This window comes from Cherax quadricarinatus, chromosome 63 (assembly GCF_038502225.1).
Source record: "Cherax quadricarinatus isolate ZL_2023a chromosome 63, ASM3850222v1, whole genome shotgun sequence".
Lineage (NCBI taxonomy): Eukaryota > Metazoa > Arthropoda > Malacostraca > Decapoda > Parastacidae > Cherax > Cherax quadricarinatus.
This window is the reverse complement of record NC_091354.1, coordinates 11,599,546-11,743,724: the sequence shown is the minus strand read 5'-3', so window position 1 is coordinate 11,743,724 and position 144,179 is coordinate 11,599,546. Positions and strand designations below refer to the sequence as shown.

Below are 144,179 nucleotides of genomic sequence, written 5' to 3'. Positions count from 1 at the left end.
ATCAAATGAGACCAAGAAAACGAGAATACAACCATAAATACTATACGAAAATAGACCACAAAGTCGGCATTTTAATTAAAAAAAAAAAACGGCCAGAGTTTTTTTTTCTCATTATGCACTGACCCCACAGACCCATTCTCTCACATGTGGGCCTACCAGCTTTCTCCTGCTTGATTTGAAGCCGCTAGAATTTATGAGTATATATATACGTCAAACACGGTACCTTGTAAGACGTATATATACGGCCGCGACAGTCAAAGGGTTAATCAAGGATTCACCTACATTACTAACCTCAATGATGCAAATATTCCCCTACCTAATTAGTCATTTCACTATCATATTTCTACCTTCCTCTAGAATTATTTTATTCTTTTTTAATTTTCTTCACTACATTTGCTCTTTAATCAAATTGGAAGCTTCAATATGTGTGCATGTTTAATTGAAAAATAGCTCATGTTTAAGGCCATTAAGGCTTATGTGCACAATCTGTTCTTTCTAGAGTGAACTAGCAACAAATATAAACCGAGAGTAGAAAGAAGATGTAGACAGGCACTGTCGAGAAAACAAAATATGGGAACATTTACTGCAAACTGAATTTATTCATATACAAATCTCTCTATGAATCCCTTCATGGTATCTATACAACACTCCAATATTAATGGTAAAGTTAAGGGTTAGAATAGAACACACACCCTATGGTTGAACACAAGGAACTAGAAGATCAAGGAGATCAGGGAAGACAAGCAATATAAAAGAGAATTTTTTTATAATAAAAAATGAAGTGCTAAACCTACAAGGGTCATACAGCACAGTGGGGCAGGGAAGAATATGGGGGTATTGGGTAGCAAGTGGGAGAGGTATTATTAGTAGGGTTATACAGTGCAGCAGGGCATGGGAATGTGCAGGGGTATAGGGCAGCAAAAGGGAGAGGTAGAAAGAGCTGTGAGGAGTGCTAGAGGCATCATCAAAGTTTGTGAAGTAAACAGTTGCAGTCAAAAAGTCAACGAGAAAGTCTGAGTCAAAGGTGGGTCTGTCAGCAAGGAGGGAAGATGAAATAAGGGCATTAGAATGGTGATGACATCGTGGGTAAATTACGCGTGCTCATTGATAGAATATGGCTAACAGAAACTAAAACCTGACAATTCTCAAAGAGTGGAACAGGGCGCCTCTCCATGAGATACCTGTAAGACAAGTGTGTCCGATGTGAAGACGGGAAAGTGTTGTCTCCCAACCTCAACATCAATGACAAGATGATGGCCAGAAACCTATATTTGCTTTAATAGAATATAAGTTGTTATGAAGCAGATCAGACCAACGTTGTTGCGAACGGTTGCGAAGGTGGGTAGAAATTACAGCAAAATAGTCTGTGAATGGAGCAACTTTATATGAAACTGGTAGGTCATGTACAGGTAGCAGTGTCTGCCTGTTCATTGCCCTGTATATCAACATGACTGGGAACCCAACAAAAAGCAATATCTTTGTGCTTGCTAGCATTACGGCATAACCAAAGTTGGATACAAAGAACCAGGGAATGAGGTGAATCAAATTTTCTTATAGCCTGCAAAGCACTAAGGGAGTCCGAAACTACCACAAATGGCGACACAGGCATAGATGCAATACAGTTAAGTGCAACAAGAATTGCATACAATTCAACTGTAAAAATGCTAGCCAAGGCTAATAAATGCCCTTGAAAGACGCTGTCCGGAAACACTGCTGCAAATCCAACACCGTCAGAACACTTGGAACCATCAGTGAGAATGAGACCAGAAGTGATTAAGAAAAAGAGAGTGAGAAGCAACCATAGGCATTTGGGCTTTTGCACACGGCAGTGGGGAAGAACAGACATGAACCATCGGAACTTCCCAAGGGGAAAGGGAAAAGTTAGATGCTACATGAACACAGAAAGGTGGTAACTGAATAATGTAGGTGAATGTAGGCAAAGAGAAAAGGGACGGAGTAAACAGGGGCGACAAACAAATAAAAAATGCCTACTGACATCAGTGACTATTCTATACTTGGAAGGATTGCAGAGATCATGAGAGTGAACATAATAGCGAAGGCAATGAGCATCATGGCGATGGGACAAGGATGGAATACACCTACCATCCGACTTACGACCTGCTCGACTTATGACCACTCGACTTACGACCGTGTTTTTTATGCCAAATTTCTGGGAAATAAACAACTATTTGTGTTGTACACAGTGTTTATCCTAAACCTTACAGTATAAAATACAGTACTAACAACATAAAAAGTAAAGTAAAACATGAAATACCAAAATAAAACAATAAAATAAAGTCATTACGAAAATGTTTCGTTGATATTCAGCAGTAAAGTTCAACTTACGACCATTTCGACTTACGACCGGTTTCTCGGAACCGAATTCGGTCGTAAGTCGGATGGTAGGTGTATTCGGTTCTGCATAGAGAGACTCCAACAGGTGAAGAGCGAAAAGCACTAAGGCATAAACATAATCCCTGGTGATGGATGGGATTAAGGCTAGAGAGAGTAGCAGGAGAGGCCGCCAAATAGATCTGGTCACCATAATCGAGTTTTGATAAAATTAGGGTTGAATGTAGGCGAAGAAGAGTTCTATGATCAGCTCCCCATGAAAGATGAGCAAGGGTTTTAAGAAGGTTCAGCTGGCTGTGACAAGTTGCCTTCAGAGAGGTAATGCGAGGTTTCCAGGATAACCTACAGTTGAACAGAAGGCCTAGAAACCTGACTGCATCACGTTCTGGAATACATGAGCCATAGAGGTACAATGGATGATCAGAGACGACAGAACGTCTAGTGAAAGTATTATTATTATTATTATCAAAAAGAAGCGCTAAGCCACAAGGGCTCTAGTGAAAGTAATTTGGGGAGTTTTAGTACCGGAAAATTTAAACCCATGTGTAGTGGCCCAATTGGAAACACGGTTGACAACATGCTGGAGAGAAACTACAATGAGGAGACAGTCAGCACCTGTACAAGCTATAGCGAAAAAGCCATCAACATAGTGATGACCAAATATTGGATGGAAGAAGAGGGGCCAAATCATTTATAGCAAGGAGAAAAAATGTTGTGCTCAGAACACCTCCCTGGGGGGACACTTTCAGCTTGGACAAAGTCCAGGGAGAGCATATTATTAACCTGAACATAGAAATGTCTGTCAGTTAAGAAGTTCTTAAGGAAGGATGGTAGAATGCCTCGGAGGCCTAAGGAGAAGGCTTGGGCCAAAATATTATACCTCCAAGTTGTCATATGCCTTCTCAAGGTCAAAAAATATGGTAATAACCGAGTGGTTATTTGCAAAGGCATTATGAACATACATATCCAAGCGTGGTAAGGGGTCAATGGTAGAATGGCCCTTATGAAAGCCATACTGACTAGTGGAGAGACTGTTGTGCGTCTCTAAATACCACATTAACCCTTAAACGGTCCAAACGTATATATACGTTCATGGGCGTAGCGCCCCAAACGTATATATACGTTTTCTTTCTCATTCATTCAACATTGCCACAATAAGCCTGAGTCACCTAGACATGAGAGAATGGGTGTGTGCACTCACTGTGTTCCATATTAAAATAATTGGGGATGCCTGGGTACCATATGCTCTTTTTTCCTTTTAAAAGAAAAGATTTCTTTTTTCCTCAAAAAATTTGGGGCACTATGCGAGTGAACGTATATATACGTTTGGACCGTTTAAGGGTTAAACACCGATTTACCAGACGTTCCATCACCTTGCAAACTGCACTGGTAAGAGCAATGGGACGATAGTGGGAGGCATCATGTCCCGGAGTATCCAGTTTGCGAAAAGGGATAACAATGTCAGATTTCCACAGCTGGGGAAGAACTCCTTGTGACCAAATAAGATTAAAGAGTCGTAAGAGGACTGCAAGGGCTGACTGATGTAAATGTTGTAACATCCAAATATGAATGCCGTCAGGCCCAGCTGCTGATGATCGGCAAGCTGAGAGTGTTGCCTCCAGTTCCAGAAGTGTAAAAGGCACATTATAATTATTATTACAGTGGACCCCCGGTTAACGATTTTAATCCGTGCAAGAGGGGTAATCGTTATGCGAAATAATCGTTATGTGAATGAATTTTCCCCATAAGAAATAATGGAAATAAAATTAATCCGTGCAAGACACCCAAAAGTATGAAAAAAAAATTTTTTTACCACATGAAATGTTAATTTTAATACACACAAACTGAAAAAGGCATGCACACTTACATGACACTTACTTTTATTGAAGATCTGGTGATGATTGATGGGATGGGAGGAGGGGAGAGCATTATCTTCTTACTGTTTAGAAGGGGAATCCCCTTCCATTAGGACTTGAGGTAGCAAGTCCTTTTCCGGGGTTACTTCCCTTCTTCTTTTAATGCCACTAGGACCAGCTTGAGAGTCACTGGACCTCTGTCGCACAACAAATCTGTCCATAGAGCTCTGTACCTCCCGTTCCTTTACGATTTGTCTAAAATGGGCCACAACATTGTCATTGAAATAGTCACCAGCACGGCTTGCAACAGCTGTGTCAGGGTGATTTTCATCCATAAAGGTTTGCAGTTCAACCCACTGTGCACACATTTCCTTAATTTTTGAAGTAGGCACAATGGATTCCACAACTGGCATAGGCTTCTCAGGGTTAGCCCCAAACCCTTCAAAATCTTTCTTAATTTCCATACTAATTCTCACCCTTTTTACCACAGGGTTGGCACTAGAAGCTTTCTTGGGGCCCATGGTCACTTATTTTCCAGAAACAGCACCGAAAACACTGTAATAATACGAAATATTCCGATTGTATGCTTGGATGTTATTGCGGAGGCTGGCTGGTAAACAATGCCACCGGCGGAACATGTGAGCGTGGCTCAGGCCGCACATTGGAAGCGTCTCGGACGAAAATCGGTAAGCGGGTTTTTAAGCGGTATGCGAGGCAAAATTTTTGCAATTAAAGTAAGCGGTATGCGAAATAATCGCTATGTGATGCCATCGTTATGCGGGGGTCCACTGTATTATTACTATTATTATTATTATTATTATAATCAAAAAGAAGTGCTAAGCCAGGCACATTATAAGATTCTTCTTTGAGAGAAGAAAAGTCTAAGGGCACTAACTCTCTGGCAGACTTTGAAGAAAGAAACGAGGGGCATAGATGGAGCCCATGAGAAATACGGACCAGACAATTACAAATTTCAATGGCAACGTCAAGAGGATTTGCTATATCAACAGTGGCAACCCGCAGAACAGGAGCTGGGTCAGGAGAGTATTTGCCACTCAGTTTCCGTACTTTTTCCAGACTGCACACACAGAGGAAGCCGAAGTGATGGCAGAAACAATCCCGCCAGCAAATGCGTTTAGCTTCACAGATGACACGGCAGGCAACCACTCTAGCCTGCTTAAAATCGAGAGTCGTTCTGTGGTTCTATAGTACCGATATCTGCCCCATGCAGAGCACTTCAAATGTACTGCATGAGCATAAACAGGAGGCCACCAAGGAAAGGCACACACTTCTGAGAATGCCTGCCAGAGGTTTGGAGTATAGAATGTGAAGCTGCAGTTAAAACTGAGGCTGAGAAGAGGTGTAACAGCTCATCAATGTAGGACGAAGGAGGATCTTCACTAAAGGCAGTTTGAGATGAGTAAAGGTCCCAGTTCGCTCAGTCAAATTGCCAGTGTGGGCTGCGAGGTGGTGAATACAAATGAGAAGTGAGGAGGATTCGAAAATGATCACTGTCATGCAAGTCCATAAGGGCAGACCAGGTAAAGTCTAGTACAGTTGATGAAGAGCAAACCAAGAGATCAATGTGAGAGAGAGAGTACGAAGGTCAAAATGGGTGAGAGTACAGGTATTTAAAATATGGAGGGAGAGAGAAGTGAGAAAAGCCTCTAACTGAATGCCGCATGAGTTACAGTGTGACCCCTCCCCCCTCAGAGAAAATGGTGAGCATTAAAAGCAGAAGGAGTGGCGGTAAGGAAGAAACCAGAAATGCAACACCTGGGATAGATAATGCCCGAGGAGAGAAATACAAAGAACAGATTGCATACCACTTATTCAAGTAGATGCATGCTGCAGTGAAGTATGAACAAAGAGCTGATGGTATGGTATACCAGTGCTCATAAGAAGTGCACTTTCATTAAAAGTTCTATCGGGAAAAGGATCTGATGAATATAACATAACATAGTCCAAGATGGGATGGATAACAGAGGAGAGTAATTTGGGTTCTTGTAAACAAACACAAACGGGAAAACTGGGAGAGCAACACCTGAAGCTCGCCCCGGTTACCTCTGAGGCCTCGGATATTCCACTCTAAACAAGCCATGATTTGCAAAGAGAAGGATGTAAAAAATCTGAAGGAAGAGGTACCTACGGACTAGAAGGGTTAGAAAAGTCCACATGTGGAGGCAGAAGAAAATGAACAAGCAGTGAAGGGTTGGGATGCTGTGAAGAAAAGAGTTGTGCAGATGGAGAAAAGTAAAGAGGAACAGGAGGTGGATCGGTGTCCATCAATGGTGTAGTCTCCTCAGTATATTCTGAGATAGCTTCAAGTGTTTCAGAGGACAAGGACGTTGCATGTGGGACAATACTGGAGATAGAAGGAGGAGAGTAAGTAAAGATTGGCGCGACAATGGAATTTACCATAGTAGGGGTGGACAAAAGGTTAGAGGAAACTTGAGAAGAAGCCTGGGAGGGGACAGGAGAGGAAGCGACCTGGGAGGGGACAGGAGAGGAAGCGACCTGGGAGGGGACAGAAGAGGAAGAAACTTGGGAGGGGACAGGAGAGGAAGGCACTGTACGAGTAGGATGAACCTCCACACTTGCAACAGAACCAGTAAGAGGTGAAGAACCAGATACAGACTAGAAAGGAAAAATGTGCAGGTAGAATAAGGGAAGGTGAGATTAAAGGAGATTTTAACAATGGGGATTTTTTGGACTTTGGAGAAGTAGAGGGGTGATGGGGAGCTGTTGTATGAGGTCTTGTAGACACAGAAACTTGTGAGTGAGAAGAGGTGAGAACAGAATGAAGTGGTGAGGTAGGGACCTCTGAGTCCAGGACTGCAAAAGAATTAGACAGGAGTGACTGTGGAAGGGTTGAACACAGAGAAGGCTGCAGAAATTGGGACCCGAGGTGGGGGGAGTGGTCGTTTAGTAACTCGAGAATAAGAAATATAGGGAAATCTCCCTGGATGTGAGAGTAAGATGGGGTGAGCTTCATTACAATTAAGGCAGGAGGGAGGTAAACTAAAAGATGCATTGCTATGGTCGTTGGCACCACAGACTGGGCATCTGACCATGGACCTACAATATTTCACTGGGTGACCAAAATGCCAGCAATTTCTACACTGTTGCAATGTAGGGATCACCTTTCAAATTTGGAAACGGTTTACCGCAATACAAACTGAGGATGGAAGCTCGCGGCAGTCAAAAATTAAGTGAGCTACATTGCAAGGGTAGTGTCTATACCTGCAGGCAGGTAGGACGTAAATGTCTACTTTGAGGGTTGGGAGGTCCTGGAGCTCAAGCTGTTCCAGAATGTCATCACCACATGTCTGGAAATTACGTTGAACAATGGTATGAGGCAGAATGACAGTACCACTATAGGAATTGAGAGAATGATGTTTTTCAAGAGTTACAGGAACAGCATCTATGGTTGTAAGGAGAGAGAGAGAGATTGCGAGCTTGGCTAGCATTCTGTACCACGACAATGCGTACACCGCTCTTGAAAGCATGAAAAGATATATCTCAACTAACATGGCATAGGAGCGCCTTGCTAATACTATGATCGGAAAGACAGTCAGCAGAAGTCGGTCACAGAGTAAAAGAAACTTAGTCCATTGTGTATTCTGAAACACAGCGTGTAGGGGTAGGGAGTTTCCTGCTGGTCTTTTCTGGGCAGAGTGAGAAGGAAGTGAAGGAGTATCATCAGTTAATTGTCTTGGGTGTTTAAGTGTAGGACCGGAGTTGGTCTGACGTGGGACAGGCAGACGATCTGAAAATCGCCACACCATAGGGGAAGAAGTCGGAAGTACAAAGAAATGTGGAGATCAGATGTATCAAAGGAGTTGGGCAGAACCTTGGTACCTAGAGCAGGTGACAAAAGGTAGAGGCACAGAGGTACAGAAGGTACAGAGGCATTAGAAAGGTCCGAAGAATGATGAAGTAACGAGGTAGGGTCAGAACAAGGTGCAGTAGCAGAAAGGGGCCTGGGAGGAGCTGTTTCATGGATTTGGCACTCCATGGTTATGCACTTTTTTGTTTAGAAAAAACAAAAAGGAAAAAGAGGAGGGAATGTAGAGGGATAGCTCCTAGGAGGAATGAAAGGGCTGTAAATCCCCCTCCACACCCAAGAGGACCACAGCACCGAAGCAGTGCAGATGCAGCATGAAACCCATGCCATACCCTACCCTTCGTACCAGTAAACCAGCAATATGGGATAGCAACCTCACATCTACCGAGCCTCCTCGATGGACAAGAGGGTGGCCGGATACCTACCACAAAGCATACCTCCTTTGGCCACCATCCTCCAGAATTCGAAAGGCAGCCTCCAGATACACTCGTCACCTGAAAGACACCCAAAGCCACCCCCCAGGAGACCGGAGTGATCCAGACCAGGTAATCCAGATTCCGAAGCAAACTACACCACCACCAAGGACCTCAACAGAATGGGATGGACCACGGTACCCTTCCTCCTATCTAGGAACTAGAGTGCCTGTGGGGAGAACCCCAAAGGCTGAAAACAGGAAGGGGATAGGGGAGGGATGGGGAAAGGAAGAAAGGGAAAGGGAATATGCAGAGGATGGGATAGGGAAGGGGGGGGATTGGGGGGTAATTAGGTTCAGTCTGAGGAAGAAGACCGAAAGGTCCAATTCCTCAGACCAATAGCCTCTTTATCGCAACAAGGAGCCCCCCTTGAAGAGGTATAAGAGAGAAGCAGAGAAAGTAGAGCTTGTTCAATATTGTAGAATTATTTAAAAAACAAGGGCATAGACTTTGTTGAATATTGTAGAGGTATTTATAAATAACCTAGATAGTAGACTGGTAAACAGCAACCACCCAGGGAGGTACTACCGTCCTGCTAAGTGAGTGTAAAATGGAAACCTGTAATTGTTTTACATGATGGTAGGATTGATGGTATCTTTTTTTCTGTCTCATAAACATACAAGGCTTCAGGTACATCTTGCTATTCTACTTACACTTAGGTCACACTACACAAGTATATATAGGCATATACTATATACACACCCCTCTAGCTTTTCTTCTAGTTCTTGTTTATTTCCACTTATTTCCATGGGGGAGTGGAGCAGAATTCTTCCCGTGTAAGCTGTGTGTCATAGGTGACTAAAATGCCAGGAGCAAATGGCTAGTAACCCCTTCTCTTGTATACATTAATAAATTTAAACAGAGAAACTTTCATTTTTCTTTTTGGGCCACTCTAACTCAGAATTTTATAAATAAAAAGATTTGCTGATGTGTGTAATGGGCCATCTAGTACTTATTTTATGCTAAATGTGGTTAGATAATATTTTCCAGACAGAACAATGACAGTCACACTGATGGTCACAATGCTAAATTATAAAGCATATTAGTCAACATATCTGTATGAAAATACTGAATGTATTATTTATCGAATAATCCCAAAAATATCTTGGAATATATTTCAAGTGACAGCTTAAGTTAGTTAAATTGCATGCTAAAATCCACCTGTGTTGTCTAGGTTACATGATCAGGGGTTTAGGTATTTCTGCATGCTAGAGTAGAATTAGTCACAATACTGTACTGTGGCAGGAACATTCCACAACTGACTCACAAATTAGAGACAAACCTAGACTTAAGTTTGGAACTACAGTGGACCCCCGCTTAACGATCACCTCCAAATGCGACCAATTATGTAAGTGTATTTATGTAAGTGCGTTTGTACGTGTATGTTTGGGGGTCTGAAATGGACTAATCTACTTCACAATATTCCTTATGGGAAAAAATTCGGTCAGTGCTGGCACCTGAACATACTACTGGAATGAAAAAAGTTCGTTAACCGGGGTCTACTGTATTTTGAACCATTATTAGGTCTCTGGCAATTTTATATAATAGTCCAGGATGGCTCAAAGCATCAAGTTTCACCTCCAATTTGTGAGTCAGTTATGAATACATTAGGATATTTAAGTTTTAATCTAAAATATACATTTTACGCATGGCAACATAAAACTGCCAAGAGCTGTCAAATGATTTGTTTCTATATTAAAAATTAAAAAGTGTTGGTTTTTACAAATGATTATGACAAGTACAAAATTAGAGTTAAAACTTTAGAACAAAGCTCAGGTTATTAATCAGAATTTTATTCGATACAATTTAACACTTAAGGAAAAAAAACTATACTCGTTTTCTACTCTCAAGCTTCCAACAGCAATTTTTTTTGTATAACAATATTGGTAGAAAATTTGTAGAGAGACTTATACTGAACTTTGAAACTGGTAAATACTGGAAAGGAGTTTACTTCTATTTTATCATCACTTATCACAAAAATGTTATTATATTATGTATTGAGTTATTAAGCATTTTTTCCAATACTCTAACAGTCTTTACTGCAGAATGAAGACATAAAAAACAATGTTTAAATGCTAAGTATGTTGCTGAAAGTAAATAAGGCACCAAATGTTAGCTAAAGCTTTCAGAATGTCCATGTTTTCACATTACCAGTGCTGGAACTCAGCTGTGAAAAACTAAATAAAAATAAAAAAAACTTTTAATAGTACAACTAGAACAATTCATAACCATAATACTGTGAGGACACTTTTTTTTAAAAAGCTTGAATCCATTCTTTACCATTATCAAGTCACAACTATTTTGACTTGGTGATGGCCCAGGTCAGATCAGCACTTCGCCTAAAACTTCCTCTCTGAACTGCAGGTCGGTTGTGAATAAAAATGCACTTGTATAATACTCTGAGGCTATGATAAAAATGCTTATGGTCCCTGCAGTCTAAGGTCAATATTCAGGAGAGACACATTAATCAGTGTGTTAGCAGAGATTTTTATTATGATTTACAATCTGCCAAATATGACTTACAATCTGCCAAACACATTAGAACAACTTTAAACTCCGGCACATAGTGAGGAGCATTAGACAACTGCCATACTTCCTACACTGCCCCCTCATGAGAGGTGCCTTGATGCCAGCAATGGGTTCTTGATCTGTGACCTATCCTCCCTTTCCTTGGATCATACCAGATTGCCTCACATTCTCCCAAGCACTATACAGCTTTGAGAGCTCCCCCTCTCCCATTAATGTGACAATAAAAAACTACCTATACTGTACTGGTGAATGAATCAGCAATTGTTAGTGATTTAGTGCAAATGACCAAGAACTTTTTGCACTCAATGAGTTTAGAAACCTAGGATCATAAAACACTTGGGGAATGTGAGGAAATTAGATTTAATCAAAGTAATAGGAGGATGGCTCCAAGTCCTTGAGCCAATAGACCAGCAGCATCAAGGAATCTCTCTGAAAAGGGAATCATTCCAAAACACTGTAAAAATTACTGGAGTGAAAGAGATACAGCTGAAAGAGTGATAATGGAAGTATACACAGGTGAAGGGTGGAAACACTATACAGATAACAAAATGCTATACTGTACTACACAGACAAGCCCAAAAATTTGAGAGTTACAGTCCTAGACCTCTCATGAAATCTAAATTTACTAATACAAATTTCTGATTGTGCAATATGCTGGTTTTATATTTGACTAATTTTGTGTTTCAGAGGCCATCTCTCTTAAAAAACAGTTTTAGTCAGGGAAATATTGACATTCTTAAGAATATTGAAAAAGAAATTTCACAATGGGAAAGCCAATGAGGACACTGCAAATAAAATCCTATGTTAAGTTTTAGTTTAAGGATCCTGTGTAAAGCCCACATAAAAATGGGCACCACAAAAAAACCTGCAGTTGAGCAAAGCTATTCACATAAAGTCGTTCAGTAAAAAATATTGAATGAATAAATCACAAGAACTACAAGTCTCACAAATTCCTGGGCCCAACTATACAGTTAGAGAAATGACTGAAGAGTCTGCACATAGCACCCTGTGGTACAGTGATACACAGTAAATGAAATGCAGAAACCTTTAGAGCTTACCTGGGCACTAAACATTACAATTATTCCAGAGCACCACTTAGGAGCCACGCATGACTGATAGCACAACCTGAAAGCTCTCTTGAATCATACTTCACCCAAGTACCACAAAATTTAAATTACAAGTAAAAATCATCATTAACAATATTTTAAAAATTGCATTAACATTAAATTTTTTTCACAGCTGGCAAAACAAAATGAAAAGGCATAACTGTATTCTACCATTAAAAGTGAGGGCCAATTTCCAAACTTTAAAGTATGGTAGTGTACAAAGTCACTACAACCCAGTTGCTTAACCCTTTGACTGTCACAACCCCAAATCCTGAGGTGTCTCCTGGTGTCGAAAAATGTTTGAAAAAAAAAAAAAAAACTTACGAAATGATAGAGAATCTTTTCCCAATTGTAATGATACCAAAAGAACAAAATTTGATGGAAAATTCACGAAATTACGCTCTCACGAAGTTAGTGGCCTCGGCAATATTTACGAATCGACGATTTCGCCCACTTTAGAGCCCTATTTTTGGCTAATTCTATTGTTCCAGTCAACCAAACTCATAGCTATTTCTTTAGAACTCCATTTGTTCTATTGATTGAGTACAAGAAACTGCCCATTTACCGACTTCAACTACCCAATAACGTGGTCAGAAATTTGCAATTTGGCCAATTTCACGCAAATTAAAAAATATGACGAATTTCAAAATAGGGTCCAGAATGAACAATGCAGACGTTCCTGGTTCTAAAATAACATTTTCTTTGTTAATCAGTCACATCTCCAGGACCCTCTAATATTACTTTTGCTTTCTATTTTGAATTTTTATTCAAACAAAAAGTTGAAGATTTACTCTTATGCAGACTACTGCAATATTGTAATAATTGTATAAATAATGTCAACCTATTCATGACTGCACATTAGAATGACTAGTTGGACATTTATTGAACAATGACATCATTTGTTTACTTTTGAACATAAGCAAAAATCAAACATTTCCCCTACTTTGAGGTCCATTTCAAGGCTCTTTTCATAGTAAAACCAATCAAAATCACCTCTATTTCTATAATATGTTTTCCATTCTATGAAATGAGACCAAGAAAACAAAAATATAACCATAAATACTATACAAAAATACACTGCAAAGTCGGCATTTTACTCCAAAAACACGGTCAGAGTTTTTTTTCTCATTATGCACTGCGTGTTGCAGGATTTTTTTGTTATGGTGCACACTGACCACACAGACCCATTCTCTCACATGTGGACCTACCAGCTTTCTCTTGCTTGATTTGAAGCCGCTAGAATTTTTGAGTATATATATACGTGTGTAAATATGTCAAACACAGTGGCTCGTAAGACGTATATATACGACCGAAACAGTCGAAGGGTTAAGGAAATACAATCACAAGAAGAAAGATGTTCTATTACTTGGCAAACCAGTTCTCTTCCTTGGTCACAATCACACTGCAACATCATTTACAAATAATCCAAATTATCTATTACCCATTTTTTCATCTCCCAGAACTACCAACACTTTTTTTTTTCTTTTCTTTTTCATAAAAAAAATCTGTAATTTGTCCTTTAACAATGTACAATGAAGATGTTGCAACTGCAGGATTATTGCTGTGTTAATGCCTGTCATTACATAAATTCCAAATTTGCTGTTTCTTCAAGATTACAATTTCATCATAGCACAATAATCAACAATTACTGTTACACCGTCACACAACCTTATGTACAAGAGCAGTGACAAAATGAGACAATATTTACAAGACTAAAACAGAACACAACATATAAACAGTACAACTAATATATAATGTATATACATATAGCTTATATGTAACAATATTAGGACATCACTTCAGGTTTTGAGAATACCTGAAGATGGTTTTGGGGCTTAACTCCCCCATGGTCTGGTCCCAGACCAGGCCTGATCAAGCAAGTTGTTACTGTTGGCAGCACGCAATCCAACATATAAACCACAGCCCAGTTGGTCAGGAACAGATTTGAGGTACTTGTTAAGTTTCCTTTTGAAGACAACACAAAGGAAGGGCACCGAAAAGTCACTAACAAAATATTACTGTTCCTTTCAGAAATTACAATACATTTTTATTACCCTCAGGAGAGGTTTCATGATGCCAGTGAGGGGCTCCGATCCAAGGATTTGGGCCTTTTCTCCCCTTCTTTGGATTGAACCTGATCTCTTCCAATTCCCCAGGTGCTACATGACCTCTCTGAGTTTGGCACTTACCCCTAAATATAATACTGAACTCACTTTTATTAACAAGGTTACACCCAGGGAAATTTTGAAGCGAATACATATATACATGTATACAGATGCAAGAATACAAAAGTAATGTATACAAACATAATATTAACAAACAAAATCTTGAATTAAATGTAAGAGAAGAAACACCAAGGCTCAGCAAAATTACAGAAACATAATTGGCATAACTATGGATAAATTTTTCAAAATGACTGTTGCACAAAAATAAATAAGATAAAAAGGAAGAGTGACACTAATGGTCAAAACCTTAATGGCATTCAAAGGTCTGTCAATTCCAGATTATGCAGACTTCTCAGACTAAACAGCTGGATTAATTGCTATGGAAGGCCACAGGGTCTTCGTGGCTGTCTACAACCAGCTACCAAATAACAGAAGAACCAGACATGAAAATGACAGAAACAATGAAAACTTATTACTAGATTCAGGGGCTCTTCCACCCCCTCAGTCCAGCTTGAGCCAGGAATTCCTAGTTTACCACCTCATCAACCAGACTGGTGTTGCTAGCAGATCACAGACTGATCAGGCAATAAGTATCAAATTTCAAAGGCAGTAAATAAAAGCCAGTGATAGTAGAGGATTTAAACATAGATATATATACTGGGAGAGCTGGGCCCAAAGGTGTGAAGGAATAAGCTGCATGACTTGATAAACCAGAACTTCTTAAGGCAACATGTTAAAGAACTGACAAGATTAAGAGGAAATAATAATAATAATAATAATAAAAAAAAAAAAAAAAAAAAAGACAAAGCTGGATGTTATTTTCTTCTCCAAAGAAAAATGAGAAAATTGAATACAGTGCAAGTGATCATTTTGTGCTGATGCTCCTCTACCCAGGGAAAGTGAAACTATTAAAAAAAAAATGACAGAGCAATGCTAAACCTGTAGGGACAACACAGCACCTGGAGAATGGTATATAACCTAGGATTAATCCAAGGTGAGGGTAATTCCAATTCCTTGAGTCAACAGCCCTTCCAAGATCAAGGTATCTACCTTCCCTAGAAGTGAGGCCAATACACAGTATCAAAGGTGATGAAGGAATGAAACGTTTTATAATAACAGTGAAATCTTGAATTAAGTTGACCAACCCAGGAAATTACGAAAATTTTCAACCAGATATGAAAGTAGGTACAAAAATTTTTTTTACCTACCCACATGAGAATACATAAAAGATGCTGTGGGAAGTCATGGTTCAACCAATACTGGAAGGAGGCACAAATCACGAACAGAAGAAGAAAAAAAAAAAGTTTAAGAATACTACTGCTAATCAACTCATATTATCAAGAGGTGGGTCGGGATCGAAAATTAATCATTAAATGGTAAGTATCCAATGAATCCATTCCAGACACCCAAAAATATTAACAAAAAATACATTTTATAAAGAATAACTATAGTTTTACATACAGAAAACAATGGGAAATAAATATCAAGCACTAATTTTAATGGATAAATGAACATTTAAATAACTTTTACCTTTATTGAAGACCCTTGTTGGCATATTCTTTACGAGATCCGCATGCAACTGCCTTGCCTTTTCGCAAATTATCACCTCCACAACACTATCTCCAGCTAACTGTTTTTCATTGATCCACAACAACAACAACTTCTCCACAACTTCAATTGTTTGTGATCTACCCCTTTCGCAACATCAGTTTCCTTGATTTTTACTTTCTTTACCAGGTTGGAACTGATTGTTGATTTGGACTTACCATACTTCCTGGAGAGCTCAGCCACATGTATGCCACTTTTGTATTTTTATACAAGCTCTTTCTTGAATTTTATCATGTTTCTTACCTTCTTTACCAAAGGGCTGGCACTCTGAATTTTTTTTGGCTTATTTCACAGTCACGCTCAACAAACAAGCACCAAAAACAATGGATGAACGCGCGGAATATTGTTTACGTGACAAGTGACAGAGGCAGACTGAGTCAGGCAGTGGCGTCTTAGGTGGGCAGACACATCTGATACAGATGATTTCAGAGTCAATGTACGAAACCCGGAGCAAAAATTTGCCCAAAAAAGTGGTCGAAATCCGAATCTCAAGCTACTTCTAGTCCTGAATTCAATCAAAATCATCTTTATTTAAGTAACATGTTTTCCATTCTATCAAATACCAAGAAACTGTGAATAAAACCATAAAAACCATCCAAAAATACACTGCAAAGTTGCTGTTTTAAACGATACACACACAACTAGTTTTTTTTCCATCATGCACTGCATCGGGCAGGATTTTTTTTTATGGTGCACGATCACTACACAGACCTATTCTGTCATATCTAGGCCAAAATTTACTGCTCATAGCTTATCTGAGTGAGCTCAACTCATCACACAGAACTACGTGACAGACCCTGAACTCAAAGGTGTGATACTACGGGCCAGCCATCTCTAAGGTAAAACTAACTTCCCAGAATGCAATCCCTAACAAATGGCTAGCACCCAGGTATGCATTTACTGCTAGGTGAACTGGATCAACAGGTGTAAAAAGACTTGCCAAACATTTCCACATACCTGGTTTAGAACCCAGGTCATTCACCTGTGAACCAAAAGTGCTGAGGTTCAAAACAGCTAGAGGAATAATACACAAATAACCCAAACAGTGTTAGTGTGACTAGTTAATGGTCTGTTGGACTGAAATGTCATCGTAAGTTTCTTTCTCCTATGTGTCTGGGTATTATGCCTTTTTGTTCTTCACCTTCCACAAATCTTAATGATGGTATCTAGCCTGTAAAAATCCTTCACAAGAGAAGGAATACACCTGGTCCTGACAAGCTAGTCTAAACAAGACTGAAGATAAATGACTCTGATAAGTTTAAAACATACTATACCAATAAAGGGGTAACCCAAAACAGTTGCCAACTAGTAAGTGTATCTCATGACTTCGTGCAAAAAGAACTAAGCGAGTTAAACCCAACCAAGAGCACCGGCCCAGATAACATCCCGACTAAGTTCCTAAAAGACAGTGCCTCTGAACTGCCAATCCCCATTGTTCACATAATAAATTTGTCTATCACCACTAATACCATACTGGAGGGGTTGAAGGAGGTCAGAGTTACTCCTATCTTCAAGAAAAATAGCAGGTCTGATGTCAGCAACTATAGGCTTGTTAGTATATTCAGTGTAACATCCAAAATTCTAGAGAGGGCAGTGTACAGTCAAGTAGTTAAGTACCTTTATGACAACATTCTCCATAGTTACCAATCAGACTTTAGGAGATCCTTCTCAACCGACACCTCGCTAATTAATCTGATGGATTACACGAGAACTGCTGGAACAAGTGTAGAAGCCTTCAAGAGGAAACTGGACAAGTATCTTCACAAGGTGCCAGATCAACCAGGCTGTGATGGATATGTGGGGCAGCAGGCCTACAGCAGCAACAGCCTGGTTGACCAGGCAAGCACCAGACAAGCCTGGCCCATGGCCGGGCTCAGAGAGTAGATAAGCTCTCGAAACTCTTCAAAGGTATATCAAGGGAAACCTCATAGGAATGGTAACATTAGACTTGCAAAAGGCCTTTGACACTATCAACCACAATATATTATGTAAGAAACTTCAAGCTATCGGCATAGGTTCCATAGACTGGTTTAAAACTTACCTTAGCAACAGGACACAAATTGTCAAAATCAACAAAACAGAATCAGAACCCCTGCCGATAGGATGTGGGGTTCCCGAAAGTAATATTCTGGGTCCCTTATTATTCCTATGTTATGTAAACAACATGCCCATCAGTGCCAAGTGCAAACTCCTACTGTATGCAGGTGACAGTGCTTTGTTAGTGTCAGGAAAAGACCCACAAGATATAGCTAATGTAATAACATTGGAACTGGAGTCCTGCAGCAAATGGTTTGTAGACAACAAGCTATCGTTACGCCTCAGGAAAACGGAAGCCATACTCTTTGGCACGAAACATAAACTGAGAAGGGTAAATAATTTTCATGTCCAGTGTAATGGGGAACCCATCACTTTGGTTTCCTCAGTAAAATATATGGGAATCCCCTTTGACCCATGCATGCCAGGAGAATTGTTAGGGAACAGCGTAGTAAAGAAAGCAAATGCCAGACTGAAGTTCCTCTACAGACAAGCACAGTGTCTACCTACCGAGGCTCGCAGGACCCAATGTCGAGCCCTTATACAATGTCATATAGACTACGCTTGCTCTTCATTGTACTCTGCCTTGACAAAAAACTGAAAAACAGACTACAAATCACTCAGAACAAAATGGTAAGATTCATACTGAACCTGGGTCCAAGAGAGCTTGTAGGCCAGGATGAATTACAACAATATGCTAAATGTTGAAGACAGAGAAAAACAACTGAAGTTAAATCAAGTTTATAAAATTGCTCATCAACAGTGTCCAGAATATCTTACTGCCAATTTTGTCAAGGGTGGAAACCAAAGCAATCATAGTATTATGGGAGAGAGCACAACTCTGTAGTACCCACAGTCAGTGGCCAGGCTTCAAATACCATTTATTGTACAGCAATAAAGGAATGGAACAGACTGCCTGCACATGTCAAAGCCAGTCACAGCACGAGCCAGTTCAAGAAGAGAGCCAAAAGGTGCCTAATGAATGAAGTGACAGAAAGGGAAGGGAATTATTTTTTTTTTTTTTAGCTGACACACATGTAAATATGAATAACTCATTTTACCTTATTCCAAGTATGTATATCCCCTTTATACTATCATAACAAGATATTATCTTCTTTATAGAATAATAATAAGGTATTAAAAGGATCCCAATGGAAATAAGTCACTCTGACTTTTTTGGGTTATCCTAGGTTCTCTACACATATGCAGCTATGTATGATAATCTATGCAACTGTATTTGTGTATACCTGAATAAACTTACTTATAAGAAAATCTCATGAAATGGTAGAGAATCTTTGTCTGAAGATAATAAAACAAAAAGTACAACATTTGACGGAAAACTGACGAAATTAAGCTTTCGCAAATTTTGCTTCGTCAGTGATATTTACGCATTGGCAATTTTGTCCACTTTTGAGTCCAATTTTAGGCCAATTCCATTGTTCCAGTTGGCCAAATTCTTAGCTATTTTACTAGTATGTCTTCCACTCAACTGACTGAGTACAAGAAACTACCCATTCAACTATCTGAACTACCCAGTAAAGTGATCAGATATTAGTAATTTGGCCAATTTCACACAAAATTGAAGAAATGCCAATTTCAAAACAGGGTCGAGAATAAACAATGCAGACATTCCTGGCACTAAAATAACATTTTCTCTGTTCCTTAGTCTCGTCTCCAGGCCCCTCTTACATTACACTTGCTTTCCATTTTGAATATAGAAGATTTACTATTATGCATTATTGAAATAATTGTATAAATAATGTCAGTACATTCCTAAATGTGTATTAGACTGGCCAGTTGGATGTGTATTGGACAAGTGACATCATTTGTGTACTCTGGAATATCAATTTCAAGCTATTTTCAGTCCTGAAACTAGTCAAAAATCATCTGTATTTCTGTAACATATCTTCCATTCTATCAAATGAGATCAAGAAACTCAGAATACAACCATAAAAACCATATGAAAATATACTACAACGTCACTGCTTTAAACCAAAAACACAGTTGCAGTTTTTTTATCATGCACTGAGTGCTGCTGGATTGTTTCGCATGGTGCACACTTACTGCATATACCTCTTCTTTCATATCTAGACCCAACTTTACTGCTTAACCCTTAAACGGTCCAAACGTTTATACAGTGGAACCTCAAAAATCGAACGTATCACATATCGAACGTTTCGAAAATAGGACCATTTTTTCAGACAAACTGTCCCTATTATCGAACGCACCCCTATCTTCGGACCGCCGAGTACGGGACCTGTCTGCCGCCCGCTCTGTCCGCGTCCCCGTGCAGGCACCATGAGCAGTCTAGCTTTGTTTATGCTGGAGTGAACACTAACCTGCGCTCTCATTCATGCATTTTACGATTATTTCATTGTGTTTAGTGCTTGTGGGACTGTGAAATAAGCTGCCATGGGCCCAAAGAAACTTGCTAGTGGTACCCCTGTGGTAAAGAAAGTGAGAAACACCATAGATGTGAAGAAGGAAATGATACAGAAGTATGAGAGTGGTGTGAGACTTGTTGAGCTTGCCAGGATGTATGGGAAAAACAAGTCGACCATTGGTTCTATCCTGTCAAAGAAAGAACAAATAAAGGAAGCTGATGTTGCGAAAGGCGTTAATATAGGGAGTGGATGAGGTGCCTTCTTCAAAGATTAAGGAGATTTGTGCCAAGTGGAATGATGTCCAAATGTTTGTGCAGAAGTACCACCCTGAGCAAGCTGAAACAAGCCATCTTTGCAACAAGTTCAGTGACAGAACCATGTCCCATTTTAGGAAAATGTTAAAGAGGTGCCAGAAACAGAGGACTGTGGACAGTTATTTTGTGAGACAGGGGTCCAGTGACTCTCAAGCTGGTCCTAGTGGCATTAAAAGACAGAGAAGGGAAGTAACCCCAGAGAGGGCTTTACCTGAAGTCCTCAAGGAGGGGGATTCTCCTTCCAAACACTAACCCCAACTCCCTCTCTCCTCCTCCCTATCTTCCAGATGCCATCACCAATCTTCAATAAAGGTAAGTAAAAATGTTATTTTATATGTATTACTATACATAATTAAAAACTATAGTATTTGTTGTATGTAAAACTGTAATTAATCTCTATAAAATGTATTTTTTGTGTGAATATTTTTGGGTTTCTGGAACGGATTAGTTATATTTCCATTATTTCTTATGGGAAATATTGCTTCGAATTTCATACTTTTCGAATTTAGAACTAGCTCCTGGAACGGATTAAGTTCGATTTTTGAGGTTCCACTGTATACGTTCTCTCGCGTAGTACCCCAAACGTATATATGTTATATTTTTCATTCATTAAAATTGGCGCGATAGGCATGAGAGAATGGGTGTGCGCACTCAGTGTGCGCGGTATACAAAAAATCTGGGATGCCTGGGTACCACATAGTAGGACCAGTAACATTCACCTCCATCTTGGGTCAACATCATGGTACATCCTCGTGATTCACTCACGCCTCGTCGTATTAACACTCTACTATTCGAGGAAAGTGATATAGATCGTGAGTTTAGTGGATTTGACACCAATGGGGCCAGTAATATTCAAGAAATTAGTGAAAATGTCGACGATAACCCAGATGACCCTCAGCCCATCACCTCTGAGGTAGTCAGTGTGGCCACAGCAGACCCTAGGCCAAGCACTTCCGGGGTGGCCAGTGTGGCCACACAAGACCCTGGGCGAAGCACCTCTGGAGTGGCGAGTGTTACCCATAGGCAACTTCGCAAGAGGAAACTATCATTTTCCTGGTGTTTTAGTGATAGTGAAAGTGATGTAAGTGATGATGAGATTGATTTTATGTCATTCGAGAATTCATCTAGCGATAGTGAAGTTCATTATTCACCAGTGAAGTGTACTTTTAGGCGTCGTTATCTATGTTCAGGCAGTGTGCCATATGCAATCCCCAAGGGTTGTGGCAGGTCACGATCCAAAACCCCGGCCACTGATAGTGAAAGTGATCATGAAGGCGAGTATGTGGGGATGGAGGAAGTAGTGGTGGGTGGCACAGTACCTGGACCACATGGCAGAGTGGGTGGACAAAGGACCGCCCTGCATCCCCTCAACCATGTGCTGCCTCCACTCCTGTCCCTCCTCCTGCTCCCCCATGCCACAGGTCCACCCTGCACCATGTGATCATGAGTGGAACTGGACACAAAGTATATTCGTGCTACAGCCTTGTGATTTTGATGTGAGTGGAAGTGGTATCCAGCCAGAATGTCCCATAACGAATGAGTCTACAGAGATAGACTATTTCCAGTTGTGCTTTAACGAGCCAATAATGAACTTCATAGTGACCCAGACAAACAATTATTACCAATATGTCATGAACAACATAACAGAGGTTGGAGAATCGTCACGGCTGCACAGGTTGAAGGACACAACAGTGGCTGAAATGTATTTATTCTTTGTCATTTTCATGCTTATGCCACATATCTATAAGAACAATATACGTAATTACTGGTCCACAGACCACTTCATTAGTACTCCAGTTTTCCGTGACCTCCCTCCCTGCAACAGATTTACTCTGTTGCTACAAATGCTGCACTTCTCAGAAATACGCCAAATAGAAATGACCTTCTATACAAAATCTGGGAAGTAGTTTATGTATTTGAGGCAGAAATTCAGTGCATACTTTTATCCCTTCAAGAACATTGTTGTTGACGAGTCCTTGATTCTGTTCAAGGGCCGCCTGTCATTCAAGCAATATATACCGAGCAAACGTAATCGCTTTGGTATAAAACTTTTTGTTGTGTGTGACTGTGAGAGTGGTCTTGTGTTGGATGTTATTGTATACACCGGGAGAAACACGCTCGATGATGACAGAGGGATGTTGGGCATTTCCGGTGATGTTGTTCGCAGGATGATGGAACCATACCTTGGCAAGGCCCATACATTGTACACAGAGAACTGGTATAAAAGCCCTATGCTCGCTGATTTCCTACATGTGAACAATACTGAGATATGTGGAACAGTGAGAAGAAATAGAAAACATATGCCAAGGTTCAGTGGAGGCAGTGTTGAAGGTGCAGTGCAAGTGTTTCATGCTAATGACATCATGGCACTGACGTGGCATGACAAACGAGACGTGACATTGTTGTCAACCATCCACAGAAACGAGCTGCTGTCGTGGACTATACGGACAATATGCAACTAGTTGGCAAGTGTGACATGATGATAGGGTTTGTTGACTGTGTGCATAGGGGTCGCAAGTGGTATATAAAACCGTTTTTTTCGCCTTGTAGACATTGCAGTGCTCAATGCATTCAATATGTATGAAATAAAGACTGGAAAACGACAACATTTTGCAGAATTCCCTCTGAATGTTGTCAAACAGATAGCAAGAAAGTATGGTACCACACCTGTACCTGCCCCTCAACAGTGACCTGTCACACCACAACCTGTCCCCAACCACAGCCAGTGGGGGAAGTGCCAGACCGAATTACTCCTAACTGTCACTATCTGGTACCAATAGTACCACCTACCCAAAAGAAGAAGAATGCCCAGAAAAAGTGTGTTGTATGTGCTACCACCAAAAACCGACCCAAACAGCGGAAGGACACACGATTCATTTGTCACCAGTGTGGGGTGGCACTCTGTATGAATCCATGCTTCATGGAGTATCATACAATTGTGGAGTTCTAGAAACATAAGTAGGACATGTAAATACTTATATATAGTTGTAGATAATAGAATGTGATTCAGCCAGGTGTGCAAAATCACCTGTCAGTGTGTACATGTGTGTTTATGACAATATGATAATAATTTCGTATATAATATTGGTGTATAAACAATTGGCATTGAAATCAAAAGATTTGCCATAAAACATAATTATCATATTATGAAAACCAAGAAAATTTAAAAAAAAAAAATGGAAGAAAACAGCAAATATGTAGAATTTCTGCAAGCGGCAGTGCCCCACGTTGCCATTAGGTGATCGCCAAGTGCCAACTTCGCGGCCTCATATCTCAGTAAGTACTGACCCTAAAAAAAATTTTTATTCTAAAACACTTAAAAAAATGTATCAAATATATAGTTAAATGATAAAAAAAAGACACAACAAACTAGATTAAAATTGGAATACACAACAGTGTGGCATCTGCATCTATGTTTTTTAGACCAATATGGTTTTGTATTTAATAAAGTGCTAAATCCATATAGATCATCAGAAGATAAATGGTGGAAGCTTGATATTCTATCCACTAACCATGGCTGTTTCTGACTGCTGCCTGAGAAAAGAAATAAGTTAAGATGATTGTAAACAGTAAAAATGTGTTCATAAACGATCGCACTATCGAGAAGAAATTTATATGAAAATTTGGTCCATCTTCAACCACTATTAAGTCAGCTGTTACTTGATAACAATCCAAGTTGTTACTTGGAAATAGTTCAAAGTGTTACTTCATAATGGCCCAAGTTGTTACTTGATAACAGTCCAATTTGTTACTTGATAATGGTCCAAGGTGTCACTTGATAATGGTCCAAATTGTTATTGGATAATGGTCCAAGTTGTTACTTGATAATCGTCCAAGATGGACCAGAACATTACTTTAAAAGTTTCCACTCCAAAGTGTACATTATTTGTAAATAGTTCCAACCAAAGTGTACTAGCAGCACAGCCAGGACTTCCATCATGGGCAGCCTAATAATCATGTGCTGAAAAAAAAATCCTCTCTAACGTGTGATTTTCATTATGAGAATTTTTTAACCCCTAAATGGTCCAAACGTATATATATATGTTCTCTCACCCAGCGCCCCGAATATTTTGAAAAATAATTTTTTTTTTCCACTGAATTAAAGAGAAAATTTTTCTAAGTGTTATAGGATTAAAATAAAAAAATTAGGGTTAGTACTTACTGAGATATGAGGCTGCAAAGTTGGCACTTAATGCTCACCTGACAGCAACATCATGTCCTGCCACCTGCAGAAGTGTTGCCGATATACCTTTATTCTCGTTTTTATATTTTATGTAATTTTTATTTTCTAGGTAGTAGGTTGGTAGACAGCAACCGCCCAGGGAGGTACTACCATCCTGCTAAGTGAGTGTAAAACGAAAGCCTGTAATTGTTTTACATGATAGTGTTACGAGTATGGCCATACCCGTTATATTTTATACTAAGATGTGCTCCTTTTTATTATATACATATATATAATGTCAATGCTAATATTGTTATATTATATTGTTAGGTGTTATAATAAGAACGTGAGTTTCATGTAGTGGGAAACTACTAGTTGGAGCGCCAGTTACTAGTTCAGGTACTGACGTCCCCCTCAGTCACATGACCAACCTGACGTTGGCTTACCACTCAGTGGTACCGTCAGTAGGTTCACCGCTCTCGCTCAGAGCAGGTTCACAGCCCTTGCTCTGAGTAGGTTTCCACACACTCTCAGAGTTTGTTCATACACTCTTCTGAGCACATTCAGGCACTCAGCCTTTAATATATTCCACCGCTCTAGAAGATTACTTAGTCCAAGACAACATGTACTTTTATGTATGAGAGAGAGAGAGAGAGAGAGAGAGAGAGAGAGAGAGAGAGCTAGCTAGCTTTGTATCATATACTAAGTTTTATATGGATTCTTTTATAATAAAAGATCGCATTTTATTTAGTCAGATCAGTCTCCTAATGATAATCCCCATATTGAATTGACATGTGTCTAAGGACAACTAGACGAGAGCTGGATTCAACGTCTTGTTACGGAAAGGGGCCAAAACAGGCCCATAGACATGGCCCCAGGTGTAACAATGGTAGGATTGCTGGTGTCTTTTTTTCTGTCTCATGAACATGCAAGATTTCAGGTACGTCTTGCTACTTCTACTTACACTTAGGTCACACTACACATACAAGTACAAGCATATACATACACACCCCTCTGAGTTTTCTTCTATTATCTTTCTAGTTCTTGTTTATTTCCTCCTATCTCCATGGGGAAGTGGAACAGAATTCTTCCTCTTTAAGCCATGCGTGTTGTAAGAGGTTACTAAAATGCTGGGAGCAAGGAGCTAGTAACCCCTTCTCCTGTATAAATTACTAAATTTAAAAAGAGAAATGTTCATTTTTCTTTTTGGGCCACCCTGCCTTGGTGGGATACGGCCGGCTTGTTGAAAAAAAAAAAAAAAAATTCTGATAATTACAATTTATTGTAGTTCTTGCCATTTCATAACCAATCTTTGTTATGACACTAATATTAGGTACTGAAATTGTACTTAAACTGCCACAAACACATTGACAGGTGGACATTTACACCTGTCTTGGTCATTTATTATTGTCGTCGTCGTCGGCGTCGGCGGGGGCGGGGCCGGCGGCAGCGGCGGGGGCGGGGCCGGCGGCAGCGGCAGCGGCAGTGGCAGCGGCAGCAGCAGCAGCAGCAGCAGCAGTAGTAGTAGTTCCCTTGAAGCAATGTGTAAGACAAGTGTCAGTGGCAAGCATCCAGGAAGGCAGTGATAAGATGAGATAAGGGATGACAGTTGATGGGTGCTAGTGAGGGTGCAGAGATAAGATAAGGGGTGACATTTGATGAGCTCGTATCTGTCTCTGATTATCTGTCTCCTCTCTGTCTTGTCTCTCTGTCTGCTTGTCTCTTTCCATCTCTCTGCTTGTCTCTCTCTCTATCTCAGAGAGAGCCACTGTGATCCAACAGGTATTCTTATGCATTATATCTACAAGCACAGTATAGCACTTTGGCCTTTTTAGGTTATCTTAGGTAATTTACACTATGTATAATTGTATTTGTGTGTACCTGTGAGACAGATAAAAAGAGACAGAGACAAATAGACAGACCCTAAACTTGGGGTTAACATCACTTTCCTCTTAAAAGGGGAGTGTTAATATGACATTACATCAGAGAATCCTTGGTGTTTGCCGCACTGTTTGCTCTAGCTGGTGCTCAATTTAACTGGCGCTCCCACAAGGTATTAAGTGGCCCCAGATTTTTTTAATATGGTACACATCTAGTGTTAAGACCCATTCTATGCTGACCAGGCATCTCGGGCCAATCCTGTGCCAAATTTGGAGGCAGGAAAAATAAAATGTATATATACATTTGGGGTGCTAGCGGTAAGAAAGTATATATACGTTTGGACTGTTTAGGGATTAAACAACCGTGCTTTTGTTGTCACTGCACAATATAATACAGTGAACATTAGTCACTAATTGAAAAAATAAAAAATATTTGTTTTTGAAGGGGCTTTAGCCCCCATCCCTCATGGCTGCTCTACTAAAAGGTATTCTGACTCTTTTTTTTTAATGTTTAGCAAAAATCACCATCACTGACATGCAGGAGAAAATGAGGAGATATGACAATTGCATAAGGGATCACAAGAGAATAAGATAAGGTAGATGAGGAAGATTTCTTAATGTTCCCAACAATAATGAAAGGCCAAATATAAAATGAGAAAAGCATGCAAGGAAATATTTCTTCATAAATATAGTAGTAGATTATTGCAGTGTGAGCCAGTAAATAGTAAACAGTTAGGATTCCAACTTACAATGTTCCACTTTTATGACACTGGCACTTCGGAACAAATTGACTTATGAACATGGACTCATTCTTTTGATATACAGGACTTCTTACAATTTAAAATATTTAAGGTTTATTTATAAATATATTTTTTTCAGTTACTTTCTTCTACCATAAGCATTCATATTTCGGGTATGTTTTTTTTAATGGATGTATGTATAGAGAGAAAGCATCTGTTTGGTAAGCACTGCTTAAGAACAGTGGAACTAATATTTATAATTTCCATAAAGCTAAATTAAAAAAAATCTTGGTTAGTTTTTACCAAATGCATTCATACTTTGTATATATACATTTTATGCATGTATAGAGCCCCCACATTTGTTTGATAGAGATTGGTCAAGAACTCTAGGTTTAATATAGTACATGATTTTCAAAAGACTGGAGTTTACCTGGAGAGAGTTCCGGGGGTCAACGCCCCCGCGGCCCGGTCTGTGACCAGGCCTCCTGGTGACTGTGGTAGCTATCAATATCTGACAAGTCCAATAGCTGCTACCCACATACTGGCCGTGCAGGAAGGAGGGAGCGCATCACACCATCTCTCACTCAATTACACTAACCACTACCTCTCTCCCCCTCTTCACTAATGCTCCAGGATTTGAACTGACCTGAGTTCACCCTCAAGTGTTGATCATACAAATGGCTATATGACTTGCACATGGCATCTGTAAATGTGAATACTAAGTACATCCAAGATGGTTACAGACAATACATGTACCAACACATGACACTTACTCTACTGACACCTGCCCCTACATACACATTGTACAGTATATTGTGGCTCTGTTCTGTTTATAAAATAATATTTAATACTGTTTATAAGTGAATAAGGAGAGTAATGACTATACAGTGGTCCCTTGAGTTATAATATTAGTATGTTCCAGAAGATGTATTGTACCTCAAAAACCAAAATGTACATGGTTTTATGGTAATTCATTCCAAGACTTGGGAAGTGCAACTTTTATTGTACCTTGAACTTTCACACTTATAAATATAACTTGCAGGCACTGTCTCCCTTCACCTGCTTCTCTTATCCACAACCGCAACAGTCTTTCTATCTCTATTATAATTTCTCTGCTCTTCTTCACTAGCTTAGATTCATCAACTACTTTATTATTCATTATTATTTCTATTTGCTTGATAACAGCAGAGATGGTAGTGTGTGGAAAGCCACATACATGCACTAATTATTTGCTTGATCTTCAGAGAAATGGCATGTTGACTGTACACTGTAGGGGCCATGATAGCTTGGTAATGCAAAAGATGGTGCAATTATATAACAAATGAATTATGAAGGGTAAATAATCCAGAGATATTGCATGAAACACCTGTGATAGCTTAACCCTTTCAGGGTCGACAGGCCCTCTCAGAAACTTGTTCTCAGGGTTGCCCAAATTTAAAAAAAAAAATTATTTTTTCTCATGAAAAGATAGAGAATCTTTTCCCGATCATAATGACACCAACAGTATGAAATCTGATGGAAAACTTACGGAATTATGCTCTCGCGAAGTTAGCGGTCTTGACGATGTTTACGCATCAGCGATTTTGCCCACTTTGAGCCCTATTTTCGGCCAATTCCACTATACTAGTCAACAAAAATCATGAATATTTTGCTAGAACTCCATTTGTTTTATCGAATGAGTGCAAGAAACCACCCATTTACCGATTACAACTATCCAATACAATGGTCAGAATTTAGCAATTTTGCCAATTTCACACAAATTTCAAAAGATGCCAATTTCCAAATATGTAGGGTCCAGAATTAACAAGAAAGACATTCCTGGCACTAAAATGACATTTCCTCTGTTCATTAGTCACGTCCCAACGCCCCTCTTACATTCTTTTGCTTTCCAATTTGAATTTTTATTCTCACAAAAAAATAGAAGATTTACTGTTATGCAGACTACTGCATTAGTGTAAAAAATGGTATAAATAATATCGGGGCACTTGTGAAAGAATATTAGACTCACCAGTTGACGTGTATTGGACGCTTAGCATGATTTGTTTACTTTTGAACTTTGGTAAAAATCAAACATTTCTGCTACTTTGAGCTCAATTTCAAGGTACTTTTCATTGTAAAATCAGTTAAAATCATCTCAATTTCTATAATATGTCTTCCATTCTATAGAATGAGACCAGGAAAACTAGAACACAACAATAAATACCATACGAAAATACAGTGCAAAGTCGCTGTTTTAAACCAAAAACATGGTCAAAGTTTTTTTTCTCTCATTACACACTGTGTGCTGCAGGATTTTTTTTATACTGCACACACTGACCACATAGATCCATTCTTTCATATGTAGGCCTACCAGCTTTCTCTCCCTAGATTTGAGGGCGCTAGAATTTGGGTGTACTAGTACAGTGGACCCCCGCATAACGGACGCCTTGCATAACGGACAATCCGCATAGCGGACGCTTTGATCACTAAAATTTTGCCCCGCATAGTGGACAAAAACCCGCTCAGCGGCCTTCGTCCGAGACGCGTCCAATGTGCGGCCTGAGCCACGCTCACATGTTCCGCGGGTGGCATTGTTTACCAGCCAGCCTCCGCGGTAACATCCAAGCATACAATCGGAACATTTTGTATTATTACAGTGTTTTTGGTGATTTTTTTCTGGAAAATAAGTGACCATGGGCCCCAAGAAAGCTTCTAGTGCCAACCCTACAGGAATAAGGGTGAGAATTACTATGGAGATGAAGAAAAAGATCATTGATAAGTATGAAAGTGGAGTGCGTGTCTCCGAGCTGGCCAGGTTGTATAATAAACCCCAATCAACCATCGCTACTATTGGTGGTACAGCTGCTGCTGCTGCTGTATCACCGTCAAATGCTGCTGCACTGTCAGCTGCTGCTGCTGCTGTACCACCGTCAGCTGCTCCTGCTGCTGTAGTACCGTCTGCTGCTGCTGTAGCATCATCTGCTGCTGCTGTAGCATCGTCTGCTGCTGCTGTAGCATCGTCTGTTGCTGCTGTAGCATCGTCTGTTGCTGCTGTTCCACCGTCAGCTGCTGCTGCTGCTGTAGCATCGTCTGCTGCTGCTGCTGCTGTAGCATCGTCTGCTGCTGCTGTAACATCGTCAGTTGCTGCTGTAGCATCGTCTGCTGCTGCTGTAGCATCGTCTGTTGCTGCTGTAGCATCGTCTGCTGCTGCTGCTGCTGTAGCATCGTCTGCTGCTGCTGTAACATCGTCAGCTGCTGCTGCTGCTGCTGTAGCACCGTTGTTGGTGTGGCTTATTGAGAATACCAAGAAACAATTAACCCCAGAGGATTTGCCACCCAGGATAGCCCAAAAAAGTCAGTGTCATCGAAGACTGTCTAACTTATTTCCATTGGGGTCCTTAATCTTGTCTCCCAGGATGCAACCCACACCAGTCGACTAACACCCAGGTGAACAGGGAAAATGCCTGGAACTAGTGCTCATATTGGTGAATTTAGAGCCAGCAAAGGTTGGTTTGAGAGATTTAAGAATCGTAGTGACATACACAGTGTGATAAGGCCTGTTCTGGAAGAAAATACCAAACAGGACCTACAGTACTCAGGAGAAAAAGGCACTCCCAGGACACAGTGTCTCATCAGTCATTGCTGCATCTTCAATAAAGGTAAGTGTCATTTATTCTTCATTTAGTAGAGTAGTACACGCACAATATATATTGTGCATGTACTACTCTACTATTGTGCATGTATCCTTCTCTTTGTGTGTAGGAAAATGTATATTTCATGTGGTAAAATTTTTTTTTTCAAACTTTTGGGTGTCTTGCACGGATTAATTTGATTTCCATTATTTCTTATGGGGAAAATTCATTCACATAGCGAACATTTCGCATAACAGCCAGCCCTCTTGCACGGATTAAGGTCGCTATGCAGGGGTCCACTGTACGTCAAAAACCCTGGTGCGTAAGCCGTACTAGTACGGCCGAAACCCTGAAAGGGTTAAAAGTGAAGAATAAACAATGAACTGTAATACAAACTCTGCTATTGGCAGGGACATTCAGCACTGTTGCTGACTGGCTGCTAAGCCACCCTCCTAGACCCCCATTCCCATTGGTGCACATGCTGTCTAAGAGGCAAGCTACCACATTACTGGTTGGCTAACGTATACTCACACATGCTGATCATAATAATAATAATAATAATAATAATAATAATAATAATAATAAAACAATAATAATAATACAGTAATAACAATAATAATAATAATAATAATTAGGTAGTAGGTTGGTAGACAGCAACCACCCAGGGAGGTACTACCATCCTGCCAAATGAGTGTAAAACAGAATCCTGTAATTGCTTTACATAATGGTAAGATTGCTGGTGTCTTTTTTCTGTCTCTTAAACATGCAAGATTTCAGGTACGTCTTGCTACTTCTACTTACACTTAGGTCACACTACACATACATGTACAAGCATATATATATACACACCCCTCTGGGTTTTCTTCTATTTTCTTTCTAGTTCTTGTTCTTGTTGATTTCCTCTTATCTCCATGGGGAAGTGGAACAGAATTCTTCCTCCGTAAGCCATACGTGTTGTAAGAGGCGACTAAAATGCCGAGAACAAGGGCCTAGTAACTCTTTCTCCTGTATAAATTACAAAATTTAAAAAGAGAAACTTTCGTTTTTCTTTTTGGGCCACCCTGCCTTGGTGGGATATGGCCGGTGTGTTGAAAGAAAGAATAATTTCTGTAGGAAGTAGGTTGATAGACAGCAACCGCCCAGGGAGGTACTACTGTCCTGCCAAGTGAATGTAAATGGAAACCTTTAATTATTTGTACATGATGGTAGGATTGCTGGTGTCTTTTTTTCTGTCTCATAAACATGCAAGATTTCAGGTATGTCTTGTTACTTCTACTTACACTTAGGTTACACTGCACTTGCATATTTTTTTTTTTTTTTTTTTTTTTTTTCAACAAGTCGGCCGTCTCCCACCGAGGCATATAAATACACACCCCTCTGGGTTTTCTTCTATTTTCCTACAAGTTTTTGTCCTTATTTCCTCTTATCTCCATACGAAAGTGGAACAGAATTCTTCCTCTGTAAGCCATGTGTGTTGTAAGAGGTGATTAACATGCCAGGAGCAAGGGGCTAGTAACCCCTTTTCCTGCATACATCATTAAAGTTAAGAAGAGAAACTTCAGTTTTTCTTTTTGGGTCACCCTGCCTTGGTGGGATACGGCTGGTTTGTTGAAAGAAGAATATTTCTACAAGTACATGATACAACTATTACAGACTTTACTGATATCATTGGCATACTACTGTATACAGAAACTGAAGTTAATCTTGTTCCCAAGGATGCAGCCCACAACAGTCATACCATTATATGCATACCATACCTCAAATTTTTCGTCGCAACTCAAAACTAAATTCCTTTGAGGGCAAATTGTAACTCAAAATTATTGTAACTCAAGGGACCACTGTACTGTAAATCTTGGGTAAATATTCTTGGTTAAAGAAAGAGGAAGTTAGATATGGAATATGGCTCAGGAATGCATCTCTGATATTGTGTTTATAGGAAAACAGGTTTCAGGTTCAAAATAACTGATTTATGAACAATTTCAAGAACATATTAACATTATACAGGAGCAAGGGGCTAGTAACCCCTTCTCCTGTATACATTACTGAAATTAAAGAGAGAAACTTTTGTTTCTCTTTTTGGGCCACCCTGACTCATAATAATAACATAATAAGTCAAGGACTTAAGGCATAATATAACCACTAGAAACTTTAAAGAATTACGTGAGCTCTACTCCTGTAGCTATTATAACCAAATGGAAATTCCAAAAGGGTAATAACTTGCGGGGCAGCAAAGCTGTCGTCACTGTTGGTATCAAACTAAGGTGAGCTTGCACAAAATAGCAATATAAATGCAGTACTTCCCAGAAACCCCAGGTTGCTTTAGTTATTCAGTCTAGTACATGAGAGATATTAGCAATCCATCTTGACTTTGAACAGAGAATCTGTGTCATACATACAGCAAGTACAGTGTCCCTCATGTTATACTGCAGAAGAGTATCAGACATGACAGTTACATTAATCAGTAAGGTCAAACACTTAATTTTACAAAATAAAACTCATCAATACACTTTGCAAACCACACTGATCACACATGGCAAGTGCATATTGCATATACAGAATTACCTATAGCAATAGGATATCCCATTAAAGTGAATTTGCATCCAGCAAATCTACATAAAGTGAAGGGAAACCTGTAATAAGTATATCATATTAAGAAATGATAAACAGTGATAAGCTGACTGCCTTTTCCTAGCAAAATTGTTTTAACATCCTCAGTATAATGCATATATAATTAATCATTTATACAGATTTCATATTTATAAATAAAGTGAATCCAAGAGACATGATTAGTATCTTTTGTAGAAACAATATGGGCCATACAGTATTTTGCAATGTTTTGAAAGCAACAGTTATTAAATTTACTTAAAGACTGCAGTGCCTTGTATCATATGAGACTATGAAATATGATTATGTATTTAATGAGTAAAAAGACAGAATACCATAACTGGAACAGTACGCAAATTAACCCACATGTAGGAGACAAACTTAAGTCAACGCTTTGATCTGACTCGGACCACTGATAGTAACACTGATAAACATGAAGGGAAGGAAGTCAGAATATATATGAACTGGGGGCAAGGGATAGGAGTTCTACTATTATCATTCTAATCCCTTGCCCCCCTCTCTTATATATATAGTCTAGCTCATTTCCTCTTGCATTTCTGTGTGTGACCAGTTAAGAGGTCCAAGTCAAACTGAAATGTCATCATTAGTTTCAGTCTCATACATTCAGGCTATCCGTTTATATCTTAATGTGAAGCACTGGAGATTATACTATTTTATAAAATTGATAATATGTAATTAGACTGCAGTCCTCTACTTAAAAAATATTAATACAAAATTTTATTAAATTAAACAAAATTGTATTTCTTCACAATAACCTACAGTATATGTGTATAATAACATATAAAGACAAATGAAACAAGCAGTTGGCAGCTGATAACCAAATCAACACAAACATTTGTTTCTCTGAGTCAGCAACATCAAAGGTATTTATAAGTATGATGTCAAATTATTCATAATTATGCATTTACCCTCTTGCTCTCTGCATGAGAAATTGAAATGATTTAACCTAAAAATACATAAAAGAAGAATCAGGAATAGTACAAAAAATTACTTAGGACATAGAAACATCCTTCCAATGACATGAACATAATTGTAAAAAAGGCAATAATGTAAGGAATAATTACTTGAAAACATTGACTGAATGTGAATATCCTGTGTGACATTGCTCCTGGGGGCATGAAAATATACAGTACCAAACATTTTCCTTCACAGGACATTATATATAAACATTCATATCAAAAATTCTCTCTCTAAGGAGCATCCAGTTAGTCTGGCACCATGGTGCACTAAATACAAAGAGTAACATTATGTACTGAAAATCCTTGAATTGTGGAGCAAAACTTATGAGCCTGCAAGTTACCTAGGTGCAACTAAGCATGTTGTTTGAATTATTTTTATATTATGGGAAAGCACTCAACCCATAGGGGTCATACAGCACCTGCAGAACGGAAGGCAATCAGGTTTGACAAAAAGGAGAGGGCAGCTCCAGTTTCTTAAATCAAGAACCCATTGCTAGCATCAAAGCACTGACTTTGAAGTACTCAAACTGTTACATTTAGTCTCCTGGCAGGATCTCAACCCATGATAATGGGTGATGGCATACATGTGGAGAACCATTTTATTACAATTGAGATTTACTTAAAATTCTTTTCCTTAGGTTGCTGATGTAACAGTACTGCAACAAAGAATAATCTAAAATTTATAGTGATAATACGAGCTATCATCACACGCTGTAAGGCAGTGGGCTGGCTGGCAATATACATAGTTACTAACATACACAATATTGCAAGCAGTGGACTGGCAGGTGATTACTTTGAAGTTAACCAACTTACAGATAAAGCATGACTACTGTATGCTCCATTAATTCTGACTGGCTCTGTCAAGACCAAGTTGCATCACACTTAGAAAACCTGTGTTTCACATGTCTTTGTATACATTTTTTTTTCATTTAAAATATAGAAAATAAACCCAAAACACTTAATTTTCACCATTTTTTCACTTATAAGCATTTCATTATGGCTAACTTTTGAGATAAAAGGATATTTATCTCATAAAAGAATATTATGAACGACATCGATGAGACAAAACTTTTGTAACACGAACCAATTTAAAAATAATTGTGATGTGTAAATAAAGTTTTAACAAAACACTAAGTCATTTACCTTGTTCACAAAAAAAAGAGAAAGAAATCTTTTTTGACTGCTTTACTCTTCTCCTTCACTAGCTGGCGAACCTTCTTCACTTTCAGATATACTCGAGACATCATCATTTTCAGCTGAAATAGGCACTTCTGGCACTTCTGGGATGCCATTTGCCTTCAGCTTCATTTTTAACTTCTTCAGGTGCTTTAGCAACGTACCATACTGAAAACGACCTCGTCTTTCTCCAAAAGGGTCCTGAAAATTAGTACAGTGTTGTCAAGCATACTGAACATTACTATAGAACAATAATGACTATGAAGAAAAGCTGTACTGAAATGTTAAAATTTGTATAGAGCTGTATCATAATTTGACAAAGCTCTACTCAGAGAAAAACACTGCTTCAGCAAAAGATGTTCTAAAATGTGTATCTTTTCATTATTGTCGGCAGTTCACCATTCATATCAAAAAATAAGGAGTGTTTAAAACTAAAAACAAAAGCTATCATTAAAATGTATTTTTTCTGGTCATTACGTTTAATTTTTAACGTATTTCCTTCAAACTATATTCTTGCAAAGTTTCCTACTTCTACTGGCAAACCTGAATTAAAGAAGCCCTATTGAACATTGCTCTGTTGAACAAAACTATGTATTGTATTTCACTCTTCTATATGCATAAAAATCTTTAAAAAGGTTTTCTTATCAATAGATCTTAATAATAGGGCAGTGCAATAAGTCCAGCGGCCCATGCTGCATATATCCTACTCACTAACAACCATTTCCATTCATCTCATAATAGCTTAGCAAGAGAAGAGCACTGTAGTCATTTATTATTGATATAATCATGGTAAATGCAGCAGCGAGGAGACGGTTGGAGGCAGCGGAGATGTCCTGTTTAAGGGCAATGTGTGGTGTAAATATTATGCAGAAAATTCGGAGTGTGGAAATTAGGAGAAGGTGTGGAGTTAATAAAAGTATTAGTCAGAGGGCAGAAGAGGGGTTGTTGAGGTGGTTTGGTCATTTAGAGAGAATGGATCACAGTAGAATGACATGGAAAGCATATAAATCTATAGGGGAAGGAAGGCGGGGTAGGGGTCGTCCTCGAAAGGGTTGGAGAGAGGGGGTAAAGGAGGTTTTGTGGGTAAGGGGCTTGGACTTCCAGCAAGCGTGCGTGAGCGTGTTAGATAGGAGTGAATGGAGACGAATGGTACTTGGGACCTGACGATCTGTTGGAGTGTGAGCAGGGTAATATTTAGTGAAGGGATTCAGGGAAACCGGTTATTTTCATATAGTCGGACTTGAGTCCTGGAAATGGGAAGTACAATGCCTGCACTTTAAAGGAGGGGTTTGGGATATTGGCAGTTTGGAGGGATATGTTGTGTATCTTTATATGTTTATGCTTCTAGACTGTTGTATTCTGAGCACCTCTGCAAAAACAGTGATAATGTGCGAGTGTGGTGAAAGTGTTGAATGATGATGAAAGTATTTTCTTTTTGGGGATTTTCTTTCTTTTTTGGGTCACCCTGCCTCGGTGGGAGACGGCCGACTTGTTGAAAAAAAAAAAAAAAAAAAAAAAAAAAATAATCATGTGCAAGCCCTAAATCCATAGGGCACACACAGCACCTGAGAAATGTGATGCAATTAAGTTTGTGCCAAGGAATGCAAGAGCAGCTCCAATACCTTGGATTAATGACCCTTGATCAGCATCAAGGCACCCCCTTGAAGAGTCATTATGTCATGTTTCATTTGTTTCGATGGTGTGTAAAGGTAGAAACTTAAAAGTGAAAACAGACAAGTGTAAAGTGATGAGGGTATCAAATGATTTTGATTAAGAAAAACTGGATATCACATTGGAGGGAAAGGAAGTTAAGAGTAATTAGGATAGTGAGGGCAACAGATAAATTTAGTAATTAATGCATTATCATCTTACATGTTCCAACATACTCACATCCATTGTCTGACCATCTCTGTGCTTATTCTTTTCACATATTTCAACATAATGGTCATAATACTCCATGAATGAAGCCTGCATAACATTGAGCAGGTCTGGAGGAGCAGTAGTGTTGCCCTCCAGCTGTTGTATGACAGCAACCCTGATGGACTCATGCATGATAATGGCATTATAACGTTCACTGTCTCCAATGTTATGCTCCTGAAAAAGAAAATACATATTAACCATTGTTAAACAAGGACCATGGCTAACATAAATATGGTAATATGTATCTCTAAATGATGGTAGGAGTGCTGGTGTCTTTTTTCTGTTTCATAAACATGCAAGATTTCAGGTACATTTTGCTATTTCTACTTACACTTAGGTCACACTACACATGCATATACAAGCATATACATATATACACACTCCTCTGGGTTTTCTTCTATTTTCTTACTAGTTCTTGTTTATTTCCTCTTATCTCCATGGGGAAGTGAAACAGAATTCTTCCTCCGTAAGCCACGCGTGTTGTAAGAGGTGACTAAAATGCCAGGAGCATGGGGCTAGTAACCCCTTCTCCTGTACATAACACTAAATGTAAAAGGAGAAGCTTTTGTATTTCCTTTTGGGCCACCCTGCCTCAGTGGGATACAGTCAGTGTGTTGAAAGAAGAAGAATCTCTATATCATCTGACAATTTTTTTTTTATTTTTATAGTTAATAAAATCATTTTTATAAAAAATCATTTTATTAACGCATCGTTCATTTCCTACCGAGGCAGGGTGACCTAAAAAAGAAGAAACACTTTCATCATCAGTCACTCTATCACTGTCTTGCCAGAGGTGTGCCTATCCTACAGTTCAAAAACTGCAATATATCTCCACCCCTCTTTCAGAGCACAGGCACTGTACTTCCCACCTCCAGGACTCAAGTCTTGCTAACCAGTTTCCCTGAATCCCTTCATAAATGTTACTTTGCTCACACTCCAACAGCACATCTAGTCATAAAAACCATTTGTCTCAACTCAGTCCTAACACGCTCCCTCCAAACTGATATCCATTCTTTCATTACCTCAGTTTTTTGTTATACCCATCACCTTGCTCTTTCCTATGTTCACTTTTAATTCCCTTCTTTTACATACCCTTCCAAACCCATTAACCAACCCTTGCAACTTCTCTCCAGAATCTCCCAACAGCACAGTGTCATCAGCAAAAAGCAACTATGACAAGTCCCACTTTGTTAGATTCTTTATCACTTAATCCCACACCTCTTGCCAATACCTGAGAATTCATTTCTCTTACAACCTCACCTATAAATATATTAAACACCCATAGTGACATCATGCATCCCTGTCTAAGGCCTACTTTTACTGGGAAATAATCTCCCTCTCTTCTACATACTCTAACCTAAGCCTCACTATCCTCATAAAAACTCTTGACTGTTTTCAGTAACCTACCACCTATTCCATACATTTGCAACATCTGCTACATTGCTTCCCTATCCACCCTATCACATGTTTTTTTCAAATCCATAAATGTAACAAAAACCTCTTTACCCTTATACATGAAATCCCTGTCCTTAGTCAACATTTAACAGCTCCGTAAAATATTCCCTCCTTTCTAATACAGCCTCTCATCACTTAGCGATGTACTCATTTACCGACGACTCAGACTTACAACGGGCTCTCTGACTAGTATGCATATCTAAATAATGTATATTAATGCTGATTTCTTCTATTTTGTTTATTACAACATACAGTACACTGCTGTATAAACATTTAAAAATATACAAAAAAAGTTATAAATGATGCAAAGGTGACATTAAAACAATATCAAAGATGGTTGACACAAACCCACTACCATTATACTAGGCTCCTTGCTTAGCGACGAATTCACTTACTGACATGGTCTTAGGAACGGAACTCCATCATTAAGTGAGGAGATGCTTTATTTCCAACTCCCCCCAAAAAAAGAAGAAACGAAGGTTTTTCTTTTTACATTTAGTAATTTATACAGGAGAAGGGATTACTAGATCCTTGCTCCTGGAAATTTTAGTCACCTCTTACGACATGCATGGATATTTATAGAGGAAGGATTCATCTCCAATCCCTCATGAATTATTATTTCTTTCTCAACAAGCAGGCCCCCTCTCACTGAGGTAGGGTGACCCAAAAAAGAAACACTTGCACCATCATTCAACACTTCTGCTATGATTCACACATAATCACTGTCTTTGCAAAGGCTCACAGATATGACAGTCTAGATGTCATTCCAAACAGCCAGTATCCCAACCCCCTCCTTTAAAGTGCAGGCACTGTACTTTCCACCTACAGGATGCAAGTCCGGTTAACCAGTTTCCCTGAATCCCTCCACAAAATATTACCCTGCTCAAACTCCAACAGCTTGTTAGATCTCAAAAACAATTTGCCTCCATTCTCTAACACGCTCACACATGCCTGCTGCATGTCCAGGCCCCTTGCACATAAAACCTCTTTTACCCCCTCCCTCTATCCTTTCCTAGGACAACCCCTACCCCTCATCCCCTCCACTACAGATTTATATGCCCTCCAAGTCATCCTATTTTGCTCCATCCTCCCTAAATGACCAAACCACCTCAACAACCTCTCTTTAGACCTCTGAATAATACTTTTTGTAACTCCACACTTCCTCCTAATTTCCACATTACAGATTCTCTGCATAATATTTGCACCAAACATTGCCCTTAGACACGACAGCTCCACTACCGCCAGCCTCCTCCTTGCTACAGCATTCACAACCCATGCTTCATACCCATATAAGAGCGTTGGTACTACTATACTCTTGTACATTCCCTTCTTTGCCTCCATGGTTAACACTTTTTGTTTCCACAGATACCTCAATGCACCACTCGCCTCATTTCTTTCATTGTTAACCTCATCCTTCATAAACCTATCCACTGATAAGTCTACTCCCAAATACATGAACACATTCACTTCTTCCATACTCCCTCCCTCCAATGTTAAATCCAATTTTTCTGTTCCTAACTCATATGATATCCTCATCACCTTATTCTTATCTATGTATTACTATTATATGTACCTGGAATGGTAGAGGTGATGAGGGAAGAATGTTCAATAAGGCTGGGTACTGATGAACTGGGTACAGTCTCTCCTCACTTATTGACAGAGTTCCGTTCCTAAGACCACATCGGAAAACTAATTCGTTGCTAATCGAGGAATCACTCCTTACTGACACTTAAAAAGTGTCACCACCCAAAATTAAAACATTCAGTTTTATGTTTACTGGGAAATTCCTTTCAATTTGTTTATTATTAACGGTAATACAACATGAAATAGGTCAATGATTTACTTCAGAGATATTCTAGGAAACGCATGCATAGCCGATTACTTGGGACAAAATTTTTTTTGAGAAAATCGCACTTTTCTCAGTCTTTGCATAGGATAAGAATGATTTTCTACAGTTACCCTTCAGGCACATAGCATGTAACATTTTCTGTAATGGTCACGGTCACTTTTTTATCCCTCCCTGCCCTCCACCCTTCAATACCTCTCTAAATAATGTCAGTTTTTATTAATTTGGGCATCGTTATCATGCTTCTACATTATTTATCTTATATTACAAGTGCATCCAAATGCGAGTTTTTCCAGATATGAGTAGCTGCTTGGTCGATTTTTTGCTTCCAGATGCGAGCAAAATTTCCAGATGTGTGCGGGGCTCAAGGGAGGTTCCTTGATGCTGGTGAGGGGCTCTTGCTCTTGATTTAAGGAATTTGATCTCGGTTGTTTGTTGGACTATCTTATTGAAACTTAGGCGATGTATGATGGAAAGATGTTTCTTAACGTACACCATAAATAACAGAGTTCGCTTCTCAGCCATTAGCCTCCCTTTAGCGGTATGTTTTTGTATGGTTTTTATGGTTGTATTCTCGTTTTTATAGTCTCTTTTGATAGACTGGAAGATATACTAAAGAAATAGATACGATTTTGATTGGTTTCACGACGAGAAGTACCTTGAAATTGAGCTCAAAGAGGCAGAAATGTTCGATTCTTTGGCAATGTTCAAGAGTAAACAAACGATGTCACTGTCCAATACCTGTACGATTGGCACTGTCCCTCAACCTTCACATATTGGAAAGCTCTTCAACATGCTAGCAAAAGTGGGAGCAGACATCATGAGATAGCAGTGGCAGACAACATGAAGCAGTAGTGGTAGACAACATGAAGCAGCAGTGGCAGACATCATGAAGCAGCAGTGGCAGACAACATGAAGCAGCAGTGGCAGACAACATGAAGCAGCAGTGGCAGACAACATGAAGCAGCAGTGGCAGACAACATGAAGCAGCAGTGGCAGACAACATGAAGCAGTAGTGGTAGACAACATGAAGCAGCAATGGCAGACATCATGAAGCAGCAGTGGCAGACAACATGAAGCAGTAGTGGTAGACAACATGAAGCAGCAGTGGCAGACATCATGAGGTAGCAGTGGCAGACAACATGAAGCAGCAGTGGCAGACAACATGAAGCAGCAGTGGCAGACAACATGAAGCAGCAGTGGCAGACAACATGAAGCAGCAGTGGCAGACCTTGTACCTTGAAAACAACCTTGTTGTACCCTGATAACAACAATGGCCACTGTCACCACCACTAGCCACATATGTAATGACATTTATTTTATTCATTCTAGTGTATATATCATCTTTCTATGCTCTTAATATTGTTTATTATGACATATTAAATGAATTCTGATAGATAAATAAGCCTTAGAGCTGATATTAGGGAAATTATTGAAGTATTTTGTCGTGCCTGAAATTCCACTGGAACGGATTAATTCCATTTCAATAAATTTAAATGAGGAAAATTGACTCTGCAAACGAGCAAATCCAGATGCGAGCAAGGTCACGGAATGGATTAAACTCATAAAAAGAGGTTCCATTGTACCTAATACAGTGGACCCTCGGGTAACGATGTCATCGGATAACGAAAAAATCAGATAGCGACACGTTTTTGTGTCAAAATATTGGCTCAGTTACTGAAAAAACTTGGTTAAGTATATTCATCCCGAACGTGTCCACATGGTCTGAGCGGGCCCAGCCACTCCATGTACAGCTAGTGTGCCATTGTTTAAAAGCCAGGGAAGACGATTCCACACGTTCATGCGGAATATTTTGTATTATTCCATTGTTTTTAGTGCTTGTAACTGCTAAATAAGCCACCATGGGCCCAAAGAAAGCTTCTAGTGCCAACCCTGTATTGTATTGAATCCGCAAAAGAGATCGCAAAATGCGAAAGTGAAGTGCGTGTCTCCGAGTTGGCTAGGTTATATAACAAACCCCATTCAACCATCATTACTATCTTGGCCAACAAAAAGGCAATCAAGGAAGCTGTTGTTGCGAAAGGTGCAAGTATGCTTACAAAACAGCGATCGGAAATACTCAAAGATGTGGAGAGACTGTTGTTGGTGTGGATCAACAAGAAACAATTATCAGGAGATAGTGTTTCTCGGTCAATAATATGTGAAAAGGCAAGGCAGTTGTATGATGATTTAATTAAGAAAATGCCTGAAACTAGTGCTGATGTTAGTGAATTTAACCCTTTCAGGGTCCGTCCCGTAGATCTACGGCTTTACGGTGAGTGTCCAAACCGTAGATCTACGCCATGAGCTCAGCTCACTCTGATAAACTGTGAGTGGTACATTTGGGCCTAGATATGAGAGAATACATCTATGTGGTATGTGTGCACCACATAAAACAGATCCTGCAGCACACTGTGTATAATGAGAGAAAAAAACTGAAATCATGATTTTTCGATTAAAACAGCAACTTTGCAGTGTTTTTTCGCATGTTTTTTATAGTTGTATTTGCGATTTCTTGGTCTCATTTGATAGAATGGAAGACATATTACAGAAATAGAGATGATTTTGATTGGTTTTAGCACTGGAAATGGCTTGAAACTGAGCTCAAAGTAGCGGAAATGTTAAATTTTTGCCGATATTCAAGAGTAAACAAACGACCTCACACGTCTAATACACGTCAGCTGGTGGGTCTAATATACATTCACAAATATGGTGATGATATATATACAATTATTACAGTATTGCATAACAGTAAATCTTCTATTTTTTGGTGTGAATAAAAATTCATTATGTGAATAAAAAATCAAAATGGAATTTATTTGTAAAGCCTCAAAATATAACTAATGAACAGAGGAAATGTTAGTTTAGTGCCAGGAATGCCTACATTGTTTATTCTGGACCCTATTTTGAAATTGGAATATTTTGAACTTTGTGTTAAATTGGCCAAATTAACAATTTCCGATCACTTTATTTTGTAGTTGAAACAGTTGACTTGGCGATTTCTTGTGCTCAATCGATAGAATAGAAGTAATACTAGTGAAATAGCTAAGAATTTGGTTGATTGGAATAATGTAATTGGCCTAAAATGGGAGTCAAAGTCGGCAAAATCGCCGATTCGTAAATATCGCTGACACATCAAAATTCGCGAGAGCATAATTTCGTCAATTTTCCACCAAATTTCGTACTTTTTGTTTTATTACCTTCACAAAAAGATTCTCTACGATTTCATAAGAAAAAATAACAAATTTTTTTTTTTAAAATTCTTGGACACTGGTGCGTGACTCCAGATTTGGGCCTTGGACCCTGAAAGGGTTAAGGCCAGCAAAGGTTGGTTTGAGAAATTTAAGAATCATAGTGGAATGCACAGTGTGGTAACACATGGTGAGGCTGCCAGTTCTGACAAAAAAGCAACTGAAAAATATGTGCAGGACTTTAAGAGGTACATAGAGGCTGAACAATTAAAACCCCAACAAGTGTTCAATTGTGACAAAACAGGCCTGCTTTAGAAGAAAATGCCAAACAGGACCTACACTACTCAGGAGGAAAAGGCACTCCCAGGACACAAGCTTATGAAAGACAGGCTAACTCTCATGTTTTGTAGTAATGCTAGTGGGGATTGCAAAGTGAAGCCTTTACTCGTGTATCACTCTGAAACTCCCAGTGTTCAAGAAAAACAGTGTCGTCAAGACTAAATTGTGTGTGATGTGGAGAGCAAACAGTAAGGCATGGGTCACTTGGGGCATTTTCCTCAATTGGTTCTATGACATATTTGGCCCCAGTGTGAAAAAATATCTCCTGGAAAATAAATTAGAACTCAAGTGCCTCCTGTTAATGGACAATGCTCCTGCTCATCCTCCAGACTTGGAAGAGCAAATTGTGAGGGAGTTTAGCTTCGTCAAAGTTAAATTCTTGCCCCCTAATACCACTCCTCTCCTCCAGCCCATGGACCAGCAGGTCATTTCAAATTTCAAAAAACTGTACACCAAAGCAGTGTTTCAAAAGTGTTTTGAAGTAACTTCAGACACTGATATGACCCTTAGAGAGTTCTGGAAGGATCACTTCAGTATTCTCAGTAGCATAAACCTTATAGGTAAGGCTTGGGAGGGAGTGACTTGCAGGACTTTGAACTCTGCTTGGAGAAAATTGTGACCAGAATGTGTACAAGAGAGGGATTTTGAAGGGTTTGGGGGCTGACCCTGAGGAGCCTATGCCAGTTGTGGAATCTACTGTGGCATTGGGGAAGTCCATGGGGTTGGAGGTTAGTGGCGAGGATGTGGAAGAGTTGGTGGAGGACGACGATGAAGAGCTAACCACTACAGAGCTGCAAGAGCTTGAGGTGCAACAGCAACAGCCCACAACTCAGGAATTTCCTTCAGAGGAGAAAGAAGAGAGATGGAGGAAGTTGCCTTTGTCAAAGATTAAGGACATTTGTACAATGTGGACAAAGGTGCAAGCATTTATGGATGAACATTACCCTGACACAGCTGTTGCAGGCCATATTGGCAACATGTACAATGACAATAGTGTGTCCCATTTTAGGGAAATCTTAGAGAGATGCCAGAAACAGAGCTCTCTGGACAGATTTTTGGTGTGACAGGGGTCTAGTGACTCTCAAGCTGGTCCTAGCAGCATTAAAAAACAAAGAGAGGTAACCCCAGAAAAGGACTTATTACCTAGTCTTTATGGAAGGGGATTCCCCTTCCAAACAGTTGTAAACTCCTCCATCCTCTGCCCTCCTCCCATCTCATCACTCATCAATAAGTCCTCAATAACGGTGTCATTTCAGTATTGTTTATTGTGCATGTCTCACTGTTTTCTGTGTAGGGAAATGTATACTTCATTTAAAAAATTATTTTTTTTAATACTTTTGGGTGTCTAGAACGGATTAATTGAATTTCCATTATTTCTTATGGGAAATTAATTCGGACAATGAAAAAATCGGTTAAAGACAAGCTCTCTGGAACGGATTAATGTCGTTACCCAAGGGTCCACTGTATTATTCTTTAATAAATATAATAGGTAGATAACCTTTGATAGTAATAGTATAATTATACAATATTTTATATGGGAAATCATGAGTTACTGAAACACTGCTCACTTCTCCCTCTGCTATAGCTCTGCCCACTTTGTAACGATGCCAAATGGTGAATGAAATACACATATTAGAAAGAAAAAATAAAATAAAAATTAAACTCCAACTTGATAACTTTATTTTAATTTGCATAACTCTTATATAATACAAAAAACAATAAAAAAAGTAAAGGCTTATAGTCATTTTACAAAAACTATTATGGCACAGCGAGTAATATACATGTACATCTGAATGTGTAGTAAATTTTCAGATTTTTTTCGTTTTTTTAAAAAAGCACTTTAAATTTTTCTAATACATAAATTCACCATCTAACATCGTTACGAAGTGGTAGGAGCTATAGGAGCAAGGGAGAGGCCAGTGGAGCATTCAGTAGCAGGAGATAGCATCTCTCAAGCGATCATATGTGAAAAGGCTAGGAAGTTGCATGAGGATTTAATTGAAAAAATGCTTGCAACTAGTGGTGATGTGAGTGAATTTAAAGCCAGCAAAGGTTGGTTTGAAAGATTTAAGAATCGTAGTGGCATACATAGTGTGATTAGGCATGGTGAGGCTGCCAGTTCGGACCAAAAAGCAGCTGAAAAATATGTGAAGGAATTCAAGGATTACATAGACAGTGAAGACTTGAAACCTGAACAAGTGTTTAATTGCGACGAAACAGGCATGTTTTGGAAGAAATTGCCAAGCAGGACCTACATTACTCAGGAAGAAAAGACACTCCCAGGACATAAGCCTATGAAAGACAGGCTTACTTTTCTGATGTGTGCCAATGCAAGTGGTGATTGCAAAATGAAGCCTTTATTGGTGTATCACTCAGAAACTCCCAGAGCGTTCAGGCAAAAGAATATCCTCAAGGCTAATTTGTGTGTGCTGTGGAGGGCAAACAGTAAGGCATGGGTCACTAGGGAATTTTTCTATGACTGGTTACACCATGCATTTGCCACCAATGTGAAAAATTACCTAACTGAAAAGAAATTAGACCTTAAGTGCCTCCTGGTATTAGACAATGCCCCTGGTCATCCTACAGGCTTGGCAGAGCAACTTTCTGGGGACATGAGCTTCATTAAGGTCAAGTTTTTGCCTCCTAATACCACTCCTCTCCTGCAGCCCATGGACTAGCAGGTCATTTCCAACTTCAAGAAACTGTACACAAAAGCTGTTTCAAAAGTGCTTTGAAGTGACCACAGACACTCGATTGACTCTAAAAGAGTTTTGGAAGGATCACTTTAATATCCTCAATTGTGTAAACCTTATAGGTAAGGCTTGGGAGGGAGTGACCAAGTGGACCTTGAACTCTGCTTGGAAAAAACTGTGGCCAGAATGTGTAGACAAAAGGGATTTTGAAGGGTTTGAGGCTAACCCTGGGAATCCTATGCCAGTTGAGGAATCCAATGTGGCATTGGGGAAGTCCTTGGGGTTGGAGGTTTAGGGGAGGTGTGGACGAGTTGGTGGAGGACGACAATGACGAACTAACCACTGATGAGCTGCTAGATCATCTTCAACAGCAAGAGGCCAGACCTGAGGAAACTGCTTCGGAGGAGGGGATAGAGAAATTGAAGAAGTTGCCTACTTTAAAGATTAAGGAAATGTGTGCAAAGTGGCTTGAAGTACAAACCTTTTTTGATGAAAATCACCCTAACACAGCTATTGCAAGCCGTGTTGGCAACCTGTACAATGACAATGTTGTGAACCACTTTAGGAAAGTCATAAAGGAAAGAGAGGTACAGGCCTCTATGGACAGATACATTGTGCGACAGAAGTCTAGTGACTCTCAAGCTGGTCCTAGTGGCATTAAAAGAAGAAGGGAAGTAACACCCGGAAAAGGACTTGCTACCTCAAGTCCTAATGGAAGGGGATTCCCCTTCTAAACAATAAGTTCGACACTCTCCCCTCCTCCTAATCCATCAATCACCACCAGATCTTCATTAAAGGAGTGTGTCATGTATTCTATTGTTAGTAGAGTACTACAAACTGTGCATGTCTTCTTCAGTTTGTGTGCATTAAACTTACTATTTCATGTGGTAAAAAAAAAATTTTCATACTTCTGGGTGTCTTGCACGGATTAATTTGATTTCCATTATTTCTTATGGGGAAAATTGATTCGCTTTTCGATAATTTTGGTATACGACGAGCTCTCAGGAACGGATTAATATCGAAAACCGGGGTCCACTGTATGTAGTCTTGGAGACTGCTTGATGCTAAGATGCATCACTAACCCCTTTACAATGAACTTCTTTTGTAGTTCTTCCATTTTCCTGTTTTTTCCTCTTGGAAGAGGAAAAACAACAGGAAATTTGTACAAATATTATAAGAGGAGCAGAGTATATGGAGAGCAAAAGAAAGGTGAAGAGAGTGCTGAGAGAGTGCAAAAGGAGAGCAGATGATAGAGTGGGAGAGGCACTGTCAAGAAATTTTAATGAAAATAAGAAAAAATTTTGGAGTGAGTTAAACAAGTTAAGAAAGCCTAGGGAAAGTATGGATTTGTCAGTTAAAAACAGAGTAGGGGAGTTAGTAGATGGGGAGATGGAGGTATTAGGTAGATGGCGAGAATATTTTGAGGAACTTTTAAATGTTGAGGAAGAAAGAGAGGCGGTAATTTCATGCACTGGTCAGGGAGGTATACCATCTTATAGGAGTGAAGAAGAGCAGAATGTAAGTGTGGGGGAGGTACGTGAGGCATTATGTAGAATGAAAGGGGGTAAAGCAGCTGGAATTGATGGGATCATGACAGAAATGTTAAAAGCAGGGGGGGATATAGTGTTGGAGTGGTTGGTACTTTTGTTTAATAAATGTATGAAAGAGGGGAAGGTACCTAGGGATTGGCGGAGGGCATGTATAGTCCCTTTATATAAAGGGAAAGGGGACAAAAGAGATTGTAAAAATTACAGAGGAATAAGTTTACTGAGTATACCAGGAAAAGTGAACGGTAGGGTTAAAATTGAAAGAATTAGAGGTAAGACAGAATGTAGGATTGCAGATGAGCAAGGAGGTTTCAGAGTGGGTAGGGGATGTGTAGATCAAGTGTTTACATTGAAGCATATATGTGAACAGTATTTAGATAAAGGTAGGGAAGTTTTTATTGCATTTATGGATTTACAAAAGGCATATGATAGAGCGGATAGAGGAGCAATGTGGCAGATGTTGCAAGTATATGGAATAGGTGGTAAGTTACTAAATGCTGTTAAGAGTTTTTATGAGGATAGTGAGGCTCAGGTTAGGGTGTGTAAAAGTAGGTCTTAGACAGGGATGTGTAATGTCTCCATGGTTGTTTATATTTATAGATGGGGTTGTAAAAGAAGTAAATGCTAATTAGGGTGTTCGGGAGAGGGGTGGGATTAAATTATGGGGAATCAAATTCAAAATGGGAATTGACACAGTTACTTTTTACTGATGATACTGTGCTTATGGGAGATTCTAAAGAAAAATTGCGAAGGTTAGTGGATGAGTTTGGGAATGCGTGTAAAGGTAGAAAGTTGAAAGTGAACATAGAAAAGAGTAAGGTGATGAGGGTATCAAATGATTTAGATAAAGAAAAACTGGATATCAAATTGGGAAGGAGGAGTATGGAAGAAGTAAATGTTTTCAGATACGTACTTGGGAGTTGACGTGTCGGCGGATGGATTTATGAAGGATGAGGTTAATCATAGAATTGATGAGGGAAAAAAGGTGAGTGGTGTGTTGAGGTATATGTGGAGTCAAAAAATGTTATCTATGGAGGCAAAGAAGGGAATGTATGAAAGTATAGTAGTAACAACACTCTTATATGGATGTGAAGCTTGGGTGGTAAATGCAGCAGCGAGGAGACAGTTGGAGGCAGTGGAGATGTCCTGTCTAAGGGCAATTTGTGGTGTAAATATTATGCAGAAAATTCGGAGTGTGGAAATTAGGAAAAGGTGTGGAGTTAATAAAAGCATTAGTCAGAGGGCAGAAGAGGGGTTGTTGAGGTGGTCTGGTCATTTAGAGAGAATGGATCAAAGTAGAATGACATGGAAAGCATATAAATCTATAGGGGAAGGAAGGCGGGGTAGGGGTCATCCTCGAAAGGGTTGGAGAGAGGGGGTAAAGGAGGTTTTGTGGGCAAGGGGCTTGGACTTCCAGCAAATGTGCGTGAGCGTGTTAGATAGGAGTGAATGGAGACAAATGGTACTTGGGACCTGACGATCTGTTGGAGTGTGAGCAGGATAATATTTAGTGAAGGGATTCAGGGAAACCGGTTATTTTCATATAGTCAGACTTGAGTCCTGGAAATGGGAAGTACAATGCCTGCACTTTAAAGGAGGGGTTTGGGATATTAGCAGTTTGGAGGGATATGTTGTGTATCTCTATACGTATATGCTTCTAAACTGTTGTATTCTGAGCACCTCTGCAAAAACAGTGATAATGTGTGAGTGAGGTGAAAGTGTTGAATGATGATGAAAGTATTTTCTTTTTGGGAATTTTCTTTCTTTTTTGGGTCACCCTGCCTCGGTGGGAGACGGCTGACTTGTTGAAAAAAAAAAAAATTGTGGGTGAGGGGCATGGATTTCCAGCAAGCATGTGTGAGCATGTTAGATAGGAGTGAATGGAGATGAATGGTTTTTAGGACCTGACAAGCTGTTGGAGTGTGAGCATGGTAATATTTTGTGAAGGGATTCAGGGAAACCAGTTAGACAGACTTGAGTCCTGGAAATGGAAAGTACAGTGCCTGCACTTTAAAGGAGGGGTTTGGGATATTGGCAGTTTGGAGTGACTATCTAACTGTCGTATCTGGGCACCTCTGTAAAGACAGTGATTATGTACGGTTGGGCCCCACTTTACGGCATTTCGCTTTACAGTGTTCCGCTAATACGGGCATTTCAAATTATGACCAAAACTCGCTACATGACTCCCCCCACCTATGTGTACTTGTACCTAAATAAACTTACACACTGTGCTGGCATGAAGGTACACATTAAAATCACTTGGTGTCTCTTATTAGTCTTCAGGATGCCATAATAATGATAATACAGTGGACCCCTGGTATTCGATGGCATCGGTATTCGATAAATCTGGTATTCGATGCATTATATCGCAAAAAAAATTTCCTCGGTATTCGATACAATTCGTACGAGACCTGTCCACGTGTGGCCTGAACTGCTCCGTGTGTGCCAGTGTTTAAAAGCCAGCCAGTGTGCGCGCATCTAAGGATACATTTGGTACATTCCATATTATCACTGTGGTTGGTGCTTGTTTCTGCAAAATAAGTCACCATGGGCCCCAAGAAAGCTTCTAGTGCCAACCCTTCGAGAAAAAAGTCGCTAATGACTTATGAAATGAAGAAAGAGATAACTGCAAAGTACGAAAGTGGAGTGCGTGTGTCGGAGCTGGTTAGGTTGTATAATAAACCCCAATCAACCATCTCTACTATAGTGACCAGGAAAACGGCAATCAAGGAAGCTGTTCTTGCAAAAGGTGCAACTGTGATTACGAAACAGCGACCGCAGGTGTTAGAAAATGTTGAGAGATTGTTACTGGTGTGGATAAATGAAAAACAGATAGCAGGAGATAGCATCTCTCAAGCGATCATTTGTGAAAAGGCTAGGCAGTTGCATGACGATTTGGTAAAGAAATTGCCTGCAACTAGTGGTGATGTGAGTGAATTTAAGGCCAGCAAAGGCTGGTTTGAAAGATTTAAGAATCATAGTGGCATACATAGTGTGATTAGGCATGGTGAGGCTGCCAGTTATGTTGTGCGACAGAAGTCCAGTGACTCTCAAGCTGGTCCTAGTGGCATTGAAAGAAGAAGGGAAGTAACCCCGGAAAAGGACTTGCTACCTCAAGTCTTAATGGAAGGGGATTCCCCTTCTAAACACTAACACCTCTCCCCTCCTCCCATCCCATCAATCATCACCAGATCTTCATTAAAGGTAAGTGTCAATTATTTTATTGTTATTGTAATTATTCTTTTGCATTAAACTTAATATTTCATGTAGTAAAATTTTTTTTTCATACTTTTGGGTGTCTTGCACGGATTAATTTGATTTCCATTATTTCTTATGAGGAAAATTGATTCGATTTTCGATATTATCGGTATTCGATGAGCTCTCAGGAACGGATTAATATCGAATACCGGGGGTCTACTGTACTAATACAAAATAATAATCACTCTGAGGTGCATTAAATGTCGTATATTACGTTAATATAAACATTTTCATTAATCCATGTATGATATTTTTTCAAAACTATATAATAAATATGCTACATAACATATAAACATGATAAATACACCCCACAGTAGAATAAATTAACATAAATGAGATGTAGATGAAAGTGTATCAACCAAAACCAGACGCAGTCTGTTTGTTTACATCCTCCGTGACTCTCCTCTCTTATTTACTCATTCATTCATTCATTCTCTCTCTCTCTCATTTTCTCTCTCTCTCTCTCTCTCTCTCTCTCTCTCTCTCATTTTCTCTCTCTCATTTTCTCTCTCTCTCTCTCTCTCTCATTCTCTCTCATTCTCTCTCATTCTCTCTCATTCTCTCTCATTCTCTCTCATTCTCTCTCATTCTCTCTCATTCTCTCTCATTCTCTCTCTCTCATTCTCTCTCTCTCTCTCTCTCTCTCTCATTCTCTCTCTCTCTCTCTCTCTCTCTCTCTCTCTCATTCTCTCTCTCTCTCTCTCTCTCTCTCAGTCTCTCTCAGTCTCTCTCATTCTCTCTCATTCTCTCTTTCTCTCTCATTCTCTCTCATTCTCTCTCATTCTCTCTCTTTCTCTCTCATTCTCTCTCTCTCTCTCATTCTCTCTCTCTCTCTCTCTCTCTCTCTCTCTCATTCTCTCTCTCTCTCTCTCTCTCTCTCTCTCTCTCTCTCTCTCATTCTCTCTCTCTCTCTCTCTCTCTCTCTCTCTCTCTCTCTCTCATTCTCTCTCTATCTCTCTCTCTCTCTCTCTCTCTCTCTCATTCTCTCTCTCTCTCTCTCCCTCATTCTCTCTCTCTCATTCTCTCTCATTCTCTCTCATTCTCTCTCATTCTCTCTCATTCTCTCTCATTCTCTCTCATTCTCTCTCATTCTCTCTCATTCTCTCTCAGCGGCAGCAGCGACTTCCAAGCTCCATACTTTTCTCCAACTATCAGAGCTACCAATGCTCCTATGATGACCTAGTTACAAGCAAAACTGCACTACCCAACATAGCACCCAGAATGACCAAAGATTACCAACAGTGAAACCTACAAATCGAAAATAATAGAGATCAAAGGAAGACTGCCCACAAACCGAAAGCAACACCCCGCTGCCAGCCGAACAACGTAACCCTAAGCTTTGTATAACTACAACTTCTTCTTAACTACAACAATTCCTGTAGTATTATGAGGCGCAATCTAAGAGGAAACAGCATCAAGGCCAGCAAGAAAACACCGAAAATCAACTATTCAACAAGTGTAGCCAGGAGGACGCCGGCCCAGCAACCACCCCTCTCACCACCACTCAAGGCGACACCACAACAATAACAACAAACATGGCTGCCACCAGCCCATCCTCCCCTCTCTTCCCCGGATTCAACCTACCAAGTACTCTCTCAGGTATGACCAACGATCCAGATACCCTAAAGACATGCATCTCCAACTTAGTTGTTGAAAATATGAATCTTCGAGAGACGCTAACAAAACAAGACACCAGGATGACACAACTCGAGAACAAAATCCTCAGTCTTGAACAAAAGTTATCAACACCAGGAATGACTAACTGTGACAAGACCATCCAGTCAGTCATAGATAGCCATACCCAACAAATAATATCTCTTAATACAAAGGTTGAAGAAGCAGTAAAAGAATGGAAGAACAACTTAGATAACCAGTTCAGCGACTACTTTGCTCTCCAAGAAGATAAAACTGAACAAGATAAACTATCGGACGCAGTAATAGTTAACAGTCCACTTTTTCCCAGTGATATGAACCAAACAAACAGTAAAGAAATTACTCTACAGATCATAAAGGACCAAACAACAAGTGTTATTGTACCAGAGTCTGAAATAAAAGAAGCCAGGTTACTAGGATCCCATGGTAGAAAAAGTGTTATGCTTAGATTCCACTCACATGACAGGAAAAAAGACTTAATTATTGCATCTATTAAAGTAAAGAAAGAGGTATACATAAACGAGTGTCTTACCAAAAAACGTCAGAACCTCCTGTATAGAGTCAGAAAACTTAAGCGGGAGAATAACGACACAATACACCAATGCTTTACATGGGATGGGAAAATTCTTGTTAGGAAAACTAATGTAGGTCAACTGTACACAATCACGAACGAGAATGATCTATCACGATTTCTCAGGGATACTAATCTTACAGAGAATAACTAAACAATGTCCAACTTAAAAGCCTACGTAGTGTAGTGTATGTTTTGCTCCATTATTGTTCAAATTTCATAGTACAATCTCTTAGTAATTAAATAATCAACTACCTCATTTTGTGATTTTACTAGTAAGCATAAGTCACCTTATGTAATTTCCTTATTTACTATTGTTTGCTTAAACATTAGCTGAATTGATACTTTCTCTGTCCATATTACTACCTCATATTTTTTTAAATACTATCAATTGATATTACTTACTAAAATTAATAATTATCATTTTTACTATAATTTCAATTTACTCTTAACATTTTTGACATTTAATAACCATTACTTGTCTAATTACCTTTACCTGTTTTAATACCACATTTACTATCCTAGATTACTCTTAATTACCTTGTACTGCCATATAACCTCTAGTATAACTACCAGTGCAATATTGAATGAAATAAACATTACTTTTTCACTTTTTTTTGTAGTCATTATTACTTCCTAAAATTTTATTAAACACCATATTTACTACCAGTCAATTTTACTTTTGTACATTAAACATTATTTTATACTTCCCATAACATTTTGTTGCCAAATTTTCAAGTTTGTATATTCAACTCCAACCTTTATATTATCCTTTGTACCTGTGTACCTGTGTGCCTGTGTACCTGCCTACCATCTTACTATCATATTATAACCAAGACATTACCATTGTTATTTTTTACTATTATTCTTTTGGTACTTTAATTGTGAATTTTATTTTGTCAATTTAAATCTAGTTATACTCTTGATCTTGTCAACAACCTATACCAGACTCTAGTGCAATTGCAAGTACCATTTCAATTTGTATTTTTATATTATAAGTTTATATTATAATTCCTACTCTAAAATTGTTTTCATATCTTAGTGATTATATTGTGTGTGCAATTAGTGTATATTTCAATTATATTATTGTTCAAGGCCCTTAACTATCTTTTGCTAACTAGTACCAACTACCTCATATATCTTTTTTTTTTTCTACTTTGAAAATTGCCGACATACTGGGTAGGGCATAATGTCAAACCTTTCCTATATAAACTACCTACATAGTACAGTAATGTAATGTACAATCATAATTTCATTCTTTTTACCATAATTTACTTCTATTGTTATACAGTGGACCCTCGACCAATGATATTAATCCGTTCCTGAGAGCTCATTGATAGTTGAAATTATTGTTAGTCGAGTTAATTTTCCCCCTAAGGAATAATGGAAATCAAATTAATCCGTTCCCGACACCCCAAAGTATTGAAAAAAAAAAACATTTTTACCACATGAAATATTAATTTTAATACACACAAACTGAAGAAGACATGTACAATTACATTACACTTACCTTTATTGAAGATCTGGTGATGACTGATGGGATGGGAAGAGGGGAGTGTGTGGATGGTGTAAGTGTTTAGAAGGGGAATTCCCTTCCATAAGGACTTGAGGTGTCAAGTCCTTGAGGACACTGTTTTCCTGAACACTCTGGGAGTTTCAGAGTGATACACCAATTAAGGCTTCACTTTGCAATCACCACTAGCATTAGCACACATCAACAGAGTAAGCCTGTCTTTCATAGGCTTATGTCCTGGGAGTGCCTTTTCCTCCTGAGCAATGTAGGTCCTGCTTGGCATTTTCTTCCAAAACAGGCCTGTTTCATCGCAATTAAACACTTTATCAGGTTTCAAGTCTTCACTGTCTATATAATCCTTGAATTCCTGCACATAGTATTTTTCAGCTGCTTTTTGGTCCGAACTGGCAGCCTCACCATGCCTTATCACACTATGTATGCCACGACGATTCTTAAATCTCTCAAACCAACCCTTGCTGGCCTTAAATTCACTCACATCACCACTAGTTGCAGGCATTTTTCTAATTAACCATTTGAGGGTCGACAGGCCCTCTCTGAAACTCGTTCTCAGGGTCGGCCAAATTTAAAAAAAAAAAAAATAATTTTCTCTTATAAAAAGATAGAGAATTTTTTCCCGATCATAAGGGCACCAAAAGTTTGAAATTTGATGGAAAACTTACGGAATTATGCTCTCGCAAAGTTAGCGGTCTCGGCAATGTTTACGCATCGGCGATTTTGCCCACTTAGAGCCCCATTTTCGGCCAATTCCACTGTACTAGTCGACAAAAAACATGAATATTTCACTAGAACTCCATTTTTTCTATCGAATGGGTGCAAGAAACCACCCATTTATGAAATTCAACTATCCAGTACAGTGGTCAGAATTTAGCAATTTTGCCAATTTCACACAAATTTCAAAAGATGCCAATTTCCGAATAGGGTCCAGAATAAACAAGAAAGACATTCCTGGCACTAAAATGACATTTCCTCTGGTCATTAGTCACGTCTCAAGGCCCCTCTTATATTCTTTTGCTTTCAACTTTGAATTTTTATTCTCACAAAAAAAATATAAGATTTACTGTTATGCAGACTACTACATTAGTGTAAAAAATGGTATAAATATTATTGGCGCACTTGTGAAAGAATATTAGACTCACCAGTTGATGTGTATTGGACGCTTGGCACGATTTGTTTACTTTTGAAATTTAGTAAAAATCGAACATTTCTGCTACTTTGAGCTCAATTTCAAGGTACCTTTCATTGTAAAACCAGTCAAAATCATCCCAATTTCTGTAATATATCTTCCATTCTATAAAATGAGACCAAGAAAACTAGAATACAACAATAAATACCACACGAAAATACAGTGGACCCCCGCATAACGATATTAATCCGTTCATGAGAGCTCATTGTTATGCGAAATTATCGTTATGCGAATGAATTTTCCCCACAAGAAATAATGGAAATCAAATTAATCCGTGCAAGACACCCAAAAGTATGAAAAAAAAAATTTTACCACATGAAATATACATTTTCCTACACACAAAGAGAAGGATACATGCACAATAGTAGAGTAGTACATGCACAGTATATATTGTGCATGTACTACTCTACTAAATGAAGAATAAATGACACTTACCTTTATTGAAGATGCAGCAATGACTGATGAGACAGTGTCCTGGGAGTGCCTTTTCCTCCTGAGTACTGTAGGTCCTGTTTGGCATTTTCTTCCAGAACAGGCCTTATCACACTGTGTATGCCACTACGATTCTTAAATCTCTCAAACCAACCTTTGCTGGCTTTAAATTCACCAATATGAGCACTAGTTCCAGGCGTTTTTCCCTGTTCACCTGGGTGTTAGTCGACTGGTGTCGGCTGCATCCTGGGAGACAAGATTAAGGACCCCAATGGAAATAAGTTAGACAGTCTTCGATGACACACTTTTTTGGGTTATCCTGGGTGGCTAACCCTCTGGGGTTAATTGTTTCTTGGTATTCTCAATAAGCCACACCAACAACGGTGCTACAGCAGCAGCAGCAGCAGCTGACAGTGCTACAGCAGCAGCAGCAGCAGCTGACAGTGCTACAGCAGCAGCAGCAGCAGCAGCTGACAGTGCTACAGCAGCAGCAGCTGACAGTGCTACAGCAGCAGCAGCTGACAGTGCTACAGCAGCAGCAGACGATGCTACAGCAGCAGCAGACGGTACTACAGCAGCAGCAGACGGTACTACAGCAGCAGCAGCTGACGGTGGTACAGCAGCAGCAGCAGCTGACAGTGCTACAGCAGCACCAGCAGCTGACAGTGCTACAGCAGCACCAGCAGCTGACAGTGCTACAGCAGCAGCAGACAATGCTACAGCAGCAGCAGACGGTACTACAACAGCAGCAGCAGCAGCAGCTGACGGTGGTACAGCAGCAGCAGCAGCTGACGGTGCTACAGCAGCAGCAGCAGCTGACAGTGCAGCAGCAGCAGATGACAGTGCTACAGCAGCAGCAGACGATGCTACAGCAGCAGCAGACGGTACTACAGCAGCAGCAGCAGCAGACGGTACTACAGCAGCAGCAGCAGCTGACGGTGCTACAGCAGCAGCAGCAGCTGACGGTAGTACAGCAGCAGCAGCAGCTGACGGTGCTACAGCAGCAGCAGCAGCTGACAGTGCTACAGCAGCAGCAGCATCAGCAGTTGACCATGGTACCACAGTATTTCGATAATATTTCTCACCCTTTTTACCACAGGGTTGGCACTAGAAGCTTTCTTGGGGCCCATGGTCACTTATTTTGCAGATAAAATCACCAAAAACACTGTAATAATACGAAATGTTACGATTGTATGCTTGGATGTTACCGCATGGAGGCTGGTTACGATTGTATGTAAACAATGCCACCGGCGGAACATGTGAGGCTGGCTCAGGCCGCACATTAGACGAGTCTCGGACGAACAGCGTTGAGCGGGCTTTTTAGCGGTATGCGAGGCAAAATCTTAGCAATAAAATGTATCGGTATGCGGATTTAACGTTATGTAAGGCCAACGGTATGCGGGGGTCCACTGTACAGTGCAAAGTCGCTGTTTTATTCCAAAAAAACAGTCAAAGTTTTTTTTTTTCTCATTATGCACTGTGTGCTGCAGGATTTTTTTTAGACTGTGCACACTGACCAGATAGACCCATTCTTTCATATGAAGGCCTACCAGCTCTCTCCCACTAGATTTGAGGGCGCTAGAATTTAGGCGTACTAGTACGTCAAAAACCCTGGGTCGTAAGCCGTACTAGTACGTCTGAAACCCTCAAAGGGTTAAATCGTCATGCAACTTCCTAGCCTTTTCACATATGATCGCTTGAGAGATGCAATCTCCTGCTATCTGTTTTTCGTTTATCCACACCAATAACAGTCTCTCAACATCTTCTAACACTTGCGATCTCAGTTTCGAAAACATAGTTGCACCTTTGGCAAAAACAGCTTCCTTGATTGCCATTTTCTTGGCCACAATAGTAGCGATGGTCGATTAGGGTTTTGTGTACAACCTGGCCAGCTCGGAGATTCGCACTCCACTTTCATACCTAGCAATGATCTCTTTCTTCATATCCACAGTAATTCTCACCCTTTTTGCTGTAGGGTTGGCACTAGAAGCTTTCTTGGGGCCCCATGGTGACTTATTTTGCAGGTGCAATCACTAAAAACGCTGTGATAATATGAAATGTTCCAATTGTATGTTTGGATGGGACCGCGGTGGCTGGCTGGCTTGTAAACATTGGCGTGCTCAGGCCACAAGTGGAAGCGTCTCGAACGGAACGAATCGTGTTGGTCGAGTTTTTTAGTGCTAGTCGAGGCAAAATTTTTGCATTAAAATGTATCACTAGTCGGATTTAACGTTAGACGATGCCATCGTTGGTCGAGGGTCCACTGTATTTTAATTATTTATGTACTGCATATAATGTATACATGGTAGTGAACTGTATTACATTGCGATTACCATCGTTAAATGCTAAAACGAGAGTAATCAGCTTTATAATATTAAATATTCATTTTCATCTTTCCCATTTTTTCATTATGTGTATATATTTATTCTGGTTCTAGGTAGTAGGTTGGTAGACAGCAACCACCCAGGGAGGTACTACCATCCTGCCAAGTGAGTGTAAAACGAAAGCCTGTAATTGTTTTACATGATGGTAGGATTGCTGGTGTCTTTTGTCTGTCTCATAAATATGCAAGATTACAGGTACGTCTTGCTACTTCTACTTACACTTAGGTTACACTACACATACATGTACAAGCATATACTATATACACACCCCTCTGGGTTTTCTTCTATTTTCTTTCTAATTCTTGTTCTTGTTTATTTCCTATCTCCATGGGGAAGTGGAACAGAATTCTTCCTCAGTAAGCCATGCGTGTCATAAGAGGCGACTAAAATGCTCGGAGCAAGGGGCTAGTAACCCCTTCTCCTGTATATAATATTAAATTTAAAAGGAGAAACTTCAGTTTTTTCTTTTGGGCCACCCCACCTCAGTGGGATACGGCTGGTACGTTGAAAGAAGAAAGATTTATTCTGGTGAGGAAATGGGTAACGACCAATTTGTTTGGCCTCACCTCTACACCACTCGCCTGAAGCAAGCTGACGTCAGGTGTGAGTGGGGTAGATTAAGCAGTACAGCAACTCTCTCGGTATAGAGAGGGTCTCCACAGCTTACTCATTTTAACTTAAGCAGTGAAGCATTTGGTCTAGAGCTTTATTCGCTTAAGTCTGATGATGAAGCCACTGTGTGGCGAAACGTTTCCTGAATAAAGATTCCCATATGTTGCATAAGTGTCTCAATCTTCAACTTGTCGGTTTTTCAAACCATTCATCACAACTGCCAGACACTGCAGCATCATGGGATCTTGTTACAAAGAATTCTTCAACACTTGTCCAACCTTTGGACGAAGACCTACTTCGACTAGTGGATGGTACCAGTATGACCCCACCTTCTCCTGCTTCACCTCACCTCACTACAGTATATAAGCCACGTCTACGGCCCTATGCTGTACATTCTACAAGATTGATGGACTGAACACATCGACTCCAGGCTGAGGGACTGATTACCTCAAACTCCTCCTCTCCTTACGCCTTTCTACTTTGTATTGGACTGATGAAGCCACTGTGTGGCGAAACGTTTCCTGAATAAAGATTCCCGTATGTTGCATAAGTGTCTCAATCTTCAACTTGTCAGTTTTTCAAACCATTCATCACAAGTCACCAGAAATTGTGAAATTTTCATTACAGTGGTCCCTCGTTTTTCATAGTTAATCCGTTCCTGGAGTTGCTACTATTATCGAAATCTACGATTTTCGAATCAATTTCCCCATAAGAAATAATGTAAATACAATTAATCCGTTCCTGACACCCAGAAGTATTAAAACAAAAAAATTTTTTACATGAAATATAGATGTAGTACATAAACAATACAATGAGAAATGATGAATGAAACATTAACAGCGTAACACTTACCTTTATTGGAGATTCTTCTTAGTGTATGGGAGACTGGAGGAGGAGAGAGATTGGATTGTTTACAGTTTGGAAGGGGAATCCCCTTCCATCAACACCTCAGGTACCAATTGCTTTTCTGGGGTTGCTTCTCTTCTCTGTTTCTTAATGCCACTAGGACCAGCTTGAGAGTCACTGGAGTCCTGTCTCGCAAAATAACTGTGGAGAGAGCTCTGTTTCTAGCGTCTCTTTAACACTTCCCTAAAATGGCCCAAGACTTTGTCACTGTACATGTTGCCAACATGGCTTGCAACAACCTTGTCAGGGTGATGTTTCTCCATAAATCTTTCCATCTTATCCACATAGCAAAAATCTCTTTAATTTCTGAAGAAGGCACCTTCTTCCATCTCTCTTCCTCCTCCTCTGCGGCAAGATTCTGAGCTGCGATCTGTTCCTGTTCCTGCTGAAGCTCTTGCAACTCCTCAGTGGTGAGCTCTTCGTTGTGGTCTTCCACCAACTCTTCCACATCCTCCAAACTCACATCCAACCCCATGGAACTCCCCAGTGCCACAATTGATTTAACAACAGACATAGGCTCATCAGGGTCAGTCCCAAACCCTTCAAAATCCCTCTTGTCGACACAATCTGGCCACAATTTTCTCCAAGCAGAGTTCAAGGTCCTGGTAGTCACTCCCTCCCAAGCCATACCTATAAGGGTTATGCAATGGAGGATGCTGAAGTGTTCTCTCCAAAATTCTCTTAAGGTCAAGTGAGTGTCTGTGGTCACAGTCAAGCACCTGTAAAATATTGCTTTGGTGTAGTTTTTTTTAAAGTTTGCAATGACCTGCTGGTCCATGGGCTGGAGGAGAGGAGTGGTATTCGGGGGCAAGAACTTTACTGTGATGAACCCAAACTCCTCGAAAATTAGGTCATCCAAGTTTGGAGGATGAGCAGGTGCATTGTCCATTACTAGCAGGCACTTAGATCCAATTTCTTTTCCAGGAGGTAATTCTTCACACTAGGGCCAAACACTTCATTGAACCACTCGACGAAAATTTCCCTCGTGAACCATGCCTTACTATTAGATTTCCAAAACACACACAATTTACTCTTCATAACATTGTTTTTCCTGAACACTCTGGGATTTTCAGAATGGTACACTAGTAATGGCTTCACTTTGAAATCCCCACTAGCATTAGCACAGAACATGAGCGTCAGCCTGTCTTTCATAGGCTTGTGTCCTGGCATTGCCTGTTTCGTCACAACTGAACACTTGTTCAGGTTTCAGTCCTTCAGCCTCTATGTACTCCTTGAATTCATGCACATATTTTTCAGCCGCCTTGTGGTCCGAACTGGCAGCCTCACCATGCCTTACCACACTGTGTATGCCAGTACGGTTCTTAAATCTCTCAAACCAACCTTTGCTGGCCTTAAATTCACTCACATCACCACTATTTGCAGGCAATTTTTTACCAGATCGTTGTGCAACTGCCTAGCCTTTTCACAAATAATCGCAGTCATAAGAGTATCTCCTGCTAATTGTTTCTCGTTTGTCCACACCAATAATAACTTCTCAACATCTTTGAGTACTGGTAATCTCATTTTTGTCAGCACATTTACCCCCTTTGCGACAACAGTGTCCTTGATTTCCTCTTTCTTGGCCACTATGGAACATATGGTTGTGTAGGGTTTCTTATACATCCTGGCCAGTTCGGCCGCACTTGTGCCACTTTCATATTGTTCAATGATGTTTTTCTTAAATTCAATCGTATTTCTCACCTTCTTTACCACAGGCCTGGCACTAGGAGCTTTCTTTGGAGCCATGGTAGCTTATTTAGTACTTGCAAGCACTAAAATGAGTGGAATATTATGAAATATTTCGTAGGAGCACGTGAGGGGACCTTCGCTCAATGGTAAACAATGCCAGACTGGCTGGGTAGGGAGGCCGCCTCGACTCACACCATGCGTATGCGTCCCGGACGAACTACTATTTGCGAGTCAACCTACGATTAGCGAGCCCATGTTTATACGAAAATATCCCTATGATTTCCGAAATCTATGATTCCTGAGAACTACGATTATCGAGGGACCACTGTATACAGAAGTTCTCGTGTGTAGAGACTTCAAGTTTTCTAAGCCATCAGCCTAATCTCCTTAGAAAATAGAGAATAATGTAACTTTTTGTTCAACTGAATATTAAAGGTTCATTCAACTAAGAATGAAAGTCTTCTTAATTTATAAGTGGTACATAAAGTCTGTTGTCTATAACAATATCTACTTTATATTAAAGATACATTTTACAAAGTTTTTTGATCTCCTTACAACCTTATTACGATATAACTAGAGAATAATTCTCATCAAAAAGTCCCCTAGACTAACAACACCTAAGGTTTATAAAGTTTATCGTAATAAATGGGGACCTACTGTCCGGGAGACTGAACTTTGAAAGACACACCTTTAAGCATACAGACTTATAAAATATGGCTGAATTATCTGCCAGGTTTGAAGACCTTACAGTTGAATGATTGAATACATTAAAGTTACAAACTTGTTGGGAAATAGCAAAGTCTGTTGGAATAAAGTATAACAAACACTATACTGCTGTTACCCTACGGGCTATCATTCGGAATTTACTTTTTCCAGAAGCCCCAGAAGAAGACCCCGGCGAGGAATTAGAAGATAATGAAAGTCTAATTTCACAATTTGACCAGCAGTCATTAATAAATGACATGGAAGTACCTTCAGTATTTACTAAGGACACATCAACGAGACCTAAGACTCCAAGACCAGTTTCGTCTCAAGCTCAGACCACTTGGGAAACCCTAGACTTCACCGGTAGTACACCAGGAGCAGCCACATTCTCTACGTTGACTGAACCCAGAGCTCCTGTGAGGAATAATCCCGAGTTTTCCCAATGGAACTCCATTCAAATTCCTCCAGAGATCCCCTCTCCTGAACAGTTCAAGAGATTAGGACGCTTCTTGATATTACAAACTACGTACATTGAAGCCCAGCATAACTTTAAACATGAAGAGTTTGAAAGAGAATCCATCAGACGTGATAGACAACTTGACCCAGGAAAAACTGAATCTCGTCTGACACCAAGAGTCAAGACGTTCAATGTTCATCAAGCGGCCACCATGGTTCCCAGATTCTGTGAAGAAAACCTCGATGCATTTTTTGAAGCCTTTGAAAACCAGGCTCAAATTATGAAGTGGCCCAGGGAACATTGGGCTGCCCTAATACACACTACCTTGATGGGAAAAGCACAGGCTAGCACGGCATCCTTACCCTTCAACCAGTACTCTCAGTATGAAACAATAAAGAAAACTGTATTGGACGCTTACGACTTGTTGTCTGCCATGATCTACGGTCATTCCAGACTTTGAAGCGCAACCCACAGCAGTCCTGGCTAGAGTTTGCCCGAGGAAAACAGGCAGCATTTGAGAGATGGCTTAGGGCTTCACACTGCAATACAGTGGAATCCTTTTCTCAATTGATTTTAAATGAAGATTTCCTCAATTATTTGACAGACGACCTACATACTTACCTTATCAGACATTCAGCCCCAACGCTAATAGAAACTGCTTCGATAGCTGACCATTACAAGATAGCTCACCAGATGACGGGTAAGAGTATACGTCAAGAGGCTTTTCGGAAAAATCCCAAGAAAGATTCAAAGTTTAAAAGAAGAGCGTATACGGTGCATTCTCCAAACTGGGATAGTAATTCCAGTTATGGAAAATATTCGAGTCTTAAAAAGGAAGATGTTCCCCAACAGTTTTGTAATTACTGCCACAAATCGGGACATTTGGAAAACCAATGTAGAAAGAAAAATGAACGGAACTATGAAAATCCCAGGAGATACCCTACACAAGTGATCTCCTCCCAGGTCCAAGCTAAAGCCTGACCTGTAGGAACGAACTTGGAGTCATCCCGTCCAGAGACCCAACAGATGAGATGACTACATTCTGAAACTGAGGTACGCGAGGCCATGGAACCTTACCTTGCTACAGGAAAAGTCGGCCTCGACGAAAAAAGGTTAGTTAACGTCACTACGTTTCGAGACACAGGGAGTTATCTGTCTTTATTGAAGACAGAAGTATTACCCCTTGATGATCACTCAGACACCAAGATAGAAGTCTTGTCAGAGCCTTATGGTGGCGCCTTAATTAAAGTACCATTGCATAAAGTGTTTTTGGAAATTCCCGACTATGTGGGTTGGCGTATCTAGTAAAGAATTCCCCATTCAGGGTGTTGAACTATTGATCGGAAATGATGTATACCACCAAGGTATTTGTAAAGAACCAATGGTGATAAATAACTCTTCTGAAACCCACTATGCTTTAGAAGCATCGAACGAAGGTCCAGCATTATTTCCCTTAAACATTATTACTCGTGCTATGTCTCGCTCCGCAGATTGTGAAGAACCATCCGAAAATAAAGACCTGGGTTTGGATTTGTTATTCAGTAATGCAATACAAATTGGAACCTTTAAACCTAGTCAAGCCATGATTAACCCCGAGTGTTCCGCAAGAAAAGGTCTCGGAAGAAATGATCTGATTCAGGTTCAAACTTTAGATCCAGACTTGAATCACTGTAGAAGTATAGCAGTTTCTGAGGAACAGGCCAAACTATTAGAAAACTGTTATTATTACAAGGATGGTATCCCTATGAAAAAAAAAAAGTAATGGTTCCAAAGACGTGAGGAGTTTAGTAATATTGCCTACTCCTTTCAGAGATGCCACTCTTGAGTTTTCTCATAATAGTACTCTAGGTGGACATCTTGGGACAAGGAAGACTTTAGGAAACATAGTGAAACATTTTTATTGGCCTAAGATGGGGGAAAAGGTGAGTAAATATGTTAAAGAATGTCATATTTGCCAGAAGGCAAGTAAGCCTGTTCATAAACCCTCCCCGGCCCCCCTAATTCCTATTCCTGAACGAGGAGAACCTTTCTCTCGTCTAATTATTGATTGTGTGGGACCCCTGCCAAAGACCCGTCAGGGAAACTAATATTTATTTACAATCATGGATACTAGTACAAGATATCCGGAAGCTATCCCTGTAAGGAAAATTACTTCTCGGGTGATTGTTCGTTCCTTATTAAAATTCTTTTCTCAAGTGGGAATCCCCAGAGAAATTCAGTCAGACCAAGGAACGAACTTTACTTCTAAAACTTTCAGAGAAGCTATGTCCCACTTGGGTATAGAATCTTTGTTGTCCACGAGTTATCACCCTCAATCTCAAGGAGCGCTCGAACGTTTTAACCAGACTCTAAAATCTATGCTAAGAGCATATTGCGAACAGTTTTCCCAAGACTGGGATGAGGGGATACCTTTATTACTGTTTGCATTGTGAAACAGTGAACAAGAGAGTACAAGTTTCACTCCGTTTGAACTCGTCTATGGGCATCAGGTCCGAGGCCCACTAGCAGTATTGAAAAATACTTGGATTGGCAAGAAAACATCCTCTATAAAATCATCACCAGCTCTGATGCAGGAATGTTTATCTTACGCTAGGGACTTAGCCGCAGAACATTCGGCTAAGGCTCAAAGAAAAATGAAACTTTGGTACGACAAACGAGCGAAACCCTGCTCATTTCAACCTAAAGATTTAGTAATGGTTGAGAGGTTAGTTCCCGGCCATGCTCTCTTACCACGTTACCAAGGTCCTTATGAAGTCGTGAGTAAAGAAAATGATGTAAATTATGTAGTTAAGATACCTGGAAAAAGGAACAAAGTATTTCACATAAATCAACTGAAATCTTATCATTCCAAAACACTACCTATGACATCCATCACTACCTTATCTACAATTGGAGAAAATACATCATCAGAAGGTGTCAAAAGAGCCGATGCTCACCTTAAAAATTCTGAAGCTCTACTCAATCTTGATAAACTTCTTAACAATCTGGACGATTCAAAAAGGCAAGAAATAAGTAACCTCATATTGAATTATAAAAGCTTATTTGGAGATGTGCCAAAAACTTGTACACTAGGGTATCACGAAGTCGAGCTCCTCGATTCTCGTTCAATCAAACAACCACCTTATAGAGTGAGCCCAGCTAAACATCAGATGTTGAAGCAAGAAATTGACTTTCTTTTCGAGCATGGCCTTGTGGAACGAAGTAAGAGTCCTTGGGCATCACCTTGCCTGTTAGTGCCCAAGCCGGATGGAACATTCCGCATGTGTATGGACTACCGTAAGCTTAATTCTGTCACAGTACCAGACGGATACCCTCTTCCTCGAATAGACAACCTGATAGATACCATCTCCAGCTCTACATTCATGAGTCGACTTGATTTACTGCGAGGGTATTACCAAGTCCCTCTTGCTCCAAAGGATAGAGACAAAACAGCCTTTGCAATTAAAGATGGTCTGTTCAATTACTGAGTTATGCCCTTCGGGTTATGTAATGCAGCCTCAACATTTCAGAGACTTATGAACGAGCTGACTCGACCTTTGGAAGGAGCCGAGGCATATCTTGATGATTTGGTAGTGTTTAGCGACTCTTGGGAGGAACACCTTATTCGACTAGAAGCTTTATTCAAATCCCTAGAGAGCTATAATTTCACAGTCAATTCAGCAAAGTGTGCTTTTTGGACAAGCCACTATTAAATACTGTACTTAGGTTTTCAAATAGGACAAAGGAAAGTGGTCCCCCTTAACCTTAAAGTAAAAGCCATTACTGAATTCCCTATTCCAAGTGATAGAAAAGGAGTGCAAAGATTTCTGGGTATGATTAGCTACTACCGAAGATTTTGCACAATTAGCCGCTCCTTTGACTGAATTAACTAGTCCTAGAGTAACTTTTAAATGGACCCTGGAATGTAATGAAGCTTTTGAAAAATTAAAAAGATTGCTTACATCCTCTCCTGTATTACGAAGTCCCAATTTTCACAAACCCTTCATCATACACATTGATGCTAGCTGCTATGCTATTGGGGCAGTCTTGCTACAAAATTCATCAGATACTAAAGTTTTGCACCCCATTTGCTATTTCTCATCCAAGTTAAAGCCCCATCAAAGAAATTATTCAACTCTTGAAAAAGAGGCATTAGCCCTTGTAGTTTCTTTAGAGTATTTTGACATATACTTGGGAACGTCGCCTCATAAAATATCAGTGTTTTCCGATCACAATCCCTTAACATTCATAAATACAATGAAATAAAAAAATGCCTGGATTCTGAAGTGGACTCTCAGAATTCAGCCCTATTCATTCAGTATTAATCATATAAAAGGCCCAAGTAATGTTCTTGCTGATGCTCTTTCGCGTCCCTAATAAAGTTCAATCATTTGACAATTCTATTTAGACAATTCTGTCTAAATTTTTACTTTAAAAATTTAAACAACCATTCAGATTTCTGTTATGTTTAATGTTTTGTCTATTTACAGTTACTGTATGTATGGTAACATGCTGTATTGAGCTGGGATTTGATCGAGAGACCAGGCTGTCTTCTGCCTCCTTTCCCGCTACCCCGAATGCTTGTGTGCATGTATTAACACTGACGGGATACTAGAAGTCTGGCTGTCTACATGCCTCGTCTCTCGGATCCGAAGCTCCTTCAATATTATTTGTATGCTTCACGATACAGAGCCTGTGGAAAAAACAAAAATTCCCAGTACCACATACTGTCCTAGGGGTAGGGGTGTTACGCAGAGATGCAGTTATGATATATATGTTTTTCATATTTGTTCATCTTTCTAATATTACATTGCGATTACTATCGTTAAATGCTAAAACGAGAGTAATCAGCTTTATAATATTAAATATTCATTTTCATCTTTCCCATTTTTTTCATTATGTGTATATATTTATTCTGGTGAGGAAATGGGTAACGGCCAATTTGTTTGGCCTCACCTCTACACCACTCGCCTGAAGCGAGCTGACGTCAGGTGTGAGTGGGGTAGATTAAGCAGTACAGCAACTCTCTCGGTATAGAGAGGGTCTCCACAGCTTACTCATTTTAACCTAAGCGGTGAAGCATTTGGTCTAGAGCTTTATTTGCTTAAGTCACCAAAAATTGTGAAATTTTCATTATACAGAAGTTCTTGTGTGTAGAGACTTCAAGTTTTCCAAGCCATCAGCCTAATCTCCTTAGAAAATAGAGAATAACGTAACTTTTTGTTCAACTGAATATTAACCCTTTCAGGGTCCGTCCCGTAGATCTATGGCTTTACGTTCAGGGTCCAAACCGTAGATCTACGCCATGAGCTCAGCTCACTGTGATAAACTGTGAGTGGTAAATTTGGGCCTATATATGAGAGAATAAATCTTATGTGGTATGTGTGCACCACATAAAACAAATCCTGCAGCACACTGTGTATATTGAGAGAAAAAAACTGAGACCGTGATTTTCGATAAAAACAGCGACTTTGCAGTGTTTTTTCGTTATGTTTTTTATAGTTGTATTTGCGATTTCTTGGTCTCATTTGATAGAATGGAAGACATATTACAGAAATAGAGATGACTTTTATTGGTTTTAGCACTGGAAATGGCTTGAAACTGAGCTCAAAGTAGCGGAAATGTTAAATTTTTGCTGATGTTCAAGAGTAAAACAAACGACCTCACACATCTAATACACGCCAGCTGGTGGGTCTAATATACATTCACAAATGTGGTGATGATATTTATACAATTATTACAATATTGCATAACAGTAAATCTTCTATTTTTTGGTGTGAATAAAAATTCATTATATGAATAAAAAATCAAAATGAAATTTATTTGTAAAGCCTCAAAACGTAACTAATGAACAGAGGAAATGTTAGTTTAGTGCCAGGAATACCTACATTGTTTATTCTGGACCCTATTTTGAAATTGGAATATTTTTGAACATTGTGTTAAATTGGCCAAATTACCAATTTCCGATCACTTTATTTTGCAGTTGAAACAGTTGACTTGGCGATTTCTTGTGCTCAGTCAATAGAATAAAAATAATACTAGTGAAATAGCTAAGAATTTGGTTGACTGGAATAATGTAATTGGCCTAAAATGGGAGTCAAATTCGGTAAAATCGCCGATTTGTAAATATCGCTGACACATCAAAATTCGCAAGAGCATAATTTCGTCAATTTTCCATCAAATTTCGTATTTTTTCTTTTATTACCTTCACAAAAAGATTCTCTACCATTTCATAAGAAAAAATAACAAATTTTTTTTTTTAAATTCTTGGACACTGAGGCACCACTTCAGATTTTGGCCTTGGACCCTGAAAGGGTTAAAGGTCCATTCAACTAAGAATGAAAGTCTTCCTAATTTATAAGTGGCATATAAAGTCTGTTGTCTATAACAATATCTACTTTATATTACAGATACATTTTACAAGGTTTTTCAATCTCCTTACAACCTTATTACGATATAATTAGAGAATAATTCTCATCAAAAAGTACCCTAGACTAACAACACCTACGGTTTATAAAGTTTATCATAATAACCTGTATATAGCTTGCCAATAAAGCTAGGGATCCTAAACCTGTAAATAGCTTGCCAATAAAGCTAAGGATCCTTAACCTAACCTTGTCAAACCCTGTGAAAAAAAAAAAGAGGGGGAGAGAGGGAGAGTACACGAGAGAGTAATAGGTTCGTGAGTGTACGGTTTTAGTTATAATAATAATGTAGGTATGTAGTCCGCCTGGGCTACATACCTACACCTACCTACATAGCATGTTTACATGCTATGTTTCTTATATAATTTTGAAGAAAATATCATAGATGGATTAATAAAAATGTCTATATTGACGTAGTGTAGTGTATGTTTTGCTCCATTATTGTTCAAATTTCATAGTACAATCTCTTAGTAATTAAATAATCAACTACCTCATTTTGTGATTTTACTAGTAAGCATAAGTCACCTTATGTAATTTTCTTATTTACTATTGTTTGCTTAAACATTAGCTGAATTGATACTTTCTCTGTCCATATTACTACCTCATATTTTTTTAAATACTATTAACTGATATTACTTACTAAAATTAATAATTAATTACCATTTTTACTATCAGTACAATTTACTCTTAACATTTTTGACATCATTTAATTATCATTACTTGTCTAATTACCATAACCTGTTTTAATACCACATTTACTATCTTAGAGTACTCTTAAATACCTTGTACTGCCAAATAACCTCTAGTATAACTACCAGTGCAATACTGAATCCAAATAACTGTTCTTAAAATTTAATACTTGAAATAAACATTACTTTTTCACTTTTTTTTTAGCTAATTAATCTTTTTTAGTAATCATTATTACTTACTAAAATTTTATTAAACACCATATTTACTACCAGTCAATTTTACTTTTGTACATCAATCATTATTTAATACTTTTCATAACATTCTGTTGCCAAATTTTCAAGTTTGTATATTCAACTCCAACCTTTATATTATCCTTTGTACCTGTCTACCATCTTACTATCATATAACCAAGTCATTGCCATTGTTATTTTTTACTTATTATTCTTTTGGTACTTTAATTTGTGAATTTTATTTTGTCTATTTAAATCTAGTTATACTCTTGATCTTGTTAACAACCTATATCAGACCCTAGTGCAAAGGCAAGTACCATTTTAATTTGTATTTTTATATTATAAGTTTATACTTAGTTGTACTTTAGCTCATTCTAGCTCAACACATAGACAACACCTAAACTAACTATACCCAATTGTACTTTAGCTCATTCTAGCTCAATACATAGACAACACTAAATTCATTATATTAGACCTTAGTGCAATTACAAGGGTGAGTCTGGTGTCACTTGCAATTTTTTTTTTATAGTATAGTTTATACCTAGTTGTACTTTAGCTCATCCTAGCACAACACATAGACAATATCAATCTCATTATGTTTATTAGTGACTATATTCTATATGACCAAAGTGCTTTACCGGTATACTTATCCAAACCTCCCACCACTACAGAAATCAGTACTAGAACTCACCACATAATACAGGATATAAACAACCACTATTTAAACCTAAAAGATGAATTATCACGTTGACCCTGATCTAAACCTCCATAATCTAACACACAATTAAAACTTATTGGAAAGTAACTGCCTTTATTACACAGCATCACAAGCCAGCACTATCCTGAACACTGCTCAAAGTCTATCAGTTCTTAACTACAACATCAGGTCCTTAAGCAAACACTGTGATGATCTCCTGGCACTCCTCAAGTCACTAAAGACACCCTTCTCCTGCATTATTCTTAATGAGACCTGGCTTAAGCAGGACACAATTGATATCTACCCACTACTAGGATACACAGCAATCCACAACTGCAGACCATACGAAGTTGGGGGTGGTATTGCAATCTATTACTCTAACCAACTATCTTGTATTAGCACTAATTGCTTTAGTGATGAATATGGGGAATACATTTTTGCTAATTTTACTTTAAAAAACCTCAAGATGCCTAAAACAATCGGTGCCATATACTGGATACCCCACACAAACATTCCAAACTTCAGTGAGAATCTGAAGTCACTAATAACAAACAGACAAATGAACAAGCACCACCTTCTCTTAGCTGGAGACTTCAATATCAACCTTGGCCTACCAGATGATCAGACTGTAACTAATTTCATCAACAATATGAACAACACACTTCTCATACCAACAATAACTAAACCAACCAGGCTGACTGAGACAAATGCAACCATAATAGACCACATATGGACTAGTATACTAGCCCCTATTAAATCAGGGATATTCACAGACAGCACTACTGACCACTACCCAACCTTCCTCTTAACAAACATTAGTAAGCCACCACTCGAATACAACAAAGATTCATTTAGACTCCATGACAAGGCCTCAATAAGGAATTTCACAGCAGACCTAGAGACTGTTGACTGGCCTACAGAATTCTCCAATGCCAATGGTATTGACGATTGGACAGACATTTTTCTTAACAAAATACTTAGACTATACAACAAACATTGTCCTATAAAAACAAAACAGATCACGAATAAACGGCTTGGTTGCCCATGGCTAACCAGCAGCATTTTGAAATCCATTGATAAGAAACACCAATATGAAAAGCAATATAGACAGGGCTTAATACATAAAGATATTCTTAAACAATATTCAACAGTTCTCACCAAATTAATAAAGAAAGCCAAACAACTGTACTACAGCAGATTCACTGACACAAGAGGAGATATAAAAAAGACCTGAAAAACACTTTCCCAGATTCTGGGGACTCACAAACTGAAAAAAAACAAGAATATTGTTCTAATTAAACCTCATGAAACACCACTGCATCCCACTGATACAGCTAACAAGATTAACGACTTCTTCTCAAACATAGGATCTAATCTCGCCAGTAAAATCCCACGTACCAATGCCCGTGCTGGGGACTACCTAGATGGGAATTTCCCAAATTCCTTCTATCTTGTACCAACTGAGCCCACCGAAGTCACCGCGATCATAAAGTCACTTAAAAATAACTCGGGGAATCTGTCTCACGTCCCACCATTATTGTACAAGGAAGCGGCCCATGTCCTTTCGCATGCTATTACATTACTTTTTAACAAGTCACTAGAAACCAGCACTTTCCCGACACTACTCAAGACAGCAAGGGTTACACCAATACATAAAGGTGGTGACCCTACAGACGTAAACAACTATAGGCCAATATCAAACTTACCATTGCTTTCTAAAATCTTCGAGAAACTCGTGCACAGGAGACTATATTCATTTATAACGTCACAAAACATACTCAACCCCTGCCAATTTGGATTCAGGAAAAATAAAAGCACTAATGATGCAATTATAAAAGTACTAGACCTGCTTTACACAGCATTGGAAAATAAGGAATATCCGCTAGGAATTTTTATTGACCTAAGAAAAGCGTTTGACACAGTAGACTACGGCATCCTACTCCACAAACTTGACCACTATGGTATAAGAGGCCATGTGCTTGCATATTTTAAATCCTACCTTTCTAATAGGTATCAGTATGTCACCATTAAAGACATAGCCTCATCAATACGGCCACTTGATACTGGAGTTCCGCAGGGAAGTGTCCTTGGACCCCTGCTCTTCCTCATTTACATCAATGATCTTCCAAACATATCCCAACACCTGAAACCCATTCTCTTTGTTGAGGACACGACTTACGTCATCTCCCACCCTAATCTTGCCACCCTCAACACCACTGTTAACGAGGAGCTGCTCAAAATATCGACTAGGATGACAGCCAATAAACTTACACTTAACACTGGCAAAACCTACTATTATGTTTGGCAGCAGAGCAGGTGTTGCGCAACTTAACATTAAGATCGACAACACTCTAATTGCCAGACATAATGAGGGCAAATTCCTTGGTCTATACCTCGACAACAACCTAAATTTCAGCACCCATATCCAGCACATAAAAAAAGTATCCAAAACGGTGGGGATCCTCTCCACGATACGATACTACGTGCCGCAAACTGCCCTTCTCACACTATACCATTCACTTATATATCCATACCTCACCTATGCTATCTGTGCTTGGGGTTCAACTGCAGCAACACACCTAAAGCCAATAATAACCCAACAAAAAGCCGCAGTAAGAATAATCACTAAATCCCAACCCTGGCAACACACCCCCCACTCTTCATAGATCTAAACTTACTCCCTGTTCAGAACATCCACACTTACTTCTGTGCAATCTATATCTACAGGACCTTAAATTCCAATATTAACCTTGACCTAAAATGCTTTCTTGATAGTTGTGACAGGATCCACAGGCATAACACGAGACACAAACATCTCTATGACATTCCCAGTGTTCGACTAAACCTTTACAAAAATTCAATGTATTTCAAAGGACCTAAAATCTGGAACACCCTACCTGAAAACTCTAGAACTGCAGACACATTCATCACTTTCAAAACTACAGTTAGAAAACATCTTATCTCCCTGATCCACCCCGACAACTAACTACATGATAACCACCTGGTGGTTCACAATTACACTCACTCACCCACTGACTATAAACCCAGAAATACTATGATACTCAAATATAGACACCTTGTATTGTGCCAAAACAAAAGCATTCACATTGCTAAACTCACAAATTATGATGTAGTCACTTAGCCTTAATACCATAATCTGTAAGGATTTAATGTTAAGAATTAATCTAAGTCTGCCCAAAATGCCTAGCCATGCTAGGTGTCCTAGTGGCCCCCTCTGTAATTAGTATTTTATAACATGTAAACAACACAATACCCAAAACCTGTAAACCCCATTCTGTAACCCTTATAGAGAATAAACTTGAACTGAATTGAATTGAATAAAATAAGACATTTAATGTGCCCAAGAGTGATTATTATTACATAAGATATGTGCTACGGAGAATGTAAACAAACCGAGTGGCGAGCGCCATATTTGAAAGACCGCTCGCTATATAGAAAGTTTTGGTCATAATTTGAAATCGCCATATTAGCTGAACTCCGTAAGGCGAAACTCCGTAAAACAGGGCCCTACTGTATACTTCAAAAATGCATAACAAAATCTGCTGATTCAAAAGATTAGGAAACAACATAATAATAAATAATAAAAATTTATTTCTTTGCTAAGTTCACTGACTACAGAATTGCCAATCATTATTATCAGAACAAAACAATCTCTTCTATATCCTCTAAAACTGCTATTAACCACCACTCACTACCTCTCTTATAATCCATTATATCAAGGATTTACAGTACGGTATTATTATTAGAATCCTTCCTCCATAAGCCATGCATGTCGTAAGAGATGACTAAAATGCTGGGAGCCAGCAGCTAATAATCCCTTCTCCTTTATACATTATTAAACGTAAATGGGAAATGGGAAGTACAATGCCTGCACTTTAAAGGAGTGGTTTGGGATATTGGCAGTTTGGAGGGATATGCTGTGTATCTTTATACGTATATGCTTCTAAACTGTTGTATTCTGAGTACCTCTGCAAAAGCAGTGATAATGTGTGAGTTTGGTGAAAGTGTTGAATGATGATGAAAGTATTTTCTTTTTGGGGATTTTCTTTCTTTTTTGGGTCACCCTGCCTCGGTGGGAGACGACCGACGTTGAAAAAAAAAAAAAAAAAAATTTTGTTTCTTCTTTTTCAAGTCACCCTGCCTCAGTGGGAGATGGTAATTTAGTGTACATTATCTCAGACTATACAGTGGACCCCCGGTATTCGATGGCATCGGTATTCGATAAATCTGGTATTCGATGCACTATATCGCAAAAAAATTTCCTCGGTATTCGATTGAAAATCCGGTATTCGATACGATTCATACGAGACCAGTCTACATGTGGCCTGAACTGCCCCTTGTGTGCCAGCGTTTACAAGCCAGCCAGTGTGCACGCATCTAAGGATACATTCGGTATATTCCATATTATCCATATTATCACTGTCTTTGGTGCTTGTTTCTGCAAAATAAGTCACCATGGGCCCCAAGAAAGCTTCTAGTGCCAACCCTGTGGTAAAAAGGGTGAGAATTAGTATGGAAATTAAGAAAGATTTTGAAGGGTTTGGGGCTAACCCTGAGAAGCCTATACCAGTTGTGGAATACATTGTGCCTACTTCAAAAATTAAAGAAATGTGTGCACAGTGGGTTGAACTGCAAACCTTTATGGATGAAAATCACCCTAACACAGCTATTACAATGACAATGTTGTGGCCCATTTTAGACAAATCGTAAAGGAACAGGAGGTACAGAGCTCTATGGACAGATTTGTTGTGCGACAGAGGTCCAGTGACTCTCAAGCTGGTCCTAGTGGCATTAAAAGAAGGGAAGTAACCCTGGAAAAGGACTTGCTACCTCAAGTCCTAATGGAAGGGGATTCCCCTTCTCAACACTAACACCTCTCCCCTCCTTCCATCCCATCAATCATCACCAGATCTTCATTAAAGGTAAGTGTCAATTATTTTATTGTTATTGTAATTATTCTATTGCATTAAACTTAATATTTCATGTAGTAAAATTTTTTTTTTCATACTTTTGGGTGTCTTGCACGGATTAATTTGATTTTCATTATTTCTTATGAGGAAAATTGATTCGGTTTTCGATATTATCGGTATTCGATGAGCTCTCAGGAACGGATTAATATCGAATACCGGGGGTTCACTGTACTACTATTGGATGCGTGCAACACAAAAAGAATACATTCTTTAGAGTATTTAATATTTTTACTAAATATTTTTTTAACATGCACAATCTCTTTATCAATGTGTAAAGGTATTTATTTATATTTTATTTATTTACAATTTGAGCACACATACAGAGGTACAAAAAAATACAGATAAGAGCAGCATGCCAAAGCCACTTATACTATGCATAGCATTACAAATGTTCTCCATGCATTTTGACTATTTCATCAATCCCTCCACTTTCATAATACTGAAATATCCCCACTCATCACAGAAGACACTTTTGCTGACACTTTTATTTCATTTCACAATCTTTCATCTACTTCTAAAAAAAAACACTTTCTGCAATTACTTACTTAGTAGATTCCAACATCTTGTTGTTCATATCTAGTAGCTATAAACCAGGACAGTATCTATCTACTGTTATTGTTACCAGCTCTGCTAATGTCAACTAACAATTTAAAATTGGAAACTGTGTTTAAATCATTAAACATAAAATATTCATTACTGACTCAAATGTTTATTCTGGCAACAAGATGAGTAGATAGGTAGGTAGGCAGCTTGTTTGTCTTGTGCTTAGAGGATGGAGAATCAAACTTCCATTATCCCTTGCACTGAATGACCCACACAAGATTAGCATTCAACATTAAAAAATAAAATTCTGTCACTCATCATCTTAATCCACTCACCCTTCTCATAACATACAGAAAATTTCCTAAATTTCTCCCCAACACATCAACCTTTCTAATCTCTTCTATAAATTTATTCAGCCTTACACTCACCATCTCTTCATACTTCCTTTCTTCTACTCCCTCAACTTGTGAATTCACTTGAATCATTGCAAATAATGGTACCAAGACCCATTACCTCTTCATAGCCAGGTTCGTTGTGGTATGGGCGTTCATTCATGAGAGACTGCAGAGATAACAACACGCTCGAAAGATTCGATGCCGGACTCCACGCTGGACCCGACCAAGTACTGCAACCACAAGTGTAGAGATGAAGTATTATAATTCATGTAAAATAAATTATTTATCACCTGGCAAAAAATTACCTCACACTGATTATTTTTTTTTTTCAATAAGTCGGTCATCTCCCACCGAGGCAGGGTGACCCAAAAAAGAAAGAAAATCCCCAAAAAGAAAATACTTTCATCATCATTCAACACTTTCACCTCACTCACACATTATCACTGTTTTTGCAGAGGTGCTCAGAAAACAACAGTTTAGAAGCATATACGTATAAAGATACACAACATATCCCTCCAAACTGCTAACATCCCGAAACCCCTCCTTTAGAGTGCAGGCATTGTACTTCCCATTTCCAGGACTCAAGTCCGGCTATATAAAAATAACCGGTTTCCCTGAATCCCTTCACTAAATATTACCCTGCTCACACTCCAACAGATCGTCAGGTCCCAAATACCATTCGTCTCCATTCACTCCTAACACGCTCATGCACGCCTGCTGGAAGTTCAAGCCCCTCGCCCACAAAACCTACAATACCCCTTCCTTCCAACCTTTTTGAGGACGACCCCTACCCCGCCTTCCTTCTCCTACAGATTTAAATGCTATCCATGTCATTCTACTTTGATCCATTCTCTCTAAATGACCAAACCACCTCAACAACCCCTCTTCAGCCCTCTGACTAATACTTTTATTAACTCCACACCTTCTCCTAATTTCCACACTCCGAATTTTCTGCATAATATTTACACCGCTCATTGCCCTTAGACAGGACATCTCCACTGCCTCCAACCTCCTCCTCGCTGCTGCATTCACAACCCAAGCTTCACACCCATATAAGAGTGTTGGCACTACTATACTTTCATACAATCCCTTCTTTGCCTCCATAGATATCGTTTTTTGACTCCACATATACCTCAACGCACCACTCACCTTTTTTCCCTCATCAATTCTATGATTAACCTTATCCTTCGTAAATCCATCCGCCGACACGTCAACTCCCAATTATCTGAAAACATTCACCTTTTCCATACTCCTTCTCCCCAATTTGATATCCAATTTTTCTTTATCCAAATCATTTGATACCCTCATCACCTTACTCTTTTCTATGTTCACTTTCAACTTTCTACCTTTACACACACTCCCAAACTCATCCACTAACCTTTGCAATTTCTCTTTAGAATCTCCCATAAGCACAGTATCATCAGCAAAAAGTAACTGTGTCAATTCCCATTTTGTATTTGATTCCCCATAAATTAATCCCACCCCTCTCCCGAACACCCTAGCATTTACTTCTTTTACAACCCCATCTATAAATATATTAAACAACCATGGTGACATTACACATCCCTGTCTAAGACCTACTTTTACCGGGAAGTAGTCTCCCTCTCTTCTACACACCCTAACCTGAGCCTCGCTATCCTCATAAAAACTCTTTGCAGCATTTAGTAACTTACCACCAATCCCATATACTTGCAACATCTGCCACATTGCTCCCCTATCCACTCTATCATATGCCTTTTCTAAATCCATAAATGCAATGAAAACTTCCCTACCTTTATCTAAATACTGTTCACATTTAAGCTTCAATGTAAACACTTGATCTACACATCCCCTACCCACTCTGAAACCTCCTTGCTCATCCGCAATCCTACATTCTGTCTTACCTCTAATTCTTTCAATTATAACCCTACCGTATACTTTTCCTGGTATACTCAGTAAACTCATTCCTCTATACGTAATTTTTACAATCTCTTTTGTCCCCCTTCCCTTTATGTAAAGGGACTATACATGCTCTCCGCCAATCCCTAGGTACCTTCCCCTCTTTCATACATTAAACAAAAGTACCAACCACTCCAACACTATATCCCCCTCTGCTTTTAACATTTCTGTCATGATCCCATCAGTTCCAGCTGCTTTACCCCCTTTCATTCTACGTAATGCCTCACGCACCCCCCCCCATACTCACATCCTGCTCTTTTTCACTCCTAAAAGATGGTATACCTCCCTGGCCAGTGCATGAAATTACCGCCTCCCTTTCTTCCTCAACATTTAAAAGTTCCTCAAAATATTCTCGCCATCTACCTAATACCTCCCTCTCCCCATCTACTAACTCCCCTACTCTGTTTTTAACTGACAAATCCATACGTTCCCTAGGCTTTCTTAACTTGTTTAACTCACTCCAAAATTTTTTCTTATTTTCATTAAAATTTCTTGACAGTGCCTCTTCCACTCTATCATCTGCTCTCCTTTTGCACTCTCTCACCACTCTCTTTACCATTCTTTTACTCTCCATATACTCTGCTCTTCTTTTAACACTTCTGCTTTGTAAAAACCTCTCATAAGCTAACTTTTTCTCTTTTATCACACCCTTTACTTCATCATTCCACCAGTCACTCCTCTTTCCTCCTACCCCCACCCTCTTATAACCACAAACTTCTGCCCCACACTCTAATACTGCATTTTTAAAATGCATTCAACCCTCCTCAACCTCCCCACTAATCATCTTTGCACTAGCCCACCTTTCTGCCAATAGTGGCTTATATCTCGCCCGAACTTCCTCCTTCCTTAGTTTATACACTTTCACTTCCCTCCTACTTGTTGTTGCCACCTTCCTCTTGTCTCTTCTACCTCTTACTCTAACTGCAGCTACAACTAAATAATGATCCGATATATCAGTTGCCCCTCTATAAACATGTACATCCTGGAGCCTACCCATCAACCTTTTATCCACCAATACATAATCTAACAAACTACTTTCATTACGTGTGACATCATACCTTGTATATTTATTTATCCTCTTTTTCATAAAATATGTATTACTTGTTACCAAATCTCTTTCTACACATAGCTCAATTAAAGGCTCCTCATTTACATTTACCCCTGGCACTCCAAATTTACCTACTACTCCCTCCACAACATTTTTACCCACTTTAGCATTGAAATCCCCAACCACAAGTACTCTCACACTTGGTTCAAAACTCCCCACGCATTCACTCAACATTTCCCAAAATCTCTATCTCTCCTCTACACTTCTCTCTTCTCCAGGTGCATATATGCTTACTATAACTCACTTTTCACATCCAACCTTTATTTTACTCCACATAATCCTTGAATTAATACATTTATAGTCCCTCTTTTCCTGCCATATCTTATCCTTCAACATTATTGCTACTCCTCCTTTAGCTCTAACTCTATTTGAAACCCCTGACCTAATCCCATTTATTCCTCTCCACTGAAACTCTCCCACCCCCTTCAGCTTTGTTTCACTTAAAGCCAGGACATCCAGCTTCTTCTCATTCATAACATCCACAACCATCTCTTTCTTATCATTTGCACAACTTCCACACACATTCAGACTTCCCACTTTGACAACTTTCTTCTTATTCTTTTTAGTAATCTTTACAGGAAAAGGGGTTACTAGCCCATTGTTCCCGGCATTTTAGTTGACTTTTACAACACGCATGGCTTATGGAGGAAAGATTCTTATTCCACTTCCCCATGGATATAAAAGGAAAAGTAATAAGACCAAGAACTATGAAGATAAAATCAAAGAAAACTCAGATGAGTGTGTATAAATAAATGTGTACATGTATGTGTAGTGTGACCTAAGTGTAAGTAGAAGTAGCTAGACATACCTGTAATCTTGCATATTTATGAGACAGACAAAAGACACCAGCAATCCTACCATCATGTAAAACAATTACAAAAGACACCAGCAATCCTACCATCATGTAAAACAATTACAGGCTTTCGTTTTACACTCACTTGGCAGGACGGTAGTACCTCCCTGGGTGGTTGCTGTCTACCAACCTACTACCTAAATATGCATATAAATTACAGGTTCCAGGCATCAGTCTCTGAATCTTAGTTTCAGACCAAGATTCCTAAACAGTAAAGGAAATATTATAGTAATATGAAGTATGGCAGACCTTCTCAGAAAGTGGTTTCCCATTGTGCAACTTTATTGCATTATGACTGAAAAAATGCAAGATAAACTTTTGAGAGTGAACAAAAATCATAATATTACATGTTTAACCCTTTGACTGTCGTGGCCGTATATATACGTCTTACGAGGTACCGTGTTTGACGTATATATACTCATAAATTCTAGTGGATTCAAATCAAGCAGGAGAAAGCTTGTAGGCCCACATGTGAGAGAATGGGTCTGTGTGGTCAGTGTGCACGCAGTGCATAATGAGAAAAAAAAAACTCCGACCATTTTTTTTAATTAAAATGCCTACTTTGTGATCCATATTCATATAGTATTTATGGTTGTATTCTCATTTTCTTGGTCTCATTTCATAGAATGGAAAACATATTATAGAAATAGAGGTGATTTTGATTGATTTTACTATAAAAAGAACCTGGAAATGGAGCTCAAAGTAGGGGAAATGTTTGATTTTTGCCAATGTTCAAAAGTAAACAAATGATGTCATTGTCCAATAAATGTCCAACTAGCCATTCTAATATGCAGTCATGAATGGGTTGATGTTATTTATACAATTATTACAGTATTGCAGTAGTCTGCATAATAGTAAGTCTTCTATTTTTTGTTTGAATAAAAATTCAAAATAGAAAGCAAGAGTAATATCAGAGGGGCCTGGAGACATGACTGATGAACAAAGAAAATGTTATTTTAGAGCCAGGAATGTCTGCATTGTTCATTCTGGACCTTATTTTGAAATTGTCATATTTTTTAATTTTTGTGAAATTGGCCAAATTGCAAATTTCTGACCACATTTTTGAGTAGTTGAAATCAGTAAATGGGCAGTTTCTTGTGCTCAATCGATAGAAAAAATGGAGTTCTAAAGAAATAGCTATGAGTTTGGTCGACTGGAACAACGGAATTAGCCGAAAATAGGGCTCAAAGTGGGCGAAATCGCCGATTTGTAAATATCGCCGAGGTCGCTAACTTTGCGAGAGCATAATTCCGTCAGTTTTCCATCAAATTTTGTTTTTTGGTGTCATTACAATCGGGAAAAGATTCTCTATCATTTCATAAGAAAAAATATTTTTTTTTTTTTTAAATTTTGCGGCGCCAGGAGACACCTCGGGATTGGGGGTTGCGACAGTCAAGGGGTTAAGAATGATCTAATACACAAAATATTGGCACAACACACCATAGCAATAAGTTACATACAAATTTATGTGCACCCACTGTATGTACACAATTCCATCCCCTCTACCTACAGCTGCTTTCTGAAATCATCTTGTGCCACTGAGTTCATCAAGCTTTTGGATATTTTTATCACTATTTAGTCTCTGGATATTAGCCATTACACTCAAGAGGAACAGCAGTGATGAAAAAAGTGCCAAGAATAAACATGAATCTATAAGTACTGTATTAAAGAAAATAGACATGGTAGATATTTTTATAAGTTTTTTTCTACTTGATTTTCTTTTACACAAATCAGTTTTACAGGCAAAGAGCTGTTGTCCTACCTCAGATCATTTTTAACCCTTTCACTGTCGGTGTCGTAGTACTATGGCTTGCAAGCCAGTGTTGGTACCATAGTATTACACCAAAATTCTAGCGGCTTCAAATCTAGGGGGAGAAAGCTGGTAGACCTACATGTGAGAGAATGGGTCTGTGTGGTCAGTGTGCGCAGTATTAAAAAAAAATCCTGCAGCACGCAGTGCATGAGAAAAAAACTCCGACCGTGTTTTTGGTTTAAAACACCAACTTCGAGGTGTATTTTCGTATGGTATTTATGCATGTACATGTATTCTCGTTTTCTTGGTCTCATTTGATAGAATGGAAGATATATTACAGAAATAGAGATGATTTTGATTGGTTTCACAATGAAAAGTACCTTGAAATTGAGCTCAAAATAACAGAAATGTTCGAATTTTGCCGATGTTCAAGAGCAAACAATACCTCATACCTTAGACCCACCTCTTCAATAGACTTGTCCAGTCCACTCTGTCGATTCCTCTCAGTATTTTGTATATTGCAATCATGTCACCCCTGGTCCCTCTGTCCTCTAATGTCCTAAGGGCTGCCATACTGATAGGGCTGGACTTTGCAGTAAGTTACGGTAGGCTAACAGTTCCTGGCTTGTAAATTCAACAGTGTAAAAGAAAACACTATAAATGATCCTACTTACCCCAAAATACTAAGGCAAACTTTGCCATTTTTATACAAGTTTGGATTGAATCTAACTGAATCTCCTCCAGTTGTTAATAATCGTACTCTGGGTGGATGAAGCGGGTACTGTGGGCCAAATCGGATGAGGAAATGGAAGAATCCACCCTCATACGGTGTGTCAAAAGGCCCAATTATAAGGCAGTGGACCTTGAATAAGTTGTCTTCCTCAGGGGCAGCAAATATTCCTGGTAAAGGCTCAGTGAAGATACTACTGAGGTCTCTGAAATTATGATACATGATTATGCATCCTAGCCTTTGGAGAAGAAAATTTGCTATGCAGATATTTAATTTTAAATTTCAGAATCTGTCAATAGTTCCAAAAAGAAATATTACAGGAATAAAAATTATTAAGAAGTATAGGAAAGTGTACAATGAATGTAAGTAAAAGTGCAAAAGAGTTACTTGTCATCTTGCTTGGTCAAGAGATTGAAAGAAAGTACAGGAAGACCCCACTTACAGCAGGTGAGGTTCCAGGACACTGCTGTAAAGCAAAAATCAATGGAGTGAAACACAGCCTTTTTTTTTCACTTTCTAGTGCATATAAAAGCCTGATAACATGTTTACACTATAATATATTAAGTGAGCAATACAGCTAGGCCTAAAAAATGCATATACAGTACACACATCACTTACCTTAAAATATTTTCATCCTTAGCTTATAGTGAATGATGAATATATAATGTAGGAAAACTGAATAAATGAAGAATGGGTATAAGAGATAATCGCTGCATTAACGAAACACCTCAAAGCGAAGCACTGTAAAGCAGTGGCTTACTGTAACAAATATCCTTCCAGTTCAAAATGCAGTGGACCCTCGGATAACGTAATTAATCTGTTCCAGAGAGAGTGTCTTATAATGAATTTGACTTAGTCCGAATTAATTTTCCCCATAAGAAATACGTAATGGAAATCCAATTAATCCGTTCCAAACACCCAAAAGTATTAAACAAATTTTTTTTACATGAAATATACATTTCCCTACACAGAAAACAATGAGACATGCAGAGTAAAACATTACTAAAATGACACTTACCTTTATTGAAGACTTATTGATGAGGGAGGAGGCAGGAGGGGAGAGTATGGAGGTGTACTATTGTTTGGGAAGGGAATCCCCTTCCATAAAGACTTCAGGTATATGCTTCTAAACTGTTATATTCTGAGCACCTCTGCCAAAGCAGTGATAATGTGTGAGTGTGGTGAAAGTGTTGAATGATGATGAAAGTATTTTCTTTTTGGGGATTTTCTTTCTTTTTTTTTTTTGGGTCACCCTGCCTCGGTGGGAGACGACCGACTTGTTGAAAAAAAAAAAAAAAAAAAATTCCCTTTTGTTTTTTAATGCCACTAGGACCAGCTTGCGAGTTACTTCACACCTGTGGCACTAAATATCTGTCCAGAGAGCTTTGTTTCTGACATCTCTAAGAGTTCCCTAAAATGGGACACAACATTGTCACTGCAGATGTTGCCAGCACAGCCTGCAACAGCTGTGTCAGAGTGATGTTCATTCATAAATGTTTGCACATAAGAAAGCAGGAACACTGTAGCAGGCCTGTTGGCCCATACTAGGCAGGTCCTTCACAAACCATCCTACTAACAGAATCGTATTTGCCCAACCCAATTTTCAATGATTCCCAAGCAAAAAGCTTTGATAACTCTATTCACTCATGTGCAAGTCTCACTCAAATCATGTGTATGGGGAAGTACCCTGGCTGGTATGTGGGGGAAGTACCCTGGCTGGTATGTGGGGAAGTACCCTGGCTGGTATGTGGGGAAGTACCCTGGCTGGTATGTGGGGAAGTACCCTAGCTGGTGTACCACCATCACTACCACCCTCTACCACCAACACTTTCGTATCTTTCTACAAACTTTTTCTTGAATTCTATAGTTTCTCACCCTCTTTACCAAAGGGCTGGCACTGGAAGCTTTCTTTTGGCCCATGGTGGTTTATTTAGCAGTTACAAGCACTAAAAATAATGGAATAATACAAAATGCATCGCATGTACAGGTGGAATCGTCCTCATTGGCTGGTAAACAACGGCACACTGGCTGTATGTAGTGTCCGGCCACGCGAACACATTCGGGACGAATGACTTTAACCGAGTTCAGTGTCGTTAACCGAGCCAATATTTTGACGCAAAAATGTTACTTAAACCGATTATTACTTAATCCGATGGCATCTCAATCCGGGAGTCCACTGTATTTATAGGTTGCTATTTCACAGTTGTAAGAGAAAAGCAGTACATTTCTGTCTATCATCCTACTGCAGTACCTGCTTACATCAAGACAATTACAGTTTTTTTTTTAACAAACTAGCTGTCTTCCACTAAGGCAGGGTGACCCAAAAAAAAAAAAAAAATGCTTTCACTGTCTTGCCAGAGGGGCCCCGATATAACAGTTCAAAACTGCCAGTATCCCCACAATGGCTCTCTCTCACCTAAGTAGCATAACACAAAGTTCAAAACATTCATCATCATTCATTTAACCCTTTCAGGGTCAACAGGCCCTCTCCAGACTTGTTCTCAGGGCCGAAAAAATATTAAAAAAAAAAAAATTATTTTTTTATGAAAAGTTTTTTTTTAAACTTTATAGGCTAAAAAAAAAATTTTGTGCCATCAATACTTACCGATATATGGAGGCGTGAAGTTGATAAAAAGTGAACCACATACAGCAACATCACCGACTGCCGGTCACCCAGTAATCGTTTTTTTTTTTTCTACTTTTTTCTATTATTTTTTAATATCTTTTTCTTTTCAAGTAACTTTTATGGCCTGTGAGACCAATATGAGCACTATTTTGTAAATTTTTACTGTTTCTATACTACACAATAACTGTAGTCATTATATTGTTTACAAAACTTGTTTACACAAACAATTTAAATGTTGTTTATTACTATTTTTCTGTATCTTATATACACATATACAGTCACAGGACATGTTTCTAGATGTTCTGCAGCTTGTGGAAGTCTTTGAAACATGGTGTCATGCATAGTGGTGTTTTACACTCCTCACGCATAAAACGAGTGTCTCTGCATTGTTGTGGGCGTTTTTTTATATGTGCACTGACATAATGCCTCATCTGAGCCTTTTTCTTGAAAGCAGTACCAGGAAGTTTTATTAGGAAGTGATCACCATGCCTCAGACGAGAATGTATTTGTTGATAATTTGGTGGATGGTTTTCTATTGCAGGTGTTGTTCCTTGGTACTTGTATATTATTTGTCTGATGACAGACAAACAAAATTTGCCATATGGGGGTTTGTTTCTGGTCCTCATCCTCTACATATTATAAGCATTGAGCATGGAAATGTCCAGAATATGGAAAAAGAGTTTTATGTACCACTTATAACTCTTGCAAACACAATCTGCATGTCACATTTGTCCACTGAGCACATATTGAGGGTGTAGTCCATCACAGCTGCAGGTTCATTGGTCTCTTTATTCTGTCTGCCAGTGTTTGTCATTTCGTTAGGGTGAACTGATGACATCAGTGTGACATCTCGTTTGTCATGCACCGAAATGCCATGATGTCACTGGCAGCAAACTCTTGCACCTCACCTCTATGAGTGTCAGCATCAAACCTGGGCATATGTTTACGATTTCCAAGCACTGTGACACACGCATCTCTCATGTTCACTAGCAAAAAATCACTGAGTGAGGGGCTTGTGTACCAGTTATCAGTATATAATATATGCCCCTTACCAAGATATGGTTCCATCATTGTTCTAACCACATCACCAGAGATGCCCAATAACTTTCCGGTATTTTGCAATGTATAACTTCCAGTGTACATAATAATATCCAATACAAGACCACTGTAACAGTCACAAAGCACAAATAACTTTATACCAAAGCGTTTCCTCTTGCTTGGTATGTACTGCTTGAATGAGTCTTCCTTTGAACAGAATCAAAGACTCATCAATAACAAGCTTCCTGAAGAGATAAAAATACATATTGAATTTCTATTTCAGATTTTGGATGAGCAAGGAGGCTTTAAATAACAAAAAAGGCACAATACCGTGACTGGAACGATACACAAATAACCCGCACATAAAAGAGAGAAGCTTACGACGACGTTTCGGTCCAACTTGGACCATAAACAAAGTCACACTTTGTCAATGGTCCAAGTCGGACCGAAACGTCGTCGTAAGCTTCTCTCTTTTATGTGCAGGTTATTTGTGTAAGGAGGCTTTAGAGTGGGTAGGGGATGTGTAGATCAAGTGTTTACATTGAAGCATATACGTATGTGAATAGAATTTAGATAAAGGTAGGGAAGTTTTCATTGCATTTATGGATTTAGAAAAGGCATATGATAGAGTTCTAGGTAGTAGGTTGGTAGACAGCAACCACCCAGGGAGGTACTACCATCCTGCCAAGTGAATGTAAAACGAAAGCCTGTAATTGTTTTACATGATGGTAGGATTGCTGGTGTCTTTTTTTCTGTCTCATAAACATGCAAGATTTCAGGTACATCTTGCTACTTCTACTTACACTTAGATCACACTACACATACATGTACAAGCATATATATACACACCCCTCTGGGTTTTCTTCTATTTCTTTCTAGTTCTTGTTCTTGTTTATTTCCTCTTATCTCCGTGGGGAAGTGGAACAGAATTCTTCCTCCGTAAGCCATGCATGTTGTAAGAGGTGACTAAAATGCCGGGAGCAAGGGCCTAGTAACCCCTTCTCATGTATAAATTAATAAATTTAAAAAGAGAAACTTTCATTTTTCTTTTTGGGCCACCCTGCCTTGGTGGGATACGGCCAGTTTGTTGAAAAAAAAAACTATGATAGAGTGGATAGGGGAGCAATGAGGCAGATGTTGCAAGTATATGGAATAGGTAGTAAGTTACTAAATACTGTAATGAGTTTTTATGAGGATAGTGAGGCTCAGGTTAGGGTGTGTTGAAGAGAGAGTACCTCCTGGTAAAGTAGGTCTTAAACAGGGATGTGTAATGTCACCATGGTTGTTTAATATACAGTATTTATAGATGGGGTTGTAAAAGAAGTAAATGCTAGGGTGTTCGGGAGAGGGGTGGGGTTAAATTATGGGGAATCAAATACAAAATGGGAGTTAACACAGTTACTTTTTGCTGATGATACTGTGCTTATGGGAGATTCTAAAGAAAAGTTGCAAAGGTTAGTGGACGAGTTTGGGAGGGTGTGTAAAGGTAAAAATTTGAAAGTGAACATAGATAAGAGTAAGGTGATGAGGGTATCAAATGATTTAGATAAAGAAAAATTGGATATCACATTGGAGAGAGGGAGTATGGAAGAAGTGAATGTTTTCAGATATTTGGGAGCTGATAAGTCAGCAGATGGGTTTATGAAAGATGAGGTTAACCATAAAATTAATGAAGGAAAAAAGGTGAGTGGTGCGTTGAGGTATATGTGGAGACAACAAATGTTATCTATGGAGGCAAAGAAGGGAATGTATGAAAGTATAGTGGTACCAACTCTCTTATATGGGTGTGAAGCTTGGGTTGTAAATGCTGCAGTGAGGAGGCAGTTGGAGGCAGTAGAGATGTCCTATGTCCTATGTGTGGTGTAAATATGAAGAAAATTCGGAGTGTGGAAATTAGGAGAAGGTGTGGAGTTAATAAAAGTATTAATCAGAGGGCAGAAGAGGGGTTGTTGAGGTGGTTTGGTCATTTAGAGAGAATGGATCAAAGTAGAATGACATGGAAAGTATATAAATCTATAGGGGAAGGAAGGCGGGGTAGGGGTCATCCTCGAAAGGGTTGGAGAGAGGGGGTAAAGGAGGTTTTGTGGGCAAAGGGCTTGGACTTCCAGCAAGCGTGCGTGAGCGTGTTAGATAGGAGTGAATGGAGACGAATGGTACTTGGGACCTGACGATCTGTTGGAGTGTGAGCAGGGTAATATTTAGTGAAGGGATTCAGGGAAACCGGTTATTTTCATATAATCGGACTTGAGTCCTGGAAATGGGAAGTACAATGCCTGCACTTTAAAGGAGGGGTTTGGGATATTGGCAGTTTGGAGGGATATGTTGTGTATCTTTATATGTGTATGCTTCTAGACTGTTGTATTCTGAGCACCTCTGCAAAAACAGTGATAATGTGCGAGTGTGGTGAAAGTGTTGAATGATGATGAAAGTATTTTCTTTTTGGGGATTTTCTTTCTTTTTTTTTGGGTCACCCTGCCTCGGTGGGAGACGGCCGACTTGTTGAAAAAAAAAAAAAAAAAAAAAAAAAAAATTAGTCAGAGGGCTGAAGAGGGGTTGTTCAGGTGGTTTGGTCATCCAGAGAGAATGGATCAAAGTAGAAGAACATGGAGAGCGTATAAATCTGTAGGGAAAGGAAGGTGGGGTAGGAGTCGTCCTCAAAAAGCTGGAGGGAGGGGGTAAAGGAGGCTTTGTGGGCGAGGGGCTTGGACTTCCAAGCAAACGTGCGTGAGTGTGATAGATAGGAGTGAATGGAGACAAATGGTTTTTGGGACCTGACGAGCTGTTGGAGTGTGACCAGGGTAATATTTAGTGAAGGAATTCAGGGAAACCAATTATTTTTGTACAGCCAGACTTGAGTACTGGAAATGGGAAGTACAATGCCTGCACTTTAACCCTTTGACTGTTTCAGGCCCCTTTCTGAAACTGTCATTCTATGTCGCTAAATTTTTGAAAAAAAAAAAAAAAAAAATTATTTTTTCTTATGAAATGATAGAGAATCTTTTCCCGATGGTAATGACACCAAAAGTTCGAAATTTGGTCGAAAACTCATGGAATTACGCTCCCGCGAAGTTATCGGTCTCGGCGACATATGCGTATCGGCAATTTCACCGACTTTGAGCCCTATTTTCAGCCAATTCCGTTGTTCCAGTTGACCAAACTCATAGCTATTTCTTTAGAACTCCATTTTATCTATCAGCTGAGTACAAGAAACCTCCCATTTACCAATTTGGACTACCCAATATTGTGGTCAGAAATTGGCAATTTGGCCAATTTCACGCAAACTAAAAAAGATGCCAATTTCAAAATAGGGTCCAGAATAAACAAGGTAGACATTCTTGGCACTAAAATAACATATCCTCTGTTCATTAGTCACATCTCTAGGCCCCTCTTATATTATTATTGCTTTCTATTTTGATTTTTTATTCATACAAAAAAATACAAAATTTACTGTTATGCAGACTACTGCATTATTGTAAAAATGGTATAAATAATATCAGTGCGCTATTGAAAGAATATTAGACTCCCCAGTTGAAGTGTATTAGACGTGTGGTGTGATTTGTTTACTCCTGAACATTGGTAAAAATCGAACATTTCCGCTACTTTGAGCTCAGTTTCAAGGACGTTTTCATCGTCAAAGTAATGAAAATCATCTCTATTTCTGTAATATGTTTTCCATTTTATCACCTAAGACCATGAAAACGCAAATACATCGATAAATACTATACGAAAATACACCTCAAAGTCGGCGTTTTAATCCAAAAAAACGATGTTTTTTTTTTCTCATTACGCACTGTGTGCTGCAGGATTTTTTTTATGTGGTGCACACTGACCATACAGACCCATTCTCTCATATGTGGGCCTACCAGCTTTCTTCTGCTTGATTTGAAGCCGCTAGAATTATTGAGTATATACATGTATACGTCTGAAACATTGGCTCGTAAGACGTATATATACGACCAAAACAGTCAAAGGGTTAAAAGAGGGGGTTGGGATATTGGCAGTTTGAAGGGATATGTTATATATCTTTATATATGCTTCTAAACTGTTTTATCTGGGTGCCACTACAAAAATAGTGATTATGTATAAGTGAGGTGAAAATGTTGAATGATGAATGGAAATATCTCCAATATACAATTATGATAATAAAATACACACAAGATTAAAGATACATATTATTATTATTATTATTATTATTATTATTATTATTATTATAATAATTATTATTATTACTATTATTATAATCAAGGAGGAAGCACTAAACCAGTAGGATTATACAGTGCCTGTGGGGGGTTTGGAAGGTATTCAGGGTTAATTCAGGGAACTGGAGCACAGATCCAGTTCCCTAGATCAAGAGCCCCTCACCAGCATCAAGGAACCTTCCTTGAGGGGTATTAAAGAGTTTGCAACATAGTTCTATTTAGAAAAATGCCGTAAGAACACACAGGCATGCACACACACGTACACCCACACCCACCCACCCACACACACACACACACACACACCCATACATAGCTTTAAGATGAGGTATGACAAAGCTCTCGAAGCAGAGAGAGAGGACCTAGTAGCGATCAGTGAAGAGGCAGGGCCAGGAGCTGTCTCTCGACCCCTGCAACCACAATTAGGTGAGCACACACACACACATGGGCGATGGCATGGCATGGGCGAAAGGGACTACTTAGTAGGAACAATCCAGTCTGAGGGACATAAAGTGATAATTGCAGTAATGTACAACCCGCCACTGAACTGCAGGAAGCCAAGAGAAGAATATGATGAGAGCGACAGAGTAATGGTCGACACACTAGCCGAGGTGGCCAGAAGAGCTCACATGGGGGGAGCAAAGTCACTAGTCATGGGTGATTTCAATCACAAGGAGAATGACTGGGAAAACCTGGAGCCCCATGGGGGTCCTGAAACATGGAGAGCCAAGATGATGGATGTGGTACTGGAAAACCTCATGCATCAACATGTTAAGAGAGACTACCAGAGAGAGGTGAGGATGAGCCAGCAAGACTGGACCTTGTATTCACCTTTAGCAGTTCAGACATCGAGGATATCATGTATGAAAGGCCCCTAGGAGCTAGTGATCATATGGTTCTGTGCTTTGACTACATAGCTGAGCTTCAAGTGGAGAGCGTAGCAGGAATAGGATGGGAAAAAACAAACTACAAAAGGGAGGACTACTCAGGCATGAGGAACTTCCTGCAAGACATTCAGTGAGAGAGAGAACTGACAGGAAAACCAGTACAAGAAATGATGGACTATGTGACAACAAAATGCAAGGAGGCAGAGGAGAGGTTTGTTCCCAAGGAAAATAGAAATAGTGGGAAGAACGGAACGAGTCCTTGGTTCACCCAAAGGTGTAGGGAGGCAAAAACTAGTGGTACTAGAGAATAGAAAAAGGTACAGAAGACAAAGAATTCAGGAAAATAAAGAGATTAGCCAAAGAGCCAGAAATGAATATGCACAGATAAGAAGGGAGGCTCAGCGACAATATGAAAATGACATAGCATCGAAAGTCGTCTGACCTGAAGCTGTTGTACAGCCACATCAGGAGGAACACAACAGTCAAGGACCAGGTAATCAGACTGAGGAAGGGTGATGAGTTCACAAGAAACGACCGAGAGGTATGCGAGGAGCTCAACACAAGATTTAAAGAAGTATTTACAGCGGAAACCAGGAGGACTCCAGGAAATCAGAACAGGGAGGTACACCAACAAGTGCTGGATGAGGTATACATAACCAAGGAGGAGGTGAAGAAGCTGCTATGTGAACTTGACACCTCAAAGGCAGTGGGACCAGACCTCTCTCTGTGGGTCCTTAGAGAGGGAGCAGAGATGCTGTGTGTGCCATTAACAAAGATCTTCAACACATCCATTGAAACTGGGCAACTCCCTGAGGTATGGAAGATGGCAAATGTAGTCCCAATTTTTAAAAAAGGAGACAGACATGAGGCATTAAACTACAGACCTGTATCACTAACGTGTATAGTATGCAAAGTCATGGAGAAGATCATCAGGAGGAGAGTGGTGGAGCACCTGGAAAGAAACAAGTGTATAATCGACAACCAGCACGGTTTCAGGGAAGGAAAATCCTGTGTCACAAACCTACTGGAGTTTTATGATTGGTGACAGAAGTAAGACAAGAGAGAGAGAGGGGTGGATAGACTGCATTTTCTTGGACTGCAAGAAGGCCTTCGACACAGTTCCTCACAAGAGGTTACTGCAGAAGCTAGAGGATCAGACACACATAACAGGAAAGGCACTGCAATGGGTCAGAGAATACCTGACAGGGAGGCAACAATGAGTCAAGGTACATGATGCGGTGTCAGAGTGAGCACCTGTGACAAGCGGGGTACCACAGGGGTCAGTCCTAGGACCTGTGCTGTTTTCGGTATATGTGAATGACATAACGGAAGGGATAGTCTCAGAAGTGTCCTTGTTTGCAGATGATGTGAAGTTAATGAGGAGAATCAAATCAGTCGAGGATCAGGCAGGACTACAAAGAGACCTGGACAGGCTACAAGCCTGGTCCAGCAACTGGCTCCTTGAGTTTAACCCTGCCAAGTGCAAAGTCATGAAGACTGGGGAAGGGAAAAGAAGACCGCAGACACAGTATAGTCTAGGTGGCCAAAGACTGCAAACCTCACTCAAGGAAAAAGCTCTGAGGGTGAGTATAACACTGAGCACATCTCCTGAGGTGCACATCAATCAGATAACTGCTGCAGCATACGGGCGTCTGGCAAACCTAAGGATAGCGTTCCGATACCTCAGTAAGGAAACGTTTAAGACTCTGTACATCATTTACGTCAGGCCCATACTGGAGTATGCAGCACCAGTTTGGAATCCACACCTGGTCAAGCATGTCAAGAAATTAGAGAAAGTGCAAAGGTTTGCAACAAGATTAGTCCCAGAGCTAAGGGGATTGTCCTACAAAGAAAGGTTAAGGGATATCGACCTGATGACACTGGAAGACATGATAATGACATATAAAATACTGCGCAGAACAGACAAGGTGGACAAAGACAGGGTGTTCCAGAGATGGGACACAGAAACAAGAGGTCACAATTAGAAGTTGAAGACTCAGATGAATCAAAGGGATGTTAGGAAGTATTTCTTCAGTCATAGAGTAGTCAGGCAGTGGAATAGCCTAGAAAGTGACGTAGTGGAGGAGGGAACCATACATAGTTTTAAGACGAGGTTTGATAAAGCTCATGGAGCAGAGAGAGGATCTAGTATCAATCAGAGAGGATCTAGTATCAATCAGGAGCTATGACTCGACCCCTGCAACCACAAATAGGTGAGTACACACACAGAGTAAAGCATGCAACACATCTTACCAACTTACTTCTTCACACGACCAGCACAAAGATTTCCAGGTGGTCCTGCACGATCCCAATCTGGAGAAGCTAGTGGGTCATAACGCCAACTTCCTGAAGAAGTGCTAGGCAGGTAGAAGGATTCTTGGTCTAATGATACAGCAGGGGGTGACTGTGGGTTGGGTAACACTAAGGGTGGGGAGAGTGGAGATAATACAGTGGATATTGCTGAGAGAGCTACTTGAAACTGTGATAACTGCTGTGCTGGGTCATAAGCTGCTACAGAGGTAGACTGTGAATGTGAAGTTTGCAACTCATTAGGCGGGGACTGTGATAATGATGACTCCGTGGATGACAATGTGGATGGAATGACTACTGATGGGTGAGAGAGGGGCAAATGTGATGAGGAATGAGAGGAAGGTGTAGCTGTGGATGACAATACAGTTATAGGCTGAGTCCCTAAAGACGAATTTGAGATGGATGTGTTGGTTGTAGACTGTGATGTTAAGACTGATGACTCAGATGATGGATTCCAAACAGATGACTGTGAGGGTGACAACAGCAAAGATTCTGCTGGGGGAGAGCTTGACTGAAGATACTCTGATGTTGGAGACTGTGGATGAGGGCAATCTGTCGAGGAAGACTGTGACTGGGACCAAACTGTTATTGAACCTGATGATGTAATCACAGTGAGTGGAGACTGAGTAGGAGATGATGAAGCAGAGAGAGAATGGGTCGAACTGAAGGTATGAACCACATTTGAAAGAGATTCTAGGGTTGGGATGATTGATGTCGAATCTGCTTCAGCCAATGTGCTCTGAGACTCCATGTTGACTGTATATTATGACCTGTGGAAAAATATTCAATATCAGTATAGTATTACATTAGACAATGTATACATATGTGAATGTTAGCAAAAATGCATATTATTTATTCCAATAATACATGATGTACGTAAAAAAAAAAAAGTGTTCTTTGCCCCATTTCAGCTCTCTGACACTAAGAATGCAGTAAAAAAGTTATTACAGTCAATGGGGAAGACCTACTGCCATCCCTTGCCACCCCTGCCACCCTTGTCCCAGCCTTCGGTTCATGTGTGTCAAGGACCATTCTCTGCTATGTCTGTGGACTGAGTTTAGATCTTTTAATTGCCATATCTTGTATCTACCAAGCAATCATGGCACCCAGTAGGCACAGAAGTGTTGCTGAAAGTGGCAAGAATAGGTTTAAGCGTTTAAGTCTAGGAGTTATGAAGAAAACTGAGATATTAGACAAGCTTAAGAGTGGCTCATGTGTGGTGGATATAGCGAGGCCCTACGGCCTTAATGAAACATCAGTTCATACAATTAAAAAGAGCGAGGTGAACATACGAGCCTGTGTAATGAATACCCCAGGATGTCATCTCATGAAGAGAATGACACGTAGATCACAACAAGTAAATAAAATGGAAAACTTGTTGCTTGAGTGGACCGAAAAAAAAAAAAACACTTAATATGAACTTAATTAGGGAAAAGGCCTTACAGTTGTTTAAAGCAGCATGTGATAAGAAAGGAATGCCTGAAAAAGAGTGTATGTTTAGCACAGGCTGGTTCCACAACTTTAAGTTGCATAATAAGTTACATAATATTAAGTTTTCTAGTTAAAGTGCTTCTGCTGATCATACAGCAGCAAGCAATTTCCCTGCTGAATTGCAGGAAATTACTTCTGAGGGTGGCTATGAGCCACATCAAGTGTTTACTGCTGACAAGACAAGTGTCTTTTGGAAGAAAATGCCAATAAGAACTTTTATCAGTCAGCATGAGAGAAGTGCACCGGGCTTCAAGACAGCAAAGGATCACCTCACCTTGCTCCTTTGCAGTAATGCAGCAGGTGATTTCAAGTGTAAGCCCCTAGTTATTTACCGCTCTAAGAATCCTCGGCTTTGAAAGGTGTAGATAAAAACACCTGACACCAACAACCACAATTTAAGGTGAGAAATACTATTACGTATTTCTGTCGTGTTTTTGTTAGCAGGGGAAGACCTACCACCGTCCCCTGCCACCCCTATTACCACATTCATTCATACGTGTCCAGTTCCATTGTGTCTTAGGAGCTACCTGTGTTTGTGAATTTTGTTTTGATATTTTAATTGCATTATCTTGTATCTGCCAAGCAATCATGGCACCCAGTAGGCATACCAGTGTTGCTGAAAGTGGCAAGAAAAGGAATAAGCGTTTAAGTCTTAAGAGTTAATGAAGACAATATTACTAGTTTATACCTAGTTGTACTTTAGTTCATTCCAGCACAACACATAGACAACATCAACTTCATTATGTGTAGTAGTGACTATACTCTATATGACCAAAATACTCTAGCTATATACTTATCCAAGCTTCCCACCACTACAGACATCAGTACTAGAACTCAACACATAACTCAGGATATAAATAACCATAATTTAAACCTAGAAGATGATTGATCACGTTGGCCCTGATCTAAACCTCCATAATCTGACACCCAATCAAAACCTATTGGAAAGTAACTGCCTTTATTACACAGCATCACAAGCCAGCACTATCCTAAACAATGCTAAAAGCCTATCAGTACTTAACTACAACATCAGGTCCTTAAGCAAACACTATGATGACCTCCTGGCACTCCTTGAATCACTAAAGACACCCTTCTCCTGCATTATTCTTACTGAGACCTGGCTTAAGCAGGACACAATAGATATCTACCCTCTACCAGGATACACAGCAATTCACAACTGCAGACCAAACCAAGTTGGGGGTGGTATTGCAATCTATAACTCTAACCAATTATCTTGTATTAGCACCACTTGCTTTAGTGATGAATATGGGGAATACATTTTTGCTAATTTTACTGTAAAAAAACTTAAGACACCTATAACAATCGGTGCCATTTACCGGATACCTCACACTAACATCCCAAATTTCAGTGAGAAATTAAAGTCACTAATAACAAACAGACAAATGAATAAACACCACCTTCTCTTAGCTGGAGACTTCAACATCAACCTTGGCTTACTAGATGATCAGCCTGTAACTGATTTCATCAACAATATGAACAACACACTTCTCATACCAACAACTAAACCAACCAGGCTCACTGAGACAAGTGCAACCATAATAGACCACATATGGACCAATATACTAGCCCCCCTTAAATCAGGGATAATCACAGATAGCACTACAGACCACTACCCTACCTTCCTCCTGACAAACATTAATAAACCACCACTTGAATACAACAAAGTCTCATTTAGACTCCATGACGAGGCCTCAATAAGGAAGTTCACAACTGACCTAGAGATTGTTGACTGGCCTACAGAATTCTCCAAGGCCAATGGTATTGATGACTGGACAGACATTTTTCTTAACAAATTACTTAGACTATACAACAAACATTGTCCTATAAAAACGAAACAGATCACAAACAAACGGCTTGGTTGCCCATGGCTAACCAGCACCATTCTGAAATCCATTGACAAGAAACACCAATATGAAAAGAAATATAGACAGGGCTTAATACACAAAGATATTCTTAAACACTATTCATCAGTTCTCACCAAAGTAATAAAGAAAGCCAAACAACTACACTACTCCAGTAGATTCACAGACACTAGAGGAGATATAAAAAAGACCTGGAAAACACTCTCTCAGATTCTAGGGACCCACAAACTGAAAAAAACCAAGAATTTTGTCCTAACTAAACCTAATGAAACGCCACTACATCCCACTGACACAGCTAACAAGATAAACGACTTCTTCTCAACCATAGGATCTAATCTTGCCAATAAAATCCCACATACTAATGCCCATGCCGGGGACTACCTAGATGGGAATTTCCCAAATTCCTTCTATCTTGCACCAACTGAGCCCTCGGAAGTCACCGAGATTATAAAGTCACTTAAAAACAACTCAGGGAATCTGTCTAATGTCCCACCATTACTGTACAAGCGAGCAGCCCATATCCTTTCGCATGCTATTTCATTACTTTTTAACAAGTCACTAGAAACTAGCACCTTCCCGAAACTACTCAAGATGGCAAGGGTTACACCAATACATAAAGGTGGTGACCCTACAGACTTAAACAACTATAGGCCAATATCAAACTTACCATTGCTATCCAAAATCTTTGAGAAACTCGTGCACAGGAGACTATATTCATTTATAACAGCACAAAACATACTCAACCCCTGCCAATTTGGATTTAGGAAAAATAAAAGCACTAATGATGCAATCATAAAAATGCTAGATCTGCTTTACACAGCATTGGAAAATAAGGAATATCCACTAGGAATTTTTATTGACCTAAGAAAAGCTTTTGACACAGTAGACCACGACATCCTACTCCACAAACTTGACCATTACGGTATAAGAGGCCATGCGCTTGCTTATTTCAAATCTTACCTTACTAATAGGCATCAGTATGTTACCATTAAAGACACAGCATCAACAACACGGCCACTTGATACTGGAGTTCCACAGGGAAGTGTCCTTGGTCCCCTGCTCTTCCTCATATACATCAATGATCTTCCAAACGTATCCCAACACCTGAAACCCATTCTCTTTGCTGATGACACGACTTATGTCATCTCTCACCCTAATCTTCCCACCTTCAACACCACTGTTAACGAGGAGCTGATCAAAATATCGACTTGGATGACAGCCAATAAACTTACGTTTAACACTGACAAAACCTACTACAGTATATTATGTTTGGTAGCAGAGCAGGAGATGCACAAATTAACATTAAGATCGACAACACTCTAATTACCAGACATAATGAGGGCAAAATCCTAGGCCTATACCTTGACAACAACCTGAATTTCAGCACCCATATCCAACACATAACCAAAAAAGTATCCAAAACAGTTGGGATCCTCTCCAAGATACGATACTACGTGCCGCAAAATGCCCTTCTCACACTATACCACTCACTTATTTATCCATACCTCACCTATGCTATTTGTGCTTGGGGATCAACTGCAGCAACACACCTAAAGCCAATAATAACCCAACAAAAAGCTGCAGTAAGAATAATCACTAAATCCCATCCCTGGCAACATACCCCCCCACTCTTCATAGATCTAAACTTACTCCCTGTTCAGTACATCCACACTTACTACTGTGCAATCTACATCTACAGGACCTTAAACTCCAATATCAACCTTGACCTAAAATGCTTTCTTGATAGTTGTGACAGAACCCACAGGCATAACACCAGACACAAACATCTCTACGACATTCCCCATGTCCGACTAAACCTTTACAAAAATTCAATGTATGTCAAAGGCCCAAAATCTGGAACACCCTACCTGAGAACTCTAGAACTGCAGACACATTCATCACCTTCAAAACTACCATTAGAAAACATCTTATCTCCCTGATAAACCCCATCAACTAACTACACGAATACCACCTGGTGGTTCACACTTACACTCACTCACCCATTTGACCATAAACAGAAATATTAATCTCAATCTTAAAATAATGAATCCTATGATACTCCAATACTGAAACTATGTACTGTGCCAAAACAAAAGCATTCACATTGCTAAACTCACAAACTAGTATTTAGTCACTTAGCCATAATACCAACTTACCTCATAATTTGTAATATTTTAAAATAAAGAACTAAACTAAGTCTGCCCGAAATGCCTAGCCATGCTAGGCATTCTAGTGGTACACTCGGTAATCATTATTTAACTACATGTAAACCACAGAACAACCAAATTCTGTAAATTCAACATTGTAATCTTTATAGAGAATAAACTTTGAATTGAATTGAATTGAATTGAATTGAATATTAGACAAGAGATAGACTGAGGCCTGACTTATTGATCTGACTGATTTACTAACTGACTTGACTCATTGACAGAATTTATGTACTCGAGTACAACCACTGGCTTCAATACCAGAGCCTCTACAATCCACCTCAGCCAAGTAGGGCCACATCATAACTCTCCACTTTCTTCACAATCATCGACAAACACCAACGCCCACAATTTAAGGTAAGAAATATTATTATTTGTGTTGCATTTGTAGTCTTCAGCAGTAAAAACATAACATATCATGACAATGAACCACAATTACATATTCACTTTCATTTTTGTAAGATCTGTTGGTCTAAAAAAAGTTGTTTGGCTTTTTGGGGGCTCACAGGAACGTAACCCTATTTTTCCCTTAAGTTCTTCAGTTTATCTAACATGGATTTACCTAATACCTACAGTGTTTTCAGGAACGTAACTACAGTGGACCCTCGCATAACGATCACCTCCGAATGCGACCAATTATGTAAGTGTATTTATGTAAGTGCGTTTGTACGAGTATGTTTAGGGGTCTGAAATGGACTAATCTACTTCACAATATTCCTTATGGGAACAAATTCGGTCAGTACTGGCACCTGAACATACTTCTGGAGTGAAAAAATATCGTTAACCGGGGGTCCACTGTACAGCATAATATAACGGCCCACTGTAAAAATTTTTATGAAGGATAAATTGAATTATGTTGCATCCTATACAGTATTACAAGTGGGAAGGTGTCGCAAAAATTAAAAAAAAAAATGATTTTTTCTTATGAAATGATAATGTTTTCCCGATGGTAATGACACCAAAAGAATGAAATTTGATGGAAAACTCACAGAATTATGCTCTCGCGAAGTTAGCGACCTTGGCAATATTTACGAATCGGCAATTTCGCCCACTTTGAGCCCTATTTTTGGCTAATTCCGTTGTTCCAGTCAACCAAACTCATAGCTATTTCTTTAGAACTCCATTTTTTTCTATCAATTGAGTACAAGAAACTGCCTATTTACCGATTTCAACTACCCATTAACATGGTCAGAAATTTGCAATTTGGCCAATTTCATGAAAATTAAAAAAATATGATAATTTCAAAATAGGGTCTAGAATGAACAATGCAGACATTCCTGGATCTAAAATAACATTTTCTTTGTTCATCAATCACGTCTCCAGGCCCCTCTGATATTACTCTTGCTTTCTATTTTGAGTTTTTTTTTTCAAAACATAAAATAGAAGATTTACTGATATGCAGACTACTGCAATATTGTAATAATTGTATAAATAATGTCAACCCATTCATGGCTGCATATTAGAATGGCTGCTTGGACATTTATTGGAAAATACGTCATTTGTTTACTTTTGAACATCAGCAAAAATCAAACATTTCCCCTACTTTGAGCTCCATTTCAAGGTTCTTTTCATAGTAAAACCAATCAAAATCACCTCTACTTCTATGTTTTCCATTCTATCAAATGAGACCAAGAAAACGAGAATACAACCATAAATACTATACGAAAATAGACCACAAAGTCGGCATTTTAATTAAAAAAAAAAGGGTCGGAGTTTATTTTTTCTCATTATGCACTGCGTACTGCAGGATTTTTTTATATGGTGCACACTAACCACACAGACTGATTCTCTCACATGTGGGCCTACCAGCTTTCTCCTGCTTGATATGAAGCCGCTAGAATTTATGAGTACATACATGTCAAAAACGGTGGCTCGTGAGATGTCTATATACGAGCGAAACAGTCAAAGGGTTAACTAGTCTCTCCCATTTAAAAGAAACATTCTTGCTACCACTAACTCTCAATGATGTGAAGCTTCAAATAAAAATCAGATACACTGTATTTATGACATGCTGTCATTACAGTAAACTTCAGGTTTTTAGGCATCTTAAAAGTTGCCTTTGCTAATGTCCAGAAGGAATGCAGCAGACCCTCGGTTATTGGTTGTAATCCATTCCAGAAGGTCGGCCTAAAACCAAAAAGGCTGAAAACTGACATAATATTTCCCATAAGAATTAATGCAAGTCCAATTACTGTAATCCATTTCAGACATTCAAAAATATTAGCAAAAAAAATACATTTTTTAAAGATTAACTAGAGTTTTACATACAGAAAACAATGAGTACAATCATTACTTACCTTAAAAATTTGTAGTCTTAATGCAGGGCAAGAGGCGAGTAGTATTTATTTGTGGAAAGTTAGTACAGTGGACCCCCGGTTCGCAAAGTCATCGGTATCCGATAAATCCGGTATCCGAAGCATTATATCACAAAAAATTTGCCTCGGTTCCCGTTACAAAACCCGGTATGCGATACGATTCGTACGAGACGTGTCCACGTGTGGCCTGAACTGCCCCATGTGTGCCAGTGTTTACAAGCCAGCCAGTGTGCGCGCATCTAAGGATACATTCAGTACATTCCATATTATCCATATTATCACTGTTTTTGGTGCTTGTTTCTGTAAAATATGTCACCATGGGCCCCAAGAAAGTTTCTAGTGCCAACCCATCGAGACCAAGGGTGCTAATGACTATTGAAATGAAGAGAGAGATAATTGCAAAGTACGAAAGTGGAGTGCGTGTGTCGGACCTGGCCAAGTTGTATAGTAAATCCCAATCAACCATCTCTACTATAGTGAGCAGGAAAATGGCAATCAAGGAAGCTGTTCTTGCAAAAGGTGCAACTGTGATTACAAAACAGCGATCGTAAGTGTTAGAAAATGTTGAGAGACTGTTATTGGTGTGGATAAATGAAAAACAGATAGCAGGAGATAGCATCTCTCAAGCGATCATTTGTGAAAAGGCTAGGCAGTTGCACGAGGATTTAATTAGAAAAATGCCTGCAACTAGTGGTGATGTGAGTGAATTTAAGGCCAGAAAAGGTTGGTTTGAAAGATTTAAGAATCGTAGTGGCATACATAGTGTGATTAGGCACGGTGAGGCTGCCAGTTCAGACCAAAAAGCAGCTGAAAAATATGTGCATGAATTCAAGGAGTTGAATTCAAGATATGTTGTGTGACATAAGTCCAGTGACTCTCAAGCTGGTCCTAGTGGCATTAAAAGAAGAAGGGAAGTAACCCCGGAAAAGGACTTGCTACCTCAAGTCCTAATGGAGGGGGATTCCCCTTCTAAACATTAAAAACTTCAACACTCTCCCCTCCTCCCATCCCATCAATCATCACCAGATCTTCATTAAAGGTAAGGGTCAATTATTCTATTGTGATTATTCTATTATTATTATTATTATTGTTATTGTAATTATTCTTGCATTAAACTTAATATTTCATGTGGTAAAAGTTTTTTTTTCATACTTTTGAGTGTCTTTCACGGACTAATTTGATTTCCATTATTTCTTATGGGGAAAATTGATTTGCTTTCCGATAATTTTGCTTTATGAAGAGCTCTCAAGAACGGATTAATAACGTGAACCGGGGTCCACTGTATAGGCAGCAGTAGATGTAGGTACAGTACACGTATGCAGACCCCCCCCCCCCCCCGGGCTACACTATACAGCCATATTATTACCATAATGTTCACTGAGTTTAATTGTTTCTAACAACTACAGGTCCGCCATCACAAATCCGGCAATCAGTTATTCGGTTCCTTCAGTTATTCGGCACTAATTTTGGCTAGCATAATTTCAAATTTCCAGGGTGGCCACCTGCTGGTACCGTTTGGTGGCGCTACTTGCTGCATAAGTCTTTCCAATTTCTTTTTCTCCATTTATTGTTTTAACCTGCTTACTTTTAGCCCTAGCCATGGTTCCAATGAATAAAAGAAATGCTTCTCATTATGTAAAGCACCTACACAGTACATTATCCATTAAAGATAAGGTGGCTTTGAAGCCACTGTCAGTTGCCATGAGCTGAGTCTCATGAAGCAGGAGAACATGCTTTATTATTACGCTAATATCAACACTACAGCTTATTTGCCTATCACAATTTGTCTAATATGATATAATAAACAATATAAATAATATAAAACATGTTAAATACCCCAGAATGAATAATATTTGGCATAACACCGAGCAGTTCGACGAAGGTATGAAGAGGATATGGTATACAAGTAAACCATACCCCGGCCAGGATTGAACCCGCAGTCAGAGAGTCTCAAAACTCCAGCCCGTCGCGTTAGCCGGGGGAGGGTTTGTTTGCAATCGTGTCATTACGATTTCGTGAGTCATGTATACAAGTACCTTTCTCCTATCCCTGTCTTGGTGGCTTATATTAGAGAAAACGGAGTATAGTACAGGGCTGTGATATACACTCGTACTGCACCATAAACCTGAAACAAAAAAGTTATTTTCTCTATATAGATTATCACACGTAGCAGCATATGTGTAGAGAACTTAGGATAACCCAAAAAAAGTCAATGTGGCTTATTTCTAGTACCTGGCTTGGGTTAGCCATATATGATTTTTGGTAAATATTTGATTCCCAACCAGGGTAGAAACATTAGATGTGTTTCTTTACACCTGTTGTCTATGTTCACCCATCAGTAAATGGGTACCTGGGTGTTAGTCGACTGGTGTGGGTGTTATCCTGGGACACTGACCAAATTTTCTTGAAATACTCTGCATAACAATTGACTTTCTATATAGTAGTATGTCACTGATGTCAGCTAGGCCTGTATACCTTGTACATGTACATGTAGTATATTATTATTATTATTATTATTATTATTATTATTATTATTATTATTATTATTATTATTATTTTCTCAGTTGTTTGTTGGGTTATCTTATTCAAACTTGGGCAATGTATGATGGAAAGATACTTCTTAACTTACACCAAAAATGAAAAAAAATCAGACCATCAATAGCGGAGTTCACTTCTCAGTCATTAGCAGCCGCTTAGCGGTATATTTTTGTATGGTTTTTATGGTTATATTCTCATTTTTTCGGTCTCATTCGATAGAATGAAAGATATATTACAGAAATATATATGATTTTGATTGTTTTCATGACGAAAAGTACCTTGAAATTGCGCTCACAGTAGCGAAAATGTTCTATTCTTTAGCGAAGCTCAGGAGTAAACAAATGACGTCATCATCCAATACCTGTCCGCCTGCCAGTCTAAATTCCAGTACGGAGTCAAGAATGGGTTGACATTATTTGTACAATTATTACAATAATGCAGCAGTCTGCATAACAGTAAATCTTCTATTTTTTTTGTGAATAAAAATTCCAAATGGTAAGCAAGAGTAATATAAGAGGGGCCTGGAGACATGACTAATGAACAAAGAAAATGTTATTTTAGAGCCAGGAATGTCTGCATTGTTTATTCTGGACCCTATTTTGAAATTGGCATCTGTTGAAATTTGTGTGAAATTGGCCAAACTGCCAATATCTGACCACTTTACTGGGTAGTTGAAATAAGTGAATGGGCTGTTTCTTGTACTCAGTTGACAGACTAGAAGTAAGTTTATTCAGGTATACACAAATACAGTTACATAGATTATCATACATAGCAGTGTATGTATAGAGAACTTAGATAACCCAAAAAAGTCAGACAAAGTGACTTATTTCCAGTACCTGCCTTGGGCTTGCCATATATGATTTTTGGTAAATATTTTTTTTCTCGGTTGTTTGTTGGGCTATCTCACTGAAACTTGGGCAATGTATGATGGAAAGATGCTTCTTAACGTACAACAAAAATAAAAAAAAAGGACAATAAATAAGGGAGTTCACTTCTCAGCCACTAGCCGCCTCTTTGGAGTATATTTTCGTATGTTTTTTATGGTTATATTCTCATTTTTTTTACTCATTTGATAGAATGGAAGATATATTACAGAAATAGACATGATTTTGATTGTTTTCATGATGAAAAGTACCTTGAAATCGAGCTCAAAGTAGCTGAAATGTTCGATTTTTGCCGATGTTCAATGAACTTTGTGCAAGTCAAGTTGGTTAATTGTATTAAGTGTATTCTAACCTAACCACTCTGTAATCCGGCAAACTCAGTAATCCGGCACACTACAGGTCCCAATGATGCCGGATTTGTGATGGAGGACCTGTACCTAGATATGAAAATGTTGTGATAATGGGAGACTTCAACTTTAGACAAATTGATTGGAACAATATGACAGGAAATCTTGAGTCTAGCGACTTTCTTGATACGGTTTAGGATTGCTTTTTAGAACAGTTTTTGACGGAGCCAACTAGAGGAAACAATCTGCTTGACTTGGTTCTTGCCAACAAAGAGTCACTAATTAATAATCTTGAGGTTAATGATGAGTTTGGGGAAAGTGATCACAAATCACTTAGTTTCAATATATCATGGAATCACCCAGATAACTGCAATCAAATCTCTGTCCCAGATTTTCACTTGGCCTACTTCATGGGACTGAAAAATTACCTGGGGGGTCTAAATTGGGATGTTCTGACTATCAGTCAGGTAGGTGATCTTGGTTGCCAATATGACGTTTTTCAGAGCATACTTCTAGCTGCCCAGACAACTTTTGTTCCGAGTAGGGAAATTAGATCTAACAAAAATGATCCCAAATGAATGAACAATAGATTGAAACATCTCATTGGTCAAAAGAGAGGCATATATAGGCGTATCAAAAGAGGGGATGGGCAGTTAACCCTTTCAGGGTTTTCGACATACTAGTACGGCTTACGCACCAGGGTTATTGACGTACTAGTACGCCTAAATTCTAGCGCCTTCAAATCTAGCGAGAGAAAGCTGGTAGGCCTACATATGAAAGAATGGGTCTATGTGGTCAGTGTGCGCAGTATAAAAAAAATCCTGCGGCACACAGTGCGTAATGAGAAAAAAAAAACTTTGACCGTGTTTTTGGATTAAAACAGCGACTTTGCACTGTATTTTCGTATGGTATTTATTGTTGTATTCTAGTTTTCCTGGTCTCATTTTATAGAATGGAAGACATATTACAGAAATTGAGATGATTTTGACTGGTTTTACAATGAAAAGTACTTTGAAATTCAGCTCAAAGTAGCAGAAATGTTCGATTTTTACCAGTTCAAAAGTAAACAAATCATGCCAAGCATCCAATATACATCAACTGGTGAGTCTAATATTCTTTCACAAGTGTGCTGATATTATTTATACCATTTCTACACTAATGCAGTAGTCTGCATAACAGTAAATCTTCTATTTTTTGTAAGAATAAAAATTCAAAGTGGAAAGTCAAAGAAATATAAGAGGGGCCTAGGGACGTGACTAACGAACAGAGAACTTGTTATTTTAGTGCCAGGAATGTCTTTCTTGTTTATTCTGGACCCTATTTGGAAATTGGCATCTTCTGAAATTTGTGTGAAATTGGCAAAATTGCCAATTTCTAACCACTTTACTGGATAGTTGAATTTGGTAAATGGGCGGTTTCTTGTATTCATTCGAAAGAAAAAATGGGGTTCTAGAGAAATAAACATGAATTTTGTCGAATAGTACACAGGAATTGGCCAAAAATAGGGCTCAAAGTGGGGGGAATCGCCGATGCGTAAACATCGGCGAGAACACTAACTTCGCGAGAGCATAATTCCGTAAGTTTTCCATCAAATTTCATACTTTTGGTATGATGATCGGGAAAAGATTCTCTATCATTTCATAAGAAAAAATCATTTTTTTTTTCTGAAAAATTTTCAACCCTGAGAACAAGTTTAGGAGAGGGCCTCTCGACCCTGAAAGGGTTAAGAAATAAATATATTCAATTAAAGAAAGAAATAAAGAAAGGAATAAGAAAAGCAAAAAGGGATTATGAGACTAAGGTCACAAGGGATTCAAAGACTAACCCAAAAGGATTCTTTCAGGTATACAGAAGTAAGATTAGGGACAAGATTGGCCCACTTAAGAGTAACTCTGGTAAGATCACTGACAGTGATAAGGATATGTGTGAAATTCTCAATACCTACTTCCTCTCAGTTTTCACCCAGGAAAATACCAGCGATATTCCTGAAATTAATAGATTATGTAGAACAGAACGATAATAATCTATGCACGATTGCGGTAACTAGTGACATGGTCCTCAGACAAATAGAGAAACTAAAACCTAACAAATCCCCAGGCCCTGATGAACTGTTTGCAAGGGTGTTAAAGGCTAATCTTTTTAACATATTACAAACTGGCATAGTGCCTGATAAGTGGAAAAAGGCAAATGTAATACCTGTTTACAAGGCAGGTGACAGGTCCTTGGCTTCGAACTATAGACCAATAAGCCTTACCTCCACAGTGGGAAAATTTATGGAAACAATAATTGCCGAAGCAATTCGTAGCCATCTTGACAGGCACAGATAGATTAATGAATCTCAACACGGTTTTACAAAGGGGCATTCCTGTCTTACGAATTAACTAACATTTTTCACTAATTTGTTTGAGGAGGTAGATCATGGTAATGAATGTGATATTGTGTATATGGACTTCAGTAAGGCTTTCGATAGAGTTCCACATCAGAGGCTATTGAGGAAACTTAAGGTACATGGAATAGGAGGAGAAATTTTTTCCTGGGTAGAGGCATGGCTGACAAATAGGTAGCAGAAAGTTTGCATAAATGGGGAGAAATCAGAATGGGGGCACGTCACAAGCAGTGTTCCTCAGGGGTCAGTGTTGGGCCCATTGTTGTTCACAATTTACATAAACGACATAGATGAGGGAATAAATAACGACATAAGCAAATTTGCTGATGATACCAAAATAGGCCGTCCAATTCATTCTAATGAGGACACTAGAGCACACCAGGATGATTTGAATAGACTGATGCAAGGGTCGGAGAAGTGGCAGATGCAGTTTAATATAGACAAATGCAAAGTTCTAAATGTTGGACAGGAAAATAACCATGCGACATATTAACTAAATAATGTAGATCTTAATATGTACTACTGATTGCGAAAAGGATTTAGGAGTTCTGGTTAGCAGTAATCTAAAACCAAGACAACAGTGCATTAGTGTTTGCAATAAAGCTAACAGAATTCTTGGCTTCATATCTAGAAGTATAAATAACAGAAGTCCTCAGGCTGTTCTTATTTTTTCTTTTTTTTTTATTAACACACTGGCCGATTCCCACCAAGGCAGGGTGGCCCGAAAAAGAAAAACTTTCACCATCATTCACTCCATCACTGTCTTGTCAGAAGGGTGCTTTACACTACAGTTTTTAAACTGCAACATTAACACCCCTCCTTCAGAGTGCAGGCACTGTACTTCCCATCTCCAGGACTCAAGTCCAGCCTGCTGGTTTCCCTGAATCCCTTCATAAATGTTACTTTGCTCACACTCCAACAGCACGTCAAGTATTAAAAACCATTTGTCTCCATTCACTGCTATCAAGCACACTCACGCATGCCTGCTGGAAGTCCAAGCCCCTCACACACAAAACCTCCTTTACCCCCTCCCTCCAACCTTTCCTAGGCCGACCCCTACCCCGCCTTCCTTCCACTACAGTTCTTCAACTCTATATATCCTTGGTTAGGCCTCATTTAGACTATGCTGCTCAGTTCTGGTCACCGTATTACAGAATGGATATAGTAAATGCTCTGGAAAACGTACAGAGTAGGATGACAAAGATGATCCCATGTATCAGAAATCTTCCCTATGAGGATAGACTGAGGGCCCTGAATCTGCACTCTCTCGAAAGGCGAAGAATTAGGGGGGATATGATCGAGGTGTATAAATGGAAAATAGGAATAAATAAAGGGGATGTAAATAGCGCGCTGGAAATTTCTAGCCAAGACAGGACTCGCAGCAATGGTTTCAAGTTGGAAAAATTCAGATTCAGGAAGGATATAGGAAAGCACTGGTTTGTTAATAGAGTTGTGGATGAGTGGAACAAACTCCCAAGTACAGTTATTGAGGCTAAAACGTGTAATTTTAAAAACAGGTTAGATAAATACATGAGTGGGTGTGGGTGGGTGTGAGTTGGACCTGACTAGTTTGTGCTGCTGGGTCTGGTGCCGTGCTCCTTCCTTGAGTGGAGGTGACCAGACTGGGTGGGTCATTGGGCTAATCTGGGGGGGGAGGGACATGGACCATATCTACCACTGGCAGAGTAGGTTATGTTATGTTAGGTTTTCCAGCTTGAGTTATTTTGAGTTTTGTCATATTAGCTTATTTATACAAAATAAAATACAGTAAAGCCTTGATATAATAAACTAATATGGACTGTTAGAAAAAATTTTAAAAAAATAATATTAAAATATACTAAAGTACCCTACTTTATACCTAATATGGTACTGTACACAACTGACAGACATATTGCAAAAAAACATTGAAAATAAGGAAGTTAAAAGTACAATTTACTCAGGGGATTCTGTCCAATATTTCAGGAGTCTGTTATATAGACGTAAGTTATACTGAGGATTCACTGTATGTACATAGCAAAAACCTACTAATTTTGGACATTTTGAGGAACAAACTGCACTCAAATCAAATATTACCCTGCCTTGCTCCACTCTTTCTATTCAATTTACTACAAAGGACTGTTTTCATTTCTGTATTAGACTGTTAAAGCCCCTGATGGTTCAGACATTTCAATAGAAATACCTAAGTGTTGCACAGCCTCGTTTACCAATGCCTCGGACTTACAACAACAGGCTTTGTGACCAGAATTCATACCTAAATAATGTATATTAGAGCTCATTTCCTCTTATTTTGTTTATTTCAATATACAGTACACTACTGTATAAACATTTAAAAACGTACAAGAAAGGTTATGAATAGTGCAAAGGTGACATTAAAACAATATCAAAGATGGCTGACACAAACTCACTACCAATATAGTACGTATGTTCCTCACTTAGTGACAAATTCGTTTAATAACGTGGTCTTAGGAACGGAACTCCGTCATTATGTAAGGAGAGGCCGTATTAAATATGCCACTACGGTAGGGCACTGGGTTCACAACTGGGCACTCATGGCTCGAGCAGTAGTAAGTTTATTTAGATACAATTGAGCAATTTTTAGACGATTACAATTTTCTTACATAGCAACGTATGTGTATTATATATTACTTACGATAACTCAAAGTCAGTGATTTATTTCTACTAGGGTTAATAAGTCACTTTGACATTTTTGGGTTATCCCATGTAACTTGCACCTATATTACAATGTAAGATAAAAGTAATCATCCAAAAATTGTACAATCATTCTTAATTGTGCAGGTGTGCTGCAGGTCACATACTGAGGGACCAGGTATCGCTCCCCAGAACAGGTAAAACATTGGGCATGTTTCTTTACACTTGCTGTCCCTGTTTACCTCGCAGTGAGTAGGTACCTGAGTGTTAGTTGACTAGCTTGGGTTGCATCCTGAGGGAAAGGATTAAAAGGCCCCCAACAGAAATAAGACAAGACTGTCCCTGACCAGTGATCAAGGTAAGGACCCCAATGGAAATAAATCACTTAATCTGACTTGTTTGGGTTATCCTAGGGAATTTACATTATGTATGATAACTGTATTTAAGTGCTGTGGGTCGCATCCCGGGGGGACAAAATTAAAAAAAAATGGAAATAAGATACAGTCCCCAACCAGTGACTGGGGTACGGACCCCAATGGAAATAATACAAACCCCAATGGAAATAAGTCACTTTGAGATTTTTGGAGTTATCTTAGGTAATTCACACTATATATGATAATTGTATTTATGCGTACCTGTGCCTAAATAAACTTAATAACTTTCATCACCAATCATGAGTCCAAAACACCTACTGCCCATAATCACACAGCAGGAAACTGGTACCCAGGGTCTAAGTATTTGCTCATTTAGGCCTTTTACATTATTTTGAACTTTTACAATGGCTTTATATAGAAAATTACGTACTATAACTTGTGGTTCACACCCCTTTTTTTTAATGAGCACCAATGGGCCCCTATAGAGATAAGCCGCATTGCTATTCCTTATTGGGTTATACTGGGATATTAACCTTCCAGATTATCCTGGGATATTACCCCTCCAGGGTTAATAATGCTGAGAAAACGTTTAACATTTAAGTTCATTGTAACTTGAAGACAATGTTGCGTGTTGCCCCCCGTTACACAGGTGTTTCAACCATTATAAACTTGACTTACCCGCCACCAGAAGGGAGGATCCACCAGCCTCAACCCTCACAAGTCTGGTATAAAATATAGCACCGTCAGGGTGGATAAATTGATGAGATATAATAGGAAAACTTGAGAATGAGAGCAGCGGTCTGAGTGATGTACACAGACCATCCTCCAGGTCGTCGTCCCTCACTCTCACTCTTATCGTTTACTCTCAATAACTTGTTTATTCCTGTTTTTTTACATATATTTCGTCTTTGCTTTTGAGAAATTAAGAAATACTAAGTTTCGTAATGTTAAATATGGCGATGGAACTGCTTTAATAGTACTCAACGCGTTTAGAAAAAATTATAATTATAATTTTTGTTATGCACATCCACTCTTATCAACTCCACATCCAGCCTTGATAAATCATATTTTTACATACATTTCCTTTTTGTTTTTAAGAGATTTGGGAAATTTTATAGTTTTACGGTATTAAACATAGCATTGAACCTGCTGTAATATTATTCTAAATGCTTAAAAAATTATAATTTTACATTTTTCTTGTTCTGATTATCTTGTATAAGAATATTATTTTTATTTATGCAGACAGTTTCAAAATAACTTAGTTTATTATAGACTCAACCTTACTAACCTAGAGATCATTTACAATTATTTGATTAATATTTAAATATATTATAAACAGTAAAATATTTCACATCCCATCAAGAAAAGTTTAAATGAATCAGTCTATAGCAAAAGAAAAGCTTAAATTATGCTTAACTTGACCTTAGATACATAAAGTTTTTTTCAGACCAGACATTAATATTTTCTAAAACGTATATATTGTAATTTGCCTTCCCGGAATCATTTTTTCCGGGTATTATCGTACATCAGTGAGGCAACAACATTAATCCCGTGTAACATTTGCAATAACCAAAGTTTTTATTGAGGCTTTTACAAATATACACTGGAACTTTTATAATAGTCTAGATGTACACTGGTGTTATAGGCCTATATATAGATAGTACATTAAGTAGGTCTGTCTAAGGATAATCCAGTAAAATAAAACATTTTATTTCCTTTGGTTTCTTTAGTTATATTTGGGCTTGAATTATATTTCTACTCCAGACCGCAGGATGAAAATGGTCCTGTAATAGATAAATTAAACCGTATCAAGCCTCCAGTTCATTCTTGTCAACAACAGTGCCAGTGTTGCAACACGTGTTTACATATAGGAGTGAATCATACACTACTCGCATGGTCAATTACTGGTGTGGAAAATGCTGTATATATTTTCCAGAAATTCAGTATTTATATGTAAATAGATGGCCATACTGTATTTAATAATATTTATGTCATAGAAAACGGAAAGCCTGCGTCTGCGCAGACGAGACTCGCCATCTTGGTTTTGAATTTTGTACAAACGTTGGTGTAATGGGAAGAATTTTTCGTGCTCTAGAGGTTAAAATTGTGTTGACACCTCTCAAATAGGAGGCGAAATTGGTGGATGTGCATTCCTGCATAACTTGAGATATCAGACGACTGGACAAGACAGCTCCAGGAACCTCAGATAAGCTCTCTAGATTTGTGTGTAATTCTGGCCAGCATTATTTTCATAGATTTAGTTAGAGTGAGGTTTTCTGAGTATGATACACATTAATCTCCAGTCAAATTGGTGAGTGATATTAAGATATATTTTCCTTCTGTTATGTAATTGTGTATATATATAACCATTTATTATTTTTAATATACAGTCCACAAATTTATATATTTACCAGTATTCCTGGTGTTTACCTGAAGTTTACCTGGAGAGAGTTTCGGGGGTCAACGCCCCCGCGGCCCGGTCTGTGACCAGAGCAACTTGTGGTTATGACAGTGGTAGGTATCGAAGGGGGACATTTTTTGCGACCTAGGTGTCCCAAATTCCTACTTGTCTATGTAACATTCAAATTCAAATTCAAATTCAAAGTTTATTCTTTATAAGGATTACAATGCTGAGTTTACAGAATTTGGTTATTGTGTGGTTTACATGTAGTAAAATAATAATTACAGAGTGTACCACTAGAACACCTAGCATGGCTAGGCATTTCGGGCAGACTTAAATTAAATCTAAAGTTTAAAATATTACAAAATTCTGAGGTAAGTTGGTATTATGGCTAAGTGACTAAATACTAGTTTGTGAGTTTAGCAATGTGAATGCTTTTGTTTTGGCACTACACATAGTTTCAGTATTGGAGTATCACAGGCCAACTTATGGCTAGTTAAGATTCATTATTTTGAGATTGAGATTGATATTTCTGTTTATGATCAAATGGGTGAGTGAGTGTAAGTGTTAACCACCAGGTGGCATTCGTGTAATTAGTTGACAGGGTGTATCAGGGAGATAAGATGTTTTCTGATGGTAGTTTTGAAGGTGATGAATGTGTCTGCAGTTTTAGAATTTTCAGGTAGGGTGTTCCAGATTTTAGGGCCTTTGACATACATTGAATTTTTGTAAAGGTTTAGTTGGACACGGGGAATGTCATAGAGATGTTTGTGTCTGGTGTTGTGCCTGTGGGTTCTGTCACAACTATCAGGAAAGCTTTTTAGGTCAAGGTTAATATTGGAATTTAAGGTCCTGTAGATGTAGATTGCACAGTAGAAAGTGTGGATGTACTGAACAGGGAGTAAGTTTAGATCTATGAAGAGTGGGGGGTGTGTTGCCAGGGATGGGATTTAGTGATTATTCTTATTGTGGCTTTTTGTTGGGTTATTATTGGCTTTATGTGTGTTGCTGCAGTTGAACCCCAAGCACAGATAGCATAGGTGAGGTATGGATATATAAGTGAATGGTATAGTGTGAGAAGGGCAGTTTGCGGCACGTAGTATCGTATCTTGGAAAGGATCCCAACCGTTTTGGATACTTTTTTGGTTATGTGTTGGATATGGGTGCTGAAGTTCAGGTTGTTGTCGAGGTATAGGCCTAGGAATTTGCCCTCATTATGCCTGGCAATTAGAGTGTTGTCGGTCTTAATGTTAATTTGCCCATCTCCTGCTCTGCTACCAAACATAATGTAGTAGGTTTTGTCAGTGTTAAGCGTAAGTTTATTGGCTGTCATCCAAGTCGATATTTTGATCAGCTCCTCATTAACAATGGTGTTGAGGGTGGCAAGATTAGGGTGAGAGATGACATAAGTCGTGTCGTCAGCAAAGAGAATGGGGTTCAGGTGTTGAGAAACGTTTGGAAGATCATTGATGTATGTGAGGAAGAGCAGGGGATCAAGGACACTTCCCTGTGGAACTCCAGTATCAAGTGGTTGTGTTGTTGATGCTGTGTCTTTAATGGTGACATACTGATACCTATTAGTAAGGTAAGATTTGAAATATGCAAGCGCATGGCCTCTTATACCATAATGGTCAAGTTTGTGGAGTAGGATGCCGTGGTCTACTGTGTCAAAAGCTTTTCTTAGGTCAATAAAAATTCCTAGTGGATATTCCTTATTTTCCAATGCTGTGTAAAGCAGATCTAGCATTTTTATGATTGCATCGTTAGTGCTTTTATTTTTCCTGAATCCAAATTGGCAGGGGTTGAGTATGTTTAGTGCCGTTATAAATGAATATAGTCTCCTGTGCACGAGTTTCTCAAAGATTTTGGATAGCAATGGTAAGTTTGATATTGGCCTATAATTGTTTAAATCTGTAGGGTCACCACCTTTATGTATTGGTGTAACCCTTGCTGTCTTGAGTAGTTTCGGGAAGGTGCTAGTTTCTAGTGACGTGTTAAAAAGTAATGAGATAGCATGCGAGAGGACATGGGCCGCTCTCTTGTACAATAATGGTGGGACACGAGACAGATTCCCCGAGTTATTTTTAAGTGACTTTATAATCTCGGTGACTTCCGTGGGCTCAGTTGGAGCAAGATAGAAGGAATTTGGGAATTTCCCATCTAGGTAGTCCCCAGCATGGGCATTGGTACGTGGGATTTTATTGGCGAGATTAGAACCTATGGTTGAGAAGAAGTCTTTTATCTTGTTAGCTGTGTCAGTGGGATGCAGTGGTGTTTCATTAGGTTTAGTTAGGACAATATTCTTGGTTTTTTTCAGTTTGTGGGTCCCTAGAATCTGAGAGAGTGTTTTCCAGGTCTTTTTTATATCTCCTCTTGTGTCAGTGAATCTACTGGAGTAGTATAGTTGTTTGGCTTTCTTTATTACTTTGGTGAGGACTGATGAATAGTGTTTAAGAATATCTTTGTGTATTAAGCCCTGTCTATATTGCTTTTCATATTGGTGTTTCTTATCAATGGATTTCAGAATGGTGCTGGTTAGCCATGGGCAACCAAGCCGTTTGTTTGTGATCTGTTTCGTTTTTATAGGACAATGTTTGTTGTATAGTCTAAGTAATTTGTTAAGAAAAATGTCTGTCCAGTCATCAATACCATTGGCCTTGGGGAATTCTGTAGGCCAGTCAACAGTCTCTAGGTCAGCTGTGAACTTCCTTACTCTAGGCCTCATCATGGAGTCTAAGTGAAACTTTGTTGTATTCAAGTGGTGGTTTACTAATGTTTGACAAGAGGAAGGTAGGGTAGTGGTCTGTAGTGCTATCTGTGATTATCCCTGATTTAAGGGGGGCTAGTATATTGGTCCATATGTGGTCTATTACGGTTGCACTTGTTTGATAAATAATAATTATCTTTGTTATCATTTACTGTTATGTACATTATTAGTTACATTCAGATAAATGCAATTTTCCACAACTGGGATAATCCACATGATAAACACACATACATAAATACAGTCAGTTTAATATGTTTATTATGCACCCCATACCCATCCTGTGGGCGGTAGTCAAAGGATTACAGAGGTATATAATGGGTCCAAGGACTGGGCCCCGAAGTTCTGATAACTGAACAAGGTACGAAGGTAATGAACTCCAGGTAGATCTAGTCACAATCATGACCAAGTTACAAAGGTAATGAATAATCTACACGTCTAAACATGGTTACACTCATGAACAAATTACAAAGTAATGAGCAATTCACACGTCCACACCTGGTCACAACTATGAGTTATTAATGCAAATATTAATTGGGTCACACACACACACACACACACACACACACACACACAGGAGGAGATAAAAGCGAATGAAGGTATCATGAAGGCAATTAGGCGAGGGCGACATGACCCTGGTGGCAAATTTTCGGAGAATTGAGTGATTCGCAAGGAGAAGGAAGCGGCCTCTCAAAGTAATTTTCAAGGCAGAATCAACTCGAACCACGGCTGAGAGACAAACTCGAATTCCAGAGTGTGTACCTCGACCGAGACAGAACGCAAGAGGAAAGGAGGATACTGACAGAGTGCAAAAGCAAAAGGAGGAATGGGAGGAAGAGACAAAGAGAAGCAGAATAACCCAGACACAGGTAGAAGGGCAAACCCCCCCCCAGAAACATCAGCAGAAGAGCTCCAACCACAACAACCCCAAGACAACTGAACAATCTAAGCCAACAATCACACATGGATCCCTCTGTCCCCACCCCCACACCACAAACCCCAACCCTACAGCAACCCCCTAAGCCTTAGGGGGTTGCTGTAGGGCCTAAGGGATGTGATGAATGGTTTGAAAAACCGACAAGTTGAAGATTGAGACACTTATGCAGCATATGGGAATCTTTATTCAGGAAACGTTTCGCCACACAGTGGCTTCATCAGTCCAATACAAAGAGGAAGGCGTAAGGAGAGGAGGAGAATGAGGTAATCAGTCCCTCAACCTGGAGTCGATGTGTTCAGTCCATCAATCTTGTAGAATGTACAGCATAGGGCCGTAGACGTGGCTTATATACTGTAGTGAGGTGACGTGAAGCAGATGGAGGCGGGGTCATAGTGGTACCATCCACTAGTCGAAGTAGGTCTTCGTCCAAAGGTTGAACAAGTGTTGAAGAATTCTTTGTAACAAGACCCCATGATGCTGCCGTGTCTGACAGTTGTGATGAATGGTTTGAAAAACCGACAAGTTGAAGATTGAGACACTTATGCAGCATATGGGAATCTTTATTCAGGAAACGTTTCGCCACACAGTGGCTTCATCAGTCCAATACAAAGAGGAAGGCGTAAGGAGAGGAGGAGAATGAGGTAATCAGTCCCTCAACCTGGAGTCGATGTGTTCAGTCCATCAATCTTGTAGAATGTACAGCATAGGGCCGTAGACGTGGCTTATATACTGTAGTGAGGTGACGTGAAGCAGATGGAGGCGGGGTCATAGTGGTACCATCCACTAGTCGAAGTAGGTCTTCGTCCAAAGGTTGAACAAGTGTTGAAGAATTCTTTGTAACAAGACCCCATGATGCTGCCGTGTCTGACAGTTGTGATGAATGGTTTGAAAAACCGACAAGTTGAAGATTGAGACACTTATGCAGCATATGGTATGTGAGGTATGTGAGCAGGGCCGGATTAAGAAGTCTCCGGGCCCTAGGCTATTCAGATTGGCGGGGCCCCTTTGAGTTACGGGTAAGCGAAGCGACCCCTACCAGCTTGGGGGTGGGGTGGGGGGTCGGTGTGAGCCTGTGTAAGGTCTAATTAAATACATTCTGGCTATTTAGATTAAATTTAATAGGGAAAGTACATCAAGACAACCAAAACCATTTACCAACAGCCATTATAACTATCTTGTTAAATTATGCATTTTAAAGAGAATAAACTCAGGACAGCATAGTATTACTAGATTAGGCTATAAAGTAGTGACATCATGTACCTATTATATTCAGCATAACCACTACAGCACTATTATTCCCTTTATAAATCACTGACCATTATTGTTATCATTGCATCATGCATAAGACTATCAAATCATATAAACTCAAGAAAGTAAAGAATTGTTTATATTCACAGGCACTTCTTAAATAAACTTTTTTCTGGATTTCATATTGGCAAAATCATCAATTATATTCTGAAAATCAATATTTCTTGTTAGATCAGACTCAATGGTCAACAAGGCTAGGTTACACAATTTGTCTTGGCTCATTGTTGAACGGAGCTGGTTTTTCACTCTTTTCAAAACAGAAAATGAACGTTCTCCTTCACAGTTAGTAGCTGGAAGTGTTAGGTAAAGGCGATACACTATGTCAACATTAGGGAAGGTTTCTGAGATACCTGCATTTCTTAAATGTTTCAAAGCAGCTGAGGGCGCACATTTTTCAGGTGGAGCTTTAATCTGATTCATATACCCAGAAAAATGAACTATTTCTTCAACAAATTTGTCCTGAACATCTGCTGAAAGGTGTTGTTGCAACTTTAATGCAGCTTCTCTCAATTCTGCATCTGGCATAGTAGTAATTTTGAACAGAAATCCAAACTTGTCATTGAGATTCTGGTATATTTCTTTTCTTTTCACCAATTATGTAATCAGTGAATCCAGAATGACGAAGTATGTAGCTGTCTTACATTTCTGCCTTGGTAGCAACACAATTTCATTGTCTGACTCTTCAAAATTGCGTTTCCTCTTCCTTGACCGCTGATGATCTGCCCGGTAACTGCAGTCTTTCACCAGCAGTTTAGCTTTCTCTTCAAACATTTCAAAAGCTTCATCATTGCGAAGTGAGCTTACAAATTCCACTAAGCCTGCATAGAGGTTAGCACAAGTAGCCATTTCAATTTCAATTTTCTGAAGTGTCTTGTTCGGGGCATTTAACCGTTCCAGTATACAGTCCCAAAGCACACAGAGTAAGGCCAATTCAAAATCTTCCAATTTTGATGCTAAGCTGGCTGCTTCGCTTCTTGTAGTTGCTGTCTGGTCTTCATCCTCTGCTATTTGGATCAAAGCAGAACGTATTTCAGCAAAGCTGTCTTTCAAAGCATGTGTTGCATCATGCTGCGCTGACCACCTTGTTGATGATTTGATGACATCTCCATGAATGGTTGACTTGAGTATACTCCACCGATGCATTGAAGCAGAGAAAAAATTAAAGAGTGCTTGTAAAAGCCAAAAAATGAAACTGCAGCGACACAACACTCCGCAGCACATGACCCAACAAGATTAAGAGAATGTGCTGAGCAGGGCACATATTCAGCAAGTGGGTTGATTTGCTTGATACGGGCTTGCAATCCATTATATTTACCCGACATGTTACTTGCATTGTCGTAGCTCTGGCCATGGCAATCCATAATAGAGAGATCATGTTCAAGCAGAGTATCCAGTACTACATTCATCATTGTTTCTCCATCATGGCCTGAAAGAGGAATGAATTTTATAAAGTGCTCTACAGGCTTACCACTGGAGTCGACAAAGCGAGCAATGAATGTCAATTGATCTGTATGTGAAATATATGGTGTTGAATCTACACTTATTGCAAAGTATTTTGCAGTTTTCACAGCTGCTATGATGTTATTGAGGACCTTCTTAGTCATCAGTTCAATAAATTCATTGCATATAGGAGATGACATGTAAGATACAGTGCCTCTTCCTGCATTCCCAAGGCGTGACACATGATTTGCTAAGAATGGATCGAATTGTGCTAACAGTTCTATGATCCCTAGGAAATTGCCATTGTTTTCCGAACCAAAAACCTCATTTTCTCCACGGAAAGCAAGTCCTCTTAGAGCTAAGAATTTTACAACAGCAACAACTCTTTCTAGAACTTTTCTCCAATAACTGCGCTCTTTTTCAGTTTGATTTTCCAAATGAGAATCCAATAAGCCTTTTTTCTGTGCACGAAATACACTGGCTGAAATGCAGCTCCTGTGAGTGGTGCTGTTTTCATGTTCCTCGAAACGCTTGGAATTTTTCCAGTCATTGAACCCCTGTGTGAAGGTATTTTCTTTGGTAGAAAATAGCTTGCATGCTGAACAGTACACTTTTCCTGAGCTTTCAGAGTATACCATCCATGATCTTTTCCCAGTTTCTGAATTTGCAAGCTTCCTATAAAACATAGATGACTTTAAACAACGACGACTTCCATCATCATAAATCCTTGCTGATTTCCTAAAGTCAATGTTCAGAGTTTGACTGAAGTTTTCTGCAATGAAAGCATTACGTAGAGAATCTGGGATTACATTTGGCCATGAGGTAGGATCTTTTAAGACAAATCCTGTGGATGAAATGTCCGTTGAGACATTGAGAGGAGACACAAAAGAAGTAGATGCTGGCTGAGAAATAATGGAGGGAGGGCTTCCTGTATGATCTGACGTATCGTGAGCATGTCTGTGATCTTTCTGCAGCTTCCTACATCTTTCTTTTTCTGTTCTTCTTCTTGAATTTTCTTTTCTTTTCTGTGACCCACTCGCATAAGAACGTCCAACATCACGTTCACGAGATGCCATAATGAGGATGTATCACTGTCTGTAATCATGCAAATACAAATTTTTCATTATCAATTATTATTAATTTTTTAATTATTATTATTTTTTTTTCTGTCACTTGGGGGGATATGGCCCTTGTAGCCCCCTTTCCTCTGGCTGCGCATCTAAAAATTCAAAACGTTACCAGAAAGGAGTCATATACAGAACTTTTACCATAGATTAGGTTAGTGATTTGGGCTACGAATATTTTACTAATTCATCCTCCTTGATCTCCAATTTACTTAAACAGAAATCATACCGAGTCCAAGAACAATGCACAATGGTATTTATATTACCATTTTCATAACTAAACTAATCATTATGTTTTGCATGATATATGGCCTACCACCATAGATAAGGACATGAGAATTAAAGAATGCAGGGACAATTTTCAGTTTCACCCAACCAACGATTTTCTGATGTAGCTTATGTGTTTCTGGGGAAATATGTAGTAAATTAATTGATGTTCTACATCACTTCCGTCGCAACTTGAAAACTAAGCATTTGCGACGGAAGTGATGTAGAACATCAATCAATTGAGATCTGTTATTGAAATGATGAAGACTTAAAGACAGGACAAAGTGCTTTTAAAACCTACAAACGGAAGTCAGTTTGCGTTTTTTGGATTTTCTTTATAGTATTTTTACCAAAAATGCGTCTTTACTGGTCCATGCGTCTTTACTGGTCAAGTAACCCTATCAGGTACCTCCCTTAACATTTAGAGGCGAAAACAGACATTTATCCATACACATCAATGTCTATCAACAACACTTCAGTTAATTTGTCACAGTACAAGTCTAGATAACGTGTAATTACTACAGAAAATTGGAGAGGAATCTCCCATACTCACCCATTAGCGGGAAAACACAGCTGTTCTGATGTAAACAAAGGCGTGTTGAGTGTTGCCATCTATGGTTAGGTTTATTTATTTTTATTTTATTTTATTTCATTATTTATTTTTGTTTTGATTAATTTTTAAAAATCAATTTTACTCTCCAAACACTTGAACTTTTTAGGGAGGGACCCCTTTGCACTTGCACCATGTGCGCAGTCTTGGATGAGCCCCTGAACCCCTTGGACCGCGGGGCCCTAGGCAAATGCCTAGTTTGCCTATGCGGTAATCCGGCCCTGTATGTGAGGAGCTAAACAGGAGATTTAAGGCAGTATTTACAGTAGACATAGGGAGGGCTCTGGGAAGACAGCACAGAGGGGAACATCAACAGGGAAAATACCAACAAGTGACATATGAACAATGGAGGAGGAGGTGCAGAAGTTGCTAAGTGACCTTGATGCCTCAAAGGTGGAGGGACTGGACAACATCTCCCTGTGGGTCCTTAGAGAAGGAGCAGAGATGCTGTGCATGCCACTAACCACAATCTTCAATACATCCCTTGAAACTGGGAAGTTACCTGAGATATCGAAGATGGCAAATGTAGTCCTCATTTTTAAGAAAGTCTTGGAGAAGATTATCAAGAGGAGAGTGGTGGAGCACCTGGAACAGAACAAGATTATAAATGACAACCAGCATGGATTCATGGAAGGCAAATTCTGTGTCACAAACCTTCTGGAGTTTTATTACAAGGTAACAGAAGTAAGACATGAGAGAGAGGAGTGGGCGCATTGCATTTCCCAGACAGCAGGAAGGCCTTCGACACAAGTTCCTCAGAAGAGATTAGTGCAGCAGCTGGAGGATCAGGCATGTATAACAGGGAGGGCACTGCAATGGATCAGAGAATACCTGACAGGGAGGCAACAACGAGTCATGGTACATGAAGAGGTATCACAGTGGGTGCCTGTGACGAGTGGGGTCCCACAGGTATCATGTGGGAGTTCGATACGTGGATTAGGGTAGAAATACTCACGTAGGCTGTTATACGTATATTGGCGATATGTGGAGAGAGACCTGCCAGCCGTTACCTATCTCCTTGCTACTACTCGATATACTGGCTCGCCGGCTGCCCAGTACCCAGTGGGTCTTTGAATACTGCTGAGGTCAGCACAATATGAAAGACCGTGACTCAAGAGACGGTTGATCGTTGAGTCAGACGGTACTGGTAACTGGTTACTACTACTGAGACTGGTAACTGGTTACTACTACTGAGACTGGTAACTGGTTAATACTACTGAGAGCTCGGCGACGCTAACGTATGTCGTCCCGACATACAACTAATACAAACTAGAGATGGTAGGTATACGGCTTGGGCTGATTCTATACAATGTCAAAGTACACAACATTAAACATTAAAAATACATAAGTAGAACAATGGAATGAAAGCTTACGTAACTGAAACTGTAATGCAATACAAGGTATACGATAGTACAACTTAAAACTCAACAATTGAACAACGAACTCTACGTTGAGAATACAAGTGATAAAAAAAAAATTTTGATCGATCGATCTGTATTCGTGTGATCTACGGATTCTGAGGAAGGAATATATACAAAGAAAGAGTGTTTAACAGAAAGGCAGATTCGGTGCACGCAAATCTAGACTGTTAACTCTCAGAATGCGGAGAGAACATGAACACAAAAAAAAAATTCTTGAATACTGATAAGTTGATACTGTAATTATTCATCTATACAGGTTATTTACATTTAACCCCAACTCTGCTAGGGTAAGATTGGCATATGCAGAATGGGTGTCATCTCTGGGAGGATCAAACTCTGTAGCATAGGCTAACTCATGCTGTATTTGAGGCGAATCTGAATTGGAAGTTACAAATGATACTTGAGGATTTCTCAATACCTGTCGTGTACGTAGGGAATAACGACATTCAGGTTGATCGTCTGACTGAGTATCAGAGGAAGAGAGTACAGGATCAGGAGGATTGTCAGAGTCTGTCACATTAGTCTGGGTTGGAACATCATTATCATCACATACTAACTTCATATGATCCAAATGCGATTCTTTATACTGACCAGTACTAATCTCTCTAACCTTATACTTATTTCCAGTGAAATGTTCAACTACTCGATAAGGACCAACAAACCTTTGATCAAGCTTTGGCATTGCAGACGTTTTGTTAAAATTAGTCAGCATAACTCTCGAACCTACTTTGATTTTGGATGGCTTTGATCGAGTGTTTGCGACTCTTGTAAATTCAGCTGTTGATTTATGAAGTGTTTCACGGATTCTTCTAAAAACACTTTGAGCTAAGCTGGTACGAGTTGCTACGAAATCATCAGGGTTGTAATTTGGTTTCGGATTAGAATACAACAACTCATAAGGCAAACGTTTATCTACACCGTACAATGCATAATGTGGAGTGTCACCAATAGAAACATTGTAAGCAGAATTTATAGCACACTGCACATCAGGTATAACTTCATCCCAAGTTTCACTATTGGGATTGATAGTGGCTCTCAAGACATCAAGTACTTTCTTATTGGTTCGTTCCGCTAACCCATTGCTGGCAGGATGATGAGGAACAATGGTGGATTTAGTGATCTTGTACAAGGTACACAAATTTTCAAGAATTTCATTACAGAATTCACCTCCATTATCTGTTACTAGGGACTTAGGGGTGGTATGCCTGCAGATAATGCGTTCTTTAAACGCTTTAGCTACTGTCTCGGCAGTCTTATCTGCAATAGGAACTAACTCGCAATATCTGGTGAAATGGTCTACCATAACACACAGATGTTTGTTACCTTGGAGGGAACATTGGAAATTAGTTAACAAATCTAGCGCAACTCTTTCCCAAGGTTCGCTAGTAGTTGGATACACTTGGATTGGATTAGGACCATTAGCATTGCCTTTATGTTGCATGCAGACACTACATTTCCTAACATACTCAGAAATATCAGTTGCCATACGAGGCCAAAAGTATTTCAATCTGGCTTGTTTTACTGAACGATCCATACCAGGGTGTGCAACACCTGGTACATCGTGAACTAGCTGTAAAGCTACATTCACTAGTGACTGTGGAATTACTAACTGGTATACTCTTCTGCTTGGAGTACCCAACTCGGCTGTTCGATACAGTAATTCTTGGTTCATGAGAAAGTCACTGATGGGTGCTGGTGGCTTCACATTCAGAATAAGATCTTCCTGGAGCAGGAATCGAATCACACCAGACCACATGGGATCTGTTCGTTGAGCATTCTTTACATCTTCAGCACTAAATGGAGGGTCTGCAATTACTATACTAACATGTCGCGATAAGGCATCTGCGACTACATTTGACTTGCCAGGTAAATGCTCAAAGGTGGGATTGAACTCTTGGATAGTCAAAGTCCATCTAGCTAACCTTCCAGTAGGTTGTTTGTTCTGGAATAAGGGTATCAGTGGAGCATGATCTGTCAAGACATGAACAGAGTACTGATAAATAATGTCTCGGAAGTGCTTTAAGGACCATACTATTGCTAAAGCTTCTTGCTCAGTTACTGTATAATTACGTTCAGCCTTTGTAAGGACTCGGCTAGCAAATGCAACTGCGTTGTACTTGCCATCGGTCTTCTGAGCTAGTACGGCACCTATGCCAATTGAACTAGCATCAGTTGTCAGATAGAAAGGCTTAGAAAAATCTGGAAATTTCAAAATTGGAGCAGAAGTTAGCTTTTCTTTTAGAGTTTGGAATGCTCTTTCTTGACGGAAGGTCCAAACAAAAGGAGCATCTTTCTTAAGCAACTCAGTTAGAGGAGCAGCTATGGAAGAAAAATTGGCAATGAAAGCTCTATAAAAACCTGCTAAGCCCACAAAGGATCTTACGGCATCAGCAGTTTTGGGAGTTGGAAAATTTAGTACTGCAGTTACTTTACTTTGGTCAGTCGTAACCCCTCTAGAAGTGACTACGTGACCAAGAAACTTAATTTCTGATCTGAAAAATTGACATTTTGACAGTTTGATCTTTAAATTGGCTTCTTCAAGCTTACCAAGTACTACATCAAGTCTTTTCAAGTGTGTATCCACGTCTTTAGACATGACGATTACGTCATCTAAGTACACCATAAGTGCATTACCTATGAGACCTCTAAAGATATTAGTCATGAGCCTTGAGAACGTGATAGGGGAAGATCGTAATCCAAATGCCATACGGAGGAAGTGATAATGACCTGTAGGAGTGGAGAATGCAGTTAGTTCTTGGCTGTCCTCGTGAAGAGGGACTTGCCAAAACCCTTGTAACAAATCTAGGGTTGAAAAGACTTTGTTATCTCCAATATTACGTAAAAGATCACCCAGTACAGGGAGTGGAAAGCGATCTGGAATGGTTTTTGCGTTTAACTTCCTAAAGTCAATTACTGGACGCCAAGTACCATCCTTCTTAGGTACTAGTATCAAGGGTGCATTCCAAGGGGAATTGCTAGGTGCAATAACTCCATCATCAAGCATTTGATTGATCAATTCTTCTGCGACAGCAACTTGTGAATGAGGCATTCTGTACGCAGGTATGTAGATAGGTCTAGTACCAGGTTCAAGTGGAATACGATGGGACAATAAGTTCGTTATACCCATCTTCTCACCTGGTAAAGCAATGGCTTTACGACGTTTGTTCAGCAGAGTCAACAAACGCTTGACTTCATCTGGGAAGTCAGTGGAAGCTAAGTCTTTCTCCTCAACTGGTGGAACAGATTGATCCAGTGAGGTGGATGAGGTCTCCCCGGCAGAAATAGCACCGACCCACTGGTCAGGTGACAACTCATCCTCTACCTGAACAGGGTAAGGATAGTGAACAAGGTCAACAAGATTGGTATTTGCTCTAAGGCGAACACTGTGACCAGAAGTGTTGGCCAGGTAGAAATGGATCTTACTATCTCTTACAACATGTAAGGATGGTTCAACAAATAGACCTTTTACTTTGCAGGAATCACTGTCAACTAGGACGTTATCACCATCTGGAACACTAGGAACAACTACAGACACTCTAGTGAGAGCACTAGCCGCAACAGAAACGTCTTTCTGCAGACGGCATGTGACGTCAACAAGAGATGGCATTACTAGTTGCAAGTAATTGTTTTCCGACAAGGCGTCCCCTGTGGAGAAACTACTACTCGAACTAGCAGGCATTGCAGGGATAGGTTGAGCACTCAAGGCAATCTGAGCGTCCTCGGACACTTGAGGCATCGGACTATCCTGCAATTCTGAAGGTATAGGTGGAACACTGATGGGAGTGACAGTATTACCAGTGCCTGACCGCTTGGGTACGCTACTGGAGAAAGCATTAGCTTGTAAGGACTTAATCCGTACATCATACTCTGCAGCAGTATGACAGATTTCTGATCCAAGCTGGTAACCCCAGAATGGAACGATCAAGTCGTCAATTTGTGCATGCCATCGATAAGGGTCGAGCACAATGCGTAAGTCTCGCATGGAAGCAAATCCCAGTAGAAGGTCACCAGGGAAAGTAATCTGGTCGACAACAAGGAAGGAAACAGTGAAGTCTCTACCTTGGATAGAAAAGGTTAGGGCAGTCGTACCTCGGACACGCAGGTGAGAACCAGATACTCCACTAAGGGAGGACACAGGAGTCGGTTCTACGAGAAGGACATGTCGTAACTTCTTATCCTTAAACAAACTAGACCTAATAATATTGATTTGCGCACCAGAGTCCATGAACAATTGAACGGGCGCATTATAAACAGATGCTTGCACTATAGGGCCTATGGTTGCATTGGAAGTTACGTGCAAACAAAAAGGTGGATTTTCATCAGAAAAGACTTGTTCTACTCCATCCCCAAAATCATCTGTGTCAGAGACATGTGAAGCAACAACCTCGGCAGGGTTGTCATTCTCGAGACTGCTTAAGGCTTCAAAGGAGTTGTGAACGGGGATGGTGTACTCATTATCACCTACTGTCACCATGGGACGGTTTGACTGGGGCGCTCGAATTCCCCCGAATTGGAAAATCGAGCCTGGTTCTGGTTAGGTTGAGAATTGAAAGAATGAGCCTGGTTCTGGTTATTTTGAAAACCACGAGATCTGTTTCCTCGACGGGTTCTGCGGTTGGAACGACCACGGAAAGATCTAGAGTACTGAAGGTTATAGAGAGCATTACACTCAGATGTGCCATGTCCATGTATTCTATGATAAGTACAGTAAGGAAGATCTGAGTACTCATCATCAGTACGACGTCTCTTAGGATAACTATCAGGACAATTAATTGCAATATGTCCACGGAAACCACAGTTGTAACAATTCCGCCGACTATGGTTACTGAATGTACTATGAATACTACGAGGTGTATAACGACTCTGTACACTGGTTCTTGATGATCTCGGAGATGGTTGACGACTACGATTTGTCTCTGTGGCGCAAACAAGAGGTGGTGCAGACTGAGGCATATTTGTGACATTACTTTTAATACAAGGGAAAGTACCCTGGGGGCACAAGGAACGTACATGATTTAAGGCTGTAAGTGGTTCCATCGTTACAGTTGGAGGATCAGCCTCATAAGCACACACAGAAGCAGGCGGCATTAGTTCTTTAATTGCTCCAAAAGCTGCTATTTTAGCAATTGATTCTGTAAATGGTTTAGCCTCTTCAGAGAGAAAAGATGATGATTGGACAGCATTGATAAATGATGATAAAAGTTTATCTAATCTAACAGCAAATGCACTCAACGATTCAGTACTCATGGGTGTAGCATTCACTAGTTCTCTAAGAACGACATATGGATCAGCTGTTTTTACTGGGACAAGGAAAGAACGAATCAGTTCCTCATATTGTGACCACCTAGTAAGATTCCTGAAGTCTCGCATATCAAGGAGATCAACAACGTGAACAGCAGCAGGAGATCGATAAAGAGCTTCTTTAGCAATTCTGATAAGGCTTTCCTCTGAAGGAGGACCTTCAGCTAGAGCACTAGCACGAGAACGAATGGCTGCAAACCATGCTTCAAGACTATGTACATGGCCATTGAATAAAGGTAACGCATCAAGGGAATCACGAGTATAACTATAATATCTCGGTGTCTGAGTCGGTCTGTCAGTCGGTAAGGAACTGGGAGGACTGATGACAGGACCAGCAGTAGTAGCCTGAGAGGTCTGAGTGTCGACATTCACTAAAGTATCACTTGACGGTATGTGAGACATAATGGCAAAGTAGCACGAGAACAAATAAGGCAAAAATAATGAACAATAAAAAATGATATAAAATTCTAGAATTGAAATGAAAAGATATACAACTAATTCTGCAGAATAATATTTAAATACACTGCAAGAGGAATGAAAACTCAATTTAAAGGACTATTGACAAAAATAAAAAAAATTTACATTGAAATATACAAGTAAAAATATTACTGGAGACTGAATTAAATTCAAAATGAGCTGTCTTTACTCTTGCTAATAAAGAAATTAATTAATTAAAATTTTTAAATCAATGTGAAAGTGTAAAAATAAAATTATTAAATTGTTAACTGTGAAATTTAAGTATTTTCTAAGAATGCATAGACAAAATTAAAAAGAATTCATAAAAATTATCAATAAAAGAAAAGAATTCACTGCAGAACAGTTCAACAAAATAATTCACTTCAGAACAAATGCAACAAAATAAGGTGTAGAAATAATCACTGCAGTAATAAAGTGTCACTGGGAAAACTCAGGTAAAATAATGAATTAAAATTATGAAGAAAAAAAAAAATAAACTGATTGAACACTTTAACTCTTAATTGTAAATTAGACAAAACAATTTACTCAAGCAGAGTAAAGAAAACACTTTACGTTAAAAGTAATTGAAATTGCATCAAGAGTGAATTTGTTCAAGAATTATGAAAATATGAATAAAATAAAACACAGGAACAAAACAGGTAAGTTAACACTTACAGTGACGAAGCACACTTCATTAAATATTCTTACAACAAAATCCTACTGTGGATACAAAATCTTGCTGTGACTGATACGACAAAAATTTGCTGGCAAAAATAATGGTACACAGTCTGCGAAAAAATTAGAGAAATGAGACACTGTTGGCATACGAAAAAAAATGACACACATAGAAATAAATGGAAAATTTGGTATACTGGGGTAAATATCACTGCAGAATACAACGCTGAAAGAATACAATAAAAAAAAAATTGAATCACTTCACACAGGTGACTGACTGGTACACTACACAATAATACTTACTACAGACAGGAGTAGCATAAGAAAAAACACAGAATAAAAAATATAAGATAAGTGAAACCACTGAAAAAATATTCTAAAAAATAATGAGTCAAAAATACTGCGTTTACACTGAAAACACAAGGTTTAGAGTCCTTCAAACGCCTTGAATTACCCTTAAAAACGTAAATCCACGCTCCACACCGCTGCACACCATTTATCATGTGGGAGTTCGATACGTGGATTAGGGTAGAAATACTCACGTAGGCTGTTATACGTATATTGGCGATATGTGGAGAGAGACCTGCCAGCCGTTACCTATCTCCTTGCTACTACTCGATATACTGGCTCGCCGGCTGCCCAGTACCCAGTGGGTCTTTGAATACTGCTGAGGTCAGCACAATATGAAAGACCGTGACTCAAGAGACGGTTGATCGTTGAGTCAGACGGTACTGGTAACTGGTTACTACTACTGAGACTGGTAACTGGTTACTACTACTGAGACTGGTAACTGGTTACTACTACTGAGACAGGGGTCAGTTCTAGGGCCATTGCTCTTTTTAATATATGTGAATGACATGATGGAAGGGATAGACTCCGAAGTGTCCCTGTTCGCAGATGATGTGAAGTTGATGAGAAGAATTAAATCAGATGAGGTTTAGGCAGGACTACAAAGAGACCTGGACAGACTGGACACGTGGTCCAGAAATTGGTTTTACGAATTCAACCCTGCCAAATGCAAAGTCATGAAGATTGGGGAAGGGCAAAGAAGAATGCAGACAGAGTATAGGCTAGGTAGACAAAGACTGCAAACCTCACTCAAGAAGAAAGCTCTAGGGATGAGCATAATACCGAGCACGTCTCCAGAGGCGCACATCAACCAGATAACTGCTGCAGCACATGGGCGCCTGGCAAACCTGAGAATAACGTTCCGATATCTGATATCCGATATCTACCCACTACCAGGATACACAGCAATCCACAACTGCAGACCATACCAAGTTGGGGGTGGTACTGCAATCTATTACTCTAACCAACTATCTTGTATTAGCACTAATTGCTTTAGTGATGAATATGGGGAATACATTTTTGCTAATTTTACTTTAAAAAACCTCAAGACGCCTATAACAATCGGTGCCATATACCGGATACCCCACACAAACATTCCAAACTTCAATGAGAATCTAAAGTTGCTAATAACAAACAGACAAATGAACAAGCACCACCTTCTCTTAGCTGGAGACTTCAATATCAACCTTGGCCTACCAGATGATCAGACTGTAACTGATTTCATCAATAATATGAACAACACACTTCTCATACCAACAATAACTAAACCAACCAGGCTGACTGAGACAAGTGCAACCATAATAGACCACATATGGACCAATATACTAGCCCCCCTTAAATCAGGGATAATCACAGACGGCACTACTGACCACTACCCAACCTTCCTCTTAACAAACATTAGTAAGCCACCACTCGAATACAACAAAGTTTCATTTAGACTCCATGACGAGGCCTCAATAAGGAATTTCACAGCAGACCTAGAGACTGTTGACTGGCCTACAGAATTCTCCAATGTCAATGGTACTGACGACTGGACAGACATTTTTCTTAACAAAATACTTAGACTATACAACAAACATTGTCCTATAAAAACAAAACAGATCACGAATAAACGGCTTGGTTGCCCATGGCTAACCAGCCCCATTTTGAAATCCATTGCTAAGAAACACCAATATGAAAAGCAATACAGACAGGGCTTAATACACAAAGATATTCTTAAACAATATTCAACAGTTCTCACCAAATTAATAAAGAAAGCCAAACAACTGTACTACTCCAGCAGATTCACTGACACAAGAGGAGATATAAAAAAGACCTGGAAAACACTTTCTCAGATTCTGGGGTCCCACAAACTGAAAAAAACCAAGAATATTGTTCTAACTAAACCTCATGAACCACCACTGCATCCCACTGATACAGCTAACAAGATAAACGACTTCTTCTCAAACATAGGATCTAATCTCGCCAGTAAAATCCCACGTACCAATGCCCGTGCCAGGGACTACCTAAATGGGAATTTCCCAAATTCCTTCTATCTTGTACCAACTGAGCCCACCGAAGTCACCGCGATTATAAAGTCACTCAAAAATAACTCGGGGAATCTGCGTCACGTCCCACCATTATTGTACAAGCGAGCGGCCCATGTCCTTTCGCATGCTATTACATTACTTTTTAACAAGTCACTAGAAACTAGCACTTTCCAGACACTACTCAAGACAGCAAGGGTTACACCAATGCATAAAGGTGGTGACCCTACAGACGTAAACAACCATAGGCAATATCAAACTTACCATTGCTATCCAAAATCTTCGAGAAACTCGTGCACAGGAGAATATATATTCATTTACAACGTCACAAAACATACTCAACCCCTGCCAATTTGGATTCAGGAAAAATAAAAGCACTAATGATGCAATTATAAAAATGCTAGACCTGCTTTACTCAGCATTGGAAAATAAGGAATATCCGCTAGGAATTTTTATTGACCTAAGAAAAGTGTTTGACACAGTAGACCACGGCATCCTACTCCACAAACTTGACCACTATGGTATAAGAGGCCATGCGCTTGCATATTTTAAATCCTACCTTTCTAATAGGTATTAGTATGTCACCATAAAAGACACAGCCTCATCAATACGGCCACTTGATACTGGAGTTCTGCAGGGAAGTGTCCTTGGACCTCTGCTCTTCCTCATTTACATCAATGATCTTCCAAACATATCCCAACACCTGAAACCCATTATCTTTGCTGACGACACGACTTATGTCATCTCCCACCCTAATCTTGCCACCCTCAACACCATTGTTAACGAGGAGCTGCTCAAAATGTCGACTTGGATGACAGCCAATAAACTTACACTTAACACTGGCAAAACCTACTATATTATATTTGGTAGCAGAGCAGGTGTTGCGCAACTTAACATTAAGATCGACAACACTCTAATTGCCAGACATAATGAGGGCAAACTCCTTGGCCTATACCTCGACAACAACTTAAATTTCAGCACCCATATCCAACACATAACCAAAAAAGTATCCAAAACGGTGGGGATCCTCTCCACGATACGATACTACGTGCTGCAAACTGCCCTTCTCACACTATACCATTCACCTATATATCCATACCTCACCTATGCTATTTGTGCTTGGGGTTCAACTGCAGCAACACACCTAAAGCCAATAATAACCCAACAAAAAGCCGCAGTAAGAATATTCACTAAATCCCATCCCTGGCAACACCCCCCCCCACTCTTCATAGATCTAAACTTACTCCCTGTTCAGAACATCCACACTTACTACTGTGCAATCTATATCTACAGGACCTTAAATTCCAGTATTAACCTTGACCTAAAATGCTTTCTTGATAGTTGTGACAGGATCCACAGGCATAACACCAGACACAAACATCTCTATGACATTCCCCGTGATCGACTAAACCTTTACAAAAATTCATTGTATTTCAAAGGACCTAAAATCTGGAACACCCTACCTGAAAACTCTAGAACTGCAGACACATTCATCACTTTCAAAACTACAGTTAGAAAACATCTTATCTCCCTGATCCACCCCGACAACTAACTACATGAAAACCACCTGGTGGTTCACAATTACACTCACTCACCCACTGACTATAAACCCAGAAATACTAATCTTAATCTTAAAATAATAAATCCTAACTAGTCATAAGTTTGCCTATGATACTCCAATGTTGGCACTTTGTATTGTGCCAAAACAAAAGCATTCACATTGCTAAACTCACAAATTATGATGTAGTCACTTAGCCTTAATACCATAATCTGTAAGGACTTAATGTTAAGAATTAATCTAAGTCTGCTCGAAATGCTTAGCCATGCTAGGTGTCCTAGTGGCCCCCTCTGTAATTAGTATTTTATAACATGTAAACCACACAATACCCAAAACCTGTAAACCCCACATTGTAACCCTTATAGAGAATAAACTTGAACTGAATTGAATTGAATTAATCTGTACTAGCCCAGTTACTGAACCCGGACATTTTGGTTGAACCCGGTCATGTCGGCTGAACCCGGTCATGTCGGCTGAATCCGGTCATTCAATTCAATTCAATTCAATTCAAGTTTATTCTCTATAAGGGTTAGAATGTGGGGTTAACAGGTTTTAGGTATTGTGTGGTTTACATAAAAAAAAATACTAATTACAGAGGGGGCCACTAGGACACCTAGCATGGCTAGGCATTTCGAGCAGACTTAGATTAATTCTTAACATTAAATCCTTACAGATTATGGTATTAAGGCTAAGTGACTACATCATAATTTGTGAGTTTAGCAATGTGAATGCTTTTGTTTTGGCACAATACAAAGTGCCAACATTGGAGTATCATAAGCAAATTTATGACTAGTTAGGATTTATTATTTTAAGATTATGATTAGTATTTCTGGGTTTGTAGTCAGTGGGTGAGTGAATGTAATTGTGAACCACCAGGTGGTTATCATGTAGTTAGTTGTCGGGGTGGATCAGGGAGATAAGATGTTTTCTAACTGTAGTTTTGAAAGTGATGAATGTGTCTGCAGTTCTAGAGTTTTCAGGTAGGGTGTTCCAGATTTTAGGTCCTTTGAACCCGGGCATTTCGATTAAGAGCCGATAATTGTACTAATGAGCTTTAAATCACTTATTACCTTTTAGTGATCTATACACTGTTTCAAGACAGTGAAGAAAAAATTGGAGTGATTCAGTACTTTGGACGACGTTTTGGTTAATCCTGGACCATTGTCACTCGCGATTGATAATGGTCCTAGTCAGGCCGAAACGTCGTTTAAAGTTTCTCCCCTAAAATGTTGGCTACTGGCGAAATGTTTCAGTTCCATCATGCATCTTAAGACCATTGTGAGACGGAATTTAACATAGGTGCGTGCTGACTCTGTCTACCATCCTACCACACTTGAATCTCACACTTGAACCTGACTTCTAACACAAGCATGTCACACTCGTGTGGAGTTACATGTATTTATGGATGACAGAGAATCAGTTACAATTCAGGTGTCAACTTTAGATACGTAGATGCATTTAAGTGCAAAGAATATAACAAACAGTTCAGTTTGACAGGTAGAAGACCACTTATTGATGAGTGTTGCAGTTTTTATATGAACGTCATCACTCTGACAACAAGGGCACTACCAGCCGCACACCTCCCACACAGTTCAGGGTTTTCCTGCGACATTTATATTGGGATTATTACACCTGCACTTATCCGCGAGCATCACAGTTACCAAGAACTATAGACTTAGCACTTCTTGGGTGGTAGTTCTTAGAAGTATCTCACACCTGAGTCAGGTTACATGGTCGCAAGCCCACCACCAACAAAGCACGTTCCTATACCTTTGTATTGACATCATTAGATACACGGCATTACCCGGATGCCTTTTACCAAACACCTTCCAGCAGGACTGGAATCTTCTTACAAAATGGTATTTAGCATAAGATGTGACTTCCAGTAGGACTGAGCTGTTTAACATATTATCTGATCATTTTTTTTTCATAAATCTGCTAATTCCAGGTGTCTACCTACCTACATGGAGTCTACCTGGAGGGTATTCCAGGGATCAACGCCTCCGCGGCCCGGTCCACGACCAGGCCTCCCGGTGGATCAGGGCCTGATCAACCTGGCTGTTACTGTTGGCCGAACGTAGTTCAACGTACGAACCACAGCCCGGCTGATCCGGCACTGGCTTAAGGTATCTGTCCAGCTCCCTCTTTAAGTCAACCAGGGGTTTATTGGTAATTTCCCTTATGGCTGGTGGGAGGCTGTTGAACGGTCTTGGGCGCCGGACACTTATTGTGTTTTTTCTTAGTATACTAATGGCGCCCCTACTTTTCATTTGGGGTATGTTGTATCACCTGCCAAGTCTTTTGCTTTCGTAGGGAGTGATTTCTGTGTGCAGATTAGGGACCAGTCCCTCTAGGATTTTCCAGGTGTAGATTATGATGTATCTCTCTCGCCTGCGCTCCAGCGAGTACAAGTCAAGTGCTTCCAAGCGTTCCCAGTAGTTAAGGTGTTCAATGGAACTTATACGTGCAGTAAAGGTTCTCTGTACATTCTCTAGCTCTGCAATTTCACCTGCCTTGAATGTGGATGTTAATGTACAGCAGTATTCCAGCCTAGAGAGAACAAGTGATTTAAAAAGGATCATCATTGGCTTAGTATCTCTTGTCTTGAATGTTCTCATTATCCATCCTATCAGTTTCCTAGCAGATGTGATAATAGTGGCATTGTTGTGGTCCATGAAGGTGAGATCTTCGGACATTACCACACCCAGGTCCTTCACATTACTTTTCCTCTCTATTGTGTGATTAGAGTTTGTAGTATACTCAGTTCTAGTTATTATTTCCTCCAGTTTTCCATAACGGAGTAGTTGGAATTTGTCTTCATTGAACATCATATTGTTCTCCATTACTCATTAAAAAATTTGGTTTAAAGAAAATGTACAGAGAACCTTCACGGCGCGCATAACGGAGAAAAAACACCTTAGTTACTGGGAGAGCTTGAAGTTCCTGAACCTGTATTCCCTGGAACGCAGGCGGGAGAGATACATGATTATATATACCTGGAAAATCCTAGAGGGACTAGTACCGAACTTGCACACGAAGATCACTCACAACGAAAGCAAAAGACTCGGCAGACGATGCAACATCCCCCCAGTGAAAAGCAGGGGTGTCACTAGCACGTTAAGAGACAATACAGTAAGTGTCAGGGGCCCGAGACTGTTCAACTGCCTACCAGCATACATAAGGGGGATTACCAATAGACCCCTGGCAGTCTTCAAGCTGGCACTGGACAAGCACCTGACCAGCCGGGCTGTGGTTCGTACGTCGGATTGCGTGCAGCCAGCAGTAACAGCCTGGTTGATCAGGCCCTGATCCACCATGAGGCCTGGTCACAGACCGGGCCGCGGGGGCGTTGACCCCCGGAACTCTCTCCAGGTAATATCTTCTTGGAGATTTGCCGTGTCCTCAGTGGATGACACTCATGCAGAGCCTAGTATCGTCTGCAAAGGATGATACAGTGCTATTATTTACATTTCTGTCTGTGTCTGTTATGAGGATGAGGAACAGGATAGGTGCGAGTACTGTGTCTAGTGGAACAGAACAGAGCTCTTCACTATGGCAGCTTCCGATTTAATTCTGTTTACCACTACTCTTTGTGTTCGATTGGTTAGAAAGTTGAAGATCCATCTGCCCACTTTGCCAGTTATCCATTTGGCACGCATTTTGTGTGCTATTACACCATGATCGCACTTGTCAAAGGCTTTTGCACAATCTGTGTATACTACATCTGCATTATTTTTCAGTGCATCTAAGACCCTATCATAGTGGTCCAGTAGTTGTTAGAGGCAGGAGCGACCTGCTCTGAACCCATGTTGCCCTGGATTGTGCAATTGTTGGGAATCCAAGTGGTTTGCAATCCTGCTGCTTAGAACTCTTTCAAAGATTTTTATGATGTGGGGATGTTAGAGTTATTGGTCTATAGTTCTTAGCTACTGCTTTGCTGCCACCTTTATATGTAGCTTGGGAACATAAATTAGAGGTCCAGGAGCTGTGACCGAAGAAATTTCGTGTACAAATAACTTTATAATCATGTTGACTTTTTAAATGACATGGTATCTTAAATTGTAAATTTGAAAGTGGCGGAGAGCCATTTAAATCTTTAATATCTACTCTTGACACGTAAAAGCATTATGAAACTAAAAGAGTATTGAGAGCTCATTAAAAGCGAGCAGCTGGGGCAACATTTCTGTGGATTTGTTCACTGATATATAAAATGCAAGACAAAGTCTCCTCTGTACTCGACTGAAGAAGCCTAATGTGAAGGCGAAACGTTTCAGAATAAAGTTACTTAACTGTTATACATGTGTCTTAGTTATCATCACACTGAGAAATACACACATCTCACTCTACGTATACTAAGAAATACACACTTCTTACTGTATAAACACCGAGATACAGTACACACCATTCGGTGTGTATTGTACCTCTTAGCGTAACGCGTAAACCCCATTCGGTGTGTGCATATTACTCGGTGTGTACATACTCGGTGTGTACACACTCGGTGTGTACACCCTCGGTGTGTACACACTCGGTGTGTACACACTCGGTGTGTACACACTCGGTGTGTACACACTCGGTGTGTACATCCCGTGTCAGTTCTTTGAGTCAGCGTAAGAAAATATCAGGATTTACGTCAAAGGAGTATTTCTTCTCAGAAATGTTTATAGTGGCTCTTGCCTCTGATATCACTTATTTATATCATGTTAAACATTCATGAATGCGAAGATTTAGAAAAATTATATCACAAGACACCATAATTGTGATATCCCAAGAAGACACTAAGATTATGATAACAGAAGATAATACTAATAGTACAAATGTATATAAATATTTATGCATCGGTTTAGTATATGATGTATAAACCAAAACGTGGTATAAACCTTATTAATAAATACCGATAAGTTGGTTTAGAAAAACCACGTAACTAAACACTAGAATATATTTATTAGAAAGTATTTCGGTCCTGGGACCTATGGTAAGAAAATCGCAAGTCTAGTACCACACCTGAGCCACCGCACAGAGCTAGCTGTTAGAGTTGAAGACTGAGACACTTAATAAGCAACATATGGGAATCTTTATTAGGGACTGATTACCTCAAACTCCTCCTCTCCTTACCCCTCTCTGCTTTGTATTAGACTGATGAAGCCACTGTGTGGCGAAACGTTTCCTTAATAAAGATTCCCATATGTTGCAGAAGTGTCTCAATCTTCAACTTGTCGGTTTTGAAAACCATTTATTACAGCTGCTAGAGTGTCTTGAGCAGCGATTTCTAACAGGGGGGTCGTGACCCCCTGGGGAGTCGTTTCGGGTTTCTCGGGGGGTCACAAAGTGTTCAGGAGAATATAATTTATTTTCATATATTTGAATTAGCCAGTTGGGTTTTACCAGTTTGGTGAGTGACAACACTGATCACATGTGCGGTGGTCTGCTACAGTATACACAACAACCACAACCAGTCACTCAGTTTGTTCATAGCTACGGTGGGGGATGTCCGTATGTCGCTCTTGTTCTCTGACTCGCAAGGCGGTTTCCTGTTTGCGCTATGTCTGCGTACGTACAATGAAGCCTTTCTTAAGATGGGTTTCACAAGCATCATTCAGGACTCTGTAGTCAAGCCACAATGTGTAGTTTGCACCAAAGTTTTGAGTCACGAGAGTATGAAGCCAAGCAAACTGAAGGTCCATTTTGAGTCTTGCCACAGCCATCTGGTGGACAAAAGCTTGGACTTTTTCAGTCGAAAAGAAGCTTCTCTGAAGGCAAGTCGTATTGATTCTACTGGTCACTTCCCTCATCAGAATGAAGCAGCGTTGGAGGCTTCATACAGAATTGCTCTAAAAATCGTGCAGACCAAGAAGCCTCTTACCATTAGCGAAGACCTGATTAAGCCTTGCATTCTGGAAGTAGTGAAGGTGGTTCATGGAGAACAGCAGTAAACAAGTTGAGGGCAATTTCCCTTTCTAATGATCCAGTCAGAAGTGGAATCTCGGACACGAGTAAGGATATTCCTGGTGCAGGTAGTGGCTGTTGTGAGTAGTCCAGTGCAACTGGACGAGTCAACGGATGTTGCTTCATGTTCCCAACTTCTTGTTTATGTTTATTACATTGACAGGGAAGTTATGAAAGAGGAGTACAATGTCTCTGAACCATTGGCCACAACTACTTGTGGAGAAGATATTTTCAAAAACACGAGCTAGGCTGGGAAGCACTGGTTGGAGTGTGTACGGATGGGGCTCCTATGACCGGTTGCATGTACATGTACATATATTTGTAGTAAATAAAGATATTATTATTATTATAAATCCGGCTTCAAAGCCTTCGTGAAGAACGTCGCTCAGCATGTCTCCTTCACTCACTGTATGATTCATCGGCATGCTTTGGAGACTAGTGTTTCCCTACTTGACCACATCTGGACCAACACCATATCCCCTTTAAAATCAGGCATAATTACAGATAATACCACAGACCACTACCCTACTTTCCTCATAACAACTCTTGGTAAAATACCCCAAGACACTACTAAAGTCACCTTCAGACTTCACAATGAGGCAGCCATTAATAACTTCACAACAGCAGTAGCAAACATTGACTGGCAAACTGAGCTAGAAATCTATACAGATATTGGCGAATGTTTTAATAATTTTCTAAAAAAGACCCAATACCTCTATAACAAGCACTGCCCTAAAAAAACTAAACAGATGACAGCTAAGAGACTGAACAGTCCCTGGCTAACACCCAACATTCTCAAATCCATAAATACAAAACACCGATATGAAAAACAGTACAGAATGGGTCACATAACCAGAGACCAAACGAAACGTTACTCGTCAATCCTAACCAGCCTGATAAGAAGGGCAAAAAAAATGTATTATGAGAACAGATTATCCAACTTACGAGGTGATATAAAAAAGACCTGGAAGACCCTATCAGAAATTCTGGGAACAAAAAAGATATCTCGAAATAGCGAAATAAAATTAGCAAAATCAGATGAACCCCAACTCCCACCAACAGAAACAGCAAACAGACTCAATGATTTCTTCTCCACTATAGGACAAAACCTTGCCAATAAAATCCCAAGCTCAGATACCCCACCAAATGACTACCTCACTGGCAACTACCCGAACACACTGTTCCTAGCTCCGACTAACCCATACGAAGTCTCCCTTATTATCAACGCACTAAAAAACAAGCAGGAGATTTAAATACCTTACCACCCTTTATATACAAAAAAGTGTCACAAGTACTATCACCAATCATTGCAACACTCTTTAACAAATCCATTGAATCCTCCACCTTCCCTACAGTTCTCAAAATAGCAACGGTCACCCCGATCCATAAAGGAGGAGACCAAACAGAGTTGAATAACTATAGGCCAATATCCAATTTACACCCTCTCTCAAAAATCTTTGAAAAATTAATTCATAAACGAATCTACTCCTACCTCATCTCCCAAAACATTCTCAACCCCTGCCAATTTGGATTCAGACCTAATAAAAATACTAATGATGCTATTATACACATGCTAGAACATATATACACTGCAGTAGAGAAAAAAGAAGTCCCACTGGGGATCTTCATTGACTTACGTAAAGCTTTTGATACAGTTGACCATGACTTGCTCCACGTAAAATTGTCACACTATGGTATAAGAGGGCACTCCCTCAACTACCTCAAGTCTTACCTCAGCAACAGAAGCCAATATGTGTACGCAAATGGGGCAAGCTCTTCCGCACAACCAATTACAGTTGGTGTCCCACAGGGAAGTGTCCTTGGCCCTCTTCTCTTTCTCCTATACATAAATGACCTACCAAATGCTTCGCAATTACTCAAACCCACACTTTTTGCAGATGACACTACATACGTCTTCTCTCACCCGAGCCCAGTCACGCTAGCCAATACTGTAAACACCGAATTACAGAAAATATCTACCTGGATGAGGACTAACAAACTTACACTAAACATTGACAAAACCTACTTCATTCAGTTTGGTAGCAGAGCTACAGATGTACCTCTTAACATAACGATAAACGGATCACCTATCACAAAGCTAACAGAGGGAAAATTCTTAGGAATCCACCTTGATAATAGACTCAAATTTCATACACATATACAACAAATTTCTAAGAAAATTTCCAAGACTGTAGGCATACTATCGAAGATACGGTACTATGTTCCACAGTCAGCCCTCCTGGCCCTTTATCACTCTCTTATTTACCCCTATCTCACCTATGGAATTTGTGCATGGGGCTCGACAACAATTAACCATCTCAGACCACTAATTACCCAACAAAAGGCTGCAGTTAGAATGATAACAAATTTTCACTACAGGCAACACACTCCACCAATATTCAAAACACTCAACCTACTCACCATACAAAACATCCATACTTATTATTGCACCTATTACATACATAGAACACTTAACTCTGATATTAACCCTTCCCTCAAACATCTCCTTGCCAACCTCAACAGAACACATGACCATAACACAAGGCACAGATCACTCTTTGATGTTCCTCATGTCCATCTCACGCTATGCAAAAACTCAATGCACATAAAAGGCCCTAAAATCTGGAATTCATTACCTGTAAATATAAAAGAAACACTACCTGTTTATAAATTCAAGTCTCTTCTCAAAGATCACTTACTCACCCAAAACCAAATAAATACTGAATAACTGAACCTTATAAATTGTATATCCTAAATGTTACTCACAATTATATCACACAAATGTTAAACCTAGGACCCAATCTAACTTTGTTATTTTTTTAAATACACTACCTAACAGAATACTCCATTCGACTGAATGTACAGCAATGCAAGCAACCATATGACCTGTCTTTGTAATACTCATTTGTGCTTTATAGTTATCTGTTTACAATAACGTTT

General features: G+C 39.4%; 1 protein-coding gene across 1 annotated transcript; it reads right to left on the bottom strand.

Moving 5' to 3' along the window:
* Positions 1-30,814: 30,814 nt before the first annotated feature.
* LOC128698199 (ubiquitin-conjugating enzyme E2 Z) lies at positions 30,815-113,493 on the bottom strand. The gene is made up of 6 exons (XM_053790331.2): positions 113,338-113,493; positions 95,537-96,355; positions 84,473-84,733; positions 78,265-78,376; positions 37,712-37,915; positions 30,815-36,022 (listed from the first exon to the last, which is right to left on the bottom strand). Exons 2-6 carry the CDS (start codon positions 96,334-96,336, stop codon positions 35,831-35,833), a joined length of 1,569 nt encoding a protein of 522 aa, XP_053646306.1. The 5' UTR covers positions 96,337-96,355; positions 113,338-113,493; the 3' UTR covers positions 30,815-35,830.
* Between the last annotated feature and the right edge of the window lie 30,686 nt (positions 113,494-144,179).

Bases quoted from the DNA above. Each gene is read 5' to 3' on its own strand.
- LOC128698199 (XM_053790331.2), bottom strand. From the start codon at position 96,336: ATGGAGTCTCAGAGCACATTGGCTGAAGCAGATTCGACATCAATCATC. The intron at 84,734-95,536 runs GTAAGTTGGTAA...TCATAATTTCAG, and splicing joins TGTGCTGGTCGTGTGAAGAA to AGACCTCAGTAGTATCTTCA. The intron at 36,023-37,711 runs GTGAGTATGTTG...ACTAATTTTCAG, and splicing joins GAGATGGTCAGACAATGGAT to GACCCTTTTGGAGAAAGACG.